General features: G+C 45.1%; 1 protein-coding gene across 3 annotated transcripts; it reads left to right on the top strand.

The window, feature by feature from the left end:
• The first annotated feature begins 23242 nt into the window (after window positions 1–23242).
• On the top strand, window positions 23243–134616 carry SLC14A2 (solute carrier family 14 member 2). 3 transcript variants are annotated; one of them, XM_061170229.1, is made up of 20 exons: window positions 23243–23304; window positions 77289–77479; window positions 86069–86249; window positions 87233–87422; window positions 91832–91960; window positions 96408–96600; window positions 100350–100497; window positions 101556–101690; window positions 103237–103286; window positions 103786–103960; window positions 119226–119348; window positions 121739–121821; window positions 122878–123037; window positions 123864–124053; window positions 124373–124501; window positions 125390–125582; window positions 128211–128358; window positions 128994–129128; window positions 130214–130263; window positions 133549–134616. In XM_061170229.1, exons 2-20 carry the CDS (start codon window positions 77300–77302, stop codon window positions 133747–133749), a joined length of 2793 nt encoding a protein of 930 aa, XP_061026212.1. In that variant the 5' UTR covers window positions 23243–23304; window positions 77289–77299; the 3' UTR covers window positions 133750–134616. The 3 variants fall into 3 exon arrangements, with proteins under 3 accessions (XP_061026212.1, XP_061026213.1, XP_061026214.1); XM_061170231.1 differs by lacking the exons at window positions 23243–23304; window positions 77289–77479; window positions 86069–86249; ... (5 more) ...; window positions 103237–103286; window positions 103786–103960 and adding an exon at window positions 111815–111946 and having other exon boundaries at window positions 133549–134614; XM_061170230.1 differs by lacking the exons at window positions 23243–23304; window positions 77289–77479; window positions 86069–86249; ... (6 more) ...; window positions 103786–103960; window positions 119226–119348 and adding an exon at window positions 111211–111946 and having other exon boundaries at window positions 133549–134614.
• The last annotated feature ends 9563 nt before the right edge of the window (window positions 134617–144179 follow it).

Below are 144179 nucleotides of genomic sequence, written 5' to 3'. Positions count from 1 at the left end.
AGTCTTCTTGATGACACATAATCTCCATGTGAATGGGAGTCACGAGTGCCACGTTTACTGCTGTGTTCCCAGGGCCTACACAAAATAGGTACTGATGTGTTGAGTGAATTAGTAACATTGAAAGGCAGAGACCTCTACCTGACAGCCATCTCACTTCTTTGATAGGCATTACCAGGTGCATCTATTCCAGGGGCTTGTTAGATGAAAGAGAAAAGGGTCTTTTGGTTTTGGGTCCCCCAGGCATCAACAATCAGAAAGCCTAGCTTAAGTTTTCAGCTTTCTTGCCTGAAATAGCCTCCAGGATTATTGCAAAGGTATATTTCCTTGCTTAATAATAACTTTCTAAGCTCTGTGGGCTTGGAATTCCCAGAGGGCATGGCTGAGAACTGCAGTTAGTGGCTTTGGAAGTCCCAGTAGAACACAGAGTAGATAATCAGGACCAAAATATCGTCACCAAGGACTGCCTCTCCTGAAGGATGGGCAAGGGGAAAAAAGAGAATCAGGCTAACTCAGTAATGCCAGTATCTCCAGGGTAAATGGCATTTGCTCACTGTACTGCCCACAGGGAGTAGACATGGCCTCTGACTTCTGGGCTGTTATTTATTTAATATTATTTAATATTTGTAATTTAATATTTATCTTTAAATTGAACCACTTTTTAAAATTATACTTATCCTAATAATATCTACAGTAGCAGGGTTTTATGAAGATGATAGCTAGCTAGCTAGCTAGATATAGATATAGATATACACACATATATATACATAATATCTATAATATATTCTAAAATATTGTATTATTAATTTTATATTATATATAACTGCATATCAAAATAAATATATAAACATTAAAATATTAAATATTCATCTATAGACTGCCTAAAATCATTCTGCATACCACTAGTGGTATATGTTTGCCCTTTGGAAAACACTAGACTAAATGACATTTATGACCCTTTTTAAGTTTAAAGTTCTCTAATTTCTGAAGAGAAGTTTGGTTTTGTGAGTATTTTGTGAACACGTGGAACACTTTCCCTTTTTCTCTCCTCTTTCCTAAATCATGCCCTGCTCATATCGCACCTACCCCATGAAGGTTTCTGTGCAGAAAAGAGATAACTTAGCAGGCCTGAGATCACCATCTTCAGAAAGACCTGCTTGCAAGGTTGGCCTTTGGCTGGCGTCTGGGAACTTGGATTTTCGGAATGTTCCCACCATGCCTAACTGCTAAGCCCAGCTTCCTATGCCTAAACTGTGTGTACAAACAATGCAATTTATGGTGAACACCTGCTTCCCTCTGGGGGTCTGAAATTATGGTATGTGCTAGGCAGAGGGTGTCTACGTGACCATCCCCAGTAAAAACCGTGATCTCTGCATCTCTAATGAGCTTCCCTGGCAGATGACACTTCACATGTGTTGTCACAATTCCATGCTAGAGGAATTAAGCATGCTCTGTGTGACTGCGCTGGGAGAGGACTCTGGAAGCTCACTCCTGATTTCCTCCAGACCTTGCCTCATGTGTCTTTTCCCATTGCTGTTTTTGCTTTGCATTCTTTTGCTGTAATAAATCTTAGTCCTGAGTGCAGCTATATGTTGAATCCTGAATCACTGAACCTGGAGGTAGTCTTGGGGACCCCACATACAGCTTCCTTCCATGACCATTCCACCCTCCGATTCTCTTCCTATTCTGAACCCGTTGAGCAACTTAGGTAGAATCATGCAACTCTTCCATTTGTTTTGTCAGTTAATACATTGCTAGTAATACATGATGTCTCTGTCCCATTCATTAATAAGCTCCTATAAAACCAGGGACCATTTCTTACATGACTTTGATTTGTATTTGTGTTTCTGATTAATAATGTTTTATTTATAGAAATTGTTCTAGGTTTCTTTTTTTAAAAGAATGCAAAACAAAACCAAATAAAATTTTTAGGTGCATTGGTTATTGTAAAAATAATTTAGAAAATCCAGAGAAGCAAAAAAGAAAAAAATTAAAATCATCCAAGATTCCCTATCCATAAATAACCATTTAACCACTTGGTTATATATCCTTTTAGTGCCCTCACTATCCATAAAGGGCTTTTATGAGAATGGTATCATGATTTTTGTTAGTTATCTATTTTTTACTAAATATTTCATGAGCATGTGTTCTTGTGATCATGTGTTTATTAATAATGTCATTTTCAACAGTTACATAATAACTCATTGTGTCCCAATGTGTATGTGTCCCAAACTGGTGACTCTCAAGCAAAACACCACCTACAGACATGCTTTTGTTTGGGGCAGCATAGTACTGTCCTACCCAATATATATAAATAATATGTTAAAATTAGTTGCCAGTATCTGAATATTGGGAGACTTCCCATAAAAAGTCTGTATTTTCTGCTATCCTTTAAAACATGACCTTTAAAACATTCCCATCAGGCCTTATGGATGGAGCAGGGTGGAAGCTGCCCTCTTTAGATGGAGCTTGTGCCCCAGCATCCCCAGAACTGAGGCTGGGGGTCAGTTGCTGTTTATCATGCTCTTAAACTGATTATCTTTTGCTACAGTCAAGAAAGAAGAGAAATCTATCTTGTACTCATATGTCTATCAAAAGCTAGACCAAAAGGGACAAATAAAGAAGGTAGTTTTTTTCAACAAAATGGAAGAGAACATGTTACTGCAGTCCCCAAACTGTGTGCCAAGGAACTCCAGGGTGCCACAGGGAACTCACAAAGGCGCTGAAGGATATTTTTAATTATCAAGGAACACACCATGATACTTAATCCTGCCAGATACTATGCAAACTATGGACTTGTGGGAGTTCATATGATATCGTCATACCTGCAGAAGAAAGTACCACACAAAAATCAATGTGGAACAGGAAATGAGGGTGGCGATATCCAACCCGATTCCAAGGTTTGACTAATTGAACAATGCCCAACAGGTGCATACATCCTATTAGTAAATAATTATGATTATTTAAGAATAAAATATAAATATTATTTTTCTTTCATTTTATGTGTAATATTTTTTTCAAACAGCTACTAAGTTGTTAGGACTTAAATACTAACTAGTTTGCTTGGACCTACGTACTTAAACCTAACTATGAGGCATTTATTTTGGCCTAGGGGTGCTGTAAAAAATATTACTGAGACAAAGCTTGGGAACCTGTGGCATATTCCTTGTAGAATGAAAGATAATGAGCTGTGTGGTCTCACTCCTGCCTGACTGGTCTCAATCCACATGGCCACTGTGTCACTACAGCCTGTAATGCCTGTATTAGCTGTGTCTAGTGTCTGTCAGCTATCCCTGAGACATTTATATTGTCCTTCACTGTTTAATAAACAAAGAGAAGCTTCTTCATAGCTAATATTCCCATACATTCAAGATTATGTTCTTAGAATAAACTCTTAGAATTGCTGAGTCAGATTAACCACACTTTTAAGGCTTTTGAAAATTATTTCTGGATTGACTCAGCTTAATTGAGCATCCCCAAGACAGAGAAAACTTCCTGACATACAAGTAGCACTGAATTCTTGGGAACTGAGTTCAATCAAATCGAATCACAATGAAGCAAATCCAATCAAACTGAATCTCTAAAAGCACAGGACTATGCTTTTACTTCTCTTTGCCTGAAGCTTCCTCTACCTGTGATACAGGCTCTGGCCGCAGCAGTCAGCAGCCCTGGAACAGGAGAGCTCTTGCTGCGGAAAAGGAGTCTGTGGACAGATTCTTTTACAAAAGAACTTGTCTGAGTCCTGAAAGGCCAAAGAGCTTAACAGTTAAGTCCGGCTTTGAAGCCAGACTGATTTTAAATCCCCCATTGACTAGTTGTTGACTTTGGGCATATTACTTAAACTTCTGTGACTCAGTTTCCTCATCTGTATAATGGGAATAATAATAGAACCTATCTCATGAGGTTGCAATGAAGATAAAAATAATAAAATCTAGGTAAATGCTTTGTACAGTGTCTGACATTTTAACCTCTCAATGATAGCCATTAATTTTATTTGTTCTCCTGGATGCTGCTGGATGTCCTCAAAGCAAGATGCACCTGGATTTCCATTGCTTCCTATAGGCTCTCTGCTCTTGCTGTTGGTCAAAAACATAAGGAAGACATACCAGTCCATGCCCAACCTTCTTAACCCAGGAACTAATCCATTTCCTATCATGGTCCCTGGATCCTTTTGAGCCTCCCTGAGCAGGAGGCACTTTCTAACCCCCTTCTGATTAGAATACTGGCCAGGAGGTCCAGGGATTCTTATCCTGGGTAGAGGCAGCTGCCAGAGCAACCAGTTCTTAGAGTAACAAAGCCAAGACTATTGCCATCTGAGCTAAGCAAATGGAAAATGAAAAGAAAAATCGCTATTGATTTTGGCTTAAGAAGCAGAAGGTTTTCTCTCTGGTCTTCATCATGTTTAGCGACCCATTGCTTTGAGCATTAGAGGGCTAGATCTCCACATGTAGCATGCACTCTCAGGGAGAATTTTCTCAGGGACATTTAAAGCCTGACTTTGTGTCCCTGAAATTCCCCATGCTTCATGCCTCCAATCCCCCCCTAGTCTGTCTCATCCTGCAGCGATTTCTCTGAAGATACTCCTTGGGTATCTTCAGAGAGCTATGAAATGGGAAGCAAGCTGCTCTAGAATAAACTAAGCCAGCCAATGGGGATGGCCACAAGCCCCCCAGATACTTGAGTTACACAGCCTATGTTGCACCTGATACAGCTCTTAGCTTGGGACCCAGGAACTGCATGAGTCCCTGCCCTGCGCCTTGTGGGACCCCTGATGACAGCTTCGATCCTCATTTTATTCACTTTTAAAATGGGGGTGATAATGTCTATGAGAGGATAAAATGGAGATAACCTTCATGAAAGTGCCCTGTTAAAATATACATGTAACTGTGAGGAATTTTAATTAAGAAAAAAAGTTGAAGTCCACTGTGTATTTATTGATCAGGCCTAGGAAGACTTCTTGTAGAAGAGGACTTTGGATACCAGAAGGGTTGCATAGCAGATGGATAATGAAAAAGTCTATGAGGGCCAGAGGGCCCTGGAGGGGATTGGCCTGGGGTGGACAGGCTAAGACTGAAAGACGGACAGGGTAGGTAGGAAAATGGATCCAAATAAGACTTTGTAAACCAGAAATTGGAGTCTTTTCTGACTAATCAATCATTCAAAATATTGTGATTGAGAACCTTCCAAGGGCTCAGCATGGTGCCAACTTGATTACAGCTGTCAGGGAACTCTATAATCTGTTTGTGGGAGGTGAAATTGTCAGAGTCAAAACAACCAGAGATGATCCAGAAGAGGTAGTGGATGCAGAGCCAGGGGTCCAGGGGTGCTCTCAGAAAGGAGGAAGCTGGCCTGAGGTTACTCTCATCCTGGGCTCAGAGCTGGGGACGGGGTGAGAGGGTGGGGCTGAGGCTGCCACAATGTCCCTATTAGCTTTTCCCAATAGTGTATGACCAAGATTTCCTTCAGTGATGGACAAGGTGCTGAGAGAAATGACCACAGGAAAAATGATTTTTGACAAGGAAAGGTTAGTACAGGAAGGAAGTAAAGGGATCACAAACCTTAGAGCTGGGTGGAATCAGTTAACCCCAACCCAGAGCTCTCATTGCACACAAACTGGAGCTTTGATGGATGATGTCACTTAACCTGGAAGTGAAAAGCAGGTCTCCAGCCTCATCATTTGGCAACCTTTCTACTCCTTGATGGTAACCTAAATGGAGCCAGGGCCTAAGACCCTGGGCTATGGGGACAGGCCTGGATGGCACGCTGGGGCATCTGCAGTGGGAATTGTAAATCCCTAGGCACCCAGACAAAGGTGAAAAGGGACCCCAGGGAGAGGAGAGAGACCAGCACTTTTGATCGGTCCTGTAATAGTGCCAAAGCTCTGCCTCACCCCCATCTTTCTTCCTACACAGCCAGGATTTGGGATATGTGTTGCACCTTGAGTGGAAGTAAGATGGACCAAGGGCTGGAAATATGACCACAAGTGGCTCCTTTACCATTCTCTAGATTGGAGCAGGTAGAGAAATAGGAACTTGGCTTCTGATCCATTGATGCTCTGCCCCCAGTGGATACCTAGAGCCAATAAACTCCTGTGCCTCAAATGAAGGGCTATGATTTGTTGGGCTTACAATTTATGCAAACAATTGATATTCAGATGTGCCACAAGCATGGCAGGGCCAGAGCCAGCTGAGTTGTGGGGAGCATTTGAGAAGAAGGCTGGAGCAGCTGCCTTCCAAACTCCCGCACACCAGCTCTGCGCGGCCGCAGCTCTGCCTTCCCCAGATAGGAGACAGCATGTTCCAGAGACACTTGTTAACATGAAAAGGGAGAGGGAGGTAAGCAGAGGGGAAGAGATCTGTTCCACCTTGCAGCTTTCCATCTATACCTCAATGGAGTGTGGGTCATTTGTTATGCCTAATGAGCTAGTGCCACCTTATGTGGAGGTAAAAATGCCAGTGGGATGATCGGGCAGGTTGCTATGGGAGACCAGGGGACCTCCCTGAAATTTGTACAGCCTGGCAAAGGAGTTTTCACAAGAGGAAAGCTCATCTGTCTCCTTCCATCAGGGTAATAAGCCCTTGTGTTTGTGCTGAGTTTTATGTATTTCAAGGCTTTTTTGCATCTGTTGTTATAATTGAGCTTCATAACCATCCAATACAGTAGGTGGGTCTATTGTTATTTTCCCTATTTATCAGGTGAAAAGACTTTGGCTCAGAGGAGTTTAAAAAACTGTCCAAAGTCATGAAGGAGGTAGATGGATATATCTCAGAACACTAGTTTCCAGATGTTTTTCCATATGTGTCTTTTTTTTTAAAGAACACATCACCAGGGACTTCCCTGGTGGTCCAGTGGTTAAGACTCCACGCTTCCACTGCAGGGGGCGCTGGTTCGATCCCTAGTCGGGGAACTAAGATCCCACACCACATGCCACGTGTGGCGTGGCCAAATAAATAAACAAATAAATAGATTATTAAAAAAAAAAGAACACATCACCTGACTGATGGCAATCAGGGGAGCTTGACCAATTATATCAAATCCCATAGCAAGATGGAAATGAACAATTTAAGGTGAATCAAGGGAAGTCCCACTTCATAGAGGACAAATCCATAGACCTCGTTACCAAAGAGAAATTTAGATATAGATATCTGCACTCAATGCAACTGGAAGAAATGACCAAGGAAAGCTGGGGTGGGAGTCTCTAGCTGAGCAGGGTAGGGTTCCTTGCCCTGGCCCTCGTACCTTTCTAGGCCAGCCTCTCAGAACTGCCCCAGTCATACAGAACCACAGCTGCTCCTTGAATCCATCAGACTCTTCCCATTTCTGTGCCTTCTTGCATCCTTTTCCTGAAACTTCAAGTTCTAACATCAAAAAATCTTAAATCCTGTAATGAGTTCATTGCTCCCTCCTCTGAAATCACATTGAAATGCTGGGATGTTCCCCTTCTATCTCTTCCACTAGACTGTGAGCTCTTTGAAGGTAGGAAATGTGATTTATTCATTACTCAATCCCCAGCATCTGCCAAGGGGCCTGACACTTATTAGGATCCTAGCAGATGTTTATTAATTGAATGGTTCCATCATCATCACCATCTTAATTTAAATCAAAATCATTCATTGAGCGTCTCCTTTGAGCTGGTCATTATGTAAGTGATGGGGTGTGAGATGTTATCTCCACACTCTAGGGCTTGTGGAGACCTTTGGCAAAGCAAAAAGAGCATGTGCACCATATTGAATTCAAATAATTTAATTGACATAGGAGTCTGAATGGGGTGAAAATCTGAGCTGTTCAAGGATCTGAGGAGCCTTGAAGGAAGAAAAGGAATTATGGGACAACCTAAGACTTTCCTGAGGGCTCTTCCAGGGTAAGTTCTACGGCAGCTGCAAGATCAACATGAGGCAAAGCCCAGTTGTCACCAAGCTGAGAGGTACAAAGGCAACACAGCTGCAGCAAAAGAAGAAAATGAAGGACTATTACTAAGGAACTGTCCACTTCTGCCATGGAGATGTCAGAGGAGTGAGGGCTAGAGTAACAGGGAAGGCTCCATGGAGGAGGCAACATGAGCTGGGCTTTGGAATTTATTTAGATAAACAAGGTAGATAGGCAGTCCTAGAATAAGGGACAACAGTGGGCCTAGAACCAGTAATTAATCAATATGGCTTGGAACAAGCAACGAGTAGTTCTAAATCTATCCTCTACTGTAGGACAGATTCCACTGCAGGCAGAAAAGACATGAAGATATGATACCTTTCTTCGCACCAAGGCACTGGTTTTTTTTTTTAATATGAAGAACTGAAGAAAAAATAAGGACTCCAGATGGATTTTAAACACAGTGAGGAATTGGGCGGTGTGATGGCAGATGGCTATTTCAGCTGCACATGGGTAAAAATAATTTCAACTCCCCAATACCCAGGACTGCTCCGAACTTGTGAAAACCTCTTCAGGAAAAACCTCAGTGTGATGTGCAAAGCCCAGAGCTGCCGCAGATGGGGTCTGGGGCTCAGAGCTTCCCAACAAGAAGAGACCTACCTCTTCTGGAACAGTAGCACCCAGACCATTTGAGGAGGCTCCCTGCTCACCAGACTCTGCCAGGGCTGACCCTCAGTTTTAGCCCAGCCTGAAGCAAATTCTCAGGCGTTTCTTCCCCTATGTTGGGAGAGAGAGAAGGGAGATGGGTCAACTTGAGAGCTAGGTGTGGGGCTGTGGGATGAAGACATCAGGAAGCAGAAACTATCTGAAGGGTATAGTGGTGTGTGTGTGCTCATTGTGGGGAAGTGGCCCTGGAGGAGGGCAGGGTGGTGACTTTGAAGGTTGGTACGTCTGGGTGTCTGACAGCTGTGGAGTTTGCCAGACTGGCTTCCTTGGGGCAGGCTGGATTTACCCACATTTACTGCCATCTGCATTTCACCCCAGAGATGGAAGAGGAGTCCTATGTGGAAGCTCACTTTATCCATGTGACTACCACCTTCTGGAACACTGATCTTTTGTACACTCTGCTGTAGAGGCTGCAGGAATGAGCTGCCCGCAGGAGTCAGCCAGGCCACCAGAGCACGATGAAGCAAGCATTCTAGGGGTCCAGTGCCAAAGAGCAGACAGGCATAAGTAGGTAAAAAACAGGAAGGACATGGGTCTACATCCCCCAGGAGACTAAATTCCAGAGGAATCATGTAGAACAGGAATAATTGACAGAAGCTCTTGGCTAGTTGGTCTCTGGTCCAAGGTCCAGAAGGTCAAAGGTACAGGCAGGAGACCCTGAGGTGAGCTCTGACCCTAAACAGAGACAGTGCTTTCTGCCCTGGGTAATAGGTCCTGGTGATTAGGGACCACATTCATATATGATGTTTGCCATGGTTTCCTGGACAATATGGACTTGGCTGGGCAGTATGCTAGGGGCATATTAGCCAGAGGACACAAGTCACAACATGACAGAAAGGCTGGGGGCACACTGTGACATCATGGGAGACTGAGTTCTAGAAAGGACTCATTTACTTGTGGCCCATCCAGTTTGGCCTCCCCATTTAATGGTGGGAGGATGAGGAGGACGGGGCCATGGGTTTATACGCAGCAGTGACTCTCAGTGACAAACACAACAGGAAGGTCTCTCCAAGTGGACTCATGGGACCTCAGGGTCAGTCCCAACCCCAAGGAGAAACAAGTGAGGGGATCTGTCTCAGGGTCTCGCCTGTGGACTGGACTGGGGCTCAGGGCTCAATTCCAGCTGAAGAAAAATGAGAGTGTGACTTTCTTCACATGCCACACCATCAAGGGCAAGGCAGAGAAATATAAACAACGGGTACTGTTGCTTTGTTGTTCAAAAAGAGACTCTGAAGGGCTCCTTGTGTTTACATGTGTGAAGGATGCTGGGACCTGAGGTGAGGATTATGTCTTCCTTGCCAGCTCCCGTGCAGCCAGGCTCCATGTCCAGCTCGTTCTTATCAGCCATGAGATCCTGCTCTCCCTTCTCTTGCTCTCAGCAGCCTTGTCTGTCAGGTCGGGGTGGACCAAACGCCCTCAAGAGGCTTCATGTGACCCCCTCTGCCCCTTGTCAATCTCATTTCTTCACTCTCTCCCCAAGGCTACTACAGACACTTCCCAATGATGTCCTCTCTCCCTGATTCCCCCACAGTCAGGGTCAACCACCAACAGGAGGCAATGCCTTCTGACCCCAAATGGCAGCTAGACAGGATACTGGGAACAGAGGAGGCCATCGAGTGAATGAAGAGAAACTCAGGTATTGTGGGTGGTGGGGTTGGCTGCCCCCTAAGGCCGAGTCAGGGTGGGCAGTGCTGAAGCTGCCTCATGTGGGAGTCAAGGACCCGTGAGGAGGCAGAGGCTGGGGCTCCCGGGCAGGCTCTGCGGAGGAAGCAGCCCCTATGCGGCTGTGCACAAAGGGGGGCCTTCAGAGAGGTGGGCAAAGGGGAGCACAGTCACAGATTTGGCATTTTTCTCAAGGGCCCCTGGCAGTGCAGTAAGTATTACTGCATAGCATTCTTAAAAGGGCTTGGAGTTAATTTGCATCTGATATCCCATTTCATAATAAAATCAAACACTTAGGTTTTGAGATTTTCAAGACAAATCCTTTCATCTTGTAGATTTAAAAACAAGACCCAGAAAAGTGAAATAATTTGTTTGTGGCAGATCCGTGACCTGTACAGGGCTCCCAGTACCAGACTCTGGTCCATGTATGTCCATCATCATTAGCTCAGCCTTGCCTTGAGCTTGAAACATACAGCAGACAGAGGAGAGTGAAATGGACCCTAGCAAACCCTGTGTGACTCTGTCAGATGGGAGAGGTAAGGGCATCCTCTCCACTTACAGACCAGGCGAGTAACTCCTGGTGTCCTTACCACAAAGTGGGCACCAAGCGTGGCTGGCTCTTCCATCCCCCAGGCTTCTCTCCTCCCCTCATGTACGTGGTTTTCCCTCCTCCTTTCTTAGTCCCCCAGTGCCCTGGAGCTGGGGCCTCACTCATAGGGTATGGATCGCCTAAGTACACACTGTTTGCCTATCACACACTAAGGATTCAGCTGTGGACACTCCAGACAAAGGTCCTGTTCTCAAGGATCTGGTAGTCTGGTGGGGAGATATGGTCAAACACAAATAAATATGAAGTCAGGAGGTGCTGGGTGCTGTAGAGAAAGTAAAATAGGGAAGAGGGATCAGGAGTGCTGGTGGTGGCGGGAGCTGTGTTAGATAAGGTGCAAGGTAAGGCGGCTCCAATGAGGGATGACAGCAACCTGGAGGGGGGAGGGAGACCAGCCACTGGAACACCTGGGACAGGTGCACTTATGAGGATAGCAGCAAGTGAGAAAGTTGTGGGTGGTAGCTGGGCCTACATGTTTGAGGAGAAGCTGGGGGCTGGGGTTGGGGGCTGGGTCTTGGGCTGGGTTGAAGAGAGCAAAGGGGAGAATAATAACAGATGTGGCCAGAGCAGGAGACCATGGTAAGGCTTTGACTTGGAGCAAGATGGCAGCCATGGGAGGGTTTAAGCTGAGGAGGATCTGACATCTTAAGAGGACCACCTGTCTGCAGTGTGGGGGAAGGGACATGAGGGAGAAGCATGTTCAGGTAACAGTAGTAATCAAGGTGAGATGTGATGGGACCTGGATCAGTAATAGAGTAGACAGGGGCTCCCAAACTTCCCAGCTCAAAGACCCCATTTTGCATTAAATAACCTCCCATCATGATAACAGTTACCATTTTGATATCTGTTGATCGGGCAAACACTTAATATCCACATTTCCAAATGAATGTTCACATTGCAGCAGCATTTACATACATCTGAAAGAGCCCTAGCAGATGCCTGTGAGTTGCATTGTTTATTAGGTCTGCAGACTATTCAATGAGTAGATGATTTCAGACCTCCTCCCCACATTGTGACCCCAAAATTGGGCACTGAAACTTCACTCTCTCACCTTTCCCGTTGCACTGGCCAGCCTAAGCCCTGTTTCCTCAGGCCTCTGATAGAAGGCTCCAATAAGCTCATGTGGGCCAGGGTGGCAATGGCAATGATAACTGAGCAGGGATTCATGACTTGGAATTGATCCACAGTTGGGATTCGAAAGATCCAAAAACAGCCCCAAACTGTAAGCAAAATATGAGTGAGTGTGTACAATTTGAAGTCAGCTTCCATTCACTTCTCAATGGTCCTTTACTAAGAAAAAGAAGGGGGGAGGGGTAAGAACCACAAGGTAAATCAGTTATTCTTCCCAGATACTATATATGCTTTAACAGGGACTTTCAATGCTTAACCCCTAATCATGAGCACCAGATAGCGGAGGACAGACATTTTATAACCATATCCAGAAAGACCCACACAATGTATAGATAAAAATGTAATATCTCTGATTCCAGAAAGACAACTTTCTTTCCCTCCTAAAGTCGACCTTGAACCCTGCCTCTAACATGCTTAATAACAATGTAGGAGATAAAAAAAGGCCATAGGAGTGTTCCCATATGAGAAACAATAGAAAGGCAAGATGATTCAGAAGGAACTCAAGTATTTGGAGCAATAAATAAATAAATATTCCATCCAAAGCCTGCATGCTATCTTTGGATAAATTATGCTTGATTTGACGGTCAAGAGCATTACAATGCCCTGCTTCACCAAGGTGTTATGAAAGCTGAATCTTGTGGTTTGGTAGAAGAATTTGCAGGGTATAACTATGCACCCCTTCAACATCCCCACCGCCTTCCACGTGATGTGAAACAATGTGTAACAGTCCTATACAGTCAAAGCAGTAATTTACAAGAGTCAGCAATTCCACAGGGCAGGTAGGCCGTATTTCAAAATGGGAAAGGGAGCTGTGGGGAAGGAGTGGGGGACCAGCAGATCAATTTACAAAGATCCTGTTTCTCTGCCACTCTCTTGACCTTTCAGGCAAGACCTAATGCCAATTAGCTCAGTTATAAAGTCCATAATTCTTGTGGGGAAGGCCGTGTGTAGCACATGATCATTTTACAACGTTTGCCCTAATTTGCAGCCCCCAAACATGGACTCCTGGGGCTGCAAGGTGGGGGTGGGGGCAGTGTGTTGGCAAGCGATGGGAGCAGCTGGAAGGGATCACAGAGCACAATTACTGTCTGCGCATGGCCACATCTGGAAAACAGCTCCATGCTGGCTTTAAAACACTATTAATGAAGAATGGAACCTTGTGCTGGGAAGCATGGGGTGGGGGGGGGTGATAGGAGGAAATAACGGGGGCGCCCTTCTACCCACCTTGGTGGGGATGAAAAAACAACAAAGAAAACAGCAGGCAGGGTATAAGACCAAATCCAAGGAGGAGTGGGTGTTGACAAGAAAGGGGAGGCAGGGAGATGCTGTGGCTTTAGGGAGAGGGCTCTAATCCTTCTCATTTTTGCCAACTTCAAAGCTGGGTATCCACACAGGACTGGCCCTTTCTGCATTGACTGAGCAGACATTTGTATATGGTGTGAGATTTTAGTGACATCTGGAAGATTCCCAACTAAAAGAATGTACCCCACCAGTACCAAGTTCTACCACTAAACATTCAGTCCTTTGGTCAAGGGGTCCCCTCTCCGGACATAGATTTGAAAATGCAGATGCACCAGCTATCTTTAGGATCCCAGGCACATAGTATTTGCTCAATAAATATTTGTTGACTAGAACTGAATGAATGGGATGAATAAGTCATTTTGTGACTATGACCTAATTAATTCATATCTCTGGTTTCTCAGCTATAAGGGTTACACTAGACCAGTGATTCTCAATGTGAGGGCAGAGGGAAAGGGTGGTAGGTCTTTCCAAGGGGGTAAATCAGATCCCATGGGGAGGGGAGAAGGTAGCATTTGTGGTTTGAGAAAGACCATTCAATAGTATAATGTAGTTTTATTTTGGAAAACTGAAGAATCTGCTCCTAATATTGATACAAGAGACTTCCTTAATATAATCCACAGAAATAAATGCTCAACCAAGTCTTCCTGGCTGGTGAGGATTCATAAACTGACCTTAGAATTCAAAATGGACACTTTCCATCCCAGCAAAAATCAGAGCATCTCTAGATCTCTCAGGGAAGGAGGGGGACTTATATTATCATGGATCAAAAAAAGGCTGAGAAACTCTGAGTAGAGGGATTTGAAGCTCCCAACTCCAATCTTCTCCATTGGGCTGTTTCATGTTCCTTCATTAAGACAGATCAGCTTCTCAGGTTCCCAGGGACTAAGGTAAACTTAAAGGGACAGGGCTTCCCTGGTGGCGCAGTGGTTAAGAATCTACCTGCCAATGCAATGGACACAGGTTCGAGCCCTGGCCCGGGAAGATCCCACATGCCGCGGAGCAACTAAGCCCGTGCGCCACAACTACTGAGCCTGTGCGCCACAACTACTGAGCCCGTGTGCCACAACTACTGAAGCCTGCGTGCCTAGAGCCCATGCTCCGCAACAACAGAAGCGACGACGATGAGAAGCCCACGCACTGCAACGAAGAGTAGCCCCTGCTCACCGCAACTAGAGAAAGCCCGCGCACAGCAATGTAGACCCAACACAGCCATAAATAAATAAATAAATAAATAAATTTATTAAAAAAAAAAAAAACTTAAAGGAACAGTAAGAACACATTGCAGAGAAAACAGGGAGTCAGGGAGATATAATCAAACTTCACCTTCCTGGCCTTTGTGTCTGTTTCTCTGCCTGCCGGACACTGCATCTTTGGCATTGCGCAGGGGTGTGGAGGGCATGGCCCAACTTAGCATATGTTTCAGTCTTTGCCTGAAAACCCTGGAGGCCAGACCATAGACCTGTAGAGGTGAAAGGAAGCCTATCCACCCCTACCCCTGAGACAGAAATTCCCCATCAGTGTCCGTACAAGGCACGCTATACCCTCTCATTAGATACCTCCAGTAAAACATAGAAACTAAGGCTGGGCTCTACACCCTCTCATTAGATACCTCCAGTAAAACATAGAAACTAAGACCTTCAAGCAGCCTTCGGCTCAAGTCCTACCTCAGCCATCTACCAGAGAAGTGACCTTGGCCAATTTACTTAACCTTTCTATGTCTTGGTTCCCTTTTCTATAAAATGAAGATAGTAGTACTCCCCATCATGGGATTATCATGGGGATTAAGTGAGATAATATGTATTGTGTGCTTTCCCTGATGTTTGGAATTCTACATTTCTATATATGCAATACAATTTATATTTATTTACGTATGAACTTATATGCAATCTGTGTGTGGTCACATTCAGGATGAGTTGAGCATGTGTGCCGAAAATGACGTAGGCAGTTATTTCTGCTTAGAGTCGACCCCTCACATTTAACACCCATAGAGGGCGATGTTTGTGTCACTTTCCCACTCCTGAGAGCACACGCTCATACATGCTTTTACCAATGATAAGTATAAAAAGTTTATACACATGAGAATTCTTTAAAATACTCTTACCAAAGAAAGCATTCCCCACATGTTCCAAATAAGCCCAAAATGACGTATCTGCAGACCTGAGTGCAGCCAGCTTTCTGCTATAATGAAATATAGCATCAGGCCCCACCCATGATAAGTTTTCAGAAAAAAGCAGGCAATACTAGCTCAGACAGCACCTTCGCTGGTAGTTCAGTTCTTGTTGGGAAATCTGTATCCTCTAAATGCCTAGTTCTGCCCCTGTGGGAGCACTACCCACAAAAGGTGAAGCTCTCACCCAGATGACAGTTCACTAGATATGTGACAACCACAATGCTGTGCTCTCCATCTCTCTCACCCCCGTCATCATTTCCCCATGCTTCCCATTTCCCTTCCCTAACAGTTCCTGCTACCTCGATCTGGATGTTCCCTGTGCCAGTGTCTCTCTTAAAAAGGGGATGTACACTCAGGCAGGCTGTGAGCCCTGTTAACATGTCTAAGTTTGCATTTACTTTCCTGCCAGCCCTGTCACGCCACAGGTTCAGGTACTAAAGCTGTGCACACCTAACTTCCTAAGGAAAAGGTATTTGGAAACAGCCTGGAGCAGTTGGGTATGATTCACACTCTCCTGTTGTCCCCCCAAAATGTCCCCAACACTGTTTCTTTCAGGGTCCCAATTCTCAGCTTCTCTGGACTTGAATTATGGCCACGAGAAGTTATTGCCTTCATAAGACATGTCAGAGGCCCCACTTATTGGGCCTGGGGTCTGTGGGTAAGCATCACCCCAGCGTGGCTTCCTCTCCTACTTTTGCCTGTTTTGTCTGGCGAGCTTTCTCTCTTTGAAGCACTAGGAGCCCAGCCATAGTTTCTTGCCCACTTAGTTACTCTTGCCTAGAAACTATTCACACTCCTAAAGCAGGTAAGGTACATAGGTGAGACTATCCCTAGACCCACATGGGTATAGACCTATGAGGATGCCCTCTTCCCAACTCCCAGTGGGCTGTAAGAGTGAATTCACCCTGTGTCTGACGATTTGGGTATTTCCGAGAGTGACATAGGCATAAACCAATCTGATTGTCCCTGGCCCAGCACAAGGTGGGCACTCAGAAACACTTCAGGTATAAATACTTTGTCAGTATGGATAATTCCTAATCCTGGCCCACCATCTACCTTTTTGACCCATCTCTTACAATCCTTTCCAGCCACTCTTTTAGTTCACTTTTCCCAGCACTCTTTGCCCTCTCACTTCCACATCTCTCTTTCTCTCTCCTTCGCCAGTCCAAACCCTGCCTCAAGGCTCAGTTCAAGCACCACCCCCTCTGTGAATCCCAGGACCCCACCTGGAAGAGAGCTCACCTCCTTGAATAGCCATGCCTTGTGTCACTAGGATGACCCTGCCTTGGATGGTATTAATCTGCGAATCTGGTTTACTCGACCCCACCCCAGTGGAACTGCAAGACCTTGAGTATCAGGCACAATGCAGAGAAGGTGGAAATGAGAAAGGAATAGTGCTGAGGAAGACAGCCTCTGGTCAACCACCTTGGGTGTGAGCTTGTTTCTCAGGAGCAGGAGGAGGTGGTTAGGAATTGAAGAGGTGTAGAGTAGAGAAGAAGCCACAAAGGCAGCATCACCATGGCAGGATCACAGAGGTGCTGCATGTTATGTAGGGAACAGTAATGAGTCTAGCCTCACTGGGATAGGGGGACGGGGTATATGGAGGTGGGGGCTGAAGCCAGGTGATGGTCACCTATTAACGCTTGCACCCTGGAGAGCATGAAAAGTTCTAATTCCCAACAAGTGTCCATTTGGTCACAGACACCAAGGGACAAGGTGTTAGTTGGTCACTAAGGACTCTATCTTCCCAACAAGTCATCAAATATTTTTGGTTTCCCTATGTGCCCAGCACTGTCCTAGGTGGATTAAAGGACACACTGAATTATAAACTAAAATAATCAGTGTCTTCAGAGAACTTAACAGTGTAAAAGAAAAGGTGAGACACTGTGAAACAGCCAGGATGCTAGTCAAGGAATATTGAGTCAGGTGGAGGTGGAGGCACTGAGCATTCCGAAGCTTAGGAATGGGAGAGTAGAGTGGTGGAGAGCAAAAGGTGCAGGTGAAGTTGAACCCCTTAACCCAGTGGCAAGAAGATGGGGTTTGGGTGGGGCTCTGATGATGGAACAGAGCGGGCTAGAAAGAGAGAAACAAGATGGTGTGTTAAAGTGGGCTGGTGTGCTCAGCTCCACTCAGCAGAGAGGAGGTCTGTGCAGGGCGGCCAAAGTGGGAGGAAACACCAGAAAGACCTTCTGGCCAGTTTGTGGAAGGTTCCAGGGTCTAATTAAGAGGTCCAGATTTTCTTTCCCAGGGAACTAAGAAGTTGGGCATCCCAGATACATGAAGCCCTGTGGTATAAAATGTGTCTGGTCCTTACATTCTCCTCCCAGGTATTTCCATCCTGGATTTGATTCTGGGTCTTCCCTAATTAACTTTATGATTGCTCTTCATCTTCTAAACGTGTGGTCTTGGAGCTCTGTGTGCCACTTGACCAGATTACTAAAATCCAAGGGGTTGCTCTGTTTCCCATGTCCTCTGTGGAGTCGACTCAATCCTGAGCTCTGATGGGGGTGCTTGAACCATCAGTGTCTATAGAGTCTTCCTCTGCCCGCATATCCCCACCCTGGGTCTCTAGACCACCTGTGAGCCATGCCCCTCCAAGGTCTTTCACTCACTTGTCATTCGCCTATTCATTCAGACTGGCCTGTGTTGGTCTGGCATCCATCATGTTGTCACACTGATGGCATTTATTTGTATAGCACTTGGGGTCGATAAACACTTTCACATATTTTACTTGTTTACATCTCAGCAGCCCAGCAGAGTTGTATCATGCCTTTTCTAAAAATAAGGAACCTGAGTCTCAGGGAGGCTAAATGGCTTTGTCCAAAAAATAAAAGGTCAAAAATATCTGTAACTTACCATTGCTACCCCACAGATGAGGACCCCATCCCCGCTGCCTGCCCCCCATCCTCTCCACCCTGGTCTCCCCCCTCCCCCCACCTGCCTCTCTACCTTTACACCCCAGGGGCTTAGCCCAGTTCCCTCTCCTTCCCAACCACGGCCTCCCATCCTCTCTCCTGAGTCTTCTCCTCTCCTAGGACTGGCTGACGACTAGGAGGCTGATTCCTGATGTCTCCTCACCTTCCCAGCTGCCTCTGAAAGAAACAACACCCCTGCATTCTATGGGATCTGATCCAATGTCCCTCCAGAGGAGCCAGTGTTAAGAAACCCTGGCTGGAGATAACCTTGATCTTCTCTGAGAACGAACCTCAGCCTCAGCCTCAGGTTCGGAACCCTTGTCCCTAAATCTCCTCGTAGGGCCTTCCATGCCCTGCTCTCTTCCAGTGCTGCTTGCCCCCACCCCTCTCCAGGAAGGGTCTCTTTTACGCCAACTCTGGAAATTCTGAACAATGTGGGGTAGGCCCATCAGACTTGCAGAGGACACCAGATTAGGCTCTGGTATTCTCGTCCCTTTGTTCAGCACAGAACCAGTCAACTTAGGTCCTTCCCTGACAGAGCGATACAAAGATAAGGCATCATCCCTGTCACCAAGACAGAAGCGACAGCACAGGGCAGTTTGCAGTTAAAGCCAAACAGGCAGTGCAGATAGGAGTTCTGAGGACTGGAGGGGAAGGGGCAAGGTGGCACGTGGAGTCACGGGCAGGGCCTGGGCCAGGCAGAAGATGTTTATGGTTCAGAGCTCTGCAGGGGGACATCCGGATGGGAAGCAGGTCAGGAATGAGTGAGGTATGTTTTGGGGACAGTGAGGAAGCCAGGCAAGATGAAAAAAGGGTGGAGGGCCTGTGTGGGGGCCCAGCCAGCAACTGGAGGCTTCACCCTCATCTTGCAGGCGGCAAAAGTCCCCGGACTCTGCTCAGTGGTCATCTTCCCTCCCGCCTCCTGTTCCCTGCAGCCCAGCAGAGTCTGGGGAAGCTCCCTTGCGAGGTCACAGCAAAGTCAATGACTGGTTTGCTGCGGACCCAGCCCAGGTGTTCCAGGGCCAAGACAAGAAGTGTTATCTGTCACTGTAGCCCACGTGCCCCGGCCAGACTGAGGTCACGTAGCTGCAACTCCCTGCCGAGGAGGCTGGGAAATGGGGTCCGGGACTGGGCTGGGAAGAGGGGCAGCCCACTGAGAGGACACCTTTCCAGTCTCTACCTCACGGACTGCCATGTAGTCACCAAGCCAAACTAGCAAATGTTAACATTCTCTTATTTGCTTCAGATTTTTATAATGAAAAGAAAAAATATCTAGAAGGAATTAAAGAGTCTGGGGTCCCATTCCCCATTTTCTCCCCTCCCTCTGCAGAGGCAATCCCTGCCAAGATTTGCATGTATTTCTTTCTCATCTCTGTGTTCATACATGGACATATTCACATGGATCCATAAAACGCTGTGTAGTATTGGTTTATGTGGCATTAAATCTACATAAATTGTATCTTAACCAACATATTGTTCTACAATTTGCCTGTTTCACTCAACATTTCTGTTCTGGGAATCTATATATATTGATAATTCAACTCCATATTCTTTATTTTAATTGCTCTAGAGCATGTTATCATACACCATATTCTTCTTATCTGTTCCCCATTGATGGACATTTTGCTCAGATATTTTTTTATTTTTTTGTTAATTATTATTATTTTTTTATTTTTTCTATGCAAACAATGTTGCATTGAAATCCTATTTCCAGAGGCACACAGTTCACTATCCTGTTGTAGAGAAAATGCTGAGACTCTCCATTCCAGTCCAAATGCAATTATTAAGCCTCTATCCCACGCAAAACACCAAACTAAGTACAAAGGATGCGCCCAGAAGAGTTCCTGCCTTAGAGGAGCTTACAGTCTGGATGTAGGGATAAGCTTGTTAGAAGCCTGTGTGTTAAAAACTCTAGGAAGGACGCAGACAGCCCATATGCAATTAAGAGATAACGTGCAGTTGACTCAATACAGAGGAGCTGAAGGCAGTGAGATTAAGTGGAAAATCTACATGGAGATGGATTTTATCAGGAAAGCTTTCTTAAAAGAACTTGGTCTTGATCAGGGCCTCAGAGAAAATATAAGATTGAAGTGCTAAGGGCTAAGTGCTCATGAACAGGAGAGAGGGCATTCCTGGCAAGGGAACCTTAGGAGCAAGTGCCCTGGGGCAGGACTAAGTGTGGAATGTGAGATGTCTGGTTTGGCTGAAACGCCTGGCGGAGATGAGCGGGAGCCGTTCTCTCATTTTCAAAGTTGAGCTCAGGCCCACATGCGGGATGGTGTCCACGTGGCCTGTTGCCCAGGGCAGCCAGCCCGGGTGGTATTTTTCCATTACCCTGAGCAGGGAAGAAGTTCAGTCACTTGTTGATAGCAATGTGACCATTCAAGGAGAAAACAATTAGGGATGCTGACCTCTGGGCCCTCGAGAGGAGGGAGGGAAGGAAAAAATTTTCCCCGGAGGGAAGGGGCCGGGTGGGAAACATCCAAGAGGGTAATTGGTAAATATTATTGTTTCATACCATGTTTGCCTGCTCCGCTCAGGTCCCTCTGCAAGTGGTGAGTTTAAATCACAGTCTGACTTTGGCAGGTTTAATTGAGTCGCCACTGAAAAAGAAATTAACCCTGTGCTATTAATTTTTATAGTTCCTTGGGGCTTTTAAAAAGTGTTTGGATTTTCTAGGTCTTTGAAAATGAAAACATTAAATTTTATTAAAAGGAAACACAGGGGGGCTGGCAGGGCCCAGCCAGGCCTTGATGAGACTGTTGGTAGAAAGGTTTGGGCCCTCACAGGCAGCGTAACAAAACTTTTGTCCCTTTTAGAATTAGAGTTAGATGGTCTCCAAGGATGTGTGATGTCAGCCAGGCCCGTGTTCCCCACTGGCTCACAGTGGGTGCCCTCGTCAGTGCCACCCAGACCCTGTCCCACATCCAGACCTCCTGCTGGCAGCCACAGGCCTAAGAACAGCTGTGAGAGGGATCTCCTAGCTGGGGCCAAGGGGTACATAGAGCAGACCCAGCTTGGGGGAGATCAGAAGATTTTACAATTTTGGGGACCCTCTTGAAGAAAAAGAATTCAAAATTCCAAATACAAATTACGTTTGAAGGTGAGATTATATTTATAAAGAGAAAAAGCAGTCACAACAAATTACAAATTTTAAAAAGCTGACAAATTCCAGGCATCACAAAATCTAAAATAACTGTCTGACGCTCATGTGTAATACTTTTCTTCCTACTTTTTTTTTAGCGACGAACTCTTCGATCATCTCTTTAAATGAGTATCATTTTTCAATCTCATTTTTATAGATAGAATACAAAGATAATTCAGTCTCTCCTTTAATAAGTTGATCCAATTTTGTATTTTATTATTCACGGTTTGAAAAGGTTTCTTTCCGTCTCACAATTTGTCACTGGTAATGCCATGTGAATTTCCAGAATTGTTATCAACTTTGGAAAAACCTCTGTCAAGTATCTTTTATACATGAACTATGAGATTTCAGGGCATTTCAACTTCTCTTTTTCAGCAACAAATCTAAGCTACTCTGTGAATTTATGAAACTTACTACCAGATTGTCATCCAAGTCCTCATTGTAGTGGCATATAATGAGTTTTATGTTATCTCCGTCAATGTCAGTATTTCCTGTCAAATCAGCAAGACATTTAAACATGAGGATTCTGATAAATTCTATGTCAGTAATTCCCATCAAAAAAGAAACAAAATGAATGGTGCATTTATGATTGTATTACTTTGCATGATCAAATTTCCTGACAAAAGAGAGCTTTCATTTTGAGGAGGCAGTGATGGGAACAGAATCCTCTGCTCACAGACCTGACGATTGGAGGAATCTCCCACCCACCCACCGGCTTCTGGCTCTGTGCGTGTTACACTCTCCCATTCTCCATGCACTTCCATGTCCCGGCACTGTAGGACACGCTCACTCAGGTCTCCCTCTGTGGCCCACACAGAGTCTGTCTGCACAGGGAAGCAGAGTGTTCCTTGAAGACTTCCCCCACAGTGACAGCTAGCCACACACGACTTACAAGAGAATCGACTAAACACTATGTAAATATGTCCCACTAAACCCAAACCAACACACCCCCAACTCAACTGCCCCTTAGCTAGTTTCCAAAGGGGACACTCTGCTGCCACCAAAATGAGGATAGTATGAGGGGGGTAAATCAGAGGTGAAAGAAACAGTGGTATTAACAGATTATAACTAAAATATTTTACATGCACCAACTATATGAAAACGTATGACCATGAAAACACACTGTGCTGATGGGGGCCCTGAAGTTTAAGTGTCATTAGCATCACAGAAAGTTTACTTCTGCACACTAGGGAAGATCTGGGGAGAGGACCTTGAATTAACTAACTATGCATCTGGAGACATAAAAAGAGCACAGGACTACACAAAACGCAAACATGACAAGGAAACTGAAGGGACTTTGTGTGGGGCTGCCCTTGAGGTGTAGACAAGTAGGTGATGGAGCCCAGGAAGGCAGGAGGTGGACCTTGACCTGATTCAGATGGCTGAAGAGGAGTGCACCTGTGTGTGTGTGTGTTTGTGTGTGTACATGTGCCTCTGTGAGCCTGTATGCTTGGGCATGTGTCGTGTGCCCGTGTGAGCACGTGCAGGGAGGCAAGTAGTAAGGGATCAGCATGAGGTCTGCAGGGGGATCAGCCTGGCGTGATGGTGGATGTCAATCTGTCACGTGAGGAGGACTCTGAGGCCAGGAAGGTGAGGCAGCCGGGCCCAACTTCCACAGTTGGTCAAGGGTAGAACCCAGAGCCATCCCAGGCCTCCCAACACCACGTCCAAGGTGCTCTCCTCCACATCACACCCCAGCTCGGACTCCTCTCCAGGGCTGGACCAGCACACCCTGACCTGCTTCTCCACAGAGAGCACCCTTCTCAGCACAGGAAAGATGCAGGTGAGCCTACAGGTGTCCTGCCTCCTCCTGAGGGTCACTGTTGCCATAAATCAACCAGCCAGCCCTGCCCTCTTACCCTGTCCCCATTTAAAGCCACAGGCACTGGGTGCCAGGTGGGGAGGTGAGTTCAGGGGAGATGTGCCTTTTGCTTCAATGGCAGAGTAGTGGTGTTTTGTGTACTGCTTCCTTAAGGAAACAAAGTAGGTGGGGGTCATTTCTGTCTCAGAAGTAAGAACTCTAGGTGATTTATGCATTGTTTCAGGTGAGGAAACAAGAATGTGGAATAACTCCAATATCAGTTCAGGTAGAAAATAAAGGAATAATAGTAACTTTAGATTTCTAGCCCTGTGCTAGGCACTCAGCAGTCTCAACCCTATAACGGTAATTCTCTGATCACACCCATTTTATAGGCAAGGAAACTGAGGCTTAGAGAAGTGAAGGTGTTTGACCAAGCCACACAGGTAGAAGTAGCAGAGGCAGGATTTCAGTTCAGAGGGTCTGCTTTCAGAGCCTGTGTCTTAACCACTATGATCTACTGCCCTCAACGGAGAAAAGTGGGATAATGCTCCCATAAGCTCAGAACATTGACCAAACCCCCTAAAACATGGGACCATTTAAAAACCCTCTAAACAGAAAGCTGATGGCAGCCCTCTCCCTGCTGTTATCTCTGACACACACACAAACACACACACACACACACACACACACACACGTCCACATCACTGCCTCCCTGACCTGGCCAGACGTCCTCCCCCTGGCTGCCCCTATCCTGACAATTAAGGCTCCAGCCAGTCAGCTACCGATCTTTGACTCTTGTTTAATCTCCACATGAACCTTCAATACTTGCTGCTTTCGCCTTTTAATATTTCAGTGTATTAAAGGAAAAATCTCAGGGACGGAAGATTCTATCTCCATTAGCAGATAACTGCAGGACAGGGCAGGCAGAGAATACTTCCAGCTTTGCTCAGAAGGTCAGGTTTGCGAGAGGTACCAGAGAGGGGGAGGGGGCAAGGTGAAAGGTTTTCAGAATGTGTGTGTGTGTGTGTGTGTGTGTGTTTTCAAGGTATTTTCATGTGACACTAAAGATGCATCCTTTAGCGGTCAATGGGAGTCTGGTGACTGATTTGGGTTGAGTATTTGAGAAAATCTAAATGTCAACTACTCTATTGTTCTGTCTCATTTTACAGCTGGTGTATGTGCACATAGCGTGTGTGTGTGTGTGTGTGTGTGTGTGCAACTCACAAGGAGAAAAAGGACCAGAGAGTTAGCCTGACACAGGCTGAGGGATACCAGTTCCAAATTTTCTTCGTAACTCTGTTTACCATTGTTCATGCCAAGAAGTAAAGGCCAACGCCTCCTCCCAGACTGAAGTTATAAATCTCAGGCCTGTGGGAACAGGGCCCACCCTTCCCAGCAGAGATAGACAGAGACACTGGCCCAGACACAGGGAGTGTGGAAACTTCCACTGGCCTGCATTTGACCTCCTTACCTCCAAGTTCTTGAATCTTAAAGGGACCCTGGCTGACAGAGAGCAAGCTGGCTGGACCGACAGATCCGTCTGCCGGTTTTGAGCTGTTGTCCTTGAGCAGGGGGCAGCTTCTCTGTCTCATTCAACACCTAGGATGCCTGAAAACTTGGGAAGGAGTCAGAGTGTCCCTTCCATGCAGAAGCCTGAGCTTATTTTGACTCTACTTCTGAACACGCTAAGCTGTGTCTGGGGGTCAGCTGGGCGAGTGTGAGGCACACAGGGCATGTGGGGAGGCAGGACCCCTGGGCCTCGCCGCCCTGCTCTGAGAAAGCTGCTTGCCTTCTGGACCTCCGCCTTTGCCAACCACTTCACTGGAGAGTTCTTGAGTTCAAAGTCAAAGTGGTCACTTACGTCAAGAGGAGGCCTGTTTAAAATAACAAAAACAAAAACAAGTAAGTGTAGATAATTCATGAATAACAAACCCAAGCCACGGTCTTTAGAAGAGAGCAATGAGGACATGGAGAAGGGAAGCTATGGTCTCTCAGAACCTGCCCCTCAGAATCACAGGGCTCGACCCAGGCTTGTCCTTCCAGTGTGCTGACACTAATGACTGCAGTTGAACCAGGGGGGCTGTTGAGCTGTCCTCATGCCCTCAGCCAGACACTTACAGGATGCCCCGCTTCTGCTCCTGAGAGGTGCTGGGGGACTGGGCCTCTCACAACGGCAGCATCAGTGCCCCCATCACTATGGGCAGCCTCCTTTCTCTGTCTTACTGCTTGCTCCTCATGTCCGCAAACCCTTCCCTTCCATTGCCACCCCCAACAGGACCTTACCCCACCCATTCCCTGCCTTGTCTGCCTTCTGCGTTTTGTGGCCTGTGGCCGTGGGGCCATGCTGATTGGTGAGCTCTGTGGGTGTGGCTGGCACACCACTTCTCGTGCCTGGCACTGTGGCTGCCCAATATGGCAGCTCTACCAAGAAGCAGGAGGCTGGCATGGCCTTGCCTTCAGAGAGCATGTTGTCTGGCTGGAGGAGTATGGTAGTCATTAGCACTGTTGGTTGAACATGCATGGGCCTCCCCCATTCAAGGCATGTGGTAGGATTACTCTTCCTGCTCACCGTGGAGTGTAGAGTTCCAGCCAATGAGTTGTGAGCAAAAGCATCATGTCACTTCCAAGCCAGAACATCTAATTGCTGAGGCAAGACCCCACAAACATTCTTTTATCTTTGGCATGAAGACCAGCTGCTTCAAGAAGTCAGCTCCTTCATCAGCCTGAGTCTCTGAAGAACAACGTTGATCAGAGCCCACTCCCCTGCCCCCCATAAACCACGTCAGACATTTAGTATGAGGAAGAAATAAGCCTAGTTTTTTAATCCACAGAGATGTAGAGGGCTGTCACTGCAGCACAACCTAACCTACACAGACTGGTACAGAGATGAGTGGAGTGGAGGGAGATCTTGGACGAGATGAGAGTAATAAAGAGATGTGCATGGTCATATTCTGAATGTTACAGAACTGGTGGTAAACACCAGACACAGTGAAAGAAGAATTTATCACAAGCTGGCATGGTCTGAGAGCACTTCCAGGAGTCTGAGGAGGATTTTAATTAGGTTGATGGGAGTGGGAGGAAATGCTCATCTCCCCCAGTTCCCCTTAAAACTCAGGCACTTATTCCAGCCACAATGCACTTGCAACATTTCATTAGTCAGGAGGGCATCAGGCTTCAACTGCATCCCTCATGACCCCCTGCCCCCATTGCAACTTCCTCTCAACAAACACCTTCACTCTTCTATGTATTTCTATCTTCTCTCACCCTTACCTCCAGTCTGAGAAAATGTGGTGCCCTCCTCCTGTCCACATCCAATCCACCCACCAACTCTCAGGGGCTCTACTCTCAATGATCCACCCTTCCCTTCTCCTGTGTTTATGCCTCCCTCTCCACTGGTTCCTTGTCAACAGCCTGTAAATGCTCTCAAATGCCTCCCTATTTGAAATAAAAATCACCTCTAAGCCTTGAATCAATCTCTGCTCTAGTCTGAATGATTAATTAATATACCAATTCTATACTTCCCTATTCCTTTAGAATCCACTATGAGCGTCCTCCTTACAAAATCAAATTCAAGATTTAGGAATCAAATGCTATAAAAGCAACTCAAGGTATATTTAGTCCAGACTTCATATCTCATCCCTGGCAAGTGTTAGCCACATTGCAATATATCTGGGAAATCAGTATTCTATAAAATAGGGATTTCAAGAGGAAAGTTTACTTTGGCTGGCTAAATGTGGGTAATTAGGCATGCGGTAATGACAACAGACCTGATTTACTGTGAAATGCTCATGCCATTATGGTAAAATAATTTGGCTCATTAAATAATCTGTCTACCAAGAGTACTGGTCCACACCCTTATCCACTCTCAATGACAGTGGGAGATAGAGCTCTGGGGTGGAAGTCAGGAGTCCTTGGTTCCCATCCCCTCCACCAGCTAACCAGCTGTGTGATCTTGAGCCAATCATGTGCCTTCTTCAGGCTTCAGTTTGCAGCCCACCCACCTCCGCCCTTAATCAAGAGAGTTTGACTAAAATCCATGCATTGGCCTTTAAAACTGCAAGACTATTTGATTCTTTCTCATCATTCTTTTCTGTGCTAAATTATAGTGTTGTCAAGAATGAAGAAAGAATTGGAACTGTATCAATTTGTTCCAGATAAGCAGGAACAAAGTATCTTTCATCCTGTAGCAAGTGTGCCATTGAGGGGGACCAGCTGGTGAGGGATTGACATGAGCTGGTGTGTGGTTAACATCTCTTAATAGAGAGGAAGTATAGGAAGAGCACGGCACCTTGTTCTCATCCCAGCAACACCCCTATTAGCTGTGTGATCTTGAACTTGTCACTTAACCACTCTGGGCTGCCTTTTGGCTCTAAAATTCCATGACATCTTACATGTTCTTGAAGACCCAATCTGCAGTGTCCCCAAACCCTCACCTCACTCTCACCTTGAAATGAATCTTTTTTTGGATTATATAGTTGGCACTTAACCCAAATAGTGGATCTTAAAGAACCATGGCAGAGGTCCTTCCTCTCATCTCCCAAAGCAGACTGCCTGGGCAACTTCCTACTCTAAGACCACCCATGCCTACATGTACCCAAATACTGGGGTCTGAGAGTGACAGGAGAGTAAAACAGCAGTTTAGAGAATTCACAACTTACTCAGAGTCTGCTGTTTTCTGGCACACAGTACATTAGTAACTTGGAATTATAAAATTCTTATAAAAAGTAGCCATCCTTTATATTTACATTGTGTTGAAGCCTGCAAGTAGTATGACTCCATCATTTTAATTGATCCTCACAAGACTCTCCTGGGACCTTTGGCAGTATCACACGGAGGGCCAGGGACCTGGGCCATGGAGCCTCCTACAGTGCCGTGTGACACCAGAATTGTGAAGCAAGGGCAAAGAGGGTGTTAAGAAATTGGAAGATGTAAGTGTTTCCTTGTTTCTATATTAACAAATGCAGATAAATTAAGGAATTTACCCTATCTCCCTCCACTAGAGTAGAAACAACACAAGACCAGGGTCTTTTTATTGTTGTTGTTCTTTGTTGAATCCCAAGTGCTACAGTAGTGCCATGCATATAGTAGATGCTCAGCAAAATTTTGATGAATGAATGAAGGCACATAGTATATGAATTTTTAAGCTAAAACTTGAGACTTTGGGGAAATGGTGTCATCAAAGACATGCCACTTTAAGCTCTAACCCTAGGCTCCTTGAAGTTCATTAGTTCATTTGCCCGAGCCTATGGGGCACTTCCTGAAGACTGGAAATTAAGATGTGATTTATCCCACTTTACAGAGGAGGAAGCAGAGCTCTATGAATGAAAAACATGCTCAAGGATACACAATCCAGAAGGAATGGAGGCCAGGACTAGAACACATGTCAACTTGACAATCATTTATTTAATAAATTCTGTGTGCTGAGCATTGTGTAAGTTGCACTTTTAAATACAAGGGAGCCACGAGGGACTTCTGCTCCCAGCTGGCTTTCTTCCTGGCAGCCCTGCTTTTTTTTTTCTCTTGACAGCTGTCCATACCCAGGCCTGGCCTGTGGGTTCCTGCCATTCAAGATGTTATGCCACAAAGCCTTCCATTTTTCCTTTCAGGCCCTGACAACAGGCTTGCCAGCCTTTTTCAATTCTAAAGATTTACTGGTAGATTCTATGGGGATACAGAGAGGAGGATAAAAAAACAAACATGTGATAGTTATAAAGTCTAAGAAATTGGACAATTACAGTCCTGATCTGTAGCTCCTGACTGGTTATTAGGCATTATATGGAAGTCTTCAGATGCCTACACCCAGAGTCCTTTCCACTGCTCCACCATACCTTCTGTTTTCTTTTCTGGGTCCATATTTTTTAATATGCCAGCCAAGATCACTCATGTCTGCCAGACTCCCCAGCCTGCCAAGACCATGGCAATCTGCTCCATTATTTGAAAAGCCACCAAAACTCAGAGACAACTGATATCTGAAGCAACAGAAACATTTCCTCGTTGAACACTATCTGTGCTGGACCCTCCTGGGGCAGCAGTTTACAACCCCAGCTGCACATCAGAACCACCTGGGGAGCTTTGAAAATATAACAGTGCATGGACCCCATGCTGGACTAATTAAATCAAAATATCTGGGGTAGGATACATTTGCTTTTCATTTTTATCTTTTTTTTTTTTTCTTTTTTTGGCCACACCATGCAGCTCATGGGATCTCAGTTCCCCAACCAGGGATTGAACCATGCCATGGTAGTGAAAGCCCAGAATCCTAACAACTAGGCCACCGGCGAACTTCCCTGGGGTAGGGTCCAGATATGGATTTCTTAAAGCTCCCCTGTGATTCTAATATGTAGCCAAGATTGAGAACCACTGCTGTGATGAACTTGCTCCCTTTCCTCTGGGGTATCTGAAATTTTGTGTTTAGACTAGTCTTTAAAACTATTAGGAGTTAAACACATAGACTGGCTCCATGGAGCCAGCCAAGGCAGATTCCAAGATAAGTTTCAAGGGTTCAGGCCTCAGACTCTGTCTTCTTTCCTGAAAGTATGTGATCAGATGCCCCCAACACAACACCAACTGAATATCCCTTTGACCTTAAAAAAATCTAAAATATTACCAGTGACCTATTATGCCAGTTTTCTCACTCGGAGTTTCCAGATTCCTTTGCCCACTATCAAGACCCTCAACACCTGGCCCCAACATCCTTTTCAAACTTTCACTCATCCCTCAACACAGACCCAACTGCTGGTAGATGGTCCCCATCTGCAAGCCCATTTTAGTCTACATATTTAATCCTGGCATTCACCCACCTGGGCTGATCAAAAGTGCCCTTCCTCACTATCTGTCTCTCCACAGCTTATCTTTAAGTCTCAACTCAAAACGCATTTTTGATATGTAGCATTCTGTGTGACCATGCCAGCTCTCAGAAGCTGTTTTCTCTTCTGAGTTTATTGTCCATCACATGTACCATTTATTCTGACACTTAAAATACACTATATGGCCAAGTGAGTGTGCGTTTCCCAATGGGCTGTAACACCTACATGTGGTAGAAACCAAGATTTCTTGATTGTGAATCCAATGTAAAATAATAAGAATCTGGGCTCCCTTGAGAATTCTGAGAGATTTTTAAAAGAATGCTGCTAGAGTGTACATGCAATGAATTATTTGATCTTTAGAAAACCTTGTGAAGTAAATATCATTGTTATTTTCACCATGTCACCAGTCCAAAAAACTAAAATGAGAATAGTCCATCTTTATCCCCAAATATACCAAGACAGACAGAAAAACTGGCATGAGGAAATTAAGACTTAGAGTGAGTCACACAGGCTTTTAATAAAAGAGGCAGAGCCAAAATTCAGGGTCTCCACTGCCAGCTCAGTGTTTTTCAACTAATAGAGAGGTTCTCAGACTTTATCATACATCAGAATCACCTGAAGAGCTTGTTCAACTAGTAGATCTGGGTGGTGCTGATGGGTACTAGCCGTCAGCAGTACCCATCAGATGGGTACTGGTTCACAGATGGGTACTGGTTCACACTTTTGAGAACAACTGTTCTAATACAAGCTATTTCCTAAAAGAAAAAAAGATGGAAACAGAGATTCTGTTAGAAACTTAAACCAAAGTCATATGGAAATAATAAGAAATAATAAATGACTGGGCCTATTTATTTCAACATATGCTTGTCTATGAGAGTAATTTGTTATAAATTGCAAATAAAAACTCAAATTTGTAATAAAGAAATCATTCTTATTAAGACTTCAAGCCAAAATATCAATATGTTCAAAGGGGTTGAAATAAATTCTAGCATGATAGATGCATAATGGAATAGAAATAAACCAATGGAATGATTTTTTTAAAAAAATGGCAAGGGGAGAATGGAAGCCAGACCACCTGAGCTCTTTGCAAGTTCCTTTATGCAGGAGGGAGGTTGGCAGCTAATCAACTTATCACTCCATCAATCTGCCTGTCACTTAATCAGTTGATCTTTGCTGCATATCAAATTTTTATCATTATACTCTGCTGACCAAGGAGTGGAATATGAAAGTAGCCCAACAGAGAGTTCCTGCTCGTGAGAAATATGTCATCCAGTTTCAGATACAAAATCTACAACTAAGAAAATTTGGAGAGCGATGTAAAAATTTTGTTAAAATTTAGTCACAATAATGTTATATGAAGAAGAATTAGGAAAATCAAGATCAGGGTGAGTTGAAGTAAAAAGAAAGAAAGAAAGAGATAGATAGATAGATAGATAGATAGATAGATAGATAGATAGATAGATAGATAGATAGATAAATAGATAGATAATAGATAGATAGATAGATAGATAGATAGATAGATAGATAGATAGATGATAGATAGAGCTTCATGGCTGTAACCCAAGAATTGGTACATGCCAGAGTTTCACTGATTAGTTATTCAATGAATTAATTAATGGATAAACAAAGTTTAAGAAATTCAACTTGAACTAGATCTTTAAAACTGGGTAAGATTTGGATGTGTGGAGAGCAGGAGGAATGATATTTGAGAAAGAATGTGTCATGAGTAAACTGAGAGGAAGGAACCTGCTCACATGTGTGTGTGTGTGTGTGTGTGTGTGTGTGTGTAGTAGAGGAGACTAGGGAGAAGCAGTGAAGAAGTTTATACTTACACACAGAAAGTTCATGGAGGCAAAGAGGATAGTTGTAGGAAGTAGGTTTAGGACAGTAGATTAAGTCCAGAATGTTCCATAGGTCTTCAGAGCTTTTCCCATATGAGAGGAGCCTTTGCTGACCCTTGAGCTGAGAAGATTTATGAGAGATACTAAAATTGAAAGCAATACCATCCCACACATACCATCCTACCCTCAAGGGAGAAGGCTGGAGAAAGGCTGAGCTCCCTGCAGTTGACACAATAGACTAAAGTCATGCTCTGTCTCTGCCCTTTGCACAGACCCTCTCCTAACATTTGCAGGTCAAGGCAAGAGTGCATATGGAGGCCCATGTGCGCCATATGGCTACATAGGCCAGAGTTATAAATCAAGATAACAAATGTCAAATATTCAATACAATATGTCCCCTCCTCCTCCATTCACAGATATACCTTTATATCAACCTGGAAAACCAAGTTTGAATTTAGAATTCTTAGTTTTCTGTACCAAAGCCTAAGGAGGTATAGGGTCCAGGCTCTGGCCTATACCTCTTTCCTCTTCCCACACTTGGCTCCATCCACATTTTAAGGGCCTTGTGCACGTGCATGTGAACATCCCAGACCATGTGTCCCAACTCCTCCTCCTATAAATAGCCACCACCTGGCCAACCCTCAAGTCTTGGGGTGTACACAGCACCTGTGTGGTCTGTCCTCAGAAAGATGAACCAAAGACGAGGCCCATGCAGCCCCTGGGAGTGGGCTTGGAGCCATTTGGTCAGGGAATTACAGATCCCAGGTACCCAGGGTGAAGTCTAGAAGAGGACAGTGGGCTACAAATGAGCATGTCTTTGTGGTCCTGTGGGTTTCTTGCCTAGGTGGAAGGTGTGGCTGGAAGGGGGCAAAGTAAGGAGCCTGGATCAAAGGCTCCTCTTGCCTGGGTCTAAAGGTGATTCAGCCCCTGAGCTGCTGTGGGTCTGGATTCTACTGTTATAATCCACTGCCAATCAGTCTCCTTCCTCCACAATCCTGTCATTCTCTCCATGCTACAAATTTCTCCTTTCCAGCTAATGAAGGAAGGGTCAATAAATCAGAATGCCAGCCTGGGCTATCAGATCCACTCTTTGATGGAGAGCTCAGTCTATGGGGAGCCAAGCCAAACAAAGCGTCCTGCAGGAGTCTCACCTGCAGAGATTTGTAGCCCACCCTTCACAGGCCCCCCTCCCCACACTCCAGACGTCTGCAGATCGAGGGCTTCAGAAGCCCATCTCATCACTTCCTTTTTAATCTCCATGTTAGCACTTGTGCCCTCCTTCAAGTGTTCCAAGGTAATTTTAAAGAATACCTCATTTTGCTTTCATTTGCGCTGGCCTGGCCTTCCCATAAATCAGGGCTGAGGCAGGACTTGAAAGGACTGGGCTAATCAAGACTTCAATTTTGAGAAATGTTTAAATATAAATCAAAAGACTTGAAGGCTCTCCAGATCCTCAATTTTCTTTGAAACCCTGGTTTGTCTCATTTTCATTTTCTCCCCTCTCCTTTTTTTTTTCTTATTGGCCACACTGAGCTCTGAATTTTATCCTGGTGCCCCTAGAAATATTTCTAAATAGTTTTAGATGTTTTCTTTGAGGCATTGCACCAAGTGATACAAGAGGGCTATTACTGGTGCTCTGGGGTAGGGGGATAGGGGCAGTCTATAGAGTCTTGCTAGAACTGAAGGAATTTCAAATTTCAGGAATTAAATGATCCTAAAAGACATGAACAGTGATTCGGCAGTCGGAGGGAACAGGAATGAAATCAGCAGAAACATACCTTTGATCATGCCTCCTGTTTCAGATACCTTTGACTCTGTAACAAACCATCCAAACTGAGTGATACAAAATAATAGTCATTCTTTATAATTATCTCTCACGGGGATTGACTGGCAGCTCTTGCTAAGGGTCATCCATGAGGTTGCAGTCAGAAGGTGGCTGGAGCAGGGGTCTTCTCAAAGGCTCCCACACATATCTAGCATCTGGGTTAAGAAGGCTGCAACATCAGCTGGGGCTCCTTGGGCATCTCCTTCCCTCTCTATGTCATCTCTACATGTGGTCCCTCCAGCATGGTGATTTCAGTGTACCCAGACTTCTTACATGGTCTTTTAAAATGTAGGTTTTATTGTTATTTAGGTATGGTAAGATCAGGAGACAATTTCCATTGAAGAGATAGTTTAGTACACTCACAGATCCCAAGAGGAGGGGGCACACGGAGAGCCACAAGCGGAAGCACCAAGGTCTGTTAGGGGTGGGGGAAGGGTGGAACGTAGGAAAGAGCCTTTATTGCATTTCTGTGGGAGGAACTGGTGGTGCTTAAGACTGGCTGGTTTAAATAACCTCAGCAGGCTCAAGGGCATAGGGGCTGTCCCTAGTTGTCTGGTATCAGGCACTGGTGTCATTAGAGTAGGAAAATAATGGCCCAGAATGTGAGAGCCCAATAAAGGAGGTGGTTGGGGACATGGACTCTGTATTGGTTAGTTTGCATATGAAGTATGTGCTCCCAGATGAGTTCCTTGCTGTCTCTAGGAATTAGCTAATTTTGGAGGGACAGCCCCTTCAGGGTCAGCAAGACATCAAATATCAAAGCATCAAAATGCAGAAAATAAAAAACACGATTAATACACATGGTGGCTCAGGGCTCCAAAGACGCATGTCCAAAGCTACAGAGAGCCAGGCACAAGCTATACTGCCTTTTATGAGCTAGCTTCAAAAGACATGCAGTATCACTTGTCACTTTCTACTTATAAGAAGCAAGTCACTAAGGCTAGCCCATAATCAAGAGGAAGAGAATCAGCTTCACACTTTTAAAATTTATTTTTATTGAAGTATAGTTGATTTACAATGTTCTGTTAGTTTCTGGTGTACAGCAAAGTGATTCAGATATATATATATATAAACATATATATGTATACATATATATATTCTTTTTCATATTCTTTTCCATTATGGTTTATTACAGGATATTGAATATAGTTCCCTGTGCTATCCAGTAGGACCTTGTTGTTTATCCATTCTATATATAGTGGTTTGCATCTGCTAATCTCAAACTCCCAGTCCATCCCTCCCCCATCCTGCCTCCCCTTCAGCAACCACAAGTCTGTTCTCTATGTCAGTGAGTCTGTTTCTGTTTCATAAATAAGTTCATTTGTGTCATATTTTAGATTCCACATATGAATGATATCATATGGTATTTGTCTTTCTCTTTCTGACTTACTTCACTTAGTATGACAATCTCCAGGTCCATCCATGTTGCTGCAAATGGCATTATTTCATTCTTTTTTATGGCTGAGTAATATTCCATTATATATATATATATATTTATATACCACATCTTCTTTATTCATTCATCTGTCGATGGGCATTTAGGTTGCTTCCGGGTCTTGGCTATTGTAAACAGTGATTAATGGCTTAAAGACTTAAAAGTAAAACATGGTACCATAAAACTCCTAGAAGATAACATAGGCAAAACATTCTCTGACATAAGTTGTACCAATGTTTTCTTAGGTCAGTCTCCAAAGGCAAAAGAAATAAAAGCAAAAATAAACAAATGGGACCAAATTAAACTTAGAAGCTTTTGCACAGCAAAGGAAACCATAAACAAAATGAGAAGACAACCTATGGACTGGGAGAAAATATTTGCAAACAATGCAACCGACAAGAGCTACTTTTTGATGGAAAGATTGCCAAAGAATTTGTGAACATGTTTAAAACCAGCACACCTCCCATAATAGTCTCCAAAACTTTAATGGCTAATGGGTCCCTTTCCCCATACCTTATAATCCAGAAGTCTTAGACTCAAAAGCTGCGAAATCTAATTGTCCCTCTCTGTTAACATCACATTTCCCCAGCCACAATGCTAGGCAGGGTGTTGTGGTCCTAATAACCTTCAGGACTTCCTTAAATGGCAGGAGTCAAGGAGAGGAATTGTGATCCCAATGCTGTGAGTTACAGGAACTTGGCACAGTGAAATTCATCACGTGGTCAACATACAAGTGTCAACTCTCCCAGTAGACATCCAAACTGCAAGGATGACATAAAGAAAGGAGGAAGCCAACTCTGCCCTCCAGGAACATGCACTCTGGAGGAGGAGAAAAGTCGTGAAACAATTAATGCAGGACATGGAGTTAAGACAAATAATAAACTAGTCTTTGGAGAGGAATCAGGGAAGGCTTCATGGAGGATGTGGGCCTTAAAGGACTTCTCTGACATTGTCCCACTTTCATGATTAACTCACTCCCTTCCAAGGCCCAGAAGCCCTTTTAGCCAGAATAACAAAACCTCCTGATCAGTCCCACAAAAAATAATGCTCCTACCTTCCCTGGAGCCATATCATTCTCCTCCCTAAGAAGGCTCTTCCCTCTCTCCTTCACTCATTAAAATCCTATCCTGCTTTTCAATCCATCTTTTCCATGACTCCTTTTCTGACTACCCTCAATCAACCACCACCATCTCTACCGCACTCTGAAGACACAGAACTTCTACCAAAAATCTCATCACATACGTGTCACCATTTTTATATTGTTCACCATTATTTCAGGCTTGATCTGTTTTTCTCCCACTAGATTGAGGTTATTGCCAACCATAAACTACACATTCTGCTTGCCCTGAATGCCACCAACTGTCTCAAGGCCACGTCTAAGTAGTTTATATATAGTTACTGGGCCATAATGTAAATATACAGTATATTTAGGACCCTGTACCAGCTTCAATGGAAAGAGTGCTCTTTTGACTATTTTTCCATATTGGGACCCTACACAATTTTACTTAAAGGAAGGACTCTGTGACCAACCAATTATTGAAAGGCATTGTTGTGGAAACAGCATTGAATTAGGAACTGAAGTTTGGGATCATCAAGCCTCCCCATCTATAACTGCCATTCTTGTCCTACTTCTCTCACAGGGAGTGTATCAGTTAGCTAGTGCTGCATAACAAACTATCCCAAACTTAGAGGCATAAAAAACAATTAGTTTAGCTCACAAACTGAAGATTGGCTTGGGGATGACTGGTCTAGGATGGTCCTGCTCATGGGTCTGCTGGCACGTGGAGGGTCAACTACCAGTTGGCTTTGTGAGCTTGTTCATGTGGCAGAGGTCTTGGCTGGGATGAATCAGCTGGCTCAGTTCTGCTCCATGTGGCCTCTCATTCTCCAGTAGACTGGCCTAGACTTATCACATGGTAGTCACAGGGTTCCAACAGAGAGAGCAGAAGCCGCAAGGCTTTTGGCGGCCTAAACTCATGTTTAGCACAATGTCACTTCCACCAAGTTCTACTGGCCAATGCAAGTCACAAGGCTGACACAGATCCATGGGATAGGGAAGTTTATTCCACCTCTTGATAGGACAAGCTACAAAGGCTCTTTATAAAGGGCACAGATACAGAGAGAGATGGAAAATTGGGGCCATTTTTGCAGTCTGTCTCAGGGAGGTTATGAAGATCAAATGAGATCACACATATGGAGGTCTTTGAAAGAATATACAACTTTATGCAAGGGATAAATATTGTCATGGGAGTTTCCTTTTTCTCATCAATGGGTTGGCCTGGTAGTGATGATCTAAGACACGTTCAGGTGTTCACATTAAGAGGGATGTTCAGAGAGCAGGGAACTTACTTCCCCTCCTTAAATGGTTTTCTAAGTTACAGTTATTCTCAAATGTTTTAAAATTATGTTTCCTTCTAAAAAAAGGGGAAAATATGCTTTCATGATTGCAGATTTGCTGTTGCTCAGTATATGTCATTGCCACGCCTGCAGCTTCCACATTAGCAGCATAGGAGCAGGTGGTTCACCCATTCATTTACTAGGCATGGGCCAGGCACTAGCTCTGCACTGGGGCTGCCATAGGCACTAGAGCTACAAGGACCAACAAGACCCATCCCTACCCTCAAGGTGCTTATAGATTAGTGGGGGAAACAGTGCAAAGTACTGGAAGTATAAACTGAAACCTGTAGGAAACATAAAAAGGAGCAGTTAATTTTTCTTGGGGGGAAGCAGGAAAATCTTTGCAGCAAAAGTCAACTGAGTGCTAGAGAAAGAGCCTACACACCATGTAGAGAGCTGAGAGAAAGGTACACCTGATGGAGGGAGGAGCATGTGCAGAAGCATGGGGCTGTGAAAGGGGATGGGGAGTTCGTGGAGCCCTGAGGTATGCCTTGAAACTGGAGTGTATGATGTGTAGGATGGTGTGTTGGGATATTGATGCTGGGGAAATAGATTGTGGCAGACTGTAAAGAGGTCACAATACCTCAATCTTTAGGCAGAGCCGTGAGATCAGACCTGGAAGATGTCTGCAGGCATCAGGGAGGCGTTCAGTCATGTAGGAAACCAGATAACATGAGCCAGAACCATTGCGGAGTCAGTAGGGGAAAAAGTGTCCGTGAAATATCATCTTTCTGCACTGGGAACACCTGAATGTGTCTTAGGAATAAGGAAGGGAGCTGAGAAGAGAGGGCAGGAGGGCTGCGGCCCCAGAGAGGCACCTGATAGGCATGGGCCATGTGTATGCCCAGCACCCCCAGCAGAGCTCAGCACCGCAGGGCAGGGCTGCAGGGTGGAAGGACAGGCATGGGATGACATGGGAGCAAGGGGGTCCAGGGTCCTCGAGAGAGACCCCCTGGGGTGAGCCGGCTCAGGATCCAAGCTAAGTAGAGAGGCCACAGAGCAGAGAGTCCGGAGCAGCAGGGGGGTGCAGGGCAGAAGGCGCTGAGAAGCAGCACTCTCAACGGGCAGGCTTCACAGGAGACAAGGAAAGCCAGGGGCTGAACAGGAGGAGAGAATCACCACGCTGCAAGCATTAGGTGGTGGCCGGAAGCCACACCAACAACTGCTCTGAGTCAGAGAGACCGAGCTTGAATACTGGCTCTGCAAGTACACCTGAGGCAAGTGGTGTATCTTCTCTTAGCCTCAGTTTTCTTGTTTGCAAAATGGATATAATAATAGTTCTACTCACACAGCTGTGGAGAAGTGCTTGGCACATAAGCAGTCAGTGTGGGCCTCTGAGTCCCGAGCCAGCCTCCAGGACAGTTGTTCAGTCTAGTCTCCAAGTAGCACAAAGACAACCACGGTCTGAGCTGCTCCTGGTCCTCCAGAGAAGCTGCCCTCATTTTCCCATCAGTCTGGGGAATAAGCCCTCCTGTCTGCAACCCTTTGCAGACACCTCTGAGGGTCCTCTGGCACCCACAGCCCAGGGCCCACGGGACAGGCTTACTTAGAAATTTCCTTCCTCCCTGAGACCTCCACTTCCTTCTGAATGTCTACAGCCTCCTTCCACCTTCCAGCTCCAATAAATCAACCATCTGCCACCCAACAGCCCTTAAGGTGTTTGAAAACAGCTTCCGTAACTGCCGCCACCTGAGTCTTTCCTTTTTTTTTTTTTAAATATTTATTTATTTATTTATTTGGTTGTGCTGGGTCTCAGTTGCGGCACGCGGGCTGCTTAGTTGCAGCAAGCAAATTCTTAGTTGTGGCATGCATGTGGGATCTAATTCCCTGACCAGGGCTCGAGCTCGGACCCCCTGCATTAGGAGTGTGGAGTCTTAACCACTGTGCCACCAGTGAAGTCTCCCTTCCTTTTTTTTTAACTAAACATGCTCAGTTCCAAACAGACCTATGTCCAAGTTTTCCTGTTTGCATGATTATTACAGAAATAGCTTGAGGGAAACATCACTGGAACTACTGTTGTGACACTTAATCCGTCACTGAGGGTTCAGAGCACAAGGCCTGGAAGCGGCACCTGGGTTCCACCTACTTCCTGGTCACTTACTAAACCCTTCAACTCCTGTTTTCTATTGTCCATTTTGATCCTCAAAAAATCTCTGTGAAGGAAGACAGGGAATATTATTCCCATCTTATAGACAAAGCAGTTAAGGTGCCAATGAGGCAGAAATGTGTTCGGGGTCACGCAGCCCATTTGCGGGCTGGCCAGCACCCTACAGGATCTCTGCAATCCCAGACCTACTGTATGATTTGGAGGGCAAGATGCAGACCGGAGGGACCAGGCGAGGACCCGTAGCAAGCATCTGTAGGTGCCCAGTGGGTGTGCAGGCTTGAGACTAGGGAAATTTCACAAAGAGAGAACTTGAAGGAATTGAGAGTCAGAAAGGAAACGGGAGGTGTCTCTGGAGCTGGGTGGGGGGGCAGGTGATCAAGTCATCAGGGTGAGGAGAGGAGGGTCTTGGGAGCAGCCTGAAGGATGGCTAGAGGAGAGCGATGCTGGAAGAAGAGAGCCTCCTTCACCCAGTGGAACTGTGTCCTCTGACTCCCCAGGGAGCCACTGATGGCTAGAGGGCAGAGAGAAAAAAAGCAAGACAAAGCTGTCATTTAGGACCACTTTCTGACATAGGTGGGCAGAGTGACGACAAGTGAGGTACAGATGAAAAAGGAAATGATCAAATAGAACACGCGTGACCCCGTCCAGTTCAGAAAACCTTTGCTCTTGGCCCACTGGTTTCTGAAGCAGCACAAACCCCAGCCACGGAGAGATGATGAAAGGAAGGGCCCGCTCTGGGCACCTGGTCCAGGTAGCTGAGTCTCTGCCTCTAACAACTAAATAGAGCAGCCCCTGATCTCAGGATAGACTGAGACAGCCCCTGACAAGTGAGGAAGGAAATGATACTGGGCCAGAGATGATAAAACTTTTTTTTCCTTATGTGCTACTGACCAAAACCACAACAATAAAAAGAAATCAGGGTTTATTTATGAGAAATAGAAAATATTCTTAAAACTTAAGAAGAGGATACATAAAATAATCAACAAATATGATAAATGTTGAAACATAGAATTTAATCTAACTTGCCCATTTTAGAGATGAGGAAACTGAGGTCCAAAAGAGGGGGTGATTTTCCTATTATAAACAGCGAGCCTCTGGCCATGTGCTCTTTTCACCATCCTTTACTGTAACGTCTCTATGCTGTTCCTACCCTGCTGCTGGCACCAATGGACAGAGATCTTATTTCACATTCACTCTGCACTTCCGGTGAGACACCCCTGTATTTCAAAATTACCCACCCCCTTAAGAACACTCCAAACAATGAATTACCCCCCAACTTCCACACATGGAGTCTCTGAGTCCATTGCCCTTAGAGGGGTCCAGTCTGATCTCCTCACCACTCACCAGGGTCTGACATTGAAAGCCTGTCTCCTGCGTGGAATCCCTGACCCCTGGGAGATGAGGCTTGAAAGGTTAAACGCTCTACATTCCAATTTTCCATTACTAGGAAGAGACATTGGGGAAGGGGAGAAGAAAGGAAAAGAGAAAATATGTCTGAAGCTTCTTTGCATGTTATACAAAGCCTTCCTTGTTGTGTTCCAAAATTCTCTTCCAGTCTTATCTAACATCACTCCCCCATCCTGTTTCCCATGCTGTGCCAACCCCAAGCTACTTGGCAACCTCATTCCCCCCGGAATGATCTTTCCCAGATTCTCTCCTGACAAACTCCTATTCATCCTTAAAGACCCAGCTCAAATAACCCTTCTTCTCTGAAGCCTTTCCTGCCCCTGTGTCTCACCCCTGTCGAGGCTCTGCAGGCTGTCCTATTCATTTGACCCCACCTTTACCACTGCCAGAGTAGTTTGCCCCAACTTCTGTTCTCACTCCCACTAGATCCTGAATTCCCCAGAAGCAGGACTGTGATTTATTCATCATAAATCTTCATGGTCTAAACCTTATACATAGTAATTATTCAATGATTGTGGATGAAAGTATAAATAAATAAAAACAATAGTACAGGCACTAGGGAAAAGAGACAGAGGAAAACACACAAAACTCCCACACTCAACCTGCACACCCAGAAAGGAAATCTTAGGAAACAAAACATCTAGAATAGAACTAACAGTGAAATACAATGTGAGGAGTGGTGTGTTGATAAACGAGCTCTTAAAAAAAAAAAAAAAAAAAAAAGCCCTAATTTCTAGCACTTGCCAATTTCCATGGTGTTAAAAATCCCACCACTACTGATTCCAAGCCACTAACCTGACCTCACTAAATACAGAGCTGGGAAGAAAGGGCACACAACTGGCTCTCACAAGCTGGCATGAGCCAGTTCCAGCGACTGCTGAATATAAGCCACATATGTAATTTTAAATTTTTTAGTACTCCCATTAAAATTGTTAAAAGAAACAGCCAAAATTAATCTTAATATTTTAACTCAAGATATCCAAAATATTACTTCAACATCCAATCCTTATAAAAGATCATTAATAAGATATTTTACCTTCTTGATTTCATAATAAGTCTGTGAAATGCCAGTGTGTATTTTATACTGCAGGACACCCTCCCCCCCTGAACTGTACATGTGGCTGGCGACCACCGGTACTGACAGCACTCGTTTCGAATCAGAGTCAGAGCAACACAGAGTGACAGGGACATCCTGCCATTTTAGGATTTTGTCAATGGTGATGGTTTTTAAAATGGCGTTGTCTTTTTACAACTCAGGCAGAAAGAGTGCTTGTCCCGTGGGTTGGATTAATTTCAGCGAGGCCAGATCTTCTGCACCTTAACAGGACCTCAGGCCTCCTCTCACCCACACGCCTGCTCCCTCAGGACCCTGAGCGCTTATTAATTGCCACACATTCCTTCCAGCTTTCAATATGCGAGACTGAAGGCAGCTAATGAACCCAGCTGCACCCTCCCTCCGCGGGCCAATTTAGCATCAGAAATGGCCCTCCCCCTAGGGCTGCTCCTCCCCCACGCCACTGCTGGAGAGTGCTGGAGCCTGGGGAAGGGGACTGGATTTCTCAGAAGCTAGATGTCAATGGAAGCACTCAGAAACGCACCTGTCGATTAGCCAAGGAGGCGAGTTACCGCGAGGAGCCCGCAGGGAGATGCCAGGCCTTCATCTTTGAAAGGCGGGTTCTGCGGCTCTGAAGTGGTGGCCTGGCGGGCGTTTGCAAGTCATGGGTTCGGGCTCCAGCTCTGTGTGACTTTCAGAAATCCCTTCATCTCTGAAGCTCGGTTTATGCTCCTGTAATCTGACACTGAGAATCTGGCAGCAGGTTTCTGCATATAGGACAAAATGATGTTTGTGAAAAATGCTCTAGAAAATGTTACATGCTGGAATATTGAGATCAAAATCAGCAGGCCTTAGTAAGAGATGCACAGGCTGGAAACTGGAAAGGCTGGGCTCTTTTCTTGGATCTGTCAGAAACAGGCTATGAACTAGTCGTTTTACCTCTCTGGACCTTTTCCTTAGCACTAGAATGAAAGGGTCTGTCTAGGTGACCGGTGAGACAGACAAGACAAAGTTCTCTTCCCTCCTGTGACAGAGACAGACAATAAACAAATATGCTGATAAATATATAATATGCTATTAAGCGATGATAAATACTATGAAAAAAGTGGCATGATTTAGGTACAGAATGGCAGGGAGTGCTGCCGTAGATGCAGTGATCAGGGAAGGCTGCTTTGTGAAGACCTCAGTGAAACAAGGGAGTGAGTCACATATCTAGAAACAACACATGCAAAGGCCCTGAGGCAGGAGTGTGCCTGGCTAGTGCAGGGAGCGTGGAGAATGCTAAATGGCTAAGGAGCAGAGCACAAAAGGAGAGGAGGCAAGAAGTTAGGCAGGAAAGATAGCTGGAAGCTAATTCTCATAAACCTTGGAGGCCTTAGCTTGGATTAGGGCTTTGTTCCCAGTACATTGGAAAGTGACTGAAGGATTCAGAGCAGAGAAGCAGCAAGATCTAATGTTTCTTCTGGCTGCCGCATGGAGAATATTCTGTAAGGGAGCAAGAGTGGAGGCAGAAGGGCAGGCAATCGCCATAGTCCAGACGATGCTCGGTGGGGGCTCGGACAGGGCCCTGACTGGCTGCACTCCCCGTCCCCACCCCAGCCTATTGCAAGCTTATGCACCCTTTGAGGACTTGCTCTTCCTTCAGAGCCCACAGGTCTCTTCCCTCCATCCTTCAGTCATGTGTCAGTGGTTAGCAGGCACTGGCTACCGCCCGCTGTAAAATGAATGGGGCTCCCACAGACCACACACTCCCAGGTGAGGGGTGGGCACCCCCAGGCAGGGATTGGTGGGGAAGGGTTCAGTTTTTGGGAAGCAGTGGTGATTAAATGCCAGCTATAACTTTGCCCCTTTATCTACTGCTTTAAGAACCTATAATAGAATGTGCATGACTGTGAATAATGTTATAGAAAAATATTCTTATTCTGCTTTATTTTTTTAATTACACACTCACAAACACAGTCCCTTAACTGTTACTGATAACACTTGGCTTGGAACATACCACCACACAACCAGTTGCTTTCACCAGTGTGGCAACATTGGGAATGAGAACCCCCTTCCAGGATACCCTTTGGGGTACGTGGTTATAAGACGTCCTGCCCTGTCCTCTGATTCTGTCCTCGGTGTATCTCTTGTCTCATGAACCAGAAGGTAGGTTCCCAGCAGGCCAGAGCCACATCTTCTTCTTCTTGGTCTAGCACACTGTCGGCACCAGTTGATAGATGAGCAGAAGGCAGTAGGATCAGAGATACAATAGCTTCCAGGGCCTTGGCTCCACTTGGCATCAACACCTGCCCTTGTGACCCTGTTAAACTAGAAGGAATCTTGGAAGTCATTTAATCCAGCTCTCTGATTTCCCAGAGGAAGAAGCCAACCCCCAGAGAGGTAAAGTGGCTGGCCCAGAGCCACACAGCTAGGAAAGGCAGGTGAAGATGGTGAAGAAGGAGGGGAGGCCACCCTACTCTCACCAGCCAACTGTGTTGGTGCTGAAGAAAAATGCAGCAGAACAAACCTCCATGTCAGGGCAATCCTCATAGTCATTCTAGGCAGTGGGAACAAACGGCAGAATTACCCCTATTTTGTAGGTAGAACAAGCAAAGACCAAGATTGTGCTGAGTGTTCTAGACCATATATTGAACTGGGGTTGGGGGGAGGAGTGACTGAAAAAGCTGGGCTGGTCCTTTCTTAATCCTTGGAAAGGGAAGATTGGGATGAATATGATAATAATATGATATGGATACAAAGATACAATATGAATATGATAATAATATAATATGAATATGATAATGTGTGATATGAATATGACTGTCATTCAAAGGGATTGAATTCTAATGTAGCTTCAGAGAACAAAATGAAGGCCAGCAAAAACAAAGAATGAGAATTTAGATCTGGGCTCAATAGGAGAGACAGCTATCTGATCATTAGAGCTCTCAGAAAGTAGAAGAAACTAGCTGAGGAGACGGTGGGCTTCCGATTGCTGGAAGTCCTGGGCACTGTCAAGAGGACCCCAGATCTTCAGGCGCAGTTGGACTGGATGGCGCCTGAGGTTCCTTCTAAGCCTGATATTCAGCAGTTCTATGCAAAAGGAACTAGGCATTGGGTTTCCTCCCTTTGAAACCAGAAGGAGTTGCTCCTACCCGCTTGGCTGGAGACGTTCTCCCCAGTAAAGTCGTACCAAAGGATGACATCTAAAAGTCTTTCACTTCCTAAGGATGTGATGAAGAGAAATGGCCTTAGATCATGTGACTTCCATAGGGCCTGTGAAAGACTTCCTATACTGTAAGCTTAGAGATGGGGTTCAGTTGCCAGAGAGTGTTATACAAACTCCTCTCTGGGTGATCTCTGAGGAGAGGTGGCTACTCATGGACCTCAGTGCTGTAGATAAAGCAGTGTGGAGACAGGGAGATGGACTTCATGACCTCTCTAAGTTCCCGCCACCCCATTCCAGCTATAATTCGATGATAAAACCATTAGAGGGTCCAGAGGTGGTTTAGCCTCATTTCTCTCATCCTGGTGATTGAACACATTTTTTTAAATCCCATAAACCCTAAGCCATAATTCTTTTACAGCAGAGGGAAAGACAGGACAGTCATGCACAGTTTGAAGCAAGGGAGTTGCAGGGAGAGGTTAAAAGGAGAGGAAGGCTTGTTTAGATTGTGGTTGTCTTTTTTCATTTGGGGTTGATTGGGGGGATGTTAAATGTGAAGTTTGATGACCGAACAAAAGCAGAGCAAAAGAGAAAAAAGAATGTGAAAAAACTCAAACCTGCAGTTTTCTGATACACAGAAAGGAAATCCAAACTCCACTCATTATGGCGCATATTTCTGGCAGATCATAACATTAAATTACAACCCCGCAGCCTCGGCCAGGACTGGGGAGTTCTTCCCATGTGCTTCCAATTAAGCGCGTTTGAAGTTGCCCTGGATATTTATTTGTAGGGGATTTAATGCACAGAACGATTAAAGTTTGTTCTTGTTAGGAGTTTGGAGCTAGTTTGGGGGCCAGGGAGATGGAAAAGAAGAAACCTAGGGAGAAAGGGGGACGTCCAGGGTACCCCCATGAATACGTGTGTATGTTAGAAAGTGCACAAAAACACATACACAAGCGCCCTTTGTTTTCAACATGGGGAGGGTCCAACATCTCTGACTGTGATTTTGTTTATAGGAAATCCTTTATAATGCACGTTTAGTGTTTCCATATGGAATTCTCTTAGGACATTTCCCCGCACCACCCTCCCCCCTCCCCTTTTTTATTTGGATAAGGCAAGAGAAAAGGGACTGTACATTCCAAAGATTCATAGTCATTCCGGATCAAATTCAATGGATTTTGGCAAGAGTTGAAAAACCCAGATGCAGGGCTTCAGTCTCCCGCTGAGCCGCCTCCAGCTGCGAGCGTCTGGTGGAGGTACTTTGTAAAATCATGAAAACCCTATTAAATTCATGAAATATGATATACTGTCATTTCAGACTAACTTTCCATTGAACTGTCCACGAAGAGAGAATTTGGTTAACTTGCAGAAGAAGGGGGAAGTGGCAAGGCTGGGGCAGGGTGGGAGCAGGAGGCTCTATGGAGGAAAGTGCAAAGAGGAGCCGGGAATTCCTAAGAGGCTACACATTTGGGTGGGTGTGGGGAGGCATGGGAGCTCCTCCAGACCCCAGCAGCACCAGGCTTTCTCAAGGTTTGACTCCTCTCAGAAAGGGGGTGGTCACCACCATTCCTCTCCCTGTCAAGATGCTGACCAAGACTCCAGCTAAACCGGGGGATATTTAGGTTGCATCCCCTTGTTTTATACCTGAGGGGCCCAGGATGGAGGGAAAGAGAATGATTCGCCTGAGGTTCAGCAAATTGAAAACCCAGGGCTCCTGAATCCACCAAAGCATGCCACCTCCCTGCACAGACAAGGCAGAGACCTTCACCTTGGGCACCAGCTCTCTCTGTCTCAGATCAGAGCTGCTGACATTGTTTTTTGCAGGAACTCACAGGCCCAGACTCCCCCCAGCTATGAAATGACCCATCCTGAAGGAGTTGAATGCTCTTACTTCATTTCCTATTGAACTATAATTCACATCATAAACTATTACATGTTTATTTTCAAACAAAACAGGGTGAGGACTCCCTGGAGATGAATTGGTTTTGTTTTCTGGAAACTGCCCCAGGACATGGCAATGGCAGGAGCTCACTTGTGTGTTCAAAGTTCGCCTTGCAGGAATCCAAGTGGGGCCCTCCTTCCCCAGACCTTGGCACCCTAGGGACCCAAAGTCCAGACCCCTGGAATGGTAGGGTGTACAGAGCATCATGACTCACTTGTCATCCAAGCAGTGGTCCCTAAGATAGGAATGTCACACTCTGCAGGCAGCAACAGCTCTGACCCAGTTGTCAGGGGTGGCTTCATGCATGGAAATGATCAGAATAAAAACTGACTTTAATTAAGCATGTGCAGTGTGCTAAAGTGCTGTTCTAAGGGCTTGGCAAGAGTTAAATCATTTCATCCTAACAACGACAAGATGATGTAGTGATACCATTATCCCCATTTTGCATATGAGAAAACTGAGGCAAATTGCCCAAGGTCTCATAAGAGACTAAGATCACATAGCTGACATAGTCACTGAGTCAGTATTTGAACCTCAGCAATCAGGCTCCAGAGCCTAAGCTCTGAAACTACCCACCACCCTCCCCACCCCACCTCCCCCCACCCCACCTCCCCCCACCCCAGCCCCCACCTCCCCCCCCACCTCCCCAACCCCCCACCCCCGCCCAAACACAGACCTAATTACCAATGTCAGACACAGGTCTTAACTCTCCCCTTCTCACCCCGTTGGAGGTATACTTTTTGAAATAAACACTTCACACTCTCTCCTTACCCTTTTGTTGTGTAAATACCCCCCCCCCCCCCCGCCCCCGAATGCGGCAATGAATTAAGTCACTAATACCCTAAACCAAGGCTTCACAAATTGTAATGAGCATACAAATTCCTTAGCAATCCTGCTGAAATGCAGGTTATCATTCAGCAGGTTTGTGGAGGAGCTGAGAGTCCACATTTCTAAGGGGCTCACAGGTGCTTCTGCTGGGCCACGGAGGCACTTTGAGCAGCAAGGCTGCAGGCTATTCACCTGGTTGCTTCCCTCCACCAACAGAGACTTCCTCGCGAAGGCACACGCACAGGAGGCAGCTGGCAGGGCCAAAGCCATTTCACTAGCCTCACGGCCGTGACCCAAACTAGCCCTCCTGCCACCCGTCAGTAGAGCCAACAGATTCCCAAGCTTCAAGTCTCAGGCACTGGGAGACCTGGGGAAGGTGCAGAGTCTTTGGGGCTGTGAGAAGCCCTTTGACTGAAATCTTTGCAGCAGCTGGCAGCAGCCAGCCACCGCAGGAACAGAGTCTAGTATCTCTACATCCCTGGCAGGGGCGGTGATGAGTGTGCTGTAATCACTGAGGTCGGGAACAGTCAGCACCAATACCTCTCCCGCATCTCGAAGGGAAGGCTGCTGGCCAAGAGACACTGGCCCAGTGTGGCAGCTTCCACCTTCTTGACGGCGAGTTTGGGCAGAAGTTTAACCTTTCTGGTTCCATTATTTGACATGTAAAACGAGAGGATCACACTAGAGAATCTTTCAATCTCTTCTCTCCTTCCTATCCCAATCTATGAGTCTCTAAATGCCTGTACAGTAAATAAAAATTCAGCCAATTGTCTGCATGTCTAAATATTCTGATGTCTTGTTGCCAATGCCACACATCAGGAAATCAGATGGAACCAGTTTCCTTTCCATCTGGAGGCTGAGTGCCATAAACACAGCTCTCCCATGAACCTGGGCATCCCATCCCCGTCCACATCTTGGGAAGCAGATGCAGGAGGTTGATTGCCACAGCCAAGCCTGCTGCCAGAGACTGGAAGGTGGAGCCTAGTCCCCAGGGCTCTGCTTCACAGCCCAAACACACCAAACGTATTGTGCCTACCAGTTCTGAAGGCTTCACTCAGCCAAGAGAAACAGGCATTTTAGATCAGGAAGGGGCAGCACTTGACCCCTGGCCTCCTCCATCTGGCTCTCTCTGACAAGGAGCCTAGTGAGGGGCAGGGGGCCCAGTGGACGTCTGGTCCACCAGAGCTGGGCTTGGATCCTCGCTCCCCCAGATCTCAAGCTCTGTGATCTCTAACGTCACTGTGAGTGTCATTCCTTATAAGACTAGGTGCAGAGTAGGTAGGCAATAAGGTGAAGCTATTCTTTCCTTCACGTGACTGTTGGTAATAAATCAGACACTCCCCAGATCTGTTCTTCAAACTGACAGAGTCCAAGGGTACCCCTGGAACCAGCATCATCAAACAACCAACGATCCAGGGTTCTAAACCAGCACTGTCTAATAGAAACATAACATGAGCCATTGATGTGTGTTGCATACATAATTTTAAAATTTTTACTAAAAACGGTTTAAAAATTTTAAGTGTATTACATTTTTTTAAAGTTACAGTTTTAATTAATTTTAATAATATATTTAATTGAGCCTAATATATCTAAACTAGTATCATCTCAACATGTAATTGACATTAAAACTTATTAATGAAAATTATCACATTCTTCTTTTGTACTAAGTCTTTGAAATTTGGTGTGTATTTTACATTTACGGCACGTCTCAATTTGGACTAGCCGTATTTCAAGTGCTCAGTGGCCACATGCGGGCAGTGGTGACTTACCAAACAGTGTGGATAGAGAAGAACCGGTGGGCACCATGCCAGGGGTAGCGTTTAGCCTTCCCATCATCTCTGACACCACCCCCAAGCCATTCCAAATAATAATCCTATTAATAACAATAAAACCCTAAGACTAAGGTTCTTAGATGCAATGACTAGGCATTTCCTCAATCTTAGGTAAAAGGATTTTTAGAAAAGTTTGCTATTTTTATTTATCTCTAGGATTCCAGCTAAGGAAAAACTCTGGGCTTGCTCTTCACATGCAACTGGAAGGTATTAACACCTCACCCTCCCAGCCAGACTATTGCCCCTAAGCTCCTTCAATAAAAAATGTTTGAAACTATGACTGACCAGTGGAGAAGGCAAAAAAAGCACCTGCAGGAGTTCCTCACTGAAGTGTTGAGTGCTGTTTACTTTTTTAAAATGTTATTTAAATGAGGACCTCGAACACCAGAGCAGAGGGCACCGGTAGGATAGACTGCATGGCTGCAGGGTTGACAACAGTCAGGGCACTGGGGGCCGAGGGGAGGGTTCGTGAATACGAATGGCACAGATTATTTGCTACTAAACTACAGATTTGAGAAGCACCACGGTATCAATTCCAGCACAGGATACCAGGCTAGACGACTCAAGGATGCAGAGTATTAGGGGTCTTGCTATAGTGATGAGGGATTGAAGTATAAGACATATCACAGAATATTGGGCATTAGATATGAGACTCAAGGGAGCCAGGGCCTGGGGTGAAGGGAAAGCAGAGTCTGAACAACACATGGCCTCCTCCAATCAGTTAGTGGCAGCCTCCAGCCTCGCCTCTCCCTCCCAGCCCTTCTCTCTCCCTCCCACACACTCTGCAGCATTGCAGGCAGTGTCCTTGTTCAAGCTGCCTGACTCAGTCCTTGGGAGCCAGCATCAGACTGAGCCTGCTGCCCCCAGCAGATGCATTAAGGAGGTTTTTGCCACCCCGACAATCATGAAGACAGTGCAGAAATGGAATCGTGGGGCCCGTGTTGCTCACGCTTCATGAAGGCCCTCCTGTTGAGCCGTGTAGATTACATCCAAGAAAAGGAAATCCACCCATCATCATGGATGGGGGGTGGGGGAAGTGGGGGGAGAGGCATGGGGGGAAGGAGGCCTCCCCCAGCTCACAAGGACCCTCTCCCTGCCAGCCCTCCTTTAAACTCCACCTATGCACCCAGTTGCCCTCTCCCATCTCTCCATGGCAGCATGAGGCTAAATTAATTAATGTGGGTAAACCATGTGGAAATGTTTGGCTTGCCAAGCGCTCTCAGTGAGTTTGAAATACTATTGGAAGCAGTGGAAATTGGCACAGCTATCTGGAACAAAACTGATCTCGCCCCCAGGACTCCTGAGATTGAGTTTGGTTAATTGAGGCATATGCAGATAGAGCAGGATCTTTGTTAGAAACTTGGTGGATATATTTCAAACCCTTATTGGGGAGCAGGGAGATATTATTAAAATATTAAAAGAGATGGAAAGACAGCGAGGGTGGGGATTCTCCTGTGATGTGATAGACCCACAGGGAATTGCCCAGGAGTTGACAAGAGAAAGGGGGTACTTCTAAAGTGAGGTGCATTGGACTGGGTTGATTTGGGTCTCTGAGAGCCAAGAATCAGTCCTGCCATTGCAGGGATGTGTACTTCGGCACACACACACAAGGTGGTTAGGTACGTGCTTCCCTTCCCCAAAAAGAGTCATCTTTGCTACTGGCTCCTCCATGGGGCTCCTGATAAAGGAGGCAGGGGAAGAGGCACCCTGGCCTGGGGAGTGACATGGCTGCAGGGAACCAAGAGGCCTTCCTCAGGTGAGGTGTGGGTTTGGTTCCCTCATAGCTGTTGTATTAGTCAGGGTCAACCAGAAGAACAGAACCAGTAGGAGATAGATAGATAGATAGATAGATAGATAGATAGATAGATACATAGATAGATAGATAGATAGATAGATAGATAGATAGATAGATAGATAGATAGATAGATAGATAGATAGACAGATAGGCAGATAGATAGATAGATAGATAGATAGATAGATAGATAGATAGATAGATAGATAGATAGATAGATAGATAGATAGACAGACAGACTTATTTAAGGAACTGGCTTATGGCTAATGGGATTGTGGGGGCTGGCTTGGCGAGTCTAAAATCTATAGGGGACTCTCAGCTGCCTGCCCTCCTCACCAGTCAGCCCACCTCCTCTACTGTCAGACCCTCGACTTCCTCCTGAAGTCTCCCCTCCTCAAGTAGCTCCTAGTGTCCCTGTCCCCTGAGAATGGCCTTTGAGCTGTCTGCCAACCAATCCCATCCAAACCTCAAACAGGTCTCCAAGGTGGTTGCCTGCATGCCTCCTTACTCATCACTTCTTACTTATATCACTTCTCAAGTGAGTTCCTGAACAGCCTCCTGGCTGCTCTCCCTGCCTCCAAGTCCATGTTACCCAGTGTATTTCTAAGCTATGCACAGGGCCAACCCGTTCTGTGCTAGGTCCCCTGCAGCTCCTGGTGAACCTGCACTCCCCCCCTGCCCACCCTTTGCTTCAACCATCCTGTGCTTTCGCGGTTTCTGGACGATCACACTCCATCCTCAACTCTGACGAGGGCCATGCTCTCCTCTGACCGTCACCCAGGTCTATGCCTCACCACCTCTTCCTCCCCATTGATGACTAGCTCAGAGCACAATGTTCCCTGGTGTGGGAAGCCCCTCTTCTGGGCTCCCTCAGCACCCCTGCTTCCCTCTACCAGCACTCATCACTCTGTGGCATAACTACCTGTCCGCTGCCTGCCCCTCCACAAACCAATGAGCATCGCACCTCTGCCCCCACCCCCAACCCAGCGCAGGTCCCGGCGTCCATCTGGCTCACAATGTGTGTTTCATCAATGTTGGCTGAATTAATGAACAAGATATTTGCCAGTAAAATTACCCCAGTGCCCCTCTGTTTCATCGCCAGCTCTTCCAGCAGTGCTCCTCACTTTCTTCCTCTTCCCATAGCTCCATCTGAAATTTATTGGGGTGGGGAAATGATATTTTTCTTCTCCCTCTCCCTTGCCCGTCAATTTGAGAACTGTTTTGAGCAATAATAGTGTCATGATAATTTATGGTGTAAAAAAGTTATGACCTGAAACCGTGGGGCCAGCTTCAGGAACTGAAAAAGCACAGAATGGCTGCCGCCCAGAGGGCGAGGTGGGCGGGGCGGGCATGGAGGCTGGACGCTGGTCTGAGGGGTGTGCTGTTCCCTCGAAGGTTGCCCACACATTCTGAGGGGTGTGTTGTTCTAGTTATACCACGGGAGGCACAGGCTCTAGTCATATTTTAGAAATACTCTCCATTGGCAACATGTGGTTGGGGCAGGGAGACCAGCTACCCAACATTTGAAAAGGGTGAGGGATGGAACTAGGCAGGGGCCCCCATGAGACAAGGGAGAATCAGCAAGATTTGTGGTTCCAAATCTGGGATGAAAATAGAAAACCTGACCATACAGGCAGATGTTTGGACATTTTCAGAGTGAACTACTTTACAGTCCCAATCTTTTCTCCATTCATTCAACAAATATTATTTGAAATGTGATTTCTTGTAAGCCTAGAGATACAACAAGTAAGACATGGTCCCTCCCAGGGCGGGGGGCAGGGGGGGTGCTTTATCCTGATGGGAGGGACAAACAGTAAACAAATGGGGGATGTTAGAGCAGCAGGTGATAGTGAGTGTGTGGGGGAAAGTCCAGCTGGGGCTGCGATAGCAGAGAGGGAGCTGGAGGATGCATTTCTGAGGAGCCATGACTAACCAGGGAGGGTATTCTAAGCAGAGGGAATGGCGCATGCAAAGGTCCTGCACCATAGGCGTAGGAGTAGGTTCCACATGTTCGAGGAAGGGGAGGAGGTGACAGGAAGGAGGTGACGTCAAAGAAGTAGCCAGAGTCCAGGTCCTGGAGGCCCAGTGGGCAGCAGAAGGACTCTGACCTGTGTCTGAGTGAGCTGGGCAGTCACCAAGGGCTCTTGAGCAGGAGCAGGATCCCAGCTACATACTCAAAGGACCACTCAGGCTGCTCAGGCTGGACTGAAGGAGAAAGTGGAGAGACTGGTCCTGGTCCAGAGGCTGCTCACATAACACCGGAGAGACATGATGGTGCCTTAGGCTCGGCCACCTAGCAATGAGGTGATGAGAAAAGCTGATTCCATATGTGATTTATAGGAGAAGCTAATAGGAATAGCTTGTGCACCTGGGTGTGGAGTGTGAGAGAAAGAAGGGCCTGAGCCTCTCTGGGCACCTTAGTCTGTTCAGGCCATATAACAAAATTGCATAGACTGGGTGGTCTGTAAACAACAAGCATCTATTTCTCACAGTTTTGGGGGTTAGAAGTCAAAGATGAAGGGGCCAGCAGATTCGGGGTCTGGTGAGAGCTGGCTTCCTGGTTCCTAGACAGTCTTTGCACTGTGTCCCCACATGGAGGAAGGGACTAGGGAACCCTCTGGGGCCTCTCTTATAAGGGCACTAATCCCGTCCATGAGGGCTTCACCCTCATGGCCTAATCACCTCCCAAAGGCCCTATCTCCCAATTCCATCACATTGGGGGTTAGGTTTCAACACATGAATTTGGGGGCAACTCAAAGATTCAGTCTACTGCCATGAGTGACAGTTGCTCTTACTGAGATGGGGGAGCCTAGAAAGCTGATCATTTTGAGGAGGTGCAGGCCAATCAACACACACCCAACCAGAGGTATGAAACACATCTTATATTTTACTACGTGGAACTTTCTATAAATGGGCACCCACACTTTGACATAGCAGCTGTGACTGATACATACCCTGGAGACCCTCAGGTGCCTTCTGACCAGAACTGAGTTAGCAGGGGTTTGCTGCTCACTGTGTATTTGCTCATGCAGCTTATCTCTATCGCTCTTTACCCATCATAACATGTTACTCAGAGCCCCTCTTCCCAGTTTGAAATGCTCTTTCTGCAGAGAGATAGACAAAAAGACATTTGAGACAAAAGAGTTTACTTATAAAGAGTGGTATGGGGAGGGGGCAGAACCTCATCACTATGGGGTGGGGCTGATTCAGGAGGCTGGGTCCCCCCACCCCCAAATTTCTCCCATGGCTATCTTGGTTGGTCTGTATCAGCAGGGCCACATTATGACTTGTGGGGGCCCTAGGCACTTGGCTTTCATAGGTCCCGTCTTCCATAAAAAAATATTAAAAATTATATTTTATGACTGCATTGGTAATGAGATAAATATAATGCAGGCTGGATTATGTACATTTTCTTCTTATGATTTTAAAAGAAATTAAAGCATTTTTGTGGACCCTTAAAAGTACTGTGGGCTGTGCCTGCTGTGAGCAACGGGGAAGTCGCCCTGTGTACAGGGCAGGTAGGAGGGTGGGTCTGGAAGAGCACTGGACATCAGGAGAGCCGGGCCCTCATCCTGACTTCTGAGCAATAAGCTGTAAGAGCTCTGATCAGTCCCTCCACCTCTCAAGGCCTCTGCCTCCCCAACTTTCCTAGGAGGGGTGGAACTTGACCATCTCTCAGCTGCCTACTAAGCAGTAACCTTCCAAGAGTCTACCTAAAACATGCAGACCTCGAGCTTCATTTTTAACTTTCTGATCCCAAAGGAAGGCTCTTCCCCGCAACTACAATATTAAACTTGTTTTCCTTTTCTGGATCTCCTTCTCTCATCAAATCATGTGCTGGTGTGTGCAGCCACTGATTTCCAAAAAGCAGCCATAAAACCATAATGAGTGTGGAGATACCAACATGAAAATGACAGAGAGAAAGCCATAAACATTCAAATAAATATATGAATATAAACAAGTCTATAAACCAAACCCTGGAGGTATTTTAAACACATAATGTAGTATTTGTATCTCTTACTTTGCGCAGCAGAACTTTCAAAGGAAATTCATTTAATTCTATTGCTCACACCCCTAACCCCTATCCAGGGGTAATCGTTAATAACCAGCGCAATTACCACCTCCCTCCTGATCAAGAGTTCATTTCAGAAGCTCATTCTTGAATTCATTATCATGCTGGAAATGAGCTGAATCGCAGTGGATGTGACCACATGACGAGCCCCTTGCTCTCCTTCCAACTGGGTTCAGTGAGATGCCTGCCGCAGCCCTGGTCCTGACCTGCCCTGTCTGTTGCAAATGTAGTTACCTGTCAATACCTGGTCCAATTTAAAGAAGTGTGTCTGGAGTTAGGAAGAGAGCAGACAATTCTCTCTTTCATTGTGAGCTTGATGGGTGGAGGGACGCCCCCCAGGGAGCATGACTGCAGCCCTCCTGCTGCAAAGGAGCAGAACATGAGCTGGTCCGCACCTCCAGCCAGAAATGGACAAGAGTGCGCTGAGTACGCCTCCGCTGGGCCCTGTCCCCAGCACTTGCAGGTGCCTGTTCATCTAACCCTCACCACAGCCCCGAGGCAGATTCAGGGCCAGATACAGAGCCTGTGGGGCTTCGTGCAAAATGAAAATATGGGGCCCTTGTTCAAAAAGCAGGAGAAATCTACGGTTAAAGGTACTGAAATATAAATTTATTTTATTCTTCCTTGGGTAATTTTCTCGCTCTCTCGCTCTCTCACTCTCTTGCTCCCTCTGCCTCTCTCACCTTGGCCTGTCATGGTGTTTTCATCTGTTACTTAATGTTGCACTGGCCAGGTGAGTGCAGACCCTCCCAGATACCAGGAGCCCCACCCTGCATCTCAGTGCAAAGACAGAAGGCCCACTGGCTGCCAGGTTCCCGTCTCCCAGCCCTCAGACAGACACACCTGCTCCAGCGTGGACGAGTTGAGCCAGGTGTCTCCCCCTGTAAGGCTTCCACCCCAGCCCTTTGTGAGCGGTGACCCCTCCCCCTGACAAGGAATGGCAACCTCTGTGCCTGGATTCACTTGGTACCAGGAATGGCCAAGATTCCTCAGGGTGCACCGCCCCACACCCGTGCCCAGGTGCCTGAACGCAACTTGTGCACAGAGGGCAGCAGCCGTCCCCAGACTCGGGGCAAAGAGGGAGAGGCTAGGCAGGGCCCTGGGCACCTAGAGACGGGGGAGCAGGTGGGAGAGATCAGGGGAGGCAGCAGGAGGCAGGACTGAGTGTGAGCCGAGGATCCAAGCCTACCCCACTCGTGACCCATTGTCCTATCAGACTGCACTCAGCGCAAATTTAAGATTTTGAATAATTGAAGGTATTTGAGCTATGAAGAATTTCAAGATGGCAATTATAGAGAATCAAACCCCAAGCCCAGGCTCTCTTAAGCTCAAAACCATATACAATTGCATTGATCGTGTGCCCATGAAGCCGACTCTGGGCAGAATAATACCACTGTCCTCATTGTGCCCAAGGGAGAACTCAGGCCCTTTAATCTGCCCAAAGTCATGATACTTTGGCAGGGGTGGGGGACACTGAGACTCAAACTCAGTCATCTGGCTCCAGAGCCTCATTCTTCACCATTTTCCTATGCTGTCCCTTTTTCCAGCAAATCTGGCTGCCCCTGTGCAGTACAATACTACATGATCTTGCAGAACAGGCAAAAGAGAGTGCACGCCCCAATCTGCACCATTTTATTCAGTCAGCTACCCACTGGCTGTGTGACAATGGGCGGTTCCTTAGCCTCTATTAGCTCAACCTGCCACATGGGGGCGCTGTGGAAAAAACATGGAGTCCTAAAGGTCCATTTATATAGAAGCACCAGTGTCACCTAAAATATAGAAGTGGGAGAACCTGACCAGAACCATCTCCTCCTTTCCCAGGCTTTTCCCCACGCCTTGCCAGGCAACTGACCCCAACCTTGAATGTCCAGAGAGGAGAGTGTACACGCTTTGTAAATGTAACTGCTCTGTGGCCCCTCAGTGAGAAAGGGACAAGGTTAGGCCAATTCACCACTCAGGCCACGTAGGGCGGTAATATTTTCTGAGTCTGGGTACAAATGCTTTGATTTCATCGTCTAATTTCAGTGGGGATTTTTTCTCTATCTATTTAGTCCAATGGGCTAGCTCTCTCCATTAGTGATCCAGAAGGATGCCCCCAGCCCAGCTGACATCTGTACCACAGAGCAGATGTTTGCTGAATGAATACCTTTGGAGGAAAATCTGCATGATGTTTTTCCTCAGATGCATTGATCAGACTGACCCATTAGTAAGCGCTGACTTGAGGAACACCAAATCTGTAGTATTGATACCAACCAGGGTTCTTGGCCTTCCCCAATCAATAGAAATTGACTAGAGGCCAGACAAGAAATTCAGGCAAGGCTTTATTGGGGCCCCTGCTGCAGCAGGGGGGAGCAAGAACAAGTAAGAGTTTCCCTTGCTCTCTCGCTCCCCAAGGGGCACTGAGCTTGTTCCTTGTATGGGGTAAGGGTAGGGGTGTGTCCAGAGGTCAGTCCAGAGGGGTGGCTTAGGTAGTTTGTCCACCCCTTTGTGGTGTTGAGTGCAGGGGGCATGCACAGTACCCTGCTTTTGCTCCTGACCCCCAGCTTTTGCTCCCGGCTCTTCAGAAGTGGCAGTTGGTTTTTTTTTTCTTTGGTCTTTTTGTATCTTTTGGTCCAGAATTTGCCCCAACTGCATATGCACAAAGTTATTTTGAGTCCCATATAGTTTCTTTATGTTTTGTTGCTCGAGGAGAGGTGTGTCCAGGTGCAAACACTGCAGCAAATGTTCCCAGGTCCCAGCCTGTCTCAGTATGATGAGACAAAGCCTTGGTGACCCTCAACCTCTGAGTCTTTTCTGCTGAACTAGAGGGACATGGGCTTTCTCAGACAAGGTCAGGAGCATTTCCTTTGGTCTCATCAAAGAAGCTGCTACTTTGGCAGCACTGTCTGAGAGATCTGAACGGTCAGAGCCTTTGGCATCGGCCACTGCAATAACTCACTCTAGGTGAGGGTGTACATGGCCATACATGATACCCAAGGGTCTCCATCATTCTGGGATTCAGGGCCTGTTCCAGGAGTGCCAGTTCACTGCCCAGAGCAAGCCAAACGCATCCAGAAATTTGCCAGAACTTCAATTCTAAACTTCAGCCAAGAACGTTAATTTATGAACTACCCAAAAGCTGTACATGAGCCATATGATGGTCAGGGTTTGTTGGGAACAAGAAATGAGATAGCATGTGTAAAGTGCTCAGCACAGACCTGGTACACAGTACTTACTGAAATGCCAGTCTCCGATGGGAATGTAATCTCTCTCGGAGAGCGTTAGTGAGCAGAGAGATTTGCACCTCCTTCCTGGGGGGTATTAGAGGCTATTTATCTTAGAGAGGGACAGTATGAGGGCATTAGACACTCTGATGAAGGAAGTAGGAGGGTGCAAAAAGTCATTTGAGGCAGGCTGAGGAGCGCGGATCACGAAAACTGAAAACTCATTTTACTGGTAGGCAAGGCTTTTCCATGGTCTGGCTCTGGACACCCCAAGGACAGAGTTAGTGTGAGGTCTCTGGTGAAACATAGAAAACATCTACCCTCAGGTTCACTTCCAATGCTGCTACCCTCCCCAGAGACTTAAAACATGTAACTGTAATGGGGCACATAAGTTGGTCTTTCCTGGAGAAACTCAGGTCCTTACAGAGGTCAGAAGACACAAGAAAATCACTCAGGTCTTTCAAAGAATTCTCCTCTCAGCTTTTTGTTTCTTGAAGCCAAACAGCTTGTACTTCCTCCTTCTAAAACGCAGACACTTGAGTGCTTTCTCCAGAGCAAAAATTGGTTGACACTCCCCACTGATGAATTCAAACATTTTGACTGAACTCATTCAAATTCCTGTCAGTTTAGTCAATTGATGTCATATCAGATATCTGTCAGCATAACCAGCCAAGTCAATTATATACCTGGTCTTTTTAGTTAGTTAAACTTATGTCTAAAAACAAAAAAAAAAAAATCAAGATAAAAATAACCTATCCATTTACTTATCAACTGACTAATAACTTCTATCAAAAAAGTACATTTTTGTCAAACTACTTTGATTTTTTTCACTGAATCTACTAAATCAATCAGTTGTATGTGGCGGTGCATTATCGAACAGATGGGTCAGCTTGCTGAACAAGCAGGGAGGTGAACGTCAGAAATGAAATCTTCAAAACGTGCCATCAGGACGGCCACAATATCACGCTCAATCATCCACAATAACAGGGAGAAATGGGATCCTCCAAGAGGTTCGACAGATAACCCCTAATCACAACAATTTTGTGCATTCAAGAGCATTTTTCTATTCTCCCTAGAAATTCCCCTTCCTGTCTCTTGCTTGTCCATAGTTGATAAGAAAATGGTGTGATTGCCCAGAATCTGACTGTGCCTGGATTACCCTTCAACAAACAAGCCAATGCAAGTTCACTGAAAACTGGAAGTGGACTGTATTTATTGGGTCCCCTTGAAGGTTGTATTACACTGAATTAATTCTGAAAGATGTGATTCTTACCCAAGTCCAGAGGATTATGATAAATTCAGTGTTTGATACAGTCAATTTTAGACCTGAACTAAAGGGTTAAAATCAGGTTCTTTTTTTGTTACAAATGAAACCATTAAAGCTGGCTTTTGGTGCTGCGCTTCTCTGACTTCACTCTCCTCCCACTCCCCAGCAGCTCCCGACCTCCTCCTACATCCCCTCCCAGGATGCTCAGAGCCCTAGTACTCTCCCAGAGCTCTCCCCACGGGGGGAACCATTTAATAGACCAAGACACACTGAGGGATCTTGGACTCGCTCTGCTCTTTCCAGGGCTGCCTGTTTTTCGACAGAAGATACCTGAAGAGATCTGGGTTTAGCTCAGAAGAGTAAATCACTAATGACATACAGTCGTCCCTCCGTATATGCGGGGGATTGGCTCTTGGACCCCAGTGGATACCAAAATCTGCAGATGCTCAAGTCCCTTATATAAAATGGCATAGTACAGTCTGCCCTCTGTATCTGTGGACGCAGATCCCATGGTATGGAGAGCCAACAGTAATTTCAGATGCCAGGTAACTGGGCAGAGTCCAAGTGTCAGCAAACATGGTGTTAACAAAACCAGGTATAGTGAAGAGCCATCTTGCTTAGGGAATCAGAACATATTCACTCTCAAAAATATTCATACAGAATTAAACGACCCACTTTTGTCTGATTCAAATTTTCCACTGGTCAGATTTTCCTCCTGGTCACAGACATTTCTGCAATGAGAATAAGCTGATTATTTACTGTTAGTCACTCGCCACCTATAATTCACTTTTCCAATTTTCCCGTGTTGCCTATACAGTGCCACTTTGTCAATCCCTGCATTTTATTGACTGTGTTCTGATGGCTCGGGTAAACAAATTACTTCAAGAATGGCTGTGGTGCAAAAAGGGCATTGCTTGCTGGGTTCTAAATGATGGACGGGTGTGTGACCCAGTTGGTCCTAATGTCAGCAAGCAATTCACCATCACAAGGGTGCAGGTTGCCATAACCCATCCTAGCAGGGACATAATTTTGTATGGTATATAATAATTACCTTTTTTAATTCAAGTAAGTATGGGACAATATCCAAATCAAATGATTTTGCAGATAAAATATTCCAAATTTTCAAGTCTAGTCCTTTAAAATACACTGTGAATATACTACACAGTAACAACTCCACTTTATAAATGCAATAAAAGCATCAATAACCAAGAAGTTCACCTTCTTGCATTAGGCCAGAGTTCATTAATTGGATCTAGGGCAGGTTCTTACAACGCCTAGACCCACGTCTATGCGCAGCTCAGTGGTCTCCAAATTTCTTTACTGCGCAATTCTACCATAAAAATATTTTTGAGCAGGCACCCCAATATGTTTGTTTAATTATAATTTATACTCATGTACTTACAGCAGCCAATATGTCAAGGCACAATACACACTTAGGTGAGGGTCATCTTTAATGACAGTGAATGTAAATCCTTTTAAAAGTCGACTTCATTATTTTTATCTTTTTTTGGCCTAATTCTCATCTTGGCTAATTAGGTTGTCATTGCCTTTACTTCCTAATATGGCTGATAATGAGTTTATAATCAGAACTGAGGAAGCAATAGCCCCACCACTTTTTTGGGGGATTTATTTGGGCTTATATTAGTCAATCTTTCTTTATAATCTGAAGTTTCTTTTTTTAAATTAATTTATTTTTATTTTTGGCTGCGTTGGGTCTTCGTTACTGCGCGTGGGCTTTCTCTAGTTGTGGCAAGCAGGGGCTACTCAGTTGCGGTGCATGGGCTTCTCATTGCAGTGGCTTCTCTTGTTGCAGAGCACGGGCTCTAGGCATGTGGGCTTCAGTAGTTGTGGCACACGGGCTCAGTAGTTGTGGCTCGCAGGCTGTAGAGCGCAGGCTCAGCAGTTGTGGCGCACGGGCTTAGTTGCTCCGCAGCATGTGGGATCTTCACGGACCAGGGCTCAAACATGCGTGCCCTACATTGGCAGGCGGATTCTCAACCACTGCGCCACCAGGGAAGTCCTGAAGTTTCTTTACAGGAGTCTTACTAATCTACTGTCCATTTTGTGTAAATCCTTTTGCACCATGGGAGTTCCACTCTTTACCAGGATGATAATAATAAAATTAAGAATAATAATATATTAATAACAAATAAAAAGCACGTATCCAGGAAGTCTGACTCCAGAGCCTACATAGGTGACCTTGCAGTGCTGACCTTCACACATGGTACCCAATGTCCACAAGTGACATGTGATGACTTGAAAAATGATCTAAGCCAAGACTCCTTATCTTAGGTTCGCCTTAATTTTTAGATAAAAATATATATAGAAGTTCTAGTATTTTCTACTCACACCCCAGTGGACTGTCTTATGTACCCCTCAGGATGAATGTCCCACTTTGGGAACCAGTGGCTCTAGTTCACTTTAAAATACAGCCTCTTCTGGAGAGAAGGGTGGAGATGCCTACTGAGACCAAATCAGACTTAATGTCCTGCCCAGGAGTTTTTGACAACCTAGAGGCACTGGGAAGCATTAAAGAGTCTTAAAGAAGAGGTGATATGACCTGATTTGCCTTCTTACAAGATTATTCTGGAGGCATCTAGAAGAATGGATTGTGGATCATGCACAGATACCAGGACTTGTAACAGGAGAAACGATAATGGTCTGAGTTAAGGTTGCAGCCTTTTAAATGGAGCAAAGTGGGCACATTCATGAAATAGTTAAGATCTGGTTATTAATTAAACCTGCCCAAGGTTAAACAGCCGGTAGGCAGCAGAGCTAAATTTAGATCCCAGGTCTCCTCACTCCCAATGCAGTGATTTTTCTTCTGATTTGCCATGTCAGAGAACACCTGGTCCCTCTGTTTTATCCTCCCCCAGGGAGACAGGTGATCAGGAGCTGAGCCTGGACAGCAGCTTGCAGTTTCCAGCGGGGTGATGGAGGAAGGTAAAAGGAAAGGAAAAGCACTGCCTTCTCCAGATGTATTTATCTTTGCAGGATCCATGAGGGGCTCCATGAGAGTCTGTTTCCTGGGTATTGAATCCCATATTGAAATAACACACTTCCCAGTGACAACAAACAGAAACTCCAAGAAACTGTTCATTCAAGTCTAGGCTTTAATGAAAAACATAACCCATCCTGCTGAAGGGTGGAAGGTGATAGAGAGGTACCAACTTGGGAGAAGGAGAAACAGGCTCTTTTACTCACTCTCACCATGGTGCCCTCATCTCTCCTCTTGGCTGTTTGAAATCCTTATTCCTTTATGCTAAAAATTTACCTCTTCCCCAAATTCCTTTCTTATTACCCCTTCTCAGCTGTCCCCTGCTCTAATCTCTGAACACTGGGTTTTTTCTCTGACATCTATCAGTCAGGGTTCAGCACAGGAAACAGAAAACCTTGCAGGTACTGTAAGCAGAAAGGGATTTAACACAGGTACTTAGGGGCTTACAAAATTTGGGGCAGAGTTGTAGGAGGGAGCTCTCTAGGTTGGGCCAGAAATTACTCCCGGACACTACAGAACTGATTTACCATAGGAGCTACTACCTCTGAGGCCACCACTGAAACTTGAGTTCAAGAACCACCACTGAATTCCAGGAATCAGGAAGCCAGAATCACAGAGTCACTACAGCTACTGCCTCTCAAACCCCACAAAGCTGGCGGCTGAGCACTGAGTGGCAGGAAACATCATATGTCCATGACCTGACTTTCATCAGAAAACAACTAAAGTCTTCTGATTCACTTACACCTTCTAAATATTTCCTAAATGCCTCTAATTGACAAAACCTGATTTTCTTCTAAAGCCTAGCTTCAAGGGATGCTGAAAATTTTGACATTTAACTTTCCAGCCTCTTGGGTATAGTAAGGTACCCTAGAAGGAGGATTAGGCAATCCAAGCTACAGGTTCCACCATGGGAATTTTCCAAATAATACATCCTACGTCATTTTTACATGTCTAACCATCCTTCAGTCCCCGGAGGACGGAAATCATGTATTTCACATTCTTCAAGGCTACAGCCTTGCAAATGAGAGGCCCTTGCTAAGGACAGCCAAATAATTAAATGATGGAGTGCTTTAACTGTGTCAGTACTTTCTCAGTTTGCTTTCTGATTCTGTTCCTGCATTTAAGTGTTGTCTCTGCCTCCTTGAAGGTAATACCGGTTAGTACTTCTCAGGCATGTCCCCACAGAATGTGCCACAGGGCCGGGTATATACATTCCTCAAACATTGGCTGATTGTGTTTCACAGCCAATATTCACAGCCAAAAATATTCACAGTCAATATTTTTTTCCCAAAAGATATTTCTGCCCCATGATACTCAATCAATAGGAAACAACTTTCCTGCAAAAGTGTGAGGCAAACAGATCTTTTTTATAGGTCCTGTCATCACATTTTGGCAGCAGACTACCTCCAAGTTGGTAAGCAAGTGCCCTCCACACTATTCTACAGGGTTGCTATAAGGATTAAATAAGATAACATAGGGTAACAATACCTACCACACTGTAGGTGTTCAATAAATACTGGTTCCTTCCTTCTCCCCAAGAACCTTTTCCTATGAAAAAATGCCTTTCAAGATTCCTGCTAAGAGACTGGCTAAAATCAGATCCTTGAAGATATATTGATGGCTAATGTATTCATTATCGATTGATGTGTAACAAATTGCCCAAAACTTAGCAGCTTAAAACAACAGTAAATATTTATTATCCTCAGAATGTCTTTGGCCAGGAATCCAGGAGCAGCACAGCTGGGTCATTCTGGGTCTATAATAAGACAGCAGTCAAGATCGCGACGGGGCTGCTGTCATCTGAAGGCTTGCCCAGGGCTGGAGGATCCACTCTGAAGGTGGCTCATTCACACAGCTGGTGAGCTGATGCTGGTTGTTGAGGAACTCCTAAGGCTGCTTGAGTGTCATCATGATGTGGCAGCAGTTTCCCCCAGACCAAGTGAGCCAAGAGTGCAAGGCTGTCTTTTATAACCCAGCCTCAGAAGTCACAGACCATTATTTCTACAATGTCCCACTGGTTACACAGGTCAGTGCTGTGACTACCAGGAGGCAACGAGCATTGAGGCCCACCTAATAATAGCCTAATATATTAGTTCTTTTTTCTCTGGATAGATAAATAGAGTTAGAGATAGAAGACAACTTTGAATTACAATTAAAGAATAAAATAAAATAGTATAAACCTTGACAAAGCAAAAATAATATTGGTAATAAAATTAATAAAAATTGATAAAAGTATGGAAAACCAATTTCCTCATTTTTCTTAGTGAAGAGGTAATCAACACTACCTAAAAATGAAACATGGAATTTTTAAAAAGATACTGAATTCTTGATTTTTTTCCAAATAGTTTTTCTGTTTTCTTAGTCTTAAAGGGTTATAAAAACCAAAAATATTTCCTGTGATAAACACTTATCTGAAGTTCAGCAGTTTCTTTAGTTTCACTTTAATTCATTTTTCTTTTGTTAAGGTCAAATAAAATTAAATATAATACTTTTAACTTTAAAAAATATCTTGTAAAGCATGATCCTATTTCTAGAAAAGTACTTTTGTCTGTCCATTTCTCTGGCTGCTTGTGAATATAAGCAAAGAGTTGTTTGGAAGGATAGATTCCCCAATGTTTATGATGGTCTTTTCTGCATCTGGACAATGGAATACGTTTTTGCTCTCTTCCTGTACTCTTCAGTATTTTACGCTTTCACAATGAATGTATATGATTTTATGAACATGATAAGTATAAACATGATTAAATTTTAATTTAATTACAATTAAATTAATTTTAATTTAATTCTTAAAAGAATATGATTATTGGGTGGGTTATATTGTCATATCATTTTTAATGTGTATTCCCAAAAATGTTTATATCTTAGAACCCCAGAAGCCCTTGAAGATGTTATAGATGGGTCATCAGTTTTTAGAGGGGTTTTCCTGACTCTTGTCTTAGTGAGTTAGAGTACAGACATAATGCAGCCAAAGACAGTGGGTTCAGATCCCCAAAGAGCCATTTGTCTTCTCCCAAATCTGTGATCCCCATCTGTACCCCTAATCAAAGCTAGACCCCTTGTAAAGGCAAATCACTGATCAAGTGGGTCTGTGAATCCTAGAATCCTGATTAAACCTCACTTCTTAGTTCACAGTTGGTTGCATGAGCTTTGTGTGTGAAGGAATTAGGAACATTACCAAAAAATGAATACAATCATTATATCGAAGGAAAGGCCCTAGGAGAAAAGGGCCTAGAAAATCTGGAAAACAAGAGAAATAGGTTACAAGATCCCTTAACACCCAATTCAAAGATCTCTTAAAAGCTGATGTTAGGGAAATGATGATATTAAAAATATTACTACCAGCAGGCAAGTTTTTGGTTTCCATGACTTTTTCCACCCTTGGTCTATGATGGTTTCTCACCGAGCATTTTGAGTGGGACAATCCCTTGTCACATAGGCTTGTCCTACATATTGCAGGATCTTTAGCCTCCCCAGTCTTCCTCCCAAACATCCTAGTTATGTCCCTCAGTCCCTCAGGTCACCAAAAGGTGCTCCCTTGTTTTCACGTCCATAACCCACCCTCCCACCATGGGAACCAGACAATCCCATCCCTGGGCACTTACAGGTTACCTTCTGGTTTCCATTAGGACAAGAAGGGCTCTTTCTTGCTCACTGTTGAATCTCCAGTGACTGGCCCATAGTAGGTGCTCAACAAATACTTTTGAATGAAAGCATAACATCCAATATAAGACCTGCTATGAAGAAATTTTTGGAAGATTAACATTTCTAAATATTTACATCAGCCAATCCACTCTTTTAAAATCCCTGGCAGTTGGAGTCTTTAGAATTTGTGGACAACCCCAGAACATGTGGGTGGATAGAGGTAGAAACTGACACGGGTTGACACCCACCACATGCCAGGCAGTGAGCTAGGCCCTCTGCATGTGGCCTTGCGAGGTAGTTACCAACATCCTGCTTCACAGTGAGGAGGGATCTGTGTCTGAGGTGGCACCGTGGTAAGTGGCAGAGCTGGAATTTGGCTGGACTCCAGAGTCCGTGTGCTTTTTGTTCCATCCCAGTGGGATTTGCTCATCAACACTCACCCTCCTTTCAGATGCTCAAGAGAAAACACATCTTCAGAGATTTCACAACAAGCTCAATTTACTTTCCAGTGATGTCCAGACAAATTCCATCTCTTCAGATTTTTGGCTGTTTAAATATAGCCAACTTAGTTCTCCCATTACCTCAGTCAAGCCTCAGGGAGTCAGAAGACAAGCAGCTCGGCAAATGCCTTCAGCCACTTCCAAATGCACGCATTCCTTGACACCCAACTGATGCAACCCCAAGTGGCTTCTTTGGGCATCTGAAGAAAGCTTGTTTCGTCAATCTGATTAGTCATATGGGAGGAGTGAGGGCGGGATGGAGCTGGAATTGTTAAGCTCCTGTTTTCCTTTTTAGATAGCTGGCCCAGGGGCTATTTCTGAGTCCAGATGATATGCCAGGGCGATGAAAAAGAAGATCCCCAATTCCTCTTCTCTATCCTTCACAGGATTCGTGGAAGAGGGGAGGAGGGGGAAGCCAAGCCAAGGGGTGTGGCAGCTTGAAGGCCGTTGCCCCATCAGAGCAGAGACAACTGGCTCAGGGGCTGCTGTCTGCCTGCCCCGCCCCATCCGTCTCCTCCTCAGCCTGGTTTTGCCCCCTTTCCTTTACTACCAGCACGTCAGCGTCTACAGCGTTTACTGAGCTGTGACTTCATTTTCTCTTTTTTCCTCTCCTCAGTCCATCTTTTCTCCTTCTTCTTCTTCTTCTTCTTCTTCTTCTTCTTCTTCTTCTTCTTCTTATTCTTCTTCTTCTTCTTCTTCTTCTTCTTCTTCTCCTTCTCCTTCTCCTTCTTCTTCTTCCTCCTCTTCTTCTTCTTCTCCTTCGTCTTCTTTCTTGTGTCTAGAATTCTCCAATCCTTCCACTTTTTCCTTCATTTCTGCCAATCCCAACTGTATTTCTCTTCTCACTACCTCCACAAAATGTCCCTTTCCACATCACGTGGGTCTATCTCTGTCCTCTCCTCTCTGAGAGTGCACACTAATCTCTTGATCGCTGAGGGTTTTCCCTGGTGCCCTCCTGCTGTGTTCATCCCCACTGAAGCTTCTGGCAAGGCTGCATGAGGCCACGACAACCGAAGCCCCCTAACTTCCACTCACCCCAATGTGGGTCCAAGCTTCTGTTCTCTTCGGGGATGGGCAAATCAACAACCCGTCTGTGTCTCCTCTTTACGTTCTTGTATGGGCTTACAAGGCAAGGTGAGCATTCGATTTTGATATTCCAACAACTGAATGAGCCTCCGTTTCCATAAGCAGTACATGTTTGTTTCTGAACTTGTGCAGCTCCTATAACTAGCTTCCTTGCGAGTAGGCCATTGCATATGACCCTGAGCAGGTTGCATGGGAAGCAGGGACTTAGCTTCTACAGGCCAAGGCACACACTGGAAAAGACTGGAGTGTTTGCTACATCCTTTCATCTGGAGATAGAGGATGTAATGACATTTAACTAAAGTCATAAATCTTTTGTTTTGATTTTGTTTTGCTGTTCTTAAATCTGTCTGGTTTTGCTTGTTTACTGAATGCTCTGACCACTAAGCAAAAGTTCTGAATTTAATGAAGATCTTTTCCAGGCCCTCTCCTACCACGCCCACAGCCCACCTCTGCCACCAGGTGAGGCCCCTACATCTGTGCCGCTCAGACCTGAAGGAGCAGACCTGGGGCTCTGGTTCAAATGCAGATTCTGCTTCTGCAGGTGGGGCTGAGCTCCTGAGTTTAGAACTGGAGCTGATGCTCATCACTCATCTTGAGCAGGTGGGAGCAGACTGTGTGCAGAACAAGAACAGACTTAGAGACCTAGGTCAGCACTTCTCCATCTGTGCTGCACGTCAGCATCCCTGGGGAGCTTTTAACCACCCCAGGCTGCAGCCCAGACTACTTAAGTCAGAATCTCTGGGTAAGGAGCCCAGGCAGCAGCATTTTTAAAGCTCCCTAGAAAGAGACGATGACCGTGTGCTGTCAAGGTTGAGGACCTTTGCTCTCAGGGTTTAAAGGAAGGAGCATTCACATCCGGCTGAAGGGAAAGGGGAGGTGCTTTGAAAACAATTCATCCCTACTCAGTTCCCACCAAACCAGATGAAAACAGTGGCTTGGGTTCATCATGTGCAGAAAATGGCTTATGTGAAGTCAGTTTTGAAAACTGGGAGACTGGGGGAAAGCCGGCTCCTAAGCATGTTACAGCACACTGAGAAGTGCTGTCTAAAGCCACGGAGGATGGGGCAGGCGGGATGCTGCACTGGGAGAATCCAGTCCAGTCGCCCCTTCGGCTGGTGCTTAAGAATGACCTGAGATTGAACACCGGCCCATTAACTGCCTCCCCTCCCCCTCCCATCAGTACCCCTCACCCCATTCTAAACACCTCCACTCTGTCCACAGAGGCCTTCCATATTCACCTGACTCTGTTTTAGCTGATTAAGAGGCTCCAAGGACAGCGCCTGATGGGATCTGTCCCAGTTTCTGCACCCTCCCAGGGACAGCCTGACTCCCCTCTCTAATCAGTGTCACTTTCAGAAAGCAAACATCTGTGCCGGGAAAAAAATTATCAAAGTTTGGTTGAAAAGAAAGGGCGTAGCTCAAGGGCCTTACGGACATGCCAAACAAAGCCTTTTGGAGAGGTCAAGTACAGAACTCTCTCCCTGCCACGGTGGCAGATGGGGCTACACACCATCCCGGTTACACACGCAAAGTCCCAGCTCACACTGTGGTCCAGTTCATGAAAGGAGGCATGTGCTTGTACACACTGCATCCAAAGACCAAAAACATAAACTATATACAGCCAGGCCCCTGGTATCTGCATGGGAGGAGAGAGTCACCCTCAGGGAAGAGTCCAGGATCCGTAGCAAGGGTGTCAGTGATGCGGAAAGAGCCCAGGTCCGAGCATTTGGAGGCAGGGTCATCCCCAGCTCCTGTGTCAACCCCTATGTGACTTCAGGCAGCTAGCCTCACTTCCCTGGGCCTGTGAAGTGAGACGAATATACCATCCTACCTCTCTCCACACATCATGGGATCGTTTGAGGAGACAAATGCAGTTATAGTAAGGAAAGTGCTTTGTAAAGTATGAAATACTATGCACATGAAGGTTTAAAGCAGTGCAAAATTTGTAGTGTTCATAGTGTGTGCGCGTGTATGTGTGTGTGCAAGAGATATGTGTGTGTGTGTGTGTATGATTGTGTGTGGGGGGGCATGTACACGAGTGAATGTGTGGATGAGTGTCTCTGTGTGTGTGTGTGTGTGTGTGTGTGTGACTCTTGCACTGTAAAACAGATCCCAACCACCACATGGGTCAAAGGCAAGGTCAGAGCACCTCCGGGTCGTCAGGAAGGTACCGTAGTGATGACAGGGCCAAGCTGTGGGCAGGATCAGGGTGGATAATGGAGAACAACACACATGACGCAGAATCAAGACTGAGGAGGCCATGGGGCCAGAGGAGACGTCCTGCCCAGGCCAGGGGCACATGCTCAGGCACAGGGGGCCCAGCCCTCAGGCAGAGCCGCAGGGGAGCGAGGACAGTTGCCACATTCAGTGCTGCTTAACTTTTCCCCCAACTAGCCCCAACTGATGGAGGCACTTGACACATCATCCCCAGGTGGTCTGGGGACATGCCCGAAACAGCCAGCTACAGACTCGAAATGTCTGTCCAGAAATGTTTATTTTAAAAATTAAAATGTTTGCACGCTACTCTTTTACAAGCCATGTTTGCTTAAATATACAACAATTTCCCACCAAAAACAATTAGCATCTGGAGCAGTGTGCATATCCCGTCCAGAGGTAATGAGACACTCAGACCTGGAGCACCTGGGAAGCTTTTTGAGCCGTGGCATGACCAAGTAGTGTTTTAAGATAATATATCCATCACCAGTGGGGAGGTGGAAAGGGATGTGAGCTGGCCTGGACAGGGGAGGGCCTGGCCCAGAGGGAGAGAATAGACTGATGCAGACAAAGGCCCTCGAAGGGAACTCTGACAGCCTGGTAATTGCTACAGTTGGGATGGTGAGGCAGGGGCTCAGTACATAGCACATGGAAGGGTCATCCCACTTGAAAAGTGTCAGCTGAGAAGGGTGTGGTGCGTGCCTCTGAATGTCCTTCCAAACACAAGCTAGTATCTAAGGCGGAGATCAAAGGTCTGGTCTCTTACCTCCACCTTACATAGACTCCTGAGACTTTCAGCTGAGGGCCCTGGTTAAATTCCCAGCTACGGGTCCCAGCCCTGGCCCTGAAGGAGAGGCCAGAAAGATACAGCCCCCGGCACGCTGGCCACCAGCCGTCTAACCCCAGACAGTCTGCTGATGGCCCAGAGGAGTTTTGCTGCCTCCTGACTCCTGTCCCACCCGCCTGACCTTCTGGCCCCAGTGAGTCAGGCTCCTCTGAGCCCAAATCAAACTCATTGGGCTGGAGTTGCCAAGAAAAGCTCTGAGCCACTCCTAACAAGAGGCAGCACTTGGCCAACCTCTTATACAACTGGCCCTGAGAAAGGCACCTCTCACCTAGGCCCAGTGGCATGCCAGGCCCCTTCCTCTCTTCCCCAGCCTATCTGTCTATTGACCAGGCCTCTCCCTGGCCTCCCTGGGGATGATCCACCAGCCCATGGGCCTCTTCTGTCCCCATTCCAGCATCCACTGAGCCCTGCACAGTTGATTTCTCCCTTTCAGCAGCTGTCCCCCAAGCTCAGGGATCAGCAGAGCCCCTGGCCTGGGGACCCAGCCTGACTCAGCAAGGTCCTTCAGAGAGAAGTCCCTGCCTTTGATCCTGCTGTCACTGTGACCGGTAGCAAGACGGCAGAGAGTCTGGGGGCCTTGTCTGCTGAGCCAAATCAAAGGAAGCTCAAGGGGTCTGCCCTAGAGACAGGAAGGTTTGGACTCAATCTCTGAAGTGCTCTTATGTGGCACAGGGAGTGCGAGCATCCTGCGCCAGCATGATAGACAGAACCAGAGCCCGCGATGGGTAGAACTTAGGGGCTTGATGTCAGCTCCACAGACCCAAGGGTTTCCAGTAATCAGAGCTGTTCACAGTGAGAGCAGACTGACTCCTGGGGTTGTGGGACCCCAGCCAACAGTCAGAGGCACTAAAAAATGGACCTTCAAAGTTTGAGAGAGGCAAAGGATATCCCTTTCCGTCCTACGGTTCTAGAAATTTATGGAAACTCTCCCTTTCCATAACTGTGTCAATTGTAAAGTCTTTGGCAAAATTAATCAATTCAATAAATATTTTGGAAAACCTACTAATCACTTTTCCTTCTCCAGAACACTGCAACCTCAGTAACTCAGTTGGGTGGAAGATGACATAAATGAGGCCATTTTAGATTCACCCCCCATGACAAGGTCACCAGCAGACTTAAACCCAACAAGCCACAGGGAGGGGGAGCTTCAACTGTGCACTGATTCACACAGAAAACTCAAGAAACCCCTCAAAAAAAAAAAAAGAAACCCCTCAATCACAGGCCCTTTCCTCTCATAACTGCAGAAATATGCCAGGGAGGGTGCAGCTTCTCTCCACTGGGCAGAGGCATGTTTTTACATTGCTACTGGAAACAGTCTTTTAGAGAAAAGAGCTAGAAGAAGAATTTCAAAATTAGTACAGTAGAGTGGAAGCCACGCTTTCTGATGTTGGGAGGTGAACTGGGGTCCAAGTATATGGACTGAGAACTCACAGTCTGGCTTCTAACACCCAGCTTCGCCTTTGTTGCTGGCTGACTCTGGCTCCAGCAGGCCCACAACTGGGATTTCCTGGCACAAAACAGGTGTGTATTTTTTCAGGCATTTCCTTGGCTGGAGTGTTCGCCTCCCTCTTGCCTGCTCAGCCAAGTCCTAACATGAAAGCCTGGGCTGCTCTCCCTGAGGCTGGGAGGTTGGGGAACTGCCCTGTGCTTCGACAGCAGCCCCTGCGTCCCCCCAACCCTGCCCCACTTTCCCTCCACACTGACAGTCTGCTGCCTCTCTCCCTGCCTCTCTACCGCCCAAGCGGCAGCTCCGTGCCCCCTGGAGTAGCCTAAGGGCACACAGTAGGTATTCAACAGGGAGCTTCTTCAAAGAGGAGGGAGGGCCCAGTCTGTCCGGGGAGCCCCCTTGCGGAACGTTGAGGCCTGGCTTTTTGGAGAGATAGGAGGCTGATCCAAACAGCCATTTCTGTCCACATTTCTGAGAGAGAAGAGGAGGTGCGGGCAGCCAAGGAGAGCGTTCTCACGCCAAGCAGATAATTATGTGTTCTTGGAAGCAGGTTTAATGGACTGGCTCAGAACTGAGCTGGGAATGGGCTCTGAGGCCTGCAGCCTTCTGACGGGACGTGGCTCGGGCAGCGATTTCACCGTCCAGTTTTAACAAGTGGCCAACGCCTTATGGAAACTTTTGAAAGGCATTCTGTTTCAGACCAGCCAGCTTGCACTTCATCTGGTTGCTTTATCCATCTTTCCCTTCAATTTGGGAGCACACGAAAGGAGGAAAATAAAAATCACTGAGCACCTACTGTGTGCCAAGAACCAAGTCAGCAGTTTCACTGTCCTAAGAACCCATTAAAGAGGGAGAGACAGAGGCCCATGCAGCACCTCCTGGCAGAGAAAAGAGTGAAGCTGGGCATCTCAGCTTCCACAGCCTTTGCTCTTTCCAAACAGTGACCTCCTCTTTACAAGGCCATTTTTGCTGCACATCTCGCCCCTACCCCAAAGCCAAAATTCCCCCATTTGAACAGGATAAACATTCCCATGGCAAAGGAACGCTGTGTTCCCCAGAGGAGATGCAATCACGTTGTTCCTGCCGAGGTTATGTGGGCTTATGAAATAGGACACTGGGCTGAGGGCCTGGCCCCGGGCTGGAGGGCTGCCCGCCTCCTCCGCCTCCCCCAGCTGTGCCCTGCAAGGCAGTTGGAGTAATAGAAGGAGCCCAGGGTGGGAAACTGGGTCTAATCTTGACTCTGCAGCAAACTGCTGGTTTCCCTGGGTCTCTGCTCCCTGTAGCCATCACAAGCCAGCAAGTTTGCTTCAGAAAGTTCAGAGAGTTACATCCACGTGAGAAACAACTCTTGTTTTGCTTTCCTGGGCCTTGATTTCTCCATCGGTAATTGGGAATATTATCTGCATACAGGAGGGACTCAAAGGAAGAGAAGATGGAGCCTTTTTGGAGACACTCTGGAGAGTACTTCCATTGTGCAAGCATTCATTCTTTCCATAATTATTAAACATATATTGAGGGTTTATTATGTGTCAGGCTTTCTGCTGAGCAATGCAAATACAGAAATCAACAAGGTAACAGGCCCTGTTCTTAAAGGGCTCATAATATATACACACATTTTTCATCAAAAAAATATATAAATGTTTGAAGTCCCACAGTTAGAAAACAATTCCTGCTCCTGTACTCCTGAGCCACATCACTATGATTTTTATCGTATTTCCTTGATTATATAATATACATCTTTCTCATATTTTAACATTTCTTAAATCAGGGTGCAACCTGCAATTTTAATTGGCAGCATTTTCTTCTTTCTTGGTTATACACAAAACAATGATATATCTTACAGTTGATAACAGATTCAATGAAATATATTTGGGGAAAAAACTTATTTTTCAACTGGATTTTTAATGTAATTCACAGCCACTGAATTTAATACACGATTTTTCCAGAACATTTCTTGTTCATTCAGATATGTAGTGTCATGCAGATCGTGTGTCTAGATATCTCACTGCCCCTCACGTTTTCAACTAGGTGACTTGGAAGGAATCATACCAACAGGCCGGGATGCTGTATCACCTCTTGGCCACCAGAGGGAGAGAGTGCATTGGGAAGGGACAGATTCTTAGGCTTGCGGGCTTTCCCTCTCCTAAACCTTTCCAGGGTGCCCCCTCCAGGGCAGTCTGAAACTCACTGAAACGCCACCTGCAAGGTCAGAATAGAGGAAAGGCCCTCTTTCAGAGCCATGGCAGAATGAGAAAGAGGAGTTTGTTGGATCTGAATGATGTTTGCTGACCCACGCTAAAAATCAGCCATGGTTTAAATGAGCTCTTCCTGGGAATGAAGACAAGTGCTAGACACAGCAGAGTTTTGCCTCAAAGTGCAGAGCTGGTGGGCAGCCCCACACCTTCTTAAACCATTCAACACCTGAGACCCACGGTGATTTGTAAAGTTCCCCCACTCTAGCAGTTACCTGTAGCCTTCCACCCTTCCTTCCCCCTTTTCTTCCTTCCCTCCTTCTCCTTCACTTAACTACTTATTTATCGAATACCTACTATGTGCCAGACTCTATGCTAGGAGCTGGGATACAACAGTATAAGGAAAAATACTGGGTCCCATGAGAACATGTGACACGAGACCATCAGGGAAGGCATCACTGATAGCTGATAATTGACACAAAGGGAAAAGTAGGAGTCATCCAGGTAAAGAGTGAGGGAGAAGCCTCCCAGGCAGATGGACCAGCATTTGCAGAGACCCTGAGGTAGAAAGTGCTAGAAGGAGGCCAGTGTGGAGCCCAGAGATGAGGGGCAGGAGAAGCACAGGGCAGGCTAAAGCATAGACGAACTCGGTGATGCAGAGCCTTGAGCACCACGTTAAAGATGTGGCTTTCCCTCTGTAGCCATTGAAGGGATTTAATCAGGAAACAGACATGAGTAGACTTGAGTGTTAATATGACAATTCTGACTGCCTGTGGAGCACGGCTTGGAGGAGAAATCTGAGAAGAGGTAGAGGTGATCATTTGAGAGTTATTGGAGAAGTGACAAGAAGTAATGACAACTAAGTGGTGATACTGTACATCAAGGTGTATTTTAGAGATAGAATTACTGGATTTGGAGAGTGGAAGAGAAGGGAGCATGAAGTTTGACTCCTGAGTTGTCTGAAGGAGCAGCTTGGAAGGGGGAGGGGACTTTTCCTGGGATGGGCCCCTTTGAGGGAGGAGGACAGGACTTGGGAAGGTAACATTATGAGTTGTCTCAGTGTATTAAGTTTAAGCTGCTTCTGGAACCTCTACATGCAAGTATGAAGTAAAGAATTAAATCTATGAATCTAGTGCTCAAAACTGGGCTAGAAATGTTAGATTTGGGAGTTACAGGTGTATAGATGGAAGGTTAACCCACGGCAGCACGGATCAATGAGGAAAACTCTAGCTCAGAGTTTCATTCCATGAGACTGTGTGCAGATCCAAAACCACCTCCCAAATAAGCAATAAAGTCAAAGTCAAGGAAGACGTAATTGAGCTGGAGGAGGCCGAAGAAGAATGGCTGAGACAGGAAGAGGAGAAGTACAGAACTACCCGGGGGCAGCCGGACTAAACTGGAAACTAAGGACGCTGGGCAGAGGTTGTTCTAAAACCAAGTCCTGGCATAAGTCCTGGCCCAGTGGTGAAAGGAAAAGGAGCCCCACATGGAGGGACCGGTGCACATAGCCTCCAAGAGATCATACCAGAACTGCTTACTGCTCCTGGGGAAGGGGAGGGGGGAGGAGCTGGAAAGGGCACTGAGGGCAGAGGGGAGAGAGGGGGCACTGCAGGCCAACTGTCAGCAACATAAGCTGCACAGCAACTAAGAAAACAAATTTCTCTTAGACCCCCATTTGGTTGGAAGACCCAGATCCACATGTATGTATCAAGGGGAAAATATATGTACAACTAATTACCACAATAAGAGAGTACAATGGATGATATGAAAGGTAGAGAAAAAATATTTTAGTGATCAGAAAAAAAAAAAAGAGATCTAGTTAGATCTAGATCTAACTGGGTGGTCAGGGAAATCTGCACAGAAGAAATGGACTTTCTTCTGGACTTGGAAGAATGGGGGGATTTTGAAAGGTACAGGTCACGTGGGTTGAGGAATGGCTTCAGGCCCCTCTGGTAGCCCAAGAGACTGGAGGAGTAGGTCCCTTGTGTCAGGACAGACCTCAGTCCTCCTGGGACCTCCATCCAGCCTTGGTCAAGTCCCTGAGGCCCCATCCTGACTCACCTGTTCTTTCCCTTTCCTTTCACCAGTCGCATGATCCATGAGTGGCCACCGCATGGAAGAGATGTCTGACACTCACACTCACAGCAGTCCTCTCCTGGCAGAACCTCCTTCCAGCAGGCACAAACTCTACGAGTCAGAGTTTACCAGCCCTAGCTGGCCCTCAAGCCCCCAGGATACACACCCGGCCCTGCCCCTCCTGGAAATGCCTGAAGAAAAGGTGAGGAACGTCCCTCCCAGGGTGTTTCCCAGGTGGGTGGTGGGAGGAAGAGTGTAGAAAGATGCTGCTCTCCCAGCACATGTGACCTAATGCCATGGAAGTGTCGCCTAATGCCCATGGAAGTGGGGAGATTCTGCCCCCCATACGTGCTCACACCCACAATCAGCCCTACTTGGCCTTAGATGGAAAATGTGGCTCTGTGTGTGACGTGATTTTAAGGACAAGTAGAGAATGCACACACACACATACCAGTCTTCCAACCAGTCCCCAAAATCTTTCCCCTTACACTTGCTCCCTTGAATTACTCTACTATCTCCAAAAGGAAGCCCATTCAAACACAGGCCTTTAGCACTCCTTGGACCCAGCAGCACCGAGGCAGCCTGGCTAGCTACTGATTCAGTGGAAGAGGACCCAAGACTGCTTAGGTTTTTTAATGAGATGTAATTCAGGTACCGTAAAATTCACGCCTTTAAAGTATACATTACACTGTTTTTTAGCATATTTACAAAACTGTGCAAACATCATCATTATCTAATTCCAGAATATTTTTATCACCTCAAAAAGAAAATCCATACTCATTAGCAGTCAGTCCTCATTCCATCCTCCCCCCAACCCCTGGCAACCACCAATCTACTTTCTGTCCCTATGGATTTGCCTATTCTGTACCTTTCATATAAATGGAATCATATAATATGTGGCCTTTTATGGTTGGTTTCATTCATTTAGCATAATGTTTTTGGGTTCTTTCAGTAGATCATTCCTTTTTATGGCCAAATAATATTTCATTGTATGAATATACTGTATTTTATTTATCCATCAGCTGATGGACATTTGGGTTGTTTCTGCTTTGAGGTTGTATAAGTAGTAATCCTACTATAAGCATCTGTGTAGAAGTTTTTGTGTGGACACGTTTCTATTTTTCTTGGGTATATACCTAGAAGTGGTATTTCTGGGTCATATTGTAAATCTGTGTTTAACATTTTAACGAACTGCCAAACTGTTTTCCAAAGTGGCTGCATTAGTGTATATTCTCACCAGCAATGTGCACATCGTGCCACTACACCTCCTCACCAAAATGTGTTGTTGTCTTTTTTGTTACAGCCTAGGTGAATGTGAAGTGGCATCTCATTGTGATTTTGATTAGCATTTCCCTAATGGCAAATGATGTCGAACATCTTTTCATGTGCTTACTGGCCACTTGTGTATCTTCTTTGGAAAAATGTCTTTTCAAACCTTTTGCCCATTTTTTAAATTGGGTTATTGGTCTTTTTATTGTAGAGTTGTAATCATTCTTTTTATATTCTGGATATTAGACCCTTCCCAGATATATAATTTGCAAATAATTTCTCCCGCTCTGTAGGTTGTCTTTTCACTTTCTTGATAGTGTCCTTAGAAGCAGAGTTTTTAATTCTGATTAAGTCCAATTTATCTATTTTTTCTTTGATTGCTTATGGTTTTGGTGTCATATGCAAGAAACCATTTTCTTATCCAAGGTCACAAAGATTTACTCCAATGTTTTAATCTAAGGGTTTTATAGTTTTAGCTCTTACATGTAAGTCTTTTATCCATTTTGAGTTCCTTTCTGTATATGATATTAAGTAGGGGTCCAATTTTAATATTTTACCAAGTGGATATCCACTTGTCCCAGAATCATTTGTTAAAAAGATTATCCTTCCTCCACTGAATTGTCTTGATATTCCTATCAACAATCAATTGACCATAAATGTATGGGTTTGTTTCTGGACTCTCATTTCTATTGAACTGATTTATATGTTTATCCTTATGGCAATACCACACCACCTTGATCACTGTAGCTTTGTAGTAAGTTTTGAAATCAGAAAGTATGAGTTCTCCAACTTTGTTCTTTTTTTTCAAGATTGTTGTATCTATTCTGAGATCCTTAAATTTCCATATGAATTTTAGGATCCAACTTTCAATTTCTGAAAAAAAAATAAAACAAAAAGGCAACTGGCATTTTGATAGGGATTGTGTTAAATCTATAGATCAATTTGGAGAATATTGTCATCTTAACAATATTAAGTCTTCCAGTCCTTGGACATAGGTTATCTTTCCTTTTATTGAGTTTTTAATTTCTTTCAATGATGTTTTGTAGTTTTTAAGTGTACAGTCTTGCACCTCTTTTGTTAAACTCATTCCAAAATATTTGATTCTTTTTCATGCTGCATAAATAGAATTGTTTTCTTAATCTTATTTTTCGATTGTTCATTGCCAATGTATAGAAATAAATTTGTTTTTGTATATTGATTGTCTATCCTGCAAACTTGCTGAACTCATTCATTATCTCTAATAGTTTTTTTGTAGATTCCTTAAGGATTTTATGTATAAAAGGATGTTCCATCTTCAAATAGAGATAGTTTAAATTCTTTCTTTCCAATACGGGTCCCTTTTGTCTGTTTTTTTCTTACCTAATTCCTCTGGCTAGAACTTCCAGTACAATGTTGAATAGTAGTGACAAGAGCACACATCTTTCTCTTGTTCCTGATCTTAGAGGTAAAGCATCCAGTCTTTCACCATTAAGTTTGATATTAGCTGTGGGTTTTTATTATTAGGTTGAGGAACTTCCTTTCTATTCCTAGTTTGTTGATTGTTTTTTATCAGTAAGGTTGCTTAATTTTTCAAATGGTTTTTCTGTGTTTATCAAGATAATCATGTGAGTTTTTTTCTTTATTCTATTAAACAATCTGTTGATAGTTTTTATAGGTTGAAACAGCCTCAAATTCTTAGAATTCTCTTTTGGTCATAATCTTTTTTATATCCTGCTTGGATTTGTTTTGCTAGTATTTTGTTAAGGATGTTTGCATCTATATTCATAAAGCATATTGGTCTATAATTTTCTTTCTTGTGATTACTTTGTCTGGTTTTGATATCAAGATAATAGTAGCCTCATAGAATGTGTTAAGAAGTGTTCCCTTCTCTTCTACTCTTTAGAAGATATTGGTATTAATTCTTTAAACATTTGGTGCAATTCACAAGTGAAGCCACCGGGACTTGGGGTTTTGTGGGAAATTTTGGTTTGGTTTGGTTTGGTTTTTAACTAATTCAGTTGCTTTACTTTGTTATGAGTCAATTCAGATTTTCTATTTCTTCCTGAGTCAGTTTTGGTAGTGTGTGTCTTTCTAAGAATTTATACGGTTCATCTAGGTTATCTAATTTGTTAGCATACAATTATTAATTTCTTTATAATCCACTTCCTTATAATCCTTTCTTTTTCTTTAAAGTTGGTAGTAATGTACCCTCTTTCATTTCTGATTCTAGTTATTTCAATCTGCTCTTTTTTTCTTTGTCAAACTAGTTAAAAGTTTGTCAATTTTGATCTTTCCAAAGAACCAACTTTTCCTTCCTTCTACTTGCTTTGGGTTTAATTCACTGTTATTTTTCTAGTTTCTTAAAGTGAAAGGTTAGGTTGTTGAGATATTTCTTCTTTTTTAACATAGGTATTTATAATTACAAATTTCACTCTACTCACTGATTTAGCTGCATCCCATAAGTTTTGGTGTGTTGTGGTTTTGTTTTCATTCATCTCAATGAATGAAATATTTTCCAATTTCTCTTCTGATTTCCTCTCTGATCCATGGATTATTTAGGAGTGTGTTGTTTAATTTCCACATATTTTCCAAATATCCTTCTATGTTTGATTTCTAATTTCACTCCACTGTGACCAGAGAACATATTGTGAATGATTTCAATCCCTTTACTGATATTTTTATCAGTAAAAATGTTTTACTTATTTTATGGCCTAGCATGGTCTATATTGGAGAAGGTTCCATGTGCACTATAAAAGGTATATTCTGCTATTGCTGGGTGAAGTGTTCTATAGATATGTATTAGGTCTAGTTAGTTTATAGTGTTGTTCAAGTCTTCTATTTCCTTGATCTTCTGTCTAGTTATTCTATCCATTTTTTCAAGTGGAGTATAGAAGTCTCCAATTATTATTATTGAGTTGACTTTTCCTCCCTTCAATTCTGCCAACTTCTGCTTCATGTATTTTGGGGCTTTGTTAGGCATGTAAGTGTTTATAATTCTTATATCTTCTTCATAGACTGATCCTTTTATCATTAAAATTGTCTTTCTTACTCTCTAGTAACAATTTTTGTCTTAGCAAAAGGTCTATTTTGCTGATCTTAGTATAGTCACTCCAGCTTTTTTTTTTTTTGGTAACGGTTTGCACAATATATCTTTTTCCATCCTTACAATATATTTACATATTTGAATATAAATTGTGTCTCTTGTAGACAAGATATAGTTGTATAAATTTTTAAATTCCGTTCTGCCAATTTCTGTCTTTTAACTGAAGTGTGAATCCATTTATATTTAATTTAGTTACTGATAAGGCAGGATTTATGCCTGCCATTTTGCTATGTGTTTTCTGTCTTTTTTCTGTTTCTCTATTATTTCACTACTCCATCTTTTGTCTTAAACAGATATTTTCTAGTGTATCATTTTAATTCTTCTGTCATTATTTTCTATATGTTTCTAGTTATTTTCTGAGTAGTTGCCCTAGATATTACAATTAAACATCTTAATTTATAACAATCTAGCTTGGATTAAAACCCACTTAATTACAATATTATCCAAAAGCTGTGTTCCTATGTAGCTCTATCCCCACCTCCTTTGTGCTGTTACTGTCATACAAATTACATCTTTATACATTGTATGCCCACCAACACAGACTTACAATTGTTTTATGAAGTTGTCTTTACATCAGAAGGGGAAAAAGAGAATTACCAAAAATACATTTAAACTGCCTATTATATTTACCTATGTAGTTACCTTTACCAATGCTCTTTATTTCTTCTTGAGATACTAGTGTCCTTCTTAGTGTCCTTTCATATCAGCCTGAAGGACTCATTTTAATATTTCTCATAGGCAGGTCTACTAGCAATAAATTCTCTCAGTCTTCATTTATCTCAGAATGTGTTAATTTCTCCTTCATTTTTAAAAAACTGTTTTGCTGAATATAGAATTCTTGATTGACAGTCTTTCTTTCAGCACTTTCAATATGTCATTCCACTGCCTTCTGACCTCCATGGTTTCTGAAATTGGGTGTTAATTCTATTGAGGATTTCTTGTATGTAATGACTTGATTCACTCTTGCTGCTTTCAAGAGTCTATACAAAATTACTCTTGTCTTTGACTTTTAATAGTTTATGATATGTCTAGGTGAAGATCTCTTTGAGTTTATCCTACTGGAAGTTTGTTGAACTACTTGGATGTGTCTATTACTGATTTTCATCAAATTTGGGAAGTTTTCAAATATTCCTGCCCCTTTCTCTCTCCTTCCCTTCTGGAATGCCCATTATGCATATGGTGGTACACTTGATGGGTCCCACAGGTCTCTGAGGCTGTGTTCATTTTTCATCTTTCTGTTTTCTTTCTGTTCCTCAGATTGGATAATCTCAATTGACTTGCCTTTAGGTTTTCTGATTCTTTCTTCTGAGTGCTCCAAGCTGCTGTTGAGCTACTCTAGCAAATTTTTCATTTCCATTTTTATACCTTTCAACTTCAGGATTTCTATTTGTTTCTTTTTTATAATTTCCTGTTTATTGATAATCTCTATTTAGTGAGATTGTTCTCACATTTCTCATACTCTCCTTTAGTTTTTAAACATGGTTTTCTTTTGTTCCCTGATGATATTTTAAGGTGATTTTAAATCTTTGTTTAATAAGTCTGGCCTTCCTCAGGGACAGTTCCTATTGATTGCTTTATTTCCCTTGTCTCATACTTTCTTGTTTCTTTGCATGTCTCATAATTGTTTGTTAAAAAACTGGATGTCTTAAATAATGTGACAACTCTGGAAATCAGATTCTTCCCTCTCCCCAGGGTTTGTCATTGCTGGCTTGTTTGTTTAATGGCTTTTCTGGACTAGTTCTGGAAAGTCTTTATTCTTTTGTCATTTGTAGCCACTGAAATCTCTGCTCAGTCAGCTTAAAGTTTAGCTAATTATTGGACAGAGATTTCCTTAAATGCTTGGGATCAGTAAGCTTCTCAGTCTTTGCCAAGGAGAGCTGTCTGTGTGTTGGGACATCTTCAACACTTCAAAACCTAGGCAGTTTTCAACTCCACCTAGCCTTTAATTTCTGCTTACATAGAGATTCAAACTCAGCCAGAGGTGAGAGCTTAGGGCATTCTCAGGTCTTTCTTGAGCATACACACTGTCCTGGGCATGTGCAAGCCCTACACATGCATGAGGTGTTCTAGATTCACAGCAATATGCCCAAGCCTTTTAAAGCCCCCTTTGGACATCTCATTCCCCAGTTTTTCCTTTTAAGCTTTTTGATTAGCTTCTTGTTTTCCTCAACTATTATCCACCACCTCTGGCACATTTTTTTCCAGTGTTCTCATTGCCTTAATGGAGGAGAGAATTTGAGGAGGTCCTCACTTCACCATTTCTACTGACATCTTCAAGACATTTAAGTTTTGATGCAGTGATGAGGTTAGAGAAATCTGTAGACCATCAGTATACAATAGTAACATAATATGAGCCACACATGTAAGTTTAAATTTATATTAAATACATTTTAAAAAGTAAAAAGAAAAAGCAGGTGAAATTAATTTATTTTACTTTATTTTTTATTGAAGTATAGTTGATTTACAATGTTGTGTTAGTTTCAGATATACAGCACAGTGATTCTGTTATATATATAACTATATATATATTATTGTTCAGTTTATATATATATATATATATATATATATATATATATATATATATATATATATATATGTTCTTTTTCAGATTCTTTTCCCTTATAGGTTATTACAAAATATTGAATATAGTTCTCTGGGCTATATAGTAGGTCCTTGTTGGTTATCTATTTTATATATAGTAATGTATATATGTTAATCCAAACTAACCATCCCTCCCCCCACTTCCCCCTTGGTAACCATAAGTCTATTTTCTAAGTGTGTGAGTCTATTTCTGTTTTGTATATAAGTTCCTTTGCATTATTTTTTCTTTAGATTCCACATATGAGCAATATCATATATTTGTCTTTCTCTGACTGACTTACCTCATCTAGTATGATAATCTCAAGGTCCATCCATGTTGCTGCAAATGACATTATTTCATTCTTTCTTATGGCTGAGTAATATTCCATTGTATAAATATACCACATCTTCTTTGTCTATTCATCTGTTGATGGACACTTAGGTTGCTTCCATGTCTTGGCCATTGTAAATAGTGCTGCAATGAACATTGGGGTGCATGTATCTTTTTGAATTATGTTTTTCCCCATATATATACCTAGGATTGGGATTGAAGGATCATATGGTAGCTCTGTTTTTAGTTTTTTCAGGAACCTCCATACTATTCTCCATAGTGGCTACACCAGTTTACATTCCCACCAACAGTGTAGGAGGGTTCCCTTTTCTCGACACCCTCTCCAGCATTTATTATTTGTAGACTTTTTGATGATGGCCATTCTGACTGGTGTGAGGTGATACCTTATTGTAGTTTTCATTTGCATTTCTCTTATAATTAGTGATGTTGAGCATCTTTTATGTGCCCTTTGGCCATCTGTATTAATCAGGTGAAATTAATTTTAATAATATATTTTATTGAGCCTAATATATATGAATATATTATTATTTTAATATTTAATCAATATAAAGTATCACTGAGATCTTTTACACATTCTTTTTTCGTACTAAACCTTCAAAACCTACTTCGAGCACATCTCAGTTCAGATTAGCCACATTTTAAGTGCCAAGAGCCACATGGATACTATATCAGAAAACACAGTTTTAGAGCAAGGAGTCCTGACCCAGGTGTCCATAGACAAGATTGATGGGGATATGAACTTGGATGGAAAAAATAATTTATCTTTATTTTCACTAACCTCCAATGAACTTTAGCATTTACTTCAATTATAAATATAAGCAAAGAACAACAGCCATATTAGTAGTACCTGAGATTTTTGTCATCGTCACATGATTGGGTTCCCAAAGCAAACTGAGTCTGAGATGGAGAGTTGGATGTAAGAAGTTTACTGGGGTGTGTCCTTGGGGTCAATACTTGTAGAGAAGGAAAGGCAGCAGAATTAGGCAGAAGTTGGGCTGTGATGCAGTCACAATAAAGGCCTCAGGTGAGCCTACGGTGAGTTCTGGTGCTAGAATGGCCCTATAGAGTTGTCCTGAGTTGTCATCCCACATAGTCACTCATCAGTACTTTAAAAGTATAATTGGTATTGGATCTGCTGCCCCTATATGCATAGCAGGGTTTTTTTTTTTAATACTGTGATAACTGCATTTCAATATAATTGGTTTTCATTGCAATCTTATTTATTTTATTCATTTACAAACATTCTGGAAGGAAGTCCACAGGCCTACCAAACTGCCAAAAGGGATCCATGGCACAAAAAGTTAAGAACCCTGCTATGAGGAACGTGTAGAAGTCCTGGGAAGAGCAGGCCTGCGTGGGGCACTCTAGACAGCATTGCACAATGGACATTTATTTGTCTCATGATCCTCTATCTTTATCAAAAAATCTGAACATCTTCCCTACCCCCAAATGCCCCTGCTCTCAAACAGCTATATTATTTGATGTTTTGTCATGGCTTCTCCTTAAAGGATCTTCGGTCATCCAGCGAAGACAGCCACATTGTGAAGATTGAAAAACCCAATGAAAAAGGTAGAAGAAGAGAAAGTGGGGCATCCCCTCAGGGCTCTTTGGGCCAAGGGGGCATCAGCCTCTTTCAAGCTGTGGGCTACCTCACAGGCGAGATGAAGGAATGCAGGAGCTGGCTGAAAGGTAGGCCAATGCCCAGGGCAGAAGCAGCCAGGCCAGGCCAGGGAGCCAGCCCGCCCTCTGGCTTGGACTGAGGAAGCTGCTCCCACACTCACCCATGGCAGGGCCCCCACATTTGAGGTGCTCCAGGTCAGGGCTGGCTCTGGGTGGCCGTAATGTATCCTACTACCTGAATTCCCATGGTTTCAGAATTCAGTGCATTCCACTGATTTTAGTTCTTTGCAAATTCTTCACTCCTACATGGAATAGATATAGGACAACCACATTAGCAACGTAGAAGCCATTTTCAAACAAACTGAATGGTCATTCCTTCACTTATTCCACAGCCATTTTTTATGTGCCAAGAAAATATTGGTCTCACCCTCCCCAATGTTCCAGATTCTTCCCTTTTAACATCATTCTTCTCCTAGTTTCCCTAAACTAAATGTTGCAACAAATATCCCTACCATACCCTCCCCCACCTGCCCCCCACTTGTATATGTTGTCCTGGAAACCAAACCAGAGAATGAGACAGAATGCATGTCAATACTCAATGTCAATACATAACTCAATGCTGATTTCACAGCTGGGCTAAAATCATTTCTTTCCCAGCCTTTTTTTCTCCAGACTATATTCTTTGCTGCTCAGATACCAGCCCTCAACTGAGTCATACAGCTCTACACAAAAAGAGTTTCCTTCCCTCCCCACCTCTTCCTTTGGACCAATAAATTTCCCTTGGAATGTTCCTGGGGCTTCCTTACCAACCAAGCCGATGGCTGGAATAGCGTTAAATTGGTCTCAGCATGGTGCCTCAGTCTGTATGGCAAAACTGACACCACTGTGGACTGATTGTCAGGCCACGCAGAGATTCGGGCTGGGCACCAGGCTGAATGAGGGAAAATGTCCTGGCTAGTGCATCCCTGTCTGCCTTGGTTGCCTCGCCAGCCAGTGGTCCAGCAGGGAAGCACAGGCTGAACCCTGTTGATGACTCTGCCTATCTCTTTCAGATAAGCCCCTGGCCTTCCAGTTCACAGACTGGGTTCTGAGGGGGGCCGCTCAGGTGATGTTCGTCAACAACCCTCTCAGCGGACTCATCATCTTCATAGGGCTCCTGATCCAGAATCCCTGGTGGACAATTGCTGGGGCTCTGGGGACAGTGGTGTCAACTTTAACTGCCCTTGTCTTGAGCCAGGACAAGTGAGTTCCTCTCTCTGAGGGTCTTGGGTTCTTGGGATAGACAGGTGGAGAAGTGTTTACTTGAGTGACCTTATCCTAGTATCAGCCAACCACAGTCTCCTGAGTATCAGCTTTAAACATGTCACTGGAGTTCTTTACACAGTTAAACTTCTCCTAAGTTCACAGCAAGTGACAGTACCAGGCTCCATCTGACTGTAGAGACTTCTGGAAACACTCCCTCAAAGGCAGGTGCAGAGGAACACTTAAGCTGCTCTTCCTTCATGGAGCCTACAATCTAGTTGAGGGAGATAAGACTAACAGACAAGAAATGTCTCAGAATAATACAAGACAGTGTATACTGGAGAGCTCAGAGAAGGCAGACCTCATTAAGTGTTGGGAAGCTTAGAGAGGGCAGCCTTGAGCTAGTAACATTGATGTGGGAGAGAGGAAGGCGAGAGGAGAGGGCAGTGAGGGGGTGGGGAGGTGGCATGGAGAAGGGAACAACAGGAGCTGAGAGCGGGCAGGTTGCGGGGAGGGCAGCTCTGCACCGGTGGCCACAAAGCCCAGTAATAACAACAAGTGCATTTTAGAGAACGGGACCATTTCCTCAGACTTTGCCATATGTTATTCCAATGGTTCCCAAACTTTCCTGATGGCCAGAAACACCTGGAGTGATTGTTAAGAAATATAGTTTCTCAGCACCACCCCAGTCCCCCTCCCTCCCAGAGATATTCCCATTCAGTGGATCTGGAGGTGGGCGGTGTTTTAAACAAGATTCTCCTGGGTACTTCTGATGATCAGAGAGGTCTGGGAATGCCCACAGTCGCAGCTTTTTTTAAATTTGGCGGTCACCAATTCATTTGTAGATCATGAATTTTTAAAAACAAGATTTTTTTAAATTAAAATAATAGAATAAAATAAAACAGATTAGAGTAATCCATATGTAGTAAAGGTAAATATTATTTGTGAAATTTTTGTTTCAATCATGTTGGGTGTGTGGGGGGGGTGAGAGAGAGAGAGAAAGAGAGAGAGAGAAAAACTGGGCCATACTATAAAATATGAACACATTCCTTCCTTACCATGCAGTACTGTCAAAAATATTTAAAAGCACTGTCGTGCCTTGTTACCTGTGATTCTTCCCGCCACTTCACAAGGCAGACAGTGAAGGTAAGAGGGTCCACGTTTTGCAAGTGAGAGAAAGAAGGCCAGGAGGAGTAAGGCGCTCACGGAAGGAGCCACAGCCAGTGGATGGCAGGGTTCTGGCTGGGACACGTGGCCTGCGTCTTCTAGGCTGGAGGTCAGTGCTCTCCCTGGCACGTGGGCAGAGTGGACAGCAGAGCCGGGGGCCCCTGGTTACCCCAGAGCCTGGAGAGTGCTCCAAGTTGCTTGTGTTATAACCAACGCTGCACTCCTCCAGCCCCCCTGACATTCCAGCTCCACCAAGGCACAGGCGTGGGTCGACTTGTCTCCCATGAGAAGTGTCAGTGCCCCTCTAAGGTGGCCTTGGGGGACCATGCCAATTCTAGCTGGGAGGCCATACGAGATCAGATGAATAAGAGGCTGAATTCTTTGGGGTGTAGGTCTGGTAGGTGACAGAAGAAATGGGCTCCAGCCAGGATTTGTGTCTCTGTTTCAAGCAGTGGGTTCCCTATTCCTTGCTGCCACTCACCTACAGCCTCACGGACAGCTGGCATAGAAATAGCCTCTGACAGGATCAGCTCTTGTCCTACTGTTCCATCACTGTTCGCCAAAACTCCCCTGAGGTGAACTCCATCCAGCCCATCTACAGGTCACCTTCAAGAAGCCTGTGTCCCTTCCTGCTCTGACAGTCTAATTCGCCAACTTCCCTCCTGACCATAATTCACTGGAAAACTTGCCAAGCCATTCAAAGAGTTGCTCCATGGACTCTTTTTTTGCTCCCAGTTTTATGAGGGAAACTCACACATTCCCTGCCTAATCTTCCCAAATATCCTGATTAAGAATCTAAGACAAGTGTGCATTAGCTAAAAACCCAATCCCTCAGCTTGGTTTCCAAAGCCTTCTCTGACGGGCCTCACCCAACCTACCACGTAGCATCACACTCTTCCCAACTGAGCACTTTTGCTTCGGCCTAACTAATCCTACCCTTCCTGCAAATCCCTCCTCCTCCAGGGAGCCACCCCTGACTACCCCAGTGCTCTCTGAACCCTCATTTCTCTCTGAAAAACCACAGAACTTACCCCTTACTATCTTGGATCATTCTCTGCTTTCTGAGTCTTCTCTCCCTGGCTATGTTCAGAACAGGAAGTCCATCTCAGATGTTCCATATTCTACCATGGTGCCTGGAAAAGATTCCAGCCTCATTGCTGGTAGGTCAGTGCCATGTTCTACATCATAGGCTCAAAGCTCTAGGCACCTTACATGACATGTGTACACGCACATCCTTCTGAGGAGCCCCAATTTCACCACTGTCCCAAGTGAACCACTGATGCAGCTGCATATCCTAGTCATAACCTCTACCACCCCCCTCCACCATCCCTACTCGCCTACCCCCAGAGCCCCTACCTCTTCTCCTTGTCCACCACTCCTGCTTCCCCCCACCCCCTCTCCCCAACCCTTACTTGTACTACCCCACCCCCACTAGCCCGAGACAGCCCTTTACCACTGCAGCCTCAAGCTCAGCAACATGATGCCGCAGTGTCCTTCTGGAACATGGTCCTAGTGAAGGTCTTTTGGGCATTGAGGTTGAACCTAATTTTATATTTTTGTTGGTCAGGGCAGGGATGGGGATGTGAGGCAATGGGTCTCCTTTTGACAATCAAGCCAGAAGCCACCAACGTTTTGATAGAGAAGGGTTCTGGGAGGGGACTCCCTACGGGGAGGGGCAGCTATGGAGGCAGCCGATAGATGTCTCCCTAATTTTATCTCCCCTGGATTCCCTCATTTTATTCCTGCTATTCCTATACACCCAGCCACTGGGGCTGAGGTTCTCCCCCAGTATGGGTCATCAGTCTCTGCTCAGTTTGCCTGAAGCAACTGGTATTAAAACTAAAAATGTACTAAATTCTAACATGGAACAGAAATGAGAAAATATAGAGAAAATGCAAACACACTTAAAAATAATGATTCTTCCCCAAGCACAGGTTTCTCAGGTAGTTATTCTAGTCCTGAGGAGATTCTGAACTCCAGTGGTCTTCCCTGCCGCCCCGTTCTTTCTCAGCCCCCTGCCTGCCCCCAGCTGCCCCATATCTTCCTGGCCTTGGAGCAGCTAAAGACCCAGCTGTCCCATGTCCCATACAAGTGTCCCCACACAAGTGCCCCATGTTCAGCTTTTCTTGTTAGAAACTGTCTAGAGATGCTCTCCCACCCTCTCCCCTGCTCCCACTCCCCTAATCTAGCTGAGCTGATCTCCTGGTCACTCCAGAGCTGAAGGTTCCCCTATTCCACACCTAAGCTGTGGCCTCTGCCAGGCAGGAGCCTCCTCTGGCTAGAGCTCCCTTCCTCCACCATAGGGCACCATGCTTCCAGGTGCCTCCGCCTACAAAACAGTCAGTATCTGTGGTAGGATTTAACACACACTCACATCCATTCATCAACTGCTTGCCTAGAACGCTCCGCTCCGTGCACCAGACACTGTTGACTGTTGTTGACACTGACATCAGATAAGCTTTGACCTCAGGCAACTTTCAGTGGAGGGCAGGGCAGACCACAGCACACAAAGCTTATTCTCTGCAGGGGCCTTGCAATGTGATTTGTCCAGGCCCGTCCCTCACCCCATTCCCCTCTCCCCTTACCCAGCAGAGCAATGGGAAAGGTCAAGGGCAGTGTTTATTTGGATCAGGAAGAGAAGTTTAGGTGCATACAGGCATCTCTGATGAAGCAGAAGGAGACTCAAGCTTGGATTCTATGGTGCCTCTGGGCCCTCCTGCTGTGCCGTGGGGAAGGGCATGGGCATCACAGCGGACTCGGCTTGTGCACTCTGTGGCCAACTTCAGAGACAGGGAAAGCGGCCAGATTCAGACAATTACAGTGTCACACAATGCAGTCAGAACACACTCTCTCCTCCTCCCTGCCTCCCTCCTTCCTCATTCTGTACTGTCTCTTTCACACATACACACACACACACACACACACACACACACACCCCTTCCCCGTGACGCACCTCAGGTTTCTCTTAGATTTCCCTCTATATCAAGCAGTCTAGACTCCCCTGAGAAGCAAAGGGGAGCTTAGACACAGACAAAGTGCATTATTTAATTCTAGATCAGCAAGGGTAATCAAGGTGTGTGTGTGTGTGTGTGTGTGTGTGTGTATGTGATCTAGAAATGTGCCGACAGCTGTGTGACTACCCTATATTCATTGACTAAGCTGACTTTTTTCTGTGAGCACCAGGAGGAACAGACCCAGTAAGTGCCAACAAATTCACACAGTACCTCTGTTTTCAACCCCAGGTCCGCCATCGCCTCGGGTCTCCATGGGTACAATGGGATGCTGGTGGGAATGCTGATAGCTGTGTTCTCCGAGAAGTTAGACTATTACTGGTGGCTTCTGCTTCCTGTGACCTTCACAGCCATGTCCTGGTGAGGCACCTCCTTCTTTCCGCTCTCGGACCTACAGGGCCCCAAGGTGCTGTGTCTGACACTGTTGTGGGGCCCAGTGTCTTCATAGTCAACCTGGTTTGTCTTTGTCTCGCAAGAGTCCATGAGTTGAGTCTCAACACAAGAGGATCATTTTGAGTTTGGAATAACACGGACCTTTCAAAGAGCAAACACTACATTTTTTTTACTGTGCTGATAACCTCCTCTGAATGATAGGCTTAGTAATAAAGGCTAACATTTATTGAGTATTTTCTACATGCCAGGCACAGTGCTAGGCAAGGGAGGACTATTACTGTTACCAATTTACAGAAGGGAAGGCTAAGGCATGCAGAGGCTATGCAACCTGCCCCAGATGATGAACCAAGAGTCTGCACTATTCAACTCCAGCCTACATGGGAATCGTCTATCCCGTGGCCTAACCAAGACCCAAAAGCTGAAACTCACTTGTGATAGAATCAGAGAGCTTTCTAAAACAAAATGTCTATATTTAAAGCATAGAATCTTTGAACAAGAAGCATCAGTTGAGGTCTTGCTGTGCATTTGCCTCATTTTTCAGAAGGAATAAAAAAGTCAAGATGAAGGGTGTTAGGAACAAATAGACCTTTTACACATGTAATGCTCAGTTCACTTGAACCTACAGTGGGTCTATAGCGTCAAAGGGTCTGGTCGCACCCACTGTCACATGGTGGCAGGAAGCCTGAGGGGAGCCCATGTCCCCCCAACCCCTGAACTCTACCACTCTCTGACATGCCCATTGATTTTTAACATCTTTCCTTGGTTTCAAAGTCTGGAGTTACTAAAACCAGTTAGTTTAATTTAGTTTAAGTGCTGTTCCATTACTTTTTAGGAGTGTTTGCAAATAAATTACTACATTAAGCATTCTGGGCAATTTACGTTTCTTCTTAGGATTTCTTCGTTAATCTATCAGGACAAAATGCTAACACAGTCATTTCTGTGGGGATTTCCTTAATGTCCCCCACACGCCACGCCTGAGGAGGAGGAGAACTTGTCTTCATTTGCATACATTTGGTTTATAACTACATAGATTAAGCCCCTCAGACACAGTGCACTGGGTGGCAGTGTGTCTACCGTACCCCCATCGCCACCCTCACTTCCCAATTTAAAGTGAAAAAAAAAAGAAAAAAAACATTGGGCCCCTACGCTGGCTGAGCTCTGTGCTACTACCCGGGCACTTCACGAATCCACTCATGCAATCCTGGAAATCCAATCCACAGCGTAGGTACTAAGTAGTGCTGGAGTTATCCAACAAACAAAAATTTGCTGAGGGCCTTCTATGTGCAGAGACTATTCTAGATGTCAGGGAGAGCTGTGAGCAAGAGAAAGTCTCCGTCCTCTGGGAGCTGACATTCTTCTTGGCAAAGATAGAAATAAACTCATCAATTTTTCAGTAAAAAGATCATTTCAAGATGTGATAAGTGCTTTGAGGAAAGCAAAATGGGGCAAACGGGACAAAGAATGATCCCAGACTTGGGTGGTCAGGGAAGGCCACTTTGAAGAGGAGACATTTGAACTGTCACCTAAATAAGAAAGTACCTGCCATCTGAAGATCTGGGTGAAGTATATTGCAGGCAGAACCAGTGGCATATGCAGACACCAACTGGAGAAGTATGATGTGTTCAAGAAACAAGACCAGAGGGGCTGAAGCTCAGTGAATGAAGGAGGGGTAGCAGGAGGTGAGGGCAGATGTAGATGATGGCCAAGGCCCATACACCTTGTGGATCTAGTAAGCCTTTCTTTTAATTGAAGTATAGTTGCTGTACAATATAAGTTATAGGTGTACAATATAGTGATTCACAATTTTTAAAGGTTATACTCCATTTATAGTTATTATAAGATTGGTTATATTCCCCGTGTTGTACAATATATCCTTGTAGCTTATTTTGTACCTAATAGTTTGTACCTCTCCAGCAAGCCTTTTGATTTTTTTTTTAATTTTTATTTATTTATTTATTTATTTTTGGCTGTGTTGGGTCTTTGTTTCTATGCGAGGGCTTTCTCTAGTTGCGGCAAGTGGGGGCCACTCTTCATCGCAGTGCGCGGGCCTCTCATTATTGCGGCCTCTCTTGTTGCGGAGCACAGGCTCCAGACGCGCAGGCTCAGTAATTGTGGCTCACGGGCCCAGTTGCTCCACGGCATGTGGGATCCTCCCAGACCGGGGCTCGAACCCATGTCCCCTGCATTGGCAGGCAGACTCTCAACCACTGCGCCACCAGGGAAGCCCAGCCTTTTGATTTTTACAACTGTGATGAGAAGCAGTTAAAGGGTTTTAAGCAGAGGAGTGATAGGATGTGGTTTAAATTTAAACAAATCACTCTGCTGGCAGTGTGGAGAATGGATTTTAGCTGGAGCAGGAGTGGACGCTAGAAGCACAGTTAGGAGTCTGCTGCAATAACCCACAGAGGACAGGAATGCTTTGACCAGGGTGATGTCCATGAAGGTGAAGAGAAGTGGTTGGGCTTGGGGTATATTTTAAGGAAGGTAGAGGCAACAGGACTTTCTGAGAGGCTGTGGAGTTTGGGGGTGGGGATGAAGGAAGACTCAGTGCACTCCTATAATTTGCCTGAGCACCTGGGTTGACGGAGGAGATGGAAAGAAACACCAGTTGATGGTGAGGGACAGGACACAAGTCAAGAGTTCTGTTTGGACATATTAAACTTCAGCCTTCTGAGTAGAGATGCTGAGAAAGAAATTGGATGTGCAAATCTGGCACTTAGTGATCTGGTCAAGATTAGGAAGGCAGAAGCATATAGAAGATATTTCATCCTTGAAACTAAAGGTTATCACCCAGGAAGAGAGGATTCAAAAAGAGAAGATCCAAGACAGAGCTGCAGGATCTTCCAATATTTAGATGCCTGGCAGAAGAGCGGAAGAACCACTGAAGGGGACTTGAGAAGGAGCAGCTGGAGAGCAACTAAGTGCAGTGTCGTGGTAGCCCTGACAGAAGGTGTTTCGATCCAGGCGGAGGATCCAACTGTCAAATGAAAGGGGCAGAGAATGACCACGGCAAGAGAGATGTCATCGGTGAACTGGACAAAAGCCATTTCTGTGGTGTGGTGAGAACATCCACCTGATTGGAGTGGATTTAGGAAAGAATGGGAGTAGAAAAACTGGGGACAACAAAGATAGACTAGTTTTGAGGAATAGTGTTGTGCAGGGGGCAGAGAAAAGGGGCAATATTTGGAGCAGAAATCAGAAAGGGGGAGGATTTTTAAGGTAGAAGGTACTAGAACGCATTATGTATTTATGAGAGTGACGTGGAGAAAAAGGAGAGGTTGAAGCTGCAGGAGAGAAAGGAGAGAATTGCAAGAACGAAGTCTTTGAGAGACTGGATCCCAAAGTACAAGGAAAAGAATTGGCCTGATAAGGGAGCAAGGACACTTCCATTATATGAAAAAGGCAGAGAGGCAGAGTCTGTGGGAACAAAGCAGTCGGAGTATGAATCTTATGGTCGGGAAAATGAAGCATTTCTCATCTTGTCATTTCTGTTTTCTTAATGGAGTAAAGGAAGGTGGTTAGCTGAAACTAAAGGGAAGCAGAAAGTGAAGAATGGAGGAGAAAGGAGAAAATGCAAAATTGTTGTCTCAGCAAGTTGGAGAGTTAATTTGCTAGGGACGTATAGTAGGGGTTTCAGGCAGTCTTAAATGCCCATTTGAGATTCATCGTCCTTAATTAAAAGTGAGCCAATCAACCGCATCACATGAGTTCAAGTTTTGTCCTGCAGCTTACTGCCTGTGGGAGATGTAGAGTGTTGGGTGCCAGGTGGATGGCTGTTTCAGAGGAAACTGAGGCTAAGGAAGGTTAATTTCCTAACGCAGCTCACTCAGCCTGTAATTGTAGGAGTTAGGATTTGCACCTTGCTCCATCTTTCTCCAGAATCCACTCTCTCCCCAAGGAAGACACCAAGAAGACAGAGGACACAATCAGCTGAAGGTTTCATTTTCACACGGTGGCTCCCAGCATAATTCCAAGTACTTCAGCTGAATTGCTATATTCGTAGCAGCCTCCTCTTAGAAGGTTATTTCAAGCATATATTCTAAATGTTATCACAGCCCAGGATACATCGTGATGTACATTGTAATGATCCAAAGGCAATACATGACATTTTGTAAGGATTAGATTTTGTTTAGTTTTCTTGGTTTAAGAAATAAGGAAATATATAAATTATTTTATAACATTTTCTATTGAAAACAAGTTATAAGACTTTTAAATTTTGTTTCCCAAAGATGTAGACTTATATTGAACACCTTATTTCCAGTCCCAGGTAAATGGACCACTCAAGTCTCAAGGGAGCCAGGAATGGCTGTGCCAAGGAGAGGGGACAGTGAGTGGTCCAGTGACCAGAGCTGACTAGACAGTATAGGCTGAAGGATGAGCGCAGCAATTAATCCTTTGTCCCTTCCATCTCCAGCCCTGTCTTTTCTAGTGCCTTGAGTTCCATCTTCAGCAAGTGGGACCTCCCGGTCTTCACACTGCCCTTCAACATCGCAGTGACCCTGTACTTGGCGGCCACGGGCCACTACAACCCCTTCTTCCCCACGACGCTGGTGGAGCCCGTGTCTTCAGTGCCGAACATCACCTGGTCAGAGATTGAGATGTCTTTGGTAAGTCACCAGTGGCAGGTGTGTGGGGCCCTGTTTCCACTGCAGACCGTCTCACTCACCACTTTGTGGATTACTCAGGCTCTCATCTTCTCTAGATGCACCTCCAGCAGATGTTGGGTCTTAGCAGAGAGGAGGACAGGAAACGGTCGCTGCCACCTCCATATGTTCTTTCAATGAACCCCAACTGGAGACCTTATTTGTGTTGGGCACTTTATCAGACACTGGGAATACATGGAGAATAAAACAACATCCCTGACATCATGACCCCTACACTCTGCACAGGGAAACAGATAATAAACAAGTTTACAGATAAAGGTTAAGTTGACAATACAGAACGGTGGGATTAAGGGGAAAATATTAAATAAAACAGATAGTTGGGTGAAGGGTCAGGACACTAAAATAATGTTTAAAATTAAGATTTTAAAGATATTATCAATAGAAGATGGTGTTAAATTTTTGTGTATTTTCCATATCAGTGGTTCTCAAGCAGGAGTGATTTTTGCCCTCCTGGGGAGCGCAAATGTCTGCAGAAATGTTATAATTATCAAGACTGGGGAGAAAGGGTGCCACTGGCATCTAGTGGGTAGAGGCGAGGGATGCTGCTAGATATCCCACAATGCACAGGTCAGCCCCCGCCCCACAACAAAGAATTAACCAGCCCAAAATGTCAGTAATTCCAAAGTTGAGAAACCCTGCTTTATATTCTATCGCACATGTGCATATTCATTTATTCTACTGATCTCTAGACATCAGAGATCAAGGGATATAATAAAAACCTAACATAAGATTAGATATATAGAATTGTAAAATTTTGCCCTTGTTAATGAATATAGAGATAGCTAACAGCTTACACTAAAGCAAGTTTATTATGTATCAGACACTGTTCCAAGCCCTTAGCTTACTAACTCATTTAACCCTCATCATAACCCAATACTGTAAGTACTATCATCATCCCCTTTTACAGATGGGAAAACCAAGGCACAGAGAGGGTTAGATCCTCGAGGTCAAACTGTAGCTAGTGCCTCAAATATTGTTCACAAAATCTGATTTCTGAGCCCTCCCCACCCAACCAAGTCCTTTGTCTAGATGTGCTTAAACCTCTTTGTGGCCCTGGTGCCAGGCAGACACCAGGTGGGGTGGACAGCACAGGTCCTGCAGCATCAGCCAAACTCTGAGCCTGAACCTGTCAGAAAAGGAAAGGCTCCTCTGCCCCTCATGGCAAACACTGCTGCCAACAATGCCAAACCTTTTTCAAGTTTTTGTCTTTTTAAAAGCTTTACCTGAGGCTGAGGTTAGAATGGGATCAGAGGCAGGATTAGGGTCTAAATTCAAGACAATGGAAAAGACAGAGCCCTGCATTTAAGCAAAAGCCCACCTTCTCAAATGGAAAACTGCTGGGGTCAGAGCAGGGATGAAACTAACTTTGAATCATCAATGATCAGCCATCTGGCGACTAGACACACGGCCTCAGGGGCACAACCTGCTATCCCTGAGCCCTACGGGTGAGGCTGGTCTGAGTGACAGCCACAGGGACATGTGGCACTGCCAGAGAGAAAGGGCCACCAAGCCCCCCACCCACCCTGCACGGTGAGGCTGTACTGTCCTGTGCTGAGGGGACCAGAGTGGAGACAGCCACACAGAAGAGGTACCTCTTGTCCATCTTCAAAACAAACAGTTAAAAAGTGGTAGGAGCCAAATCCAGATACCCTGAGGCCCAAGCTCACCCTCTGAACTCCCCACCACCACCACTCTGACCACTGGCTCCTTTTCTTCTGCACATCCAGATCTGAGTTTTGAAGAATCAATGCCATTTCCCTCTTTCTCTTCAAAACAATGAGGGGAGTGACTTCTGTTTTGTTTAACCAGCTTGTTGTTGTTACACAAGGATTATCCGGAGTACATAGGAGGCCGGTCCTTAGTAAATTTCCACCACACACCTGACTGCACTTCGCACCAGGGTATTGGCTGTGGCCCGGAGCGCAGCTTGGAGGGACCAGGGCCACCATTCGCCAGGCTGAAATTTGGAACCCGGCAGAGCTTCATTCTAAACCCAGGCTTCACTCCAAAGCAGCTTGTCCCCTCATTCTTCTCATTCTTGCCTGCTTGGGCTTTAAACCTGGGTTCCCAGTTGGGAAGGTGGGAGTCGGATTCCCCGCAGCATCCTGCATTCCTCAGATGTAGGAAAGTCATGGAATATTTACTGAGTAGATTTCCAACCTGTTCCCACTCTGAAGCTGAGGTCCCTGGACTGGTACAAAGGGTTTTCAGGGTTTCTTTAAATAAGACGGGGCCCCCACCCTATGATTCCTTGCAGAAGTCTATAGACTCTGGCCCAAATAGTGCTTGGTGATTAAAAGGTCACCCATTCGGAGACAAGAAGGGACATAGTTTAAAAGCTCTCTGGGACTCCTCAAATTCTCTAAAGAAATCAGACTGACTCCAGAATTAAGTCAAGTTGTTAAAAAGAACAAAATTTCATCAAAGGGAGAAATGCAATGCACTCCCAACATCTACAGTAGATTGTCTGTAGCTAATCCATTGGTCCCCAAGCTCTGTTGTACATTAGAGTCACCAGAGGCCCCAGCCATGCCTCCTGACCCACCACACCAGTTAAAACAGAATGTCTGGGGAGGGGCCAGACATCAACATTTTTTAAAAAGACCTTTAGGGGATTCCAATGTGCACAAAGTTTGGAAACCACTGAGCTAATCAACACATATCTATTAACCACCTGTTATGGGCCCAGGTAAAGGAGCCCTGTCCTCAAAAGGGTCATGTGAGCTGGTAATGGAGAAAGGAGTTGGCAGAATCTTAAAGCTGGAAGACAGTCTGTTAGGACAGCCTCCTCATCTTACGGAGGAGGCCACCAGAGCCCAGATGAGGAGGCGACATGCCAGCGGCTACACAATGACCTCCTGCAGAGCCCCCTAAAAGCTAGAGCTCTCGACTCCCAAGCCAGTCCTCTTCCTGCCCTGTCAATCTCCCTCCTTTCTTTTTGCCCTCAAAGAACTTTTTGCCAAAGTGTGGGTGGTTCAGCTAGGGCAAAAAAAAGGCAATCTAACATCACTGCCAAATCAATCATCTGCAATTGCAGCACCACCCAATGACTCTCAGGCCCAGGGATTTGGGGCTCCGTGCTGTTCTCCAGATGTTGCTTGTGCTACCTTTCTGCAATGCTCCTCCAGAGCAGGGGAAGTGGCTTCTCCTCCTTCCCGGGGTCCCACCATTCCCCAGGTAGCACTGAATGTGAGGCAGCCACCAGTAGACTAGGGGTCAAGCTCAGAGGCTCTAGCCTGGGCTTGGCCACCATGAGCTGGGTGACCTTTGGTCAAATCATTCATCAAAATGGCCTAGAATATTTCCAAAATTCCTGGAATATTTCTAGAATTTCAGAAGGTCTAGAGGAAATCCCCTAGTGCCTGAAACCCCCAATGGCAATCCAGGGAGGTATCCTCTAGTCCCCTCAAAGCAAAAGCCATGTGTCCCTCAGAAGCACCTGTGTCCGGCCTCTGTGTTGGGGGACCTGCCCGGCTTTGCATGAGGGATGCTCAGATGCCTGCCAGGTGGTGGAGTGAGGAGTTATTTGTTCCAGTTTGTGCCCTCCCATGTTCTCCCACACACTGGAGGGCACAGCCATCCTTCCGTTCCACCCCATTACCCACCCAGGAATGGCTCACTCCTGGCCCTAGGGCCTGGTCCTTGCATTATCAGCCCATGCTCCAGTGACCTGGATTCTGTTGACTTTGCAGCTGCTACAAACCATCCCCGTCGGGGTCGGACAGGTGTATGGCTGCGACAATCCCTGGACAGGTGGCGTGTTCCTGGTGGCCCTGTTCATCTGCTCACCACTCATCTGCTTGCATGCAGCCATTGGCTCAATCGTGGGGATGCTAGCAGGTAGGACAGGGCCCCCTCTCTGCAGGGATCATTTTCCTGGGGTCATTTTTCCCCAGCACACAGCAAATTGTCTAGACTTATCTTCACTGGAGTTTTTAAACACTGTCAGAGCTTGAGAATTATTTTTCCATTTCTCGAGTCTCCAAAGGGAGCAGATTGCAGTAGCAGGATGTGTGGAGAGATGCAAAGGGACTGAGACATGTTGGCCTGTAAACTGAGCCCCTGGGAGCTGAGGGGCGGGAGGAGGAGGGTAAGCCAGTGAGGGTGGGGGCCGGTAGCAGACCAAGCAGAGGTATAAATGACCCAGCCCTTCAAAATTTTGACTAGGCTAAAAGGAAAACTTTTCTCAGAAATTGAATTGCCATTTGACAAATGTCATTTAATTTCTATATATGTGTATATATACACATTTATATATGTAACTGCAGACAGTAGTCAGAAATAGACGTCAGGCGCTTTAAGAATAGGAGCCTGTTGACTTATCGCAATATTTTTCAGAAACTTCTTGGAAGCACAACTTTAAAAAAAATTGTTTTATTTGGAAATAATTTCAAGCTTATCAAAAATTATGAAAATAAAGATAGTCCAAGAGGCACCCACAAATTCTTTACCCAGATCACCTGCTGTTCACATCCTACCCCTTTTGCTGTCTCATTTCTCTATCTGTATATATAGATATAGCTATATCTGTATATACATAATATTTCTCAACCAGTTGAAGCATAACTTTTTTAATTGAAATCTTTCTTGCTAAAAATGCAGCTGCTCTGGCCAAAGGAGTGCAGAGGGCCTGGAATCCCACCTCCTTGGCTTACCCTCACCATAGAAGTAGTCATACCTCTGAGTGAAATCTTTGAAAAACAGTGGAAACCACTGCTCTCCTCCCATTGTTGGTTTCCTAAGACCGGACACTCTTTGTAGAGGCTCCTCTGATGAGTAGGGATAGCAGGTGTGGGGGAAACGACGGAAGAGAGGCCACCTGAGACCTGGCACCAGCATGGGGTGATCTTTGTGCTGTGACCCTGAATCAGCCAGAAATGCAACACCTTGTCCCACAGCCCTGACGGTGGCCACACCCTTCAAGACTATCTACCTGGGCCTCTGGAGCTACAACTGCGTCCTCTCCTGCATCGCCATCGGTGGCATGTTCTACGCCCTTACCTGGCAGACCCACCTGCTGGCCCTCGTCTGCGGTGGGTATCTGGGAAAGCTGGCAACCAAGTCACTCTGCTGTTCCTTGCCCTCCCCACTCCCCTGGTTATGTGACATCCATGGTGGCCGCTAATCAGTACTGAGCAGTAGTGATGGAAGGACTGTGGCTGGGGTCCTATCACTAGAGGGTTTAATGGTAGGGTCCCTAACAGCTGGGGGATTTGAGGCTCCTCCACTGTCAGATGGAGTCACCACCACTATTACTGCTACTATATGTACACAGTGTTATAAATTTCACGAGGAAATCCCACATACGTTTCCTCGTGTGCTAGTGGCAGCATTCCTGCCTTGAACCTTCATTCAACCACTATTTGTAAGGCACCACTAAGTTCTAGGCCCTTGGCTAGGCATGGAAAATACAGAGGTGACCACATCCTCATGAAGCCATGGTCTAGCAGAGGAGAAATAATTGCACAATTATTCAGGCTAAGATATCTAAAAAGACTGTTGGAAAGATCCAGTGAGATGACGTATGTACCTGGGAGCACTGAGGTCCCAGAAAATGATAACATAGCACTAAGGAAGCTTGATTTCCATAGAGTAAACAGAGAAGAGAAGAGAAATGGGCCACGGTCATTACACCTGCACCCCAGCACCATGCTCTGTAAAGGGCAGAATATCATCTAGAAGAGCTTTTCTTGTTTTTTCCCCACTTACGTGTGGGGACTGTAAATGACTTCCATGTCTCTTGTATCCTCCTCAGCATCCAGCACAAGGCTGGGCTTGGAGACAGTGGGCTCTGTATATATTCACCAAGTCAAAAGTGCCAGGTATTTCGAGGTTCAGACTGTAACTGTCTTTGTCCTTCAGAGGAGTGGCAGATTCCTGTGGCTGGAACCATCTGGGAAGGCTTCAGGAGGAGGCTGGGGTTTATCTCAACACTTTCAGGGTGGGATTTAGATAGGCAAAGATGGGGGAAAAGGTGTTCTGGACAGAGAAACAGAGCAAAGGTACAGCGGTAGAAGGAGCTTGTCCAGAGGCACCAGGGGTATGGATGAGCTCCCCTAACTGTCCAACTACTCTCATCCTATGGGTGAACCCAGATGCCTGGCTCGGGGGCCCAATAAGGTCCAGCCGTGGTGGGACTTGATTAATGTCCAACAGCATCACAGCAGCTCAGAATCTTGGACAGGAGGGACTTTATCCAGAGCTCACATAGTCTGACCACTCACCCCCCAGACAGATAATCATCCAGCTATCCAGCCTGTGCTAGACCATCACCAAGGTCAGTGTGGACTAGTGAAAGATGCTTGTCGACCCCTGACTCTATGCAAGGCCACCATGGAAGTGGGGAGGGGATAAAGGGGTATGTAAGCTTTAATCTCTACCCTCAGAGAACACACAGCCTGATGGGGGATGGGTCACATCTACCTGCAAAGATAACTAATAATGTCAGGCAAACATGCCAGATGTCAGGGTATGGTGCAAACACCAAAGCTGCTGGAGCCAGAGTGGAGCCCTGCCCTTGGGGAGGGCTGGGGGCGGGCCCTGGAAAGCTGACTCCCGATGGTCCTTGTTTTTCCACAGCCCTGTTCTGTGCATACATGGGAGCAGCCCTCTCCAACATAATGTCAGTGGTAAGTTTGGGGTCTCCTGACACTACCCTAAAGTGCCCCTCCCCAGCCAGGGCTTCAGGACATTTGGAGTCTTGTGATTGTGTTCTGGTAGCTAGCACTCCATACAACACCCTTGTCAAGGTTTATCCAGGGTTTGTGCAGAGAAGGACTGGCAATAGCATACATGTGCCTCTGAGGGTGTGTGTGTGTGTGTGTGTGTGTGTGTGTGTGTGTGTGTGTGAAAGAGAGAGTATTGTAACCAGCAGTGGAGAACATGGATGGACAGATGGAGGTACTCATGTTTGGCCGGATATGGGAGATCACCCCTGGGGGATTTTCAGCTCCATTATTAAAAGATTCCGATTGTGCCCAAAGGTACCAACACCTCAAATTCAAACCAACTACTCTGACATGATAAATCCAGAAACCAATGCCCCATCCTCAACCCCTACCGCATCCTTCTCCCCCAAGGTCTCTGGAACCTAGGAACATTTTCAGATCCCATTGTTTTTGATTTCAGGTTGGTGTGCCACCAGGCACCTGGCCCTTCTGCCTCTCGGCACTCACCTTCCTGCTCCTGATGACCAACAACCCGGCCATCTACAAGCTCCCACTCAGCAAAGTCACCTACCCAGAGGCCAACCGCATCTACTACCTGACAGTGAAAAGCAGTGAAGAAGAGAAGTCCCTCAGTGGTGATTAGCCAAGTTACAGGCAGAAATGCTCTTTGCCTGGACCTGGGTCTGCTCCCTGTAATCTCAACTCTGGGTCAATCAGCTGCTGCACTCACTTTCTTTGCTTCTCTTTGTACCCGTGTGGAACCAAACACACCTGTAACTCCCTTTCCCTGGTGCTGATTTTCTCTTCCTGCCCAAATCACCTTAACTAACCATTGTGCATCGTTAGAGGAAGTTGGTGATGAGCTTGCTGGCACTAGTAGTAAGGCATGTGTTTTCAATGTCATTGGCTTAAAACAAAACCATTCTTTGTATTTAGTCTTTTGGAAAGGTGATTAAGAGATGATCTTCTTGGCATGTTTAACTAAATAATAGATGCTGTGAAACTGAACTTGCTGAGTGGTTCCTGAGTGGGTGAAAATTCGGGGGATGCAGGCACCACGGTGCACGGAGCTAATGGCTGATGGGCACATACAGCTTTACATTAAAGAGAGGAATTTCACACAGGTAGTTTTAAAGTAAAAACAGGGACAGCTAGGGCACTGAAAGTGTCTAAATAGGGAGTCTTGAATGTTCAGGGGTCAAAGTAAAGGACAAGAGGGTATTCCATAGCAGGAAGGAATCAATAAGTTAGAATCCTATATGACTCATGATGAAGGATAAACATTTCTCAGTGTAGGTCAAGCCAGCAACTTTGAGCAGGGAATTCAGTTGAGGAAAGTACCTGAGCTCAGTATGTGAGAGGCTGGGGAAATTTATTTCATTTTCCTGTTTGCTTGTGGGTGTTGGAAGCTTTATGAGATTTATGATACTTTAAACAAATGGTTAGCCTTGAGTAGAAGACCAAAAATTATCCATGAATTTCATAATTTGCCCTCCCAATTATGGGCATTAGCTTACATTCAATCTTTATTTATATATAGATCAGGGGTTGTCAACTTTTTCCCAGAAAGTGTCAAATAGTAAATATTTTTGGCTCTGGAGGCTATACAGTCTCTTACAAACACTCAACTCTGTCATCATAGAGCAAAGCCGTCTTAGACAACATGTAAATGAATCATGGTAGCTGTGTTCCAATAAGACTTTATTAAACAAGCAGCTAGATTTGGCCCACAAGCCATAGTTGGCTAGTCCCTGATGTAGATGATCAATATAACAATGCTTAGGAGCTGGAGATCCACATATAACAGTTAGGAGCTGGTGGGAAGTGGGCAGACCCAAAGGACACCACCATGTTCTTTACACCAGATAAAGCCACAAGGCATTTACATGCTGGGTGACATTGTGAAGATTCTTAGGAAATGGAGGGCACTCAAGAAACAGAGATCAGTGTGACCGGAAGCAGGAAAATCTGCCCTGAGTCTCTTTCAGAGACTGACAGGCCCAGTGATGAGCACTAAGAGGCGTAGTTTTACACCAGGACTTCCTTCCACACACATGTCTGGGAACCACCCCTAAGGCTCACCCTCTCCGGCCCCTCGCTCTGTTTCCCCTCTGCCAGCAGGTGCACCACCACGAGAAGAAGAAGAAAACTCAGGCCCTTCAGTGCAGGGGTTTCTAGGCAGGAAGAGGAGGGGGGCTCTGGAACCTCAGGGTTAGAAGGGAGCATGCAGGCCAGGTTGTCCCACCATCCTGTGATGAGTGAACCCCTCCATATGGAGGATGAAGGCTTCTGGGGCTCAATCACCCAAAACGGAGGGAGACACCCCACCCCCACCCCGGCTATTCTAACAAGAGATAGAACCAGAAACCCTATTTGTTCATTATGGGCAAATTGTCGTAGGAAATCCCCTCTTCTCTCCGTTAAGCCCTTGAGAATCTCCACCCAAAGCACTGGATCTGATGGGAACAGTCCTTTAACCATGCTTTCTGTTGGATTTTCAGGAGAGGAAAACTATTTGGATATGAAAAATGCTTTCAGCTCAACTGGACAAGATTATCTCTCCCCCTCCCTTCTCTCCCCACACCACTTCATAGTTTGTCATTTACAAGGTACCACTTTGGTCACTGGTATCTGGGTTGTTTTTCCCTCCCAAGTTCCCCCTTTAACTCCCACAGGAATTAAAAGTTAACTGTAATACAAGCTGCCAAACTCATTTGGAAAAAAATGGATAAAAGCTAAGTTATTCAGAAAAAGGAAAAAGTATGTCCAGCAAGTCTGGAAAAGCCACGGGACCCCAGAAACTCTATAATACACTGTGATCAAGATGGCCAGGTATATATGTACAAATAGAAAAATACATCATCTGCTAGTGTGATGTAAGAAAGAACCACCGGGGCCAAGTATTATTAATCACTGAATTCTCTTGCCAAGAGAAGTTGTACAGGAGTGATAAAATGTTTAAAAAAAAAATCTTTTGGGGCTAAGAGGCCAAAAATTGATGGTAATTTTTCAAATTTGGTCAAACAATCTCCTTCCGGAGGCAGAACAAATCTCATTAAGCCAGGCTGGTGGGCAGAAGCGGCATCTCTCTCTCTCGTGTATGGATGAGGGTGGGGCAGAAGTGAAAATCCCTACCCCTCTAAGAAAACTCTGCCCAGTGCAGGGCACTCTTCCCACAGGCCATAGACAGATGCCCAGATGTCCTCTGAAGTAGCCCAAATAGCCTTTCGGGACCTGAGAGCTAGTTCCCTGGAGTGATCTTGTCCCACCTTCACCAGAGCTTTGCCAACTACTGTCCCCTTGAATGAGTATGTCATGAGCCCTAACCTTACAGATTCTCACCACCAACATGGGGTTGCTTGGGAGCAGGCCCCCAGGAGGGAAGGAGAAGGGCTTCAGGGAGCACATCATAGCTGTTTTCCTACTATCACCCCAAACTACCAGCAGCAGCCCTTGGGTATACAAATGATAGTTGAACATAAGTATTTATGGATGAACAGAAATAAGTAGTCATTAAAGAGAGTAGGAATGTATGTGTGGGGTTGGGGAGGAGGCGGTTTTAGAGGAGGCACTGTCTTAAACTCTCTTTCCCCAACATACCCCTTTCTCCCTCTCTCCACTGTCTCTTCCCTCTGACCTGGCCATCTCACCCTCCCATTTTCATCTTCTCTCCTACAACACTGATGAGTTCTACTATCATCACTGTGAAATAGTTTTGTTCTATTTTTAGAACAAAAAATTCTATTTTTTGTTCTATTTTTGTGCTGTATTTTTAAATAGTCTTAAATCATCTCTCCTGTCTCTTCTATGATAATTGACATAATAAAATTTTTTACTTCTTCTTGGTCAAACTTGGGAGTTTGCTAGGAAATAATCCATTTTCTTTAATTGTAAAATTTTGTTGCCATACTATTACTCATAATGTTCTCATGATAATTTCTATCTCTCCTGTTATCTGTTGCTTTGTCTCCTTTTTCATTTCTAATCTTATGTAATTTTGCTCTCTTTTGCTTAATCAGGCTTGTGAGGGGTTCATCCATTTTATTGGTTATTTTCAAAGAAACAGTTTAGAATTTATTTGTCCTTTTCTACTCATTTTGGGTTTTTTTCCTATGTCTTTTTCCCGTTTTCTCGTGGTTTATTTACATGGTTTTTTTTCCTAATGTTTTAAAATTCATATAAAGTTCCTTTATTTTAGATCTTTCTCTTTTAACAACAAAGGCATTTTAAGGCTATTAATTTCCCTCTGAGTACAGCTTTAGCTGTGTACTGTAGGTTTTGGAATAAAGTATTCTACTTTCATCAGTTTTAAACAGTTCATAACTTTACTTTTTATTTCTCTTTGATGCAAGGATTATTTAAGAATGTGTTTTTTAATTTCTAGCGCTTTAAACTTTTTGATATTTTTTAACTTCTTATACCTAGTTTTATTGGATTATGAGCAAAGAATATGGTCTGTTCAATCTCTATTTTAAAATGTTATGCATTTTTCTGTGTGGCCAAGTATTTGATTGATTTTGGACATACAAAATGCAGATTTTTGATTTGAAGCAAATACATATTAAATTCATTTATTAATTGCATCATTCAACTCTTCTATGCACTTATTTATTTTTTGTCTATGAATCTTAATTCTGAAGTGTTTATTAAAATTTAACTATAATTGTACAGTTTTATTAAACTCTCTTTGTATTTCTGAAATATTTGCCTCATATATTTAGCAGCTACATTGTTTGGTGCCTATGGACTATGACTGTCATTGTTTCTTCTTAAATTTTATCTTTTACTACTACAAAGTACCCATTTTTATACTCATTAGTGCCTTTAACCAAATTCCAACTAAGCTGACATTTATGTTGCCATACTTACTTTCTTTCTGGTATTTTCTTTTTTTTTTTTTTTTCTGGTATTTTCTTACCCCTTTATTTTAAACTTTATCATTTCCTTTTAACTTTATCATTTTCTTTTAACTGTATTTCTGACCTCATTCACTCATTCATTCAGAAGATATTGTATGGGGAACTATTAATATGTTACTCAGGCCCCCTTGACAACAAACCAGGAAAGAATCAGACCAGTTCCTGCCTTCAAGGAATTCACTTTATGGAGATTTGCCTGACCAGGTGATTAGTCTCACCTGAGGTAAAGGTTAGGATGTCACCACAGACTACCTGTGCCACATAAGGTCATGGCACCAGTTTCATGATTTTGAGTGAATTATCTTGTTGGGTTAGTCTTCTGTTTAGGAAAAGTATCAAGCATGATGTTAAGGGTTTCAGGAAAATTTCTATGCCTCTTCTCCTCTTGTTCTCTATCTTGCCATTACCTGCTGCCCAAACATTCCCAGCCATCCCTTCAGTTCAAGTCTTTGAACCTGTTAAACTGTAAACAGTCCTGGGAAGGTAACACAGTAAGCATGATCAATCACTTGCATCTTAGTTTGAAGGAGTCATTTCTGAGAATAGGTTGGACGAAAAAGGAGGGGAGAGTACAAAGGAAAAAATGGGTAGCACATTCTGAGAGCATCTTTGGCAAGGGAGGGCATGCTGACATGGGGCCGGGCTGGGTGAATGAGGTCTGGAGGCCCCTTTGTTTCATCAGGAATGATGATGAAACTGTCATATTCGGCTTGGAGAAGAAACGTCTGGGGCCATGACTGTCCGTAGTATGAGGTAACACATGTGGAAGAAGAAATCAGTTTACTCAACAATACTTCAGAGCATGGAATAAGGACCACTACATGGTAGTGATAAGCAAGCAGATATTGAATCAGTGGAGAGGGGTGCTTTTTTACAGTAGAAGTTGCCTGAAAAATGGTTGTTCTGTGAGACCCTGAGCTCAGGAACAAGGCTGCGGACCTGTTGGAGATGCTTGCTTTGGGTGGGGGTAGACCAGGTGACCACTGCAGCCTCTCTTCCGACTCCAAGTTTCAGTGATTCTATAGCCCTGAGTTCCTACAGAAGAATAAGGAGGAGGTATCATTAAGGTGGCAAAAAGGTAAGAACATGGAGATAAATATATCAAAAATATACCATTGCTGCCTTTATAGCTTTTCCTAGAGCTTGACTAGTTATCATTTGGTCAGTCTACCAAAATGCTCAACATGGCTGCTTGTGTGAATGCAAACTGAGGGGCCAGCATCACTCAACTGTGCCTTGTCCTTGACTTTCTCCTCTTCATCTTTCTCCCCTCTCCAGGGATTCTTCTTCTGGTCAACCCTCTAAGATCTTCCCATCAAAAAACTTAATCTTCCCGGCCTGCATCTGTGGCTACATCAAACCTGTGTGTCCCAGTTTGTCTGCGCCTCCTGTATGAGTCTGAGCTTTGTCTCCTCAGGTCATAAAGGCTGTGAGGGCTTGGGGACAACTATTACCTAAAACCAGCTAGGAGCTGGCAGTTTCAATGTGGGTATGATTTCCACTCAGTAAACCACAGTATCACCTGACAACTTGAAAAGGTATTCACTTTTTAATGTGAGATTTTTCAACTTGCCTGGCTTTCCCTGCCTCTTGCCATTCAGAGAAGATAGAAGAATCCATAGAAACACTTCGGTCCCTAATGGAACTAGAATTCCAAGGCCCCAAGGAGGGAGGCAGGGGGCATTGCTAGATAAGTCCTTATTCTCTGTGAACTGATAACTAGGAGTTGTCAGCCCCTCCTACAGCTGCACAGGCTGCTGGAACAGAATGAAGTAAAGGAAGTAACTCTCCGGGGAACTTCTAGCTCGGCTTTCATTTATTCCACAGGAACTCTAGGCTTTTCCCCTGGAGGAATCTGACCTCCCCAAGTTTGGCTCCTGGAGGTCAATGCAGGCTCCTCCCCCTACAAAGTTGGAAATGCAGAGTTGAAGCCATGAGCATCATGAAGAAGACTTAGTTCTGAAGTAAATTCTGATGACCAAGCCCTCCAGGAGATAATCTGTATGCATAGATTATCTTGGGGATACCCCAGAATCTGAGCTGTGGCCTCTGGTAGGACCCTCAGGGGACAAGAGTCCACCTCAGTCTTCTGCTTTCCAGGAGGACTCGACTGCCCCTCCCTAATCTAGTGTGCGTGACAGATACTCACCACACTTCTGAGTACACAGCTCCATTTGGCTCATGGAACATGTGAGAATTTCCTGGACGGCTCCTCCCTCCCAGGTGATCATTTCTTGTCTTTTCAAACTGGTTACATGTTGTACGTGGGTAGCATCTCCCTGTCACTTTTAGATGCTTAGGGGCTGGAGTGAACACACCACAGGAAGTTCAGGAGCCTTCAAGGAGAGGCTAGAGCAAGAGGTCAAGAGATCGACCTCCAGAGCTGAGCCAAGAGACCAGCCAGTTGGGGGGACAAGGAACGTGTCCTCAGCAGACAGCCATGGGCCTTGAACTTGCAACACCAAAGGAAGGCCCCCTGTGCAGGAAGCTGACCTCTTGTCAGTTCCCCACCCCTCCCTGGAATGTGGGTCCCGCCGGGGCTCCTCCCCCACTCTTTTGTTTGCTTTCCTTCTTCATAAGGCCCTCCGTGATCAGGACCCCTTCTCTGCAGTTCCAAAACACCTGGCCTGGTGAGAAGGGGGCCTTTGACGTCAGTGGGGAGTTTGTCTACTCAGGTGTAGCTAATATCCTCAGTGTGAGGTTCTGTTTCTGAACTTGGGTAGCCACCTCACACCCTGTCACTGAGGGGGGTTGGGGGTATACATGTGCAGGGGTGGGGGTGGGTATACAGTTGATGCTTGACCCATCATACTCACAAAGCCAAACAAAACATGTTTGGATTGGGCCTCATCCCCAGACTCCAGCCCACCAGAGCCCCGCCCCCCCCAAAGGCCTCATGGGACTTGGGAGGGCCGCTTCCCTAATATATAGAGCTCAGAGTCCTTTCTGGATGTGGGGGTTAGGTCATGCCCTTCTTGCTCTGAGACGGCCCCCAGGACCCAGTCAGCAGAAGTCAGAAGGAGGAAAGGTCTAAATATTTCCACAAAACCGGAAAGACAGCATCTAGTATCTAGGCTGTGCAGAAATATCCATCAAGACGCTGATGGCAATACTGTTCCCCAGCCTGTGCCCTGCCTGTGGGGGGGGAGTTAAGGGAGTTCATTGAGGTGGGAAGGCAAATTGGCACCCTGAGGAGACAACACTTAGGTGATTGCTTTAAAGGCAAATACTGGAGCAAGAATTCTAAGGAGAGGAGTAACTGGGAGGTGATGCCTGAGGGAGGACAGGGAAGCTATTATCAGGCAGTCCAGGCTCTGGCCCTTTAAAGGAAACCTGCCTGATCAAACCAGTTTGGGGGAACCATGGTAGCCAAGCCAGTCTTCCCCGGGGAGTTTTGGAAGGTCGGAGAGTGAGCAAGCTGCAGGAAGAACGTTGTCTTTCCTCTCCCTCTTCCTCCATGGTACCCTTCCTCAAGTGGAAGGCGTGCACAAGGCATAGGGTTAGGAAGCACAAAGGGAATTTACAGAAAGCCAGTAAGAGGATGAGCTGCGGGCTCTGGGAACTGAAGGGGTTCGGCTTTAGGGAGAAGTCCAGCGCTTGAGTTGAGGACCAGAGACGCCGCCCAATTGGAAAGAAGCTTCTTCCCAAATCCCGGTGGTCTAGATTCCTCCAGCCCTGTGCAGAAAATCAAAAAGAGCTCAGGTAAGAGGTCCTGGGGGAGAGAAATGAATCAGATAGAGCCCTAGCCAACAGGACCATCTATCTGATTTTTCAAAGGATGAGAAAAAAGATAGGCCAATCTTTTTCCATTCCTTTCTTCTGCTGAGCTGCAGGAGGGCAATCCTGGGGTGGGGAACCTTATTAAGAACTCCAGAGAGAGTTCAGATCCTGGAAGCTTGAAGCTGGAAGGGCTCTTAAATAGTTGTAGTTCAAACCCTTTACTTTTAGATGAGGAAACCATGGCTTGTCCAGGAACCTGCCCAGCTGATAAATGAGCCTGGACAAATGCCCAGGTGTTCTAACTCACAACCCTGAGCTCTTCTTGCTCATCTGGTGATGGATCCAGGTTAACCCATCAGCCCTCAAATCCCCTTACCACCTACCCGCCCACTGGATGAGCCTTCATATTATTTATTTATCATCCTTTCCACAACTCTGTAACCCACAGCTCTGACATCACTATGGTTCCCAGGGCAGCCCCGTGTTGAGCTGACTGTGGGATGCTAATGAGGTAGATTTGAAAACCTTCTTCCCAGGAGTCCTTCCTTACCTGCTGCTTCCAGGGTGGAGGCACCTGGTCCAGGCTCCTTGGCCTCTCTCCTCAGGTCCTGTACCCCTTCCACAGACAAGCCAATAGAACTAGAGCATCTCAGGAACGGCAAATATCTTAACATCCCAGCTTAACAGCCCGTCTCCTCAATGGCCCTCTCTTACATGGCCATCTTAGATTACTTTAGACATGTGTGTGTAGCTACAGAGAGTGGATGTAGAAACGTCCAGAAGGAAACAGATAGCCATGCCATGAGGAACAACATTCCAGGACATTGAAGTTATCTGATCAGAGAATGGGATCTCCTCAAAAACTGGCCCCAAAGGATATGAGCCTTGGTGAACTTGCTGAAGTTAGGCCATCCTGTGAGTCTTGGAAAACCCATGGCCAGGCCTCTGCCTGCTTTCACATACCCCTTCTCTCAGACTTGTATAACATCCACACCCTCATTTAAGGTTAGAGGGGAAAAATAAGTTTACTCTCAAGTGCCAACTGTGACTAACTGCTATTGGTTGTCTGGAGCTTTGTGTTAAGAAGGATTCTGAGGCTGTATTGAAACTTATTGGGAAAGAGTGCTATGATCAGTTAGTTATGTTTGCCATTGGTAATGCAAAGAAAGGGTGGCAGGAAAGAGGATGTGGGGAAAGGGTGTATGGAAACATTGCCACAAGAGAAGAAGCTGGTATACAATGGCTCAGAATTTCCTTGGGCTTTCATTGGATGTCACAAATGCAATGGTACACAGGTGGGTTCTTTTTATTTGTTTTTGGTGACTTTTGTTACTCCTTTTAGGATATGATATATTTCATAATTTTTTTTTAAATAAAAAAGTCACAAGTCCATTGATATCATTTGCGAGGGCTCCAACTATCTGTAAAACACCTACACTACATGAGAAAATAATCAAAACCAGGACGTCAAAATCTAGCTCTATGACTAATTAGCTGTGTAGCCTCAAGGAAGCTACTTCTCTTTGGGCCTCAGTTTTTTTCTGCTAATGCCTAGACCTAAAGTTCACTTGGTTATCAAGGATTGATAATTTCAAGTAATTTCATTTGATTGGAAAATTTTCATGTGCATTGTTAACTATAAAAGTCCACCATGGCCCTAACTCCAAAAGATGGATCTAGGGTACCTTCTGCAAATAATGGAATGATCCATGTGGCCAAATAAGCCAAGGATGGCTTCATGGAGGAAGTAGAACATAAAGTAGACATTGAAGGGTGGATAGAAACTAGGCAAGAAGAGGCACAGAGGGCCAGAGATGAGGCACAGAGGGCCAGAGATAAGGCCAGAATGCCAAGGCAGGGTGTGTGTTGGGCAGGGAAGGATGAGCAGGATGATGAAATCAGCTGTATTTTGGAATACCTGGAAAGCATGGCAGTGGAGTTTGAGCATTATTATACTCTTGGCAATAGGGAGCCATGTAGATTGTTGAGTAACAGAGTCATGTAATGATATGGTATAACAGTTGAAGCACAGAATGGTTTGAAAGGAGGGAAACTGACAATGTAGACAGGTAATTCTGAGGTGTGAGCTCAGTGTAAATAGGGGAAGGAGAGTGAAAACTCACTCTAAAGGAAGTTCAGTCAGATGTTACCCCAGTGACAGAATGGGCACTCTGACCTTTGCACTCTCTTCAGCCTCATTCATGAGGTTGTCATAAGGCATCATGAGGTTAAATGAAGGACCAACTCATATATGCTAATTAATGTCTTCATGGCATGAGACAGAGACACCAAAGTCCCCCTAATACTCCAAGCCTTCATTTCCTCCTCTATGAGGGGGCGGGTACTGGGGGGGGAGGGACTGTATGAGAGGGCTGGACTGGATAATCTCTAAAGCCTTTTCCAATTCTAACGTTCGATGCCTCTGATAGTTTATAGAATGATCTTTGAAAATGTCAACTAAACACAACTTCACAGAAAAAGATAGCACCTCATTTACCACCCACAGGTATCTATATCACACACACACATACACACACACAGAATAGCCTTGAAAATTACACATCACAGTGCAAAGCTCAACTTCCACATGGGGAAACATATGCCCAAATTGCGGCCAAAGTGTTATCCTGTAGAACTGGGTGTAGGAAAATATCAAATTATATACTATTGTCACTTCAAAAAATCCTTCTGGCATAGTAGCTAGGAAATTGCCTAATGGTGTGTGGTTGTGTCTGCCACAGTAAGTTGGAGGAATAAGAGACCCAGTGATCTGGGGAGGGATGACAAAAGGGTCTTGATAGTAGGTTCCAGATCCTCTATATGTTGGGCATTGCTAGTGATAGATGGACAGTATTGGTCCACCTCCAGGAGACAGGAAAACCTGTTCAAAACCTGAGAAAGACAGCTTGTAGAAGGAGTATAGGTAAAGGCTTGAGTAAAGGTTGATTTTAGTAAAATAGACTAGATCATTTTTCCTCTTCTGAAAGATGTCATATATGGCTTGGGTTTGTTTTTTTCCCCTCAAAGAAATTGCAGTAAGCTTCAAACTTGTATTTGACAGGTGGGCTCTTCTGTAAAATGTTTTTTACCCATGATATTTGAACGGATGGCATTTTCTGTATGTTAGCAGTCAGTAGAGGTGTGGGTACTATGGGATACTACTCTCCAGAAAAAAAAAAAAAAAAAGTGCTTCTGAACAAATCATTATGGCTCATGACTATTCTTTCCTTCTCTGAGTCAATGGGAGGAAAGTATCACTGGACTCTTGCCTGTTAAAACACAGGATGGTGGCAATCCTCAAGGGCAGGGACCGTGCCCCTGAAATGGTCCTGAACAGCCCCAGTGTGAAGCTACACACATTGGGACACTTAAAAGGCTTGTTAGAGGAGGGAGCAGCAGTTCCTACACCAGGTGGGAAAGCCGAGGAGTTACTCAGCTGCTAAGGTTTACCTGCAGGTTCTCAAGGACAGAGCTTCTCAGCACATATGTAGCTGAGCCAAGAGAGCAAAGCCCTTGGTCCTCGAAGCAGACAGAGGGGGGCTGGTGTGGCCAGAGTCCTCAGGCCCAGGCCGTAAACATCATCATCTGTTTTCTGCACCATGCCACACAGTATTATTTTTACGTGTGCCATGATGCTGGGGGGCAGGGGGAAGGGGAAGCTGGAAAGAACTCCCCAGAGTGAGTTATTGTCAAAAAAAATTTGTTCTTGGGCTTCAGAACACCCAGCTGCCCTCTTCCAAGAAGCTTTGGGGTTTTCAACCACCTGGTGTAATCTCTTGTTAACCAAAACAAATCACATCAAGCAAGATCTCTGTCTTCAGTGGCCTGTTTTATTCTCTCTCATTAACTGGGTTCTTCTATCCACTCATGAAGGATTTCTGGGTTTCTGGTTGGTTGGTCATAGATGGCCAATCACTTTATCACATCTATAAACTTCCCTTCTTTTCTCCAGGTACTGCTGGAGATAATCAGCTCTTGCCCTGAAACTTCTAAATCCCTACACAACTCAGCTATTACCATCGTTAACCTATGAAAGACTCACTTTTATTTCAATATTTATCAAGCATTTAACATTTACAGTGAGATAAATTATTTTTTTAATAGTTCATACCCCGAAATAGCCAACGGTTGTTCATTTTACTATTCAGAAATTAAAATGTGTAGGATAATTATCCCTCATTAATGTATTCAACAAATACTTCTGAGTGCCTACAATAGGCCAGGCTCATGCTAGGTGCTGGAAGTGCCAACATAAACCTCCGTAACCCAGGCTGTCAAGGATCCCACCGTCCTGTGACGGTGACAGACAGGAACACGAGGTAGGAGTGGGTGATGGTAGGTATAAAATGCCAGGCCTGCCCTGACTTAAGGACCCACCCTGCCCAGAGCACAAGCTGTTCCAGAGACATGGCCTCCCTGAGGAGATACTGATATGAACGCTGCAAAATTATTTTCCCCAACATTTTGCAAGCATTAATTTCATCTTCATAGCAATATGAGAACGAAATAGCAGATACCCTCCGAAATATCTGTCATCAATCTATAGGTTGGGTTTGCACGGTCGGCTCTACGGGGTCTGTATATCTCCTTCTGAGCGCCGTGCTTGCAGTGAGGGAAACTGTCAATGAAATTACATGACTTGCAAAATGCCGTGCAGAATGAGCCATGCTGGTTCCCGGCCAGTGTTATCGTTGTTTTCTTTTTTCCCCACCACACCAATGGAACATTTATTTCTAGAGCATTTGATAGATGTGCTCATGATATTTTTGAAATTGCCTTTATCCATTATGAAAGCCCTGAGAATCTGTCCCAAAGGTAGTGCTAAGTTGCTATCACCTTAGCTTTAAGTATTTTCACAGCCTCGGGAAATGTGTTACTTTCTCTCCAATCTTCCTTGTGGCATCCTTCCCACCTGTCATCCTCACCGCTTGGCCGGCACATCTGGAGGGGCCATCACCCTCCCTGGGTGGTTGGTCTGCAGCTCAGCACTCCCATCCTGCCCACGGGAGGTCCAGGAGCAACCCTATGTCAGACCACATTTGGGGCTACCTCCCCAATCACCCCAAATAAGAAAAAAAAAATGTGTTCAAGGAAAAGAAAGATACTCTTCATTTTTGTTTCTGTGGCTGGGACATGGATTCTAGGAACACGTAGTACTGTGGACCCTGACCCACTTTCCTGGGCTCTGAGCAAGCAGCACAATCTAAGTGCTGAAAGCGAAGGGCCAGGGCAGGAAAGGGGAGCCAGGTCTTCTGCGGCCATCCATAGAGCAGCGAACTGGGAGTCTGGAGACCTGGGTGCAGCTCCTGGCTGTGCCATAATTAATAAACTATGTGACTTGGGTGGGGGAGGTGATTTCTCTGGACATGGGAGGTAGACTGTGATCTTGAAGATCCATGCAATTCTGAACCTATGATGCTAAGGTCAAAATATCGCTCTGCGCAGGGCATGGCTGGGGTGGCTGACCCTTGGCACGTGAGGAATGAGAAGCACTGGGCTGGCAGAGGTGCCCTTCCAGCCTGGGAGGTGTACACTGTGGACTGGCTATGGGAGAATGCCCTGCTTTGCCAGATGATTCAATAATACCCCCTCGGTCCTCACCCCCTGCACAGAACCTATCTGCAGAGGTGCCCTAGGGCAGGCTGACATTCCATGTGTGTCTTAAGCACAGGGTCAAGGGGGCTTCTCCAGCCTCTGGAGTTATGGCTCCATGGTGACCCACGGGCAGGGTGATGAGTGAAACAGGAGCTTTTTTCCCATCCCGAGCCTAGAGGGAAGGGACACGGTCACATGTGTGACCTTTCAATCTGAGAGTATAGACAGGATACCTTCCTTGCTCACACATGTCCCACATACTCCGGTTGTTGGTCCTGCTATATTCTCAGCTTTGCTAAAGTTGTTTCTACATGAGCAGTGTGAACTAGACCAGTTTTTTCAAACTTTAATGTGCACACAAGTCAGTTGGAGATCTCGTTTTAAAAAAAAAAAAAAAAACTTATTCCAATTCAGTGGGTCTGAGATGGGACCTGAGAGTCTGTATTTCTAACAAGCTCCCTTGGATGTCCGTGAAGCTGGTCCACAAACCAGACTCTGAGCAGCAAAGATGCAGAGAAAAGGACTGAGGGCTGAGAGCCACATGGCTCACTGTTTGTAGGATGCTTCAGAAATCATCTGAGCCTCAATTTTCCATCTTTTGGTGATAACAATGCCCAAGTGAGTTAACTTATAAAAGTGTGCAAATGCAGTAACAGTGTGAAAGCTCTCCACTATTCCAGGCAGCCACCTGATCATCTAACTCTAGACTGCACTGGAACCACAAGCAGAAAGTGTGAAAAGTGTCTATCTCGGGACCACCATGAACTCCAATTAGTCAGTGTGGGCCGGGCGTAGTAGGGTTTGGGGCATGCATCATAACAAGCCGTCAGGTGACCTGACACTGTCAATTCTCAGACCCTATTTGAGAAACCCTGTCCCAAGTAATAAGCTAGTCTGTTCTCCACAAGGGTAGAAATGTTTCTTGTAGCTGATTGCAGCTTCTTAGCTCCCCACAGAGCAAACCAATGTGCACAGAAATCGCCTGGGGAATCTTGTTGAACTGTAGATTCTGATTCCATCAGTCTGGGTGGAAACTGAGATTCTGCATTTCCAACAAGCTCCCAGAGGAGGCTGGTGCTGCTGGTCCAGGGACCACACTTTGAGTAGCAAGACCCTAGATGAGAAGTTCTCAGCCCAAACTGCACATTAGGGCCACCTCCTAAAACATCTTGGGCATTAAAAACTCCGATTTTTAAAATTGGTCTGGGGTAGGGGTCAGGCATTTTTTTAAGCACCCAGGTGATTCTGATGTGCAGTGAGCACTGAGGACACACACACACAAACTGCCTACCGCAGGCGGAGGCCAGGGCACCGGCTGAAGGACGGGAACGGGTGGTCGGCTCGGGTCCACCATCCACGCCAGTCCGAGGCCGAGTGAAGGAAGTCTTAGAGCAGTGCATTACTGGGGAAACAAGGCAGGCTGGCCCGTCCGTATCTTGACACTGATAGGTGTCTGGGATGCAGTTTCTGTGAGGAAAGGAAGTGGAAGTTTCATCGGGAAGAATGGAAAAGAGGGATTTTTCCGCAGATACTGATGCAATCACTACTGCAGCTCAGACCACACTGCTCCTCTCGCTCTGCACATGATCTCCCTGCACTCTCTGCTTGCCTCTCGGGGGATGGCCCAGGGTGGGACACTGACCTGTCTTGTTTTGCCCCCGGCCAGGCAGCGCTGGGGGGCAGCCGCCCACGACGAGCCCAAAGGCAGATGAGGGCTCGGAGGCTGTGCACCCCAAGCCCAGGAACGTGTTCCACATCGAGTGGTCATTCATTCGCAGGAGGAGCAAAGGTGTGCGCTTCCCACTCCCCCCCCCGACCCCGCTCCCGGGTCCTTGATCTGCTCACCTCTAAAATGGGGACCATGGCAATACCTCCATCACAAGGCAGTGGGGAGAGCCACAAGGGTGAGGTTCAGTCTCATCACCCCCAACCTCTGACCACAGCCACGTGTTCCAGGGTCTAGACGCCCCGGGTCGGAGAGACTGGAGCCACGACAAGCAGCTGACTCTGTCAGTCTAGGCCAGGGGGTTGCAAACTTCACTGCACATTGGAACCACCTGCATCTCATTCCGGAAGTGCTAATCCAATTCACCCAGGAAGCAGCCTGGGTGGCAGAAGGAGCTTTAAAAGCTCTCCATGAGGGAGTTCCCTGGTGGCCTAATGGTTAGGATTCAGCCTGTTCACTGCAGAGGCCTGGGTTTGATCCCTGGTCAGGGAACCATCCCATATGCCGTGCAGCACAGCCAAAATACAAAAAATAAAATAAAAATAAATAAAACTTTGCACTTTTAAAATGACCCCAAAAAAAGCTCTCCATGAGATTCTAATGTGCTGCCAAGTCACAACCCCTGATCCTGATGCTGCTGGTCCTGATGCTGATGCTGGTCCTGATGCTGATGCTGGTCCTGATGCTAGACAGTGGTGATGTCTAGACAAGGGAACAGATGGAGAGCCCTGGAGGGGAGGGGCTCCCAAAGGCCAAGAGGAGGGTCCAGAGGGCAGCCAAAGCGGGGAAGCCAGAAACTTGAATTTGGACGCTGAGGACATGTTGTCTCAAACAGGGAAGAGCTGGCAGCGGGGGAGGGGTATGGGGTCAAGTGGGGGTCTCCCCAGTCAGATGCATGGTGGGAGCAGCATCATGAAGACCCAGGGCAGAGGGGCAATCTAACTTTGCCCTCCAGAGAAGGGAGGCGACTTGCCCAGGGTCACACAGCTGGTGAGGGCATGGCAGGGATAAAACTGATTCCCTGGTTAGTGTCCTTTTACAGTATCACATGCTTCCCAGAAGCATATGACTTTCTTGCCCCAGTTTGTCTGAGCCTCCTTGTTTTATACCCAAAGTAGCCAGCCAGAGAAATGGCCTGGGGTGGTCTGGGAAAACCTCATACACTGGGAAGAGGGCACTGAATTAAATCAAGGACCCCTTTAGCCCAGGAATTTGTGTTTGACAGAGGCCCCAGGGCATCCTCAGGAAGAAAGCATAGTTTGCCTCAAAAAGTTAACAATCTCCCTGCAAACATATTCTTAGGATAGTGGTTGGGGGCTGGGGTGAAAGAGGGCCTAGCAGAGAGCCCCACGCAAAGGAGCCTGGGAGGCGGGTTAGCGGAAGCTGCTGAAGAGCTGACGCTTCAGACAGAAGCAGAGAATCCATCAGGATATCAAACACACTAGCCTCAGAGTCTAGAGTCATCCTCTTTGCTTCCTACGCTTCCTTTCAAACTTCCTTAAGTCGTTTCTCTTGCATAGTGTAACTTCCCAACCACACTGGTATTTGCAGTCCCTGCTCCTTCAGATGGGGGAGCACAGAGCCATTGATGTATCTCTTCTAGTGTTTAGGTGCACTGAAATCTCATGAATGCAGACAGAATGGCCAATTGTCTGAAGATACAGGGCATTCTGAGCCCAGACAGCCACTCTCACACTTGACCACAAGAGGGCACCAGAGCATAAACAGCAAAACTTCCAAGGACCTTCTTTCATGATACTTAAAACCTTTCTGAAATTACTCACCTTTACAAATAAATTATCTTGTAATAATGAAAAATACATTCAAAGCCACTTAATAACAGTTTTCTAGAATTACAAGGACATGCCAAAATCTGTTTCAAGTGACAACATGGATATCACTTGTCTTAATCCAACAAGAAGCTGCTGCTAAAATACTTAAAATTCTAAGACATACATCCTAAAAATACCAAAACAGCTGAGGTCATCCAGCTGGAAAGAGTTGTAGTAGAATTTGAACACAGACCTCGTATGGTTCAGGCAGCTTAATGCTTTATGAGCAATAATGCCTCATAAATACCAATCTTCGTGTTCATGTGGGAAAAGAACCCTGGGTTCAGGGCTCACAGACAGCTTTGTTTCCTCACCTAAAAAATAGGGGAGTTGAACAAGATCAGAGCCTCTTATCTAAAAGTCAGCTGAGTCTCTGAATTCCCTAAATTCTTATAAAATGTCCAATTTACATGAAGATGTGCATTTTTTCCCCGAAGAGCTTACCCGATTGGATGTGTGCAGTAGCAGAGGAGGGGGTCCTCCTGCCCCAGGCGCAGAGGCTGGGGCATCCTCAGTGGGGTAGAAAGTGCTGAGTATTCCAACTTGAGCCTTGCAGGAAATTTGCTGCTAAGGTGCCAGGGTAGGGGTCCTAACGGATGATGTTCTCCCTGCCAACTCCAGTATTTGGAAAAAGTGAACACCAGGAAAGGCGCACCAAAGACCCTTCTCCCCACCAATACCGGAAGCCCACGGTCGAGTTGCTGGTGAGTAAAGAGTGGCCCGAATCAGGGGCAGCACCCACATCACAGAGTCCGCAGCAAGGTAGAGAGCTGAGGTCCAGAAAAGACGTCCTCTGATTTAGGCAAACTTTTCTTGAGTTCATATTTCCAGAAACATAATTATGTGGGATAAAGATGTCTACTTTTCAGTTTACTTTATAAAGTTTCATGTTTCTTTTATTTTAATTATTTCTTATCCATCTTCCTCTGAATCCAGCATTCAAGCATTTAGGAAATAAGCTGGTGCCAATTTTCAAAACAGAGCATTTACTTGTTTAATTTTATGGACAGTTAAATTTTAAAGACTAGACATGCTGGGGTGGGAGGGGATACTTTCTTCTGGAAAGAGTATGGTACAGTAGAAGTAATATTTGTTTTAAAAAAAGAATCTAAAAATCTGTGGGTAAATCTAAATTCTATCATTTGACCTTGACCTTTACAAATGAGAACCTCTCCATCCATGCCTGAGACCTCATCCACAGAATGAGGATAAATATATTGTCTTGTTATACTACAGTTATGGGGGATTGGTTCCAGGACCCCTGATGGGTACCAAAATCTGTGGATGCTCAAATCCTTTACATAAAATGGCATAGTATTTGCATATAACCTATGCACATCCTCTGGAATACTTTAAATCATCTCTAGATTACTTACAATACCTAATACAATGTAAATGCTATGCAAATATTTGTAAGTACAATGTAAATGCTATGTAAAAAGTTGCCAGTGCACAGCAAATTCAAGTTTTGCTTTATGGAACTTTCTGGAAATTTTTTTTTGAATATTTTTAACCTGAAGTTAGCTGAATCCATGGATGATACAGATGGCTGACTGTGCAAGGCTGTTGCCCATATTAAATGAGGTAAAAGATCAAACAAAACAAAAGATATTCTGGTCTACAGAAACAAAAATGATTAAATAGCAATTTCACTAAATACCAAGTGAAGATCTTAGCTTGTCCCCAAGCAAGCAAGTCACTCCTCGGTGTGAGAGGCTCAGAATGTGGGAGCTTCTTGCCCGTCTCTTGTCCCTGGACAGGATCTGGACACCATGGAGAAGAGCTCCGAGATAAAGGTGGAAACAGGCATCTCCAAGACTTCCTGGATTCAGAGTTCCCTGGCTGCCAGCGGGAAGAGGGTCCGCAAAGCCCTCGGGTACATCACAGGAGAGATGAAGGAGTGCGGAGAGGGACTTAAAGGTAAAGGTTCCGTGAGAGCAGCCCCTGCTCCTAACCCTAAAAACATCCCCTCTGGTCGTCCCCCAGAAAACATGCTGCACAGATCTCTGTAGATGAGACTGAGTCCCATTTCCATGGATAGGATAAGATAGGATAGGATAGGGTAGGATAGGATAGAGTAGGATAGGGTAGGGTAGGGTAGGAGTTTCACTCTTATGACAGACACGCAGTCTCTCAGGATGTAAGTGCCAATACATGTAGGTGTGCAAGCTCTCAGTTCTGAACATAACAGTCATGTGCTTTCAAATATCCCCTCAGAATGTCACATTGTACACAACATTGCAAAGCAACGATACTCCAATAAAAATTTTTTTAAAAAAAGAATGTCACATTGTAGGACTGGGATTCTAGAGCCAGCATTCTAGAAAAATGCCTGCCCTAGAGATGGATCATGGGAGAGCCGTGTCTACGATTCCAATAGGTTCCCGTTAGCAATCCTCCAGACCTCAGGCCATGGGTTTGATGCCTGCTGGGCTGCAAGAGTTTTCTTTCTGGATCCCTCCTCTTGAAAGTTCACGCCACTCTCACGGGGGCACAGGTCGCACAGGGTACCCACTGCCTGAATGACAACCTAAAGACCACAGCCAGCTCTCAGTGGGTCTGAAGGGTTTTCTGGGCAGTCAGATGCCCCCTCAGGTTCTTGGTTTACCCTCCTCTGTGGCAGGTGACAGCAGAGAGCTGAACCCACCTTGGATGCCCAGCTTCCCTCACCCCCTCGCCCTCTGGGGCCTCGCCTAGAGCTGTAACACCTGAGTCTTGACTGACTCCTTGACTGGTTCCATTTCAGACAAATCCCCAGTGTTCCAGTTCCTTGACTGGGTCCTCCGGGGCACATCCCAGGTGATGTTTGTGAACAACCCCCTCAGTGGCATCCTCATCGTCCTCGGCCTCTTCGTCCAGAACCCCTGGTGGGCCATCTCGGGCTGCCTGGGCACCGTGGTGTCCACCCTGACAGCCCTCAGCCTGAGTCAGGACAAGTAAGTCCCAGGAAACCCAGGGTCCAGGCCTGAGACCACAGGTAGCTCCCCGTGGGGACATTCACCAGCCTCCCATCCTCACCGCCTGGCTCCCGGCTCAGAAACCCCTCAAAATAAGGTCACTAATAACTCAAAACAACCATTCCCTGGTTACTTTTAACAACCACACATTGTCTAGGGGACTGTGAAGGGTTGATGGTTTGAAGGTGTGTGTGGTCAGGCTCCAGCTGAGAAAAGCCTGACTCAGAAGGAAAATCAAGAAGGCAGTGCCCTGCGTCAGGCCTCGGGAAACCCTTCCTTCACCAGCCCTCCCCCCCAGGTCCGCCATCGCAGCCGGACTTCACGGCTACAACGGGGTGCTGGTGGGGCTGCTGATGGCTGTGTTCTCGGACAAAGGCGACTATTACTGGTGGCTTCTACTCCCCGTCATCGTGATGTCCGTGTCTTGGTAAGTTTGCTTCTGAGGCTGTGGGTGTAGATCAAGGGCTGCCAGCCTTTCTACCCCAACTCCATGACTGTCTGTCTAAACTGGAGTTTAAAGCAGCATTTCCTTAGCTTGCACATCAGAAACAGCCACTAGAAATAATTACTGACGTTATACAGCAACAGCACCACTGTGCTAGGTGATCTGTACACAGTATCTCGTTACATACCCTCCTTTACTCCTCATTTTTGTAAGATCTAAAAGAGCCCCTGGTCCTACCCCGGCAGAGCACAGGGAAGAGAACTGAGGCCCACAGAGGTCAAGAGCCATATTACGGGGTCCTGTCAGTGTCTGGAAATCTCCTCGTCCCTCCTGCTCCCCCAGTGCTGCCCTGTCCTTGGGCACCCTGACCAGACGGGGACAACCTCCCAGTGTAGGCTGCAGGCCCAGCCCTGCCCAGAGCCCTCAGACGGCCAGGCTCCAGGTCCTCCCTCACCTGCAGAAACCACAGGGCACCCCGGCCAGGAGTGCTCTCAGCTCCTCAACAAACATGTGTTGAATGATTGAATGAATGTGATTCCCCTCACCATCAGCCCCTTCTCCAGCCGATCCTCTCTCCTCATGCCTACGGAGGGAGCCATGTGGCTCTTCAGGGAAGCTCTGTGACTCCCTGCCTTAGGACCTCCCCTGAAAGCCCTCCTTCTGAAGTTGAGTCTGGCATCCACCCTGTTGCTGTGCAGGGGCAGAGGAAGGAGGTCCAGGGGAGGTGCTGCCCAGGGCCAGTCAGGCTGGGAGAGGGAGCCAGCCAGTTGCTTTTCCCTGGGAAGGCACAGGGGGCCCCCTAAACCCACTCAGTCTAGTGTCAGGGCCAGGGGGCGTCTTGAACAGCATCTCCTGTGCTTCTGCCCTCAGCCCCATCCTCTCCAGTGCCCTGGGCACCATCTTCAGCAAGTGGGACCTCCCCGTCTTCACGCTGCCCTTCAACATCGCAGTGACCCTGTACCTGGCAGCCACGGGCCACTACAACCTCTTCTTCCCCACGAAGCTGCTGCAGCCCTCCTCCTCCATGCCCAATATCACCTGGTCGGAGGTCCAAGTGCCCTTGGTAGGTATCGTGGAAGGTAGAAGGGCAGCGTCTGTCCAAACTCAGTGTTAAAGTGGCATTTACTTATTTTGCATGTCAGAAACATCCATGAGTAACAACTATTACCAATTATACAGTGCGAGGCACTCTACCTCAATATCTCATTAGCCACCAGCTTTTTCTTTCCTCTTTTTAAGAGCTAAAAAGGCCATTTTTGGCCACACACTGTCCTATCATAGCACAGGGGGAGAGACTAAGGCCAGGTTAAGAGACTGCCTGAGGTCACATGGTTAATTAGTGAGGAGCAAAGTCAAGACTAGAACTCCCGCCTCCTGACTCCTAGACTTGGGTTCTTTTATCTTTTTTTTTGTTAAGCCTTTTTGATGCTTTACTCCAGTTTCAATCCAAGCGACTCTGTCTATTTTTTTTCTCATTCAATGTCGTTGAATCATTGAAGACGTGCACATCACACACACTGCCATCTGTTGGCTCGACAAGTCTCTGCTCCAGCCCGGGGAGCTGGTTCCCCTTGCTCTCTGGGGCATCCTCACACTTTAAAGCACAGGTGTTGCTCCACTAAGAAATATCTATATAACAGAGATTTTTAAGCTTTTTGCAAGTATTCTGTATATACTGCTGGCCGCTGGAAGTCTGCCAAACTAAATAAGAAGCTACTCTAAAAGCGTTAAGTCAGCCTGGAGAACTATGCCCATCAGCCTTCTTTTCTAACTGGGCACATTTTCTCTGAGGTCCCACTACTCTCTGTTACACTAAATGCCTCCATAGACTAGAGCTCACTCTGAACTTTGTTACTGGCAATTCATCATCTAACCACAAAGCCACCTGGGCTTGTTGAAGGGAATTTGTGTCAGAAATAATGGTGCCTAGTTTCTCTGAACAGTTCAAGGAGACAGCAGCATGGCGGGGCAGAAAGAGCCCTCCATTTGTCCAAGACGCATTATCTAGGAAGAGACGTATTCACATTAGCCCCATCCTTGTTGATGTGTGTGTGTGTGTGTGTGTGTGTGTGTGTGTGTGTGTGTGTGTGTACCTTCATGAGCCAAAGGTGAGAAAAGGTGCTGTTAGAAGTTCAGCCACTCAGGCTTCCCTTTCACGCTATTCAACCAATCAGTATCTTTTGAAGTCAAAATTGCTCTAATTGGCGTGCTATGGGGAAATGATGGTAGAAAAGGCAAGTTTAAGATATTTTGCATCCTCCAAACCACATTTTCAATTGAAAAGATAACTAGGAATTTTGTAAAAATGAAAAATACTGTACAAATGCTTTAGAACCCCCAAATTTCCAGGAAAGACAAATTCAACGTTTGGTGGTTATTCTTTAAGAAATACCTTTCTGGCCAATTTTGAATGGATTATGGTAACAGTGAGTATGTTTTGTCATTTTGACAATTATAACTAGAGCCTTGAGTTTTGGGGAAACAAGTGGTAGATGTCAGAGAGAGGGTCTAAACCTCCCAACGATTTTGAGGCCCCACAAGCTCCTCTGCTCTTTGGCGAGGGGAGAGCCTGCTGGAGGGTGCAACTGGCTGGGGACCAGAGGACCCAGCACCACTGCCTCTGCACAAAACTCTCTGCCTGTCCCGCCATCCCCCATGGCGATGCCGGAGCCCAGTCCTGTTCTCTGTCCTGGGATAACGGGGGACGGAGCCCAGAGGGTTGCCCACTAGACTACCCTGCAGACCTGTTCCTGCACACTCTCGTGTGGGGCAAGGGCCCTGGAGCTACAGGACCTCCCTCCCCTGCACCCCAGGAGGAGTCCTCAGAGGACTTGGGCTGAGGGAAGAACTGCCTCATCATGAAATATACAGAAGGGGAAGGACGGACCCCAGTGCATCCCAGCAGGGCCCAGAGCCCCTCCTGTAAGCGTTTCTTTGCTCAAGGGCCTTAGGCCAACCTTCCAAAACACAGGACCCAATCTCAGTCGCTGGGGAAGCCCCTGTGCCCTGGATCCTTTTCCCAAACTCCAGAGTACGTGTGCAAGTGCCCACCCGACATTGGACCCTGGCCTTCCTTTCTCATTCACACAGAGGTCCGCTACCTGAGACACACGGCGGCCTAACACGTCAGGCTGCTCCTCCATCAGCCACGTGACAGGTTTATCAATAAAACCCGCAGATGCCAGGATACCACCTGCCCAGGGGCTGCTCTGTGGATACGAGCCCAGCTGCTCGCCCAGACGACTGCACAAACGTGACCACAGCCCAGACATGCTGTTCTTGGAAACAAAAAGGACCATTTTTCCATCTAATATTTAGCCTTCTAGTCATGTTTTTAGCTTAAAAAAAATGTTACAAGAGTTTTTCAACCCCAGCTTTGGTCAGACATCTATTACTTTTCTAATGAATAACACCCTCATTTGAAGTATTCAGTTTCTCTTCACTGAGAGTTTAGTGCCTTACACTCATGTTTCTAAATAAAGAAAATGACATTTTAACCCCTTACTGTTCTAAGAACTTAAGATTAAAACAATAAATCTTGTGTTCCTTTTAGAGTGAACGTATTTGAAAATATCTTGGAAAACTGTTGCAAAATATTAGTGTGGAGGGTTTGGCCCCAAATCTTTTCCAGCCAAGCTTCAAGTTGTCTCTTTTGCCTCCATAATTGCATGTGCTCTTGTTGGACCTGCAGCTTTTGAGAGCCATCCCTGTTGGAATCGGCCAAGTGTACGGCTGCGATAACCCCTGGACTGGAGGCATTTTCCTCATAGCTTTGTTCATATCGTCACCTCTTATTTGCTTGCATGCTGCAATCGGATCCGCCATGGGAATGTTAGCAGGTTAGTGTCATTATTAATTAATGGGCCCCTTATTAATGGGCCATAAGGATGTTGTATCTGGGGCCTGCTCCAAAGAAAATGGTGCCATGTGTCTTCAGTGCTCCACCGGCTTATTCCTATAAACTCTCCCTCCTTCCATTACACCTGTCTTTCCATTTTGGGTGCTGGTGCCCTCCTGCTCCTCTGAGCAAAAGCTGTCCTCAGGAAAGGTTCTGGTGTTAGTCATTTCCACCTCAGTATAAATTAAAAGCTGGGGAGGAGTTGCTTCCAGGCATGTTTATATTTTACGTCTTATCTCTAATCACGGTAAGAAGCATTTGTCCTCCATTAGAGAACATTAAGGTTCCATTAACCCGCCTTTTTCTGGCAGGGAAGGGACCTTCTCTGGACTGCACACTCAGACTTCAGATCATTACTCAAAAGGGTCTCTTGTACCCATACCAGCTTAACCACTGATATGCATGTGACTAAGGCCATTTGTTTCCTTTAGATGTTTTTTCACTGAATAGTCAGAAGTTCTTTTTATACATACTTTGGTGTCGATAACTGGTCTGGGTTGAGGACTGTGGAGGGCTTTGGGTCTGGTGGGCGGGCCCACGCGACCCACACAGCACTCAGCCTGTCTTCTCCCCCAGCCCTCACTCTCGCGACACCCTTTGACTCCATCTACTTCGGGCTGTGTGGCTTCAACAGCACGCTGGCCTGCATCGCCATAGGAGGCATGTTCTACGTCATCACCTGGCAGACGCACCTCCTCGCCGTCGCCTGCGGTGGGTACTGCCAGCGGCATTCCCTTTCCACCTCAGATGATGCCGGTGTCCACGCCCACAGGGAAACCGCCCTGCGGAAATTCTGCTGGTCCTCCAAAGATAAATGGGAGGATGTATTTGCTTTATAAAAGGGTTTTTATTTTAAACTGTTTTGAATGGTCCTTTAGTGATTAGTACATTGAAAACTATTTTCACTGAACACAAAGTGTTCAGCCACATGGAGACAGAGTTTTCAGATGGAGGTTGTTTGGTTTTTGCCCGTGGGCTGTCTGCTGTGATTGCTGCTTTCCGTGCTGGTGATTGGAACTTACCGACAGAGCAAGTCTTATGCAAATTAATCTTTATATGTGGAATTGGGCAGTTTACATCAGATACAGCAGCTAACCTTACGCGCCCAAACATTAACCATAGAACCTTCAAATAATGCTTGTAGGAAAGCTGAAGAATGTGGTCAGGGCACTCAGTAACTCTCCGGTAAAGGTTTGCTGTTGTTAATATCCTAGGGACCATTGGGATGCTTTTAGTGGAGAAAGTGAGAGTTCAGAAGCAAAGCCCAATTACTGTGGCCCATTTTCACAGAACCTCACCTCTCACCACCACTTGGGTCTTCCCAGTGGCCAGCCTAGTGGTACCCTCCACACACAAAGCCCAGAAGATGAGGCAGTAGGTGTATTTGGTCTTCCTCAAGCTTAAAGAATGCTGTTCCTCCCTGGAAACCCATATTATGTTAATAACTTGTGATGAAATATCACAGCAGGGAGTTCTGGGATTCACGTGCCTTGGCTGTATAGTAAAATGTTCATTTATGGTTTATGCTCCTAAATGTTCCTTTGCAAGAATGCAAGGTGGTAGGACCCAGGAGAACTGTAACAGCTAAATTCTGGTCCTTTTCAACAAAGTTCATCTGCTGTCTTAGTTGTGCCGGAATTTGTATGGAATTTAACACTTTTCAAAGCTGCCAAGCAATGGAAACATAACTCGATTTTTTTTAACCTGAGAGAGAGCATTTGTGGCATAAAATGTATGGGGAGAGAATATGTAAACTCGAGGCACTCTTAGTCACCTATTTCTTGGTTCTTTTGCAGCTCTGTTTGCAGCCTACCTGGGTGCTGCCCTGGCTAACGTATTATCTGTGGTGAGTCAACATGGGCTAGGAATGTGCATTGCACCCTCCCCTGTATTCTCTCATCTCCTCAAACCCCTCCTCCAGGAACCCCTTCGCAATCCATCCCTCATGTCTCAAATCACGCTTCCCTCCTCCACAGCCGCAGACAGAAAGAGCTGGGCCTCAAAAGTGTTAATGTCAACACTGGTCAATCAGATTCTGTGGTCAGTGGGCCAGTGGGGCTCCGTATAGAAGGACAGTCTGAAGAGCATTATCTTGTAAATCAGACTCGTTTCTTTTTTTTTTTTTTTTTTTTTATTTATTTATTTATTTTTGGCTGTGTTGGGTCTTCGTTTCTGTGCGAGGGCTTTCTCTAGTTGCAGCGAGTGGGGGCCACCCTTCATCGCGGTGCGCGGGCCTCTCACTATCGTGGCCTCTCTTGTTGCGGAGCACAGGCTCCAGACGCACAGGCTCAGTAATTGTGGCTCACGGGCCTAGTCGCTCCGCGGCATGTGGGATCTTCCCAGACCAGGTCTCGAACCCGTGTCCCCTGCATTGGCAGGCAGATTCTCATCCACTGCACCACCAGGGAAGCCCATCAGACTCGTTTCTTGTAAATTTCTTGTAAATCAAACTCTTCTACAACTAGTTTTAAATCTTCATATTTAATTTTTTTCCTAGGTTTCTAGATCATCTACCCAAGTAGCTTGTGGGCCAGTGTACATCTTTGTTCACCCCATAGCAACTACCAGGGAGTCAGGAGTCACAAGGCAAGGCTTCCAGGAGGACAAGGAGCCAAGCCCGAGAGAAGCCAGAGCTGGCGGCTGAGGGCCTGTGCAGCAGTCTGAGAACCCTTCTTTGTCTGAGCCCCAATGCAGGTGGTGTGCGAGGTTGGGGGAGCCACATGGCCAGCCCAGCCCCCAACACACACAGGAGGGACACTGGCCCCATTGCAGAGCGCACAGGGCTCAGCCTACAGTCGATGCCTCCCCCTCCATAAAGGTTCAAGGCACAGCTCACATAGGCAAACAGGAAAAGTCCCGGTGGTCCTGCAGGTGAAGGTGGAGATGGGCATTCCACTAACCCCTGTTTAAATCCCTCCTCCATCCTCAGTGAAATTGGGTGGTTTGGACAGAGCATAGGAAGGACTTTTTTAGGCACTAGAATTGGACTTCCCTAATACCACCCTGTGTCCCCCAGTGGACTAAGTCCCTCTTCTGGGCCCCATCACATTTTGTGTATGTATCTGCTACGACACTTGACAACATTGTGACAAGCCTAGTACACACCAGTCCTCGTCCACCTTCAGTCCTTGTGCTCCTTCTGAACAGGGGCCTGGTTGTATTCTTATCTTTATCTCTAGTACCTATTATAGTGCCCAGCTCATAGTAGGTGCTCAAGAAATGCGGAATGAATGAAACCCTAAGGTAGTGAGTCCCCACCATGGGATACATTAGAGCTGGGGCTAGATAGCCGACCATCAGAAACAGGATGGAGCCTGGCCTCTGAGGCTCCTGTCTGCCCCAGGCTTTCCCACCTCTTCTTGCCCCCATCCTTTCACCCAACTGTCCATCCAGTAAATACGTGTCATGTGCTTTCCTTGGACAAGGTACTAGAAGGGATGCAAACAGGACACTTTGGTCCCTGATCATAGGAATTTACAGGGTAACTGGCCCCTTCATCTTGTGCAGAGAAGTTACAGGTTATATCACTCTACCTAGACATTTTTCAAAACAAAACCATGTTTATTTTCTGTGTGCCTACTATGTTTAAGACACTGTACTGCCCACTCTCAGGGATACAAAAAAAGTGCAGGCTATTAATTCACTCTGAAGGAATTTCCATTCTCCTTGAGGAACAAGATATAAAAATGTTGAATGACATTTATGAGACCGTTCAAGCCTCCACAGAAGAGGGCACTTAGGAGCCGCACAATTTTGCTTTCTAATCGGCTCCTGCATGTGCAGCCCCATATCTTCAACAGCACTGCCCTCTGCTTGACGACAATGACCACAATCTGAGGACCATTTACTGAGCACTTAGTATGCACTAGGCACCAACTCTGAGTAGATATCTTTATCCCTATTTTGCTGTTGAGGAAATAGTTGTCAGAAAGAGGAAACGGCTCCAACAAGGTAACCAGAGCTGAGATTTGGATTTGGGTCTGTGGAACTCCCAGCCCACATCCTTCCCACTGTAGGACGTGAAGGAGATGCTTTCCAAAACACCCTATGCAGTCTTAGCAGGGCTTTGGTAAGACTCACAGAGTGGAATTCTTCAGTCATGGGTGTTCCTTAAGGCTACAGTTCTGGTACCAGGCTGTCATTGCTCCTCCTTAAGTCCCACCCAACAGGTCCATCTTTGAACACACACCAACTGGCATCACTCCTTCAATGGTACTCCCTGAGGCTTTTACTGCTTATGATAAAAGGATGTTTGGGGAATAAGGGGCATTGATTTGATCTGCTTCATAGTTGAATTTGTAGGCTCTTTGCTAACAAGCTATCCAGGTTATCTCAAATGAAGAGTGGGGAGGGGTATTTAAAAGCCTCAGGTCATCTTAAGGAATAAAAAACAGGGGAACATCATGAGAAAGGCTGTTGGGAATGGGAGAGCCCTTGAGGAGAGAGGTAGCTACTCCTGATCTCCAGCTCCCTGGGACTAGGATGTGACATCTCTGCCTCTCTCCATATGTCTGTTCTGTTTCTGTGTCTCTCTGGGATGGGTTTCTTCTGCTGCACAGAGGCCCCCAAATATCCACCCAGCACTGGTTGGTTCTCTGGTTTTTTCAGATCGAGTCTTTGGACACAGTCTCTGTATCTCTTAGCTCAAATTCTCAAGACAGGGATTCTATTCCCAGGTAACCTGCTTATGGGAAGCTGCATTTGGGACAGGTGCTTATCTCTAGTGCAAGCAGATGTGACCAAAGAGAAAAAGGTTTTGAACAAAAAATGGCTGCCGATGCTGTTCCTTCAACAGGGGCTTTGGGAGAAGGTGGGGAACGACCACAAGTCCTAGAGTGGGATGTAGAGCCTGGCCAGACACCCAGGACAAAATATGTCTTCTACATAAAGGCATATCATAAGAGGGTTCCAGTGGCTGCATTTTGAAGAATATGTGTTCCCTGTTACAATGCAGACTGACCCCAATGGCACGATTTGATTTATGTTGGTCATGAATTAAGTATTATTCTGCTCAGTGCCCACAAAGCCTCCCCTCCTCCACCCAGGACCCTAGGTGATTGTGAAGGGCTGATGAGACGAGCACAGGCATCTGATGTAACCAAGGCTTCTCTTGTGATCCCCCTCCCCCCAGTTTGGATTACCGCCCTGCACCTGGCCCTTCTGCCTCTCAGCACTCACCTTCCTTCTCCTGACGACCAACAACCCGGCCATCTACAAGCTCCCACTCAGCAAAGTCACCTACCCAGAGGCCAATCGAATCTACTACCTGTCCCAGGAGAAAAACAGAAGAGCATCGACCATCACAAAGTACCAGGCCTACGATGTCTCCTAAGTTGCCCTTTCCAAAACATGTCACTGTAAATTCAGCCTTCAGCAGGCTGTCCAGGTCCCCAGGTTGAAGGCCACTTAAATTCTCCTTCTGATTGTTCTGTGATTCTGCCCCCAAGCAAGCCTATACCCCAGTTATTCCCAAGAACAGGGAAATAAGCGTGCAGTCCCTATTCAGGAAGTTCTCTGTTCTAAGATGCACAATACTTATCAAAAACATGGTTAATTTAGACCTTATACTTATAGCTCACTCCATAAGAGCTCCCTTTGTGGGGCATTTTCTCTCTTTTGCAAAATAAGCCACACCCCTAAAGAGAACTCACCAGGAAGGGGACAGAGATGGGTGACATTGTTAGCCAACTCAGTCATTTAATGCAGTGACATAGTGTCAGGAAATCAGTCTACAAGGCAAAAGGGCAGGTCTGCCCCTAGCTCTGCCATGAGTGAACTCCAACCACTTGGGTGGTTCCATCCCCCCTCTCAGCCTCAATTTCTTATTGGTTTCATGACGAGGAGGGACCCTACAGTCCCTTCCACCTCAGAAGTATTGATTCTTCTCTTTCCTATAAACAGACAAAATCAGCATGACCAATAAATAATTACTTTAAGTAAGAGATGAAAGGGCTATCTGGAGAAGAGGCAGGACAATTTTAATGTTGTATGGAGATTTGTTCTTGAGCCATGAGATGTTCTCCAGACTTGGGATTAGGAACCTAAGTTCACTGGAAATGCCAATATGCCTTCCTTTACGTAACAAATATTACTAGAAATGTCATCAGGTAAAACTGATCTTTTTCAACATTTAAATCATACTTTAAACAAATGTGTTTCCTTTTGTAATATTCATAAGCATACTCTCATTAAATGTTTAAGGTTGCAAGTTGGTGTCAGGGTTTTCTTAAAATGGGGCTCACCTACATTGTCCACACCGTGCTCATTTGAGGGGTTTTCCATGGTCAAGGATGTGTTTGAAAAGAGATGAAGATGAATAGATAAAATGCATTCTTACCTCTTCCCACAGAATCGCTTGCCACCCATTCTGTCTTAACACTGAAAAAGAAACAGCTATGTATTCACTGTAATGACTGTATTACATAAAGTCCAAAACAATGAAAGATACCTCTTCCAAAAAAAAAAAAAAGAGAGAGAAGCGTGGGTTGAAAGTTATCAGAAGAAGGTTTGATTTGCTTACAAAGGGAATTATACAGAAATGACCATGGTCATTGTTTTCTGTTTCAGTTGAAGTGCAAGTTGTTGCAACCCATCTCATTTCTTAGGGGATAGTCTTGCACTCTAAAATTACTAATCCAGCCCTTCTTGAATGGCCAGTAACTCTTGTTATTTAGTTGCTCTGGTTATAGCATTGAGCTCCTAAAACACAGGGTCCCTTTGTGGGAAGCCACGTGGCTCAGCCTTCCCACCCCTCCCCCAAAAGACAGGGATGAACCACTTATAGTGCCTCAGTGCCCACCCCCTGCACCCTTCCAGGTTAGCATTGTGGGGTGAGGACATAACGCGGGAGATGAGGGAAGGAAACAAGGGGGAGCGGACAAACTATAAATCCATCACTTAGCAAAAGCTGGTGTCTATGTTTGTCTTTTCTTTCCTCTGTCAGCCCTGAGATCCCAGCCCTCTTCCATCAGCCCAAGAATACTTGGCTGCCTATTTCTCTTCCAGATTATATCTAGCTAATTATGGTTTCTCCAGAAAAACAGAACACTTCTCACTGGAAACAAATGCCCCACATAGGAAATGGGAACAAGTCACACTCCAGAGGCTACCTCTGAGTTTGTGATCACACCTTGAGGCCAAGAAGGTCTCAGGCTCTATTTTCATGACCAGTGAGTTATGGCTGTCTGAGGATCAAGCATCTGAGAATTTCACCAGAAAGCTGTTTATGCTCACAGCTCACTCAGCTGCCCCAGAACCTCTAAGTGATGACATAGGACAATTAAAATACCACTTTTCATGCATTTTCCACCAAAGTGTTATAATCTGGTTTTATTAAGAGCAGGAAACCCTCCACATGCATGCCATTCTGATTATTGACCACTAACAAATCCATTCAGCTGTTCTAAGTATTTCAATATCCTCACCTATAAAGCAAGTTGAGTTGGCCCAGGATACCAAGCAAGGTGGAAATAGATGGGATAAAAGAATTTGATTTACAAAATGTATGACGTCTAGAGGCTACCAAAGTAGTTCTTCTCCTCCAGCCCTTCAATTCCATGTCAGCAGTGGAGAGGGGAGACAGCTCCAACCAGCTCCTGAACTCAAGTGAGCATATCCCTCTGGTGCCACACTTAGTGACATCACCTTGGTAGCTGGAAATCAGAGAGGGTGGGAGTATTTACACCCCAGAAATTACAAATCTGAGCTTTGTTTTCCCGGATGGCCAGCTCACCAGCACACCACTGACACGTCAGTTTGGTGAGAAGAAACTACTGTAGGCTTCCTAACCAGAGACTCCAAGACTAGGGCCAAAATATTCAATCCAGTGATGCTACATGGATGCCACTCTACATACAGGAGGCATCTGAGAGAATAACAAAAGTGTTCTCAAGCATAAGATTTACTCACAGAAGCCTGTACTGAAAACACTCTGAGTGGAAGCATCCAAATAAGGAGAAAAATGAAACCAGGAAATGTTGCAAAGGACACAAGAAGTGTAAGGTGATCAAATATGTTTATCGTTTATTAGGACCAAAGGGGAAAAACAGAAGAAATAGACCTAGAACTGGAATATCAAATGATAGTGGCAGGGCGGGTGCGGGAAGAGGCAGGAGAGCCTATTAGAGCACTTAGCTTGTACAAAAATTTGTACGTTTACAAGGTCCACAGGGAGGAATAAACGTGGGTGTTAAGGGCAACCACCATGAGAACAAAATCAGAATTATAAATTTTAAACCAGAGGAAAATTCTCTTTGCAATGGAAAGCAAAAAAAGGAGTAAAATATTATAGAAAATCTCCCCTTCCAAAAAAAAATAACAAGCACAAAAAAATAAGCAGAAGGTAGAAATTAGTCATAATATGACAGTAATTGACCAAAAGAAGTTAACTATTAAATTCACCACTGAAAGACAGAGACTCTCAGGCTGCATTTTTTTAAAGACTGAACAATTTGCTATTTACAATAAACACATTTAAAACAGAAAGACATAAATGTTTGAATACGAGAGGATGAAATAAGATATACTAAACAAATCCGGACTGAAAGAAAGCTAGGGTATCAACCATAATACCTTGAAAAGTGAAATTAAAGGCCAAAAATAAAGGACAAAGAATGATGTAAAGAGAACAATAAGCCAAGAGCACACACTCATCATCAACACTTGTGACCTAAACAATCAGTCTCAAAATACATCAAGCAACAAATGACTGAACTGCAGGGAGAAACAAACAAATTAATAATTGTAGCTAAGATTTTACCAAAACCTCAGAAGCAGATATATCAAGAGAACAAAAAGTGAGCAGAGATATCAGGGCTATGAACAATACAATTAATAAGTGTGAGCTCTTATGTACATGTAGGATTCCAAACCCTCCCACTCAATACCCCCCAAAAAATGTGTTCTCAAATAGAGAACAGATGTTCTTTTAAAGCACTCATGGAGCAAGCTTGGGGTCCTCATGAGATGCTGGTGGGAAATTGAACACTGTTGCCATTTGGAGAGCAGGTCCTCAGAATTCAGTCATGTTGAGTATCTACACACCTTGTGGCCCAGAAATTCCTGGCCAGAGTATAAACAGTTCCAGGTGGGGCTGTTCACCACAACCTTGGTTGCATTGTGGAGAGCTGGAGAGAGGGCAGAGGCTGAGTGGGGTGCTGCACACCAGGGAGCCAGCACAACAGGTAGAAGCCCAGAACCACACGTAGAGCCGTGAGGATAGATCTTAAAAACATAGTGCTGGCATAAAGGGGAAAATGACGTTTATAATCATACCCATTTATAAATTTAAAATGCATGCACACAAAACAATACATATTTTGCAAGCATGCAAACAAAAAAAGAGGTACACTGGAATGTGAGAGAGAAAAGAGAATGGAGTATAAAAATGAAAAGACATACAGACCTTCATACATTCAAGACAGGGGCCTTGCACAGACCAAGAAGATAATATGGAGGGACTAAGCCACATGATTAACTCAATTCTCGGTCAGAAGAAATTATAAAAGGGGTGGGGCATAGTGTGTGCTCTGCTCAACCCTGTCAGAGCCTCAGAGTGAACCCAGAATTGGGCGGGGTCAACCTGCAAAGCCTGAGAGCATCCCATCTACCTCCACTAGCATATGGAAGCATTCTGGCTACACTACAAACTGAGATAGATAGAAGATAGATAGATAGAGAGATAGATAGATAGATAGATAGATAGATAGATAGATAGATAGATAGATAGATAGATAGATAGATAGATGATAGATAGATAGATGATAGATAGATAGTTAGATAGATAGATGATAGATACTTAGATAGATGATAGACAGATGATAGATGATAGATAGATAGATAGATAGATAGATAGATAGATAGATAGATAGATAGATATAGATAGATGATAGAGAGATAGATAGATAGATATAGATAGATGATAGATAGATAGAGAGATAGACAGATAATAGACAGATGATAGATAAATGGGTAGATAGATAGACAGATGGATAGATACATAGATGATAGATAGATGACAGATAAATAGATGATAGATGATAGATAGATGAGAGATAAATAGATAGATGATAAATAGATAGATAATAGATAGATGATAGACAGATACATGATAGATAGATAGCTAGATAGATAGATAGATAGATGATAGATACATGATAGATAGATAATAGATAGATGATAGATAGATAGATACATAAATACATAGATACATAGATACATAGATGATAGATGACAGATAGATGACAGATAGATAGATAGATAGATAGATAATAGATACATAGATGATAGATAGAGAGATGATAGAGAGATGTTAGATAGATAGACAGATAATAGATAGATAGATGATAGATAGATGATAGATAGATAATAGATAGACAGATGATAGAGAGATGATAGATAGATAGATAATAGATACATAGATAGATAGATGATAGATAGATAGATAGATAATAGATAGATGATAGATAGATAGATATAGATATGAAGATTTTGCACTTTGCCTCCAAATTAGTTGAACATATTTTAACCCCTAAAAGAACAATAGTAAAGAACGTATGTTTTATTTCTTCTTTTAGAATGTTTTAGAATCTCTGATGAAATGTAGAAATAAGAGGAAATTTTTGTCGCTGTTGAGATTGCAGAAAGGTGGGAAAGAACATTTCCAAAAATGAAAGATGTAGGAATTGAGGATATAAACTGAGTTCAGAAAGATCATGAACCTACGAGAAAGATAATAAATTCACAACACCTCCTACAGTCATCATACCTAGTTGGTGAGTCAGGAGGTAGGTGTGAAGAGGTCTCAGCTGTGAATTCAGATGAGCCTGGTTTTGAATCCAGTCCTTACAGGCTGGGAGGTTATCTCAGAGCCTGCAGCTCATTGTCTACGAAATGAGGGCTGTACCTGCCTCAAAGCAGTGTTCATGTGAAGGCTACTTAAGAACCCCTGGGGTCAAGATGGCGGTGTGGGAAGACGCGGAGTTTGCATATCCCCACAACTAGGGCACCTGCCAGACGCTGGTGGGGGACCTCGACACCCAGGGAGATGGGAGGAACCCCCGAGTGACAGAGTAGAACGTTGGGGGGAGTGAGGGGGAGGAGAAGTGAAGACCAGACAAGACTTGTGCCCCTGAGTGGTGGCTGGAAGAGGGGAGGGGTTCCCATGCCTGGAGGGACCCACAGGGGCCTGGGACCCTCAGACGGACAGGGGAGAGCACAGCTAACATTTCCCCTGCCCAATTGGGCCCCCAGAAGCCTGATGGGCTCCTGGGACTGGTCCTCTGCCTTCCAAGGCCAGAGGCACTCCTGGGCCCCTCTTGCTGAACTGAGCCTAAGCCCCACCCCCTACCCCCTCCAGGGCCACCTTTTCAGGCAATGTGGGTATTAAGCATAGGCTCCGCCCCCCACCTAAACCCCACCCATGCCTAAGCACCACACCCCACCGACCAGGCCTTCTCTGGCTTTTTTTTTTTTCCTTCAATAGCTACTTGCAAATATAATAAAATCCTTAAGAGTAACTATTTTATTTTTTTAATTTGAATTTTATTTATTTTTTTTATACAGCAGCTTCTTATTAGTTACCTATTTTATACGTATTAGTGTATATATGTCTATCCCAATCTCCGAATTCATCCCACCAACAACAACACACCCCCAGCTTTCTTCCTTTGGTGTCCATACATTTGTGCTCTGCATCTCTGTCTCTATTTCTGCCTTGCAAACTGGTTCATCTGTACCACTTTTCTAGATTCCGAATATATGCATTAATACACAATATTTGTTTTTCTCTTTCTGGTTACTTCACTCTGTATGACAGTCTCTAGGTCCATCCACATCTCTACAAATAACCCAATTTCGTTCCTTCTTATGGCTAAGTAATATTCCATTGTATATATGTACCACATCATCTTTATCCATTCATCTGTTGATGGGCATTGAGGTTGCTTCTATGACCTGGCTATTGTAAATAGTGTTAAAATGAACATTGGGGTGCAAGTGTCTTTTTCAATTATGCTTTTCACTGGGTATATGCCCAGTAGTGGGATTGCTGGGTCATATGTAATTCTATTTTCAGTTTCTTAAGGAACCTCCATACTGTTCTCCATAGTGGCTGTATCGATTTACATTCCCACCAACAGTGCAAGAGGGTTCCCTTTTCTCCACACCCTCTCTGGCATTTGTTGTTTGTAGATTTTCTGATGCTGCCCATTCTAACCGGTGTGAGGTGATACCTCATTGTAGTTTTGATTTGCATTTCTCTAATAATTAGTGATGTTGAGCAGTTTTTCATGTGCCTCTTGGCCATCTGTATGCCTCCTTTGGAGAAATGTCTATTTAAGTCTTCTGCCCATTTTTTGATTGGCTTGTTTGTTTTTCTAATATTGAGCTGCATGAGCTGTTTATATATTTTGGAGATTAATCCTTTGTCCATTGATTCGTTTGCAAATATTTTCTCGCATTCTGAGGGTTGTCTTTTCATCTTGTTTATAGTTTCCTTTGCTGTGCAAAGGTCTTAAGTTTCATTAGGTACCATTTGTTTCTTTTTTTTCATTTCCATTACTCTGGAAGGTGGGTCAAAAAAGATCTTGCTGTGATTTATGTCAAAGAATGTTCTGCCTATGTTTTCCTCTAAGAGTTTTATAGTGTCCAGTCTTATATTCAGGTCTTTAATCCATTTTGAGTTCATTTTTTGGTATGGTGTTAGGAGGTGTTCTAATTTCCTTCTTTTACATGTAGCTGTCCAGCTTTCCCAGCACCACTTATTGAAGAGACTGTCTTTTCTCCATTGTATATCCTTGCCTCCTTTGTCATAGATTAGTTGACCATAGGTGCATGGGTTTATCTCTGCACTTTCTATCTTGTTACATTGCTCTATATTTCTGTTTTTGTGCCACTACCATATTGTCTTGATTACTGTATCTTTGTAGTATAGTCTGAAATCAGGGAGTCTGATTCCTCCAGCTCCACTTTTTTCCCTCAAGATTGCTTTGGCTATTCAGGGTCTTTTGTGTTTCCATACAAATTTTAAGATTTTTTGTTCTAGTTCTGTAAAAAAATGCCACTGGTAATTTGATAGGGATTACATTGAACCTGTAGATTACTTTGGGTAGTATAGTCATTTTCAAAATATTGAGTCTTCCAATCCAAGAACATGGTATACCTCTCCATCTGTTTGTGTCATCTTTGATTTCTTTCATCAGTGTCTTATAGTTTTCTGAGTACAGGTCTTTTACCTTGTTAGGTAAGTTTATTCCTAGGTATTTTATTCTTTTTGTTGAAATGGTGAATGGGATTGTTTCCTTAATTTCTCTTTCTGATCTTTTGTTGTTAGTGTATAGAATGCAAGAGACTTCTGTGCATTAATTTTGTATCCTGCAACTTGACCAAATTCACTGATTAGCTCTAGTAGTTCTCTGGTGGCATCTTTAGGATTATCTATGCATAGTATCATGTCATCTGCAAACAGTGACAGTTTTAATTCTTTTCCAATTTGGATTCCATTTATTTCTTCTTATTCTCTGACTGCCATGGCTAGGACTTCCAAAACTATGTTGAATAATAGTGGCGAGAGTGGACATCCTTGTCTTCTTCCTGTTCTTAGAGGAAATGCTTTCAGTTTTTCACCATTGAGAATGATGTTTGCTGTGGGTTTGTCATGTATGGCCTTTATTATGTTGAGGTAGGTTCCCTCTATGCCCACTTTCTGGAGAGTTTTTATCATAAACCGGTGTTGAACTTTGTCAAAAGCTTTTTCTGCATCTATTGAGATGATCATATGGTTTTTATTCTTCAATTTGTTAATATGGTGTATCACATTAATTGATTTGCGTATATTGAAGAATCCTTGCATCCCTGGGATAAATCCCACTTGATCATGGTGTATGATCCTTTTAATGTGTTGTTGGATTCTGTTTGCTAGTATTTTGTTGAGGATTTTTGCATCTATATTCATCAGTGATATTGGTCTGTAATTTTCTTTTTTTGTAGTACCTTTGTCTGGTTTTGGTATCAGGGTGATGGTGGCGTCATAGAATGAGTTTGGGAGTATTCCTTCCTCTGCAATTTTTTGGAACAGTTTGAGAAGGATGGGTGTTAGCTCTTCTCTAAATGTTTGATTGAATTTACCAGTGAAGCCATCGGGTCCTGGACTTTTGTTTGTTGGAAGATTTTTCATCACACTTTCAATTTCATTACTCGTAATTGGTCTGTTCATATTTTCTATTTCTTCCTGGTTCAGTCTTGGAAGGTTATACCTTTCTAAGAATTTGTCCATTTCTTCCAGGTTGTCCATTTTATTGGCATAGAGTTGCTTGTAGTAGTCTCTTATGATGCTTTGTATTTCTGCAGTGTCCGTTGTAACGTCTCCTTTTTCATTTCTGATTTTATTGATTTGAGTCCTCTCCCTCTTTTTCTTGATGACTCTGGCTAAAGGTTTATCAATTTTGTTTATCTTCTTAAAAAAACAGCTTTTAGGACTTCCTTAGTGGTGCGGTGGTTAAGAATCCGCCTGCCAATGCAGGGGACACAGGTTCGAGCCCTGGTCCGGGAATATCACACATGCCATGGAGCAACTAAGCCCGTGTGCCACAACTACTGAGCCTGTGCACTAGAGCCCAAAAGCCACAACTACCGAGTCCATGCACCGCAACTACTGAAACCCACACGCCTAGAGCCCATGCTCCACAACAAGAGAAGCCACCACAATGAGAAGCCCTCGCACTGCAATGAAGAGTAGCCCCTGTTCACTACAACTAGAGAAAGACCACGAGCAGCAATGAAGACCCAACGTAGCCAAAAGTAAATAAATAAAATAAATTTTTTTAAAGAAACAGCTTTTAGTTTTATTGATATTTGCTATTGTTTTCTTTGTTTCTATTTCATTTATTTCTGCTCTGTTCTTTATGATTTCTTTCCTTCTACTCACTTTGGGTTTTGTTTATTCTTATTTCTCTGGTTCCTCTAGGTGTAAGGTTATATTGTTTATTTGAGATTTTTCTTGTTTCTTGAGGTAGGGTTGTATCGCTATAATCTTTTCTCTTAGAACTGCTTTTTCCTGCCTCCCATAGGTTTTAGATCATTGCGTTTTCGTTGTCATTTGTCTCCAGGTATTTTTTGATTTCCTCTTTGATTTCTTCAGTGATCTCTTGGTTACTGAGTAATGTATTGTCTAGTCTCCACGTGTTTCTATTTTTACATTTTTTTCCCTGTAACTGATTTCTAATCTCATAGAGTTGTGGTCGGAAAAGATGCTTGATAGGATTCCAATTTTCTTAAATTTACCAAGACTTGATTTGTGACCCAAGATATGATCTATCCTGGAGAATGTTCCATGTGCACTTGAGAAGAAAGTGTAATCTGCTCTTTTTGGATGGAACGTCCTATAAATATCAATTAAATCTATCTGGTCTATTGTGTCATTTAAAGCTTCTGTTTCCTTGTTAATTTTCTGTTTGGATGATCTGTCCATTGGTGTAAGTGAGGTGTTAAAGTCCCCCACTATTATTGTGTTACTGTCGATTTCCTCTTTTATAGCTCTTAGCATTTGCCTTATGTATTGAGGTGCTCCTATTTTGGGTGCATATATATTTATAATTGTTATATATTCTTCCTGGATTGATCCCTTGATCATTATGTAGTGTCCTTCCTTGTACCTTGTAACATACTTTATTTTAAAGTCTGTTTTATCTGATATGAGTATTGATACTCCAGCTTTCTTTTGATTTCCATTTGCATGGAATATCTTTTTCCATCCCCTCACTTTCA

This window comes from Eubalaena glacialis, chromosome 15 (assembly GCF_028564815.1).
Source record: "Eubalaena glacialis isolate mEubGla1 chromosome 15, mEubGla1.1.hap2.+ XY, whole genome shotgun sequence".
Taxonomy (NCBI): domain Eukaryota; kingdom Metazoa; phylum Chordata; class Mammalia; order Artiodactyla; family Balaenidae; genus Eubalaena; species Eubalaena glacialis.
Note: the sequence above shows the minus strand (reverse complement) of the source record. Positions and strands in the feature narration are given on the sequence as shown.

What these genes read in the sequence shown, in the direction of transcription:
- SLC14A2 (XM_061170229.1), top strand. Translation starts at nt 77,300, where the DNA reads ATGAGTGGCCACCGCATGGAAGAGATGTCTGACACTCACACTCACAGC. An exon ending in ACCTTCACAGCCATGTCCTG is followed by an intron (nt 91,961 to 96,407) that starts GTGAGGCACCTC and finishes TTCCATCTCCAG; the next exon opens with CCCTGTCTTTTCTAGTGCCT. An exon ending in CTCAGCCTGAGTCAGGACAA is followed by an intron (nt 124,054 to 124,372) that starts GTAAGTCCCAGG and finishes CCTCCCCCCCAG; the next exon opens with GTCCGCCATCGCAGCCGGAC.